This window comes from Phaethon aethereus (assembly GCF_964289735.1).
Source record: "Phaethon aethereus genome assembly, chromosome: 2".
In the NCBI taxonomy this organism is placed as follows: domain Eukaryota; kingdom Metazoa; phylum Chordata; class Aves; order Phaethontiformes; family Phaethontidae; genus Phaethon; species Phaethon aethereus.
The window spans coordinates 167,229,332-167,365,558 of record NC_138582.1 but is presented as its reverse complement, the minus strand read 5'-3'; the positions used below and the strand labels follow the sequence as shown (position 1 = coordinate 167,365,558).

General features: G+C 40.5%; 1 protein-coding gene across 1 annotated transcript; it reads right to left on the bottom strand.

Moving 5' to 3' along the window:
* Positions 1 to 35,329: 35,329 nt before the first annotated feature.
* MINDY4 (MINDY lysine 48 deubiquitinase 4) lies at positions 35,330 to 121,111 on the bottom strand (the record flags this gene model as incomplete). The annotated part of the gene is made up of 18 exons (XM_082014794.1): positions 121,043 to 121,111; positions 118,877 to 118,996; positions 117,472 to 117,680; positions 113,805 to 114,060; positions 112,320 to 112,735; positions 93,357 to 93,415; positions 92,900 to 93,009; positions 91,648 to 91,764; positions 88,024 to 88,112; positions 83,316 to 83,417; positions 82,254 to 82,317; positions 80,841 to 80,906; positions 80,511 to 80,578; positions 61,525 to 61,588; positions 59,486 to 59,647; positions 45,365 to 45,545; positions 40,406 to 40,478; positions 35,330 to 35,378 (listed from the first exon to the last, which is right to left on the bottom strand). Exons 1-18 carry the CDS (start codon positions 121,103 to 121,105, stop codon positions 35,330 to 35,332), a joined length of 2,268 nt encoding a protein of 755 aa, XP_081870920.1. The 5' UTR covers positions 121,106 to 121,111.
* Positions 121,112 to 136,227: the final 15,116 nt, after the last annotated feature.

Here is a 136,227-nt window from a genome sequence, read left to right as displayed (position 1 = left end):
CTCTCATCTTTCCTAGTACGCTGCCGTGTTTTTCTATTTCCATTAGTTGGCTTGGCCACAGGGCTTCTGCATTTTTTTGTTTACTTTTATGTAACACGAATATCAGGTAGTAAGATCAGGTGGCTTGATGCCTGGCTGATTCATCACTTAGGTTGATTAACCGAGATAGTCAGTGTGGAACATTAGAGGAAGACGGGTAGAGAGGGGTTGGGATGGGCATGAGATATTACTTCCAAATTCTTTATCTTCCTATTGTGTTCAGTGTTCAACAGCAACAAACATCAGAGTCTCTCCACACTGTAAAATACAGACAAAATTTCTCTACTTTTGACTTTTCTCAAATATTGGACTAATATAGCACTAGTAGTATACTCACAGTGTACTGGTAGTAGCCTACCAGTAAACAGTAGAAATATAAACAGCAAGCACTAGAAAAATTCCCATGATGACTGCAAAGGGTTTGTACAGCACAGGAGATACGAACAAACAACCTCGGAGTCTTTTCTGGCCTTGAAAGCCAATGAAGTCTAACGCAGATTGAAATCCCTCAGGCACACCAAACAAAGATCCTAAGAGGAACAGCTGTATTAAATTGGACTTAAAAGCAACCATTGTTGGCACTGGCCAGTAGTCTCTAGTAAAGAGATGAGTAGTGTGATTTACCAATCAGATAAGTTATAACCTGCTTCCAGTTTCGACTCCACTATTTCAAATTCATGTGCTGATTGAAAAAAGGGTTCTGATGATGCTGAATGCAATAAATTGAACCATGAAGAAATAGTCTTAGATATGCATTCCCTTAAATTAGACTGAGATAACTACATAATTTTATTGAACATAAAACAGCTTCTTATTTGCTGAGAACTGCAGCCTGATTTCAAAAGCTGTCCTCTGCTGAAATCTTCCATATCCTGTCCCTAATCTCCTAAGCCATCTCAACCCTCGAGCACAAATATTAGAGAAAAACAGGGAGATACATTTTCATCCCATGTGCTTCCCCTGCTTGGATGTGAATGGCGTTCACAATATCTTAGCTAGCCGACGTGCAAAGAGGACATGTGGTTTTGTCAGCATCTGTTTCTTGGAAGTGAAGTGAGCTGCATGACCTCTTCCATCATCAAATTCAATTCACCACTGTTGAAAAGAATCCATACCATACTCTTGTTTCAGTAAATACATAAAGTTCCATCTTACAGGCAGTTAGCTTTTTCATTCTTCCTGTTTCACCCATCACAATGCTCTTCCTGAGCTTCAGTGGAAGCATGGCTAGGAACATCTAATTTCAAAATACATACATACTACTCTTCAGATAATACCCACTAGTCCTGTGCCATGCTTCACCTTAAGCAATTCTTCTCTTTCTGTCCTTCATCTTCCCTCAAAGTACTTACAAAGAACAGCCAAAGCCCTTCTCAGTCATTGCTTTTAGCCAAGTTCTTACACTCTCTGCTCTGAAGCCAAGTGACCAATTTAAAACAGACATAGAAACACTCCGGAGAGGAGTCTTCTAAATTTCCAAGATTTTAAAAGTTTATAAAGGTGAGCTTTGAATCAAATTAAATTGTATTTCTATTAAAGTTCATCCTGTCTGCTCACATATCCATTCAAACTGTCTATAATTTCTAGAAGTCCTATGGTTATCAAGTATCCCAGCGCTGAACTTAAGAAGCCAGCCTGTTTTCTCAGGCAAATCTAGACTGCTTCCATACAGGGCATCCTTTGGTACCATGTGAAGAGCCTGACAATGTCCTTAGGCATTTGGATTACACTTTATATGAAATAAAGTTATGCCTGGGAAAAAAAATCTTTCCTTGTTTAATATTCTTATGACAAAGCACTTACTTTCTTCCTTTTTTCCTTTTGTTGCCCATACTCCTGGTTATATTAGGGGGTCACTGCGTCTAGTCCAGCCCCTCTTTGCTGGCAGATTAAAGATGTGTTTTATCTTCTTGTTTTTTATACCGTTGAACTAACTTACCACCAGTGTCTTCTCTGGCCTCAAACTAAGAAAATTAGGTGGCTTGTAACAGGCCTAACCTTGTACTGCTTGTTGAGATGAATAATTCAATTTATTTCCATGTGTCTAATACGAATGAGAGAGGGGGAGGCAGAAGCAGATTCCCCCTGGCTGGTTTGAGCCAGCTGCCGGATTTGGGACCTGCACAGTCTCGGCATACTGGGCAGGATAAAGTGGAAGGTGATGACCCATTGACGCTCCCCTGTTTAAAATATCCCCATTTACCTGTGGTTTAGATAGCTTAATAATGGAAATGCAGCGCTTACTTCTGCAGCTACAGCTTTCAGACCTTTTTTCTCCTTAGCTTTCAGATGCAGAATACGATTTTTCGATACTCTCTGGGCATTGTCCTTGCATGCTAACCACGGCTGTCAGCACTTCGCTGCTCTCAGAGGCTTTTCGCTCTTCACTCGGAGCAAGTGTTTTCCACCAAGCAGAGCAGCAGGATATTGGAGTCAGGATTAACTCCCCCCATCTCCCAGCACTGAATCAAATAAAACCTTCTTCCACCCACACATTGGTATCTCAGCTTAACAATAAAAACAACCTGTCGGTCTCTCTCCACCGAAACCTTCAGAGTTTCCATCAAAAGTAAGCGAAAGGTACTGCAAAATTTCTTAAGCACGCCAGGCAGAAACTGCCATCATTCCTTTCAAGTCGTCTGCCGTTATTTTCTCTGAAACCACTGGATGAATCCGATCAGGAACAAGGGAGTGGGGTATTTCCTGTTCCAAAAACATGCTACAAATAAAAACAAGAAAGTTTTTCTCCCCTCTAGAGGAACGTTTGTTAGCCAGAACTCTCAATGTTTGCTGAGCGAAAACTTCAGTCTGGAAAGTCAGAGAGGCAAAAGCAAATGGGCGCCTTTAAATGCAGTTGTAGCTATGGGGGAGACTGATCTGGGAAAGGCCACCGACACAAAAAGAAGTAAATTCAAGAAGGACCTACTCTAAACAGGGACAAGAGAAGAGGCAGGAAAATAACAGAGTGAGATTCAATCTTGATAAAGCTGAGACAGCTGATGAAAGGAAAACGTCCGAAACATTTGCACTGACAGGGTGCGAAGAGAACTACAGACGAATGGTCAGAGTCTGATGGAAAGAACATGGCAGAGCAAGAAAATGAATTTAGGTCTTCCCAGACCTGGTTATTACTGCAGCCATGAGGCTGTGGTGACTTACTAGAAACAAGCTGAAGAAATTAATGAATATTAATAAGGCACTCATGAGAGTCAATTGTTTACCCAAGCTGTGGGTCATGCAGGGCTTTGGGATATCATATCACTTAATGATGTGTTCAAAAACACAGTCAGGAACTTATTTGAATCATTCACAATATTTTAAACATTTCTCAGTACGCCTCTCCCCAATCTGCAAACATGGACTCAGCCCATGAATTTATCTGGATCAGAGTATCCTGCAAGTCTTCATTGGCCACATCCATACTAGTGAATAACAGAGAGGTTACAGACCATTCTCAGGATGAGAGATGGCCAAACTTCTAAGCTACCCAGCTAAAACCTTCATCACCCTTCTCTCCTCCCCAGGTGACCTTATCCATACCACCCATTGTGAACCCGTGGTCTGTGCTACCCACCCAAAGCATTTCCAGGCCCTTTCTGGGAAGGTGCTGCTCATCCCAGACCAAAAAACAATTAGGGATTGTGCTGGCAAATTACATAGTGTGGACAACTGTGAGTAGGTTACTGAGTCCCTCTCCTGGTCCCTGCACCTTAGTGGTGGAGGTGTAACTTATGGGGAACACATCCAGCTGTGCCAAACTGAAGGGCACCAGCATATACATGGGTAACGGTGACGTTTGAGTAAGTCAGCAGCAGCAGCAGGAGTCCTTGTGGGCACATCTCTTGCTGAACAGACGAGGAATGAGGAGCACACTGAGTGAATGGAAGGTCTACAAGCTTGAACACAACTTTTCTCTTACCTGTGAGCCTCTTCTGAAGTTCGTTTTTTTTCATGACCTTCACCACTGCTATGAGACAAGTTTAATTACCAGCTGCAATCTCGGTTTTCAGCTCTGTGCACTATGCTGTGCCAAAAAATGGACAAACCGGAGCCTTTAAGCCCATTTCAGTTGTTTCTTCTTCGGCTGATTTTGATGCCATATGAAAGTGTGTATAATTTTCTGTGCATGTGGTTTTGTTCATGTAAACAGACCTTGGCTGATTTCAGCCAAATTTAAAAGAAGGGTGGAAAACTCAGAGATGGTAAATTTCTAAAAAACTTATTAAAATAGGCAGCCGAGTAGAAAAGTCCTCTTAGTGAACTTTACCTACCTTTCTAGACATCACAAAACCTACTCACTGGGCAATAAGAGAGGGAAAATATATACAAACATGACCAGTGCAAACCAGTCTTCATTTATTCCACTGCTCATAGAACAAGTGCTTTTTTCTTTAAGTCTCGTTCCATCTTTAGCCCTTTGGTATTTCATGCAAATCATCACACAGGGAAGTACATTAATCTAACATTCCTGACATTTATATTGAAGTGAAATCTGTGAGGAAAATGAAGCCAATTGCTAACTGTTTCATATACATGAGAAATAAACTATGTAGTTAGCATTTGAGATGTTTTAGACCTCCTTTTCCGCTATTGCCATAATTTTGTAGAACTTATTTGTAATTTGCTGACAGCTTTCTACTATTCAAACTTAGAAACTGGAAAACAGTATTTAATTTATCCATCTTGGGAATTTCCTATTAATATTGCTGCCAAAACATCAACCTGCACTTAAAAAAACCCAACAAACACAGCAACAGAACTAGTAAAATGTATATATACACATATATATAAAAATATATATAAAAACATATATATACACACCCTTAGGAAGAGAAAATCTAGTATAAACTATCAAGGTGGAGGGGCAACCTTCCCAAGGAGGCCTATTATATAATAGCTCCCCTGGAAAAGTGATGAGCAGATAATTCCTTGAAATATTGAACATGAGCTTTTTCAAAATGACCAGGTGTGCACTGCAAAGAAAACCTCTACTGGAAAGGAACTGGACCATTTAAAAGTCATTTCCTATCTCTACAGTTTGTGATTCTGTGAACATCTCTACGGGCTGAACGAGCCACAGAGGTTTTGACAACGCTTTCCAGCGGTTTGTTATCAGTCACAGGAGAGAACACAGCTGTGAAGTCACTAGAGCAGTTGATGCAATTTCCCAAACCAGGTCAGACTAAGCAACCTGTCCCCTTGGTACGTGATAGATCCCAGCGTGGAAGTGATTCGTACCATGTAACATCTGACTACGCTACCCATACTGGTCTGCTGTAAAGACCTATGCCCTGCCGTTAACAAAGATATTGTTTGTTAATTCCTTATTAATTTCATGCGGAAAATTCAGAAAAACAAGGATGGAGGCAATCAAAACTGATGAGGCAGGGGAACAAAATTTTTCTTTTTTTCCAAGCTTTCTTTCCAATGCACCTCTGTTGACCCACCCATCTCCAGCCCCTGGTCTGCAACCAGATAGCCAACGGCAGCAGCTTTGTGCGGCAAAGCTTGTGTACCCTCTGCATGTGGGTTTTGCCTATGAATCACCTTGTGATGTTGTTCCAGTTCTTTTCTGTGCATTTATTAAAAACCATTCCAAGTGTGGGACTGACATCAGACGAAAGATGGCTCTGTAGAAGCTGTAATTTCATACGGAATCGCTTCAGGACTTATCAGTCTGAGGAAACCGAACAGATGTTGTATTTCTAAGCATTAACTTATCACTGAATAGGCACTGTTTCAACATAATTTATATTTCAGTCTTGGGATTTCCCTGACAACCTCTTCCAAATAATTTCTAGCTGTTAATGTCCTGTCAGATTTAATGGTTCTGAATTCTCTGACAGTTCTATCCTTAATGTGAAATAAATGCCTTCCTGATGCTTCACTCTGTGTTGCTAATGGGGTGATAGCTTAGCATTTTTATTCATGTTTGTCTTTTGATCTTCAGCGGCTAATGAAAACTGGCTGCTGAAGGCCACGAAATGGATCCTGCTGGCTTCACTAAATGTTAGACAAGTGTCCTGGCCAGGTGGGATGGCAATGGTCACTGAGGCAGATGTGGAGGGGGACAAATCTCAAAGGAAGCCACTCCTACTGCATAATTAAGGACAGACGAGTTACTTGAGAGACAAAATATTTTGGCAGAGGGAGTAAAAAGAAGGGAAAGTATTGGGGCTCTTAGGACATCATCACAGGCACAGGGTCAGCTGCGTTAAGCATAGGCCAGAGGAAAGAAAGTTTTTGCTCACTAAAACTTTCACTCTATACAACCAAATATCCAGGTTTCACAGTGCAGACAATCTAGTCACAGCACCACAACCCGAATAACCAGCCCTCCTGTATCAACCACAAGGATTCACTCCAGACACAGAGAGGTCTGGCATTCCTTTACTCAGCCCTCGTAAGAAGTAACATCCTTGACTTGGGTCAGAAATCCTCCACAAGACCGCACTGATTCCCTCTGCTGCTGTCATGGAGGAGAAAACCTGTGCAAAAGAACCTTCGAGCCACAATTCCTTGATCTATCAAAGTGTGTCCAATCCCATGCCAGCAGTAGAAATGGTCCTTTCTGGGAAGTTACCATCTTTGCAAAGACTAAATCTGTTCCTCGTGATTTGCCTTTGCTGGGCTGCAAATCTCTATGCCGTAGTCCCTAGGGACTGATTGTTATGGGAAGAGGGTAATAGTTACATGAATTGTCTCCTAGATGGTTGGTGTAAAGAGATGCTCCTCCAGAGGCTGTCACCAAACGCTCATCCCTTTCTTTGAATAGGGAGAAGCACATGGAGCTTAAACTGCTGATGTTGTGTCAGACTTTGATGCTTAAATTCAGGTGACATGAACATCTCCCTCCCCAGAGTGTTTCTGCTACAATCAGCTTTCATAAGGATCCGGGAAATTTGAGGTCCTTAGCCACAGGGGTGGAAGTGTATGTTTCCATCAAGAAAATGGTGATTCAGGTGACACAGCTGTATGAAATACTCAAAACGTTGGCAGCACATTCTAATACTGATAGAAGATAGATAGAAATTTCCAAGCCAGACTCCAAGTACAAATTCTCTTCCCCTGTATCATGCAGGCTATTGTGGGATGCACATCGCTGTACAAACATGATGACAGAAAAGCAAGACACTCAGAGAAGCATTTTCCCCATGGCAAGACTTGATCCTCCTTTTTTTGGGTGATTTTCCTGTGACTGCTTAATGTGACCAAAACATCTTCAGAACAAGACAATGCAAGAAAACAAGCTGGCTCAGAAGCACAAAATGTGAGGTGGAGAAGGGACTCTTGTCTCTAATACAGCAAATATTTCAGAGAACCTCATTTTTCATACCCACTCTTTCCTTTTCTGATTTTTTAATATTTTTTTTTCCACAGAATAAGCCAGTTAAAAAAAAAAAAAACCCTCCCAAAAAACAAAACCTTCTCTAAAGGTCAGAATGAAGAATAATATTTCATATTGCAGGTTGTGGAGCCATTACATTCCTTTTCAACAACACCAGAACCGCATGAGAAAGTTTGCAAATACCATTTAAGATATCAGGGAATGAGTCGCCTTACACAGACCTCACTGTCCTATTTAGGTAATACTCCGTCTAGCTAAAATTGTAGTAACTGGTACCAGTTATCACTATTAGTAACAAATACTCCGTAGGCAAGTTATCCCTTAATCTGCCAGTACCACTGCCAATAATTAATTAATCTGCCTAAAGGCCTGGTGCTGTCTCAGTGGGGGAAAGGAATGTTTTGCCATTTATTTAGAGCTAAAACATAACCCAATTGCCATTTTTAGGCACTTGAACACTGTCTGATTTTCCAGATGTGCAGCACCATTCGTTTCAACAGCGTAGCCAGCTAGCTGTTTCTAAACAGATTTAGAAGCCTAATCTCTGAGCTTGCAACACATTTTGTAACATATGTAATGTTTGAATACCTGGCCCTCTGATGATCCTTATTTTTCTTTATTCTGTAAATGAATATTAGTGAAATAATTAGTCCCCATGCCACAGCAGAGGGATAAACTACTTGTGTTTCACATGCAGCTTATGTATGTGAGAAATTCCAGGGTTACAACTTTTCCTTCTACTTCTTTTCCAGTTCAAATTACTGGAAGGAGCATTTGTTCCAGAAACCAGCCTGATATGAAACCTATTCAACCCATAGGCTGTGAATGGAAAATGCTGGTATCTATACGAAGTGTTCGCATGGTGTGTCCTCATGTGTTGGCCCATTTAACCTTCAGATATAAAAGACACCGCTACATGTGCAGTTACTGTTTTGTGATAGAAACAGTCCTTTTTCTTGTGATATTAGCAGAATTTTCAGCAGTCAGTATAACAGAGTGAAGTAATTTATGCCCATTAGGTCTCGATTTCATACAAACTCTTTCTCAAACTCATTTCTGAATTTGAATCATCCCTTTTAACAACAACAACAACAAAAAAGAAAAGTTATTATATTCTTGGGATTCTCCAACAATCAGTAATGCAGAAACACGGGAAATAATTACAGAATAACTTTTTAAAAAAGCACATACATTTGCAAACTCCCCCCTTTTGGCCAATGACCACACCCATCACAACCTGGAGTTCATCCTGTATCCATTTGTTTAAACAACTAAAGAACAATGAAACATTTCTGGACATTCCTGCAATTGCCTTCTATCCATCAGCTCTGGCAGCTGCTTGGCAGATCTTTACTTGGCCTCCAGAGTAAACCCACCCTTTGAAGAAAACACTGCAAATCTCTACAGCCAGCCTGTTTGCCTGCAAAGTGATTAATTTTGAGCGTCTTGAAAGCAAAGCCAGCGCGCTGATAACATGAAGCGAACAAGAGGGAGCAGTGCGTTGAACAGCTCAGAACGAAGTGTTCCTGCCTTGCAAGCCAGGCTGATATTCTCACCATGCGTTAGTTTTTCCGAGGGATGGAAAATGAGCACCCAGGGCAAGTTTGAAAGGCTTGAGAGATCTTCCTCATCATCCACCTCCTCATCTCTATGACTGTGGAGACACCCATTGTTAACCACAGATTAAAGCTCTTCATGTTGCTCAAGTCCGAGAACAATCTCTCCGCTGAAGAAATTCAGGGACCTCCCTCTCCGAGACATCCCTGAAAATTCCTTCCATTATTCTATTGATAAAACAGGAATATTTCATGTAATAACATATACTGATAAGACACGAAGGCTGAGATGAAGAGGCCTCTTATGAAACCCAGTTAAGAAACACTTGGATTATCTCAACTAGATGTTAATAAACTCACCACAGGAATTACTGGCTTAGATATGTTGGCCTGTATTAGGAAGTATTCAAGCCACATGATTAAAACAGTCTCTGTTAGCTATAAAGTCCACATACCCTTGCAGCTATTGAACTTACTAACTCCTTCTCTGGAATTCATGTGACAATATCAGTTTATACAATCTTTTCAGAAAAGTGTCTGCAAAGAAAAGCTTAAAAGCATCAAAAGAACAAAACATTCCCTTTTCCTTTAATGATTTTCAAGTCAATATTACAGTCTTGAGGGATCTGCCTCAGGATTTATGAGTTAGATGGAAAGTTAGTCTACTAAACTACCATGTAAGTTTTTATTTCATGCTCAACCCGTAGTTTCTGGACATGCCCAGTTGTAGCCAAGGAAAACTTAATTAATCTTGACTTAAGTCAAGGTAAATAATTTAAAGCATTTTAAAATCCTCTCTGGGGCTCAAAAAAAAAGCAAACAAGCTTCACTAATGGAATACATGATTTCATTCCACAAGCTATTGCTGAGGTTTCTTCAATTTGGTTGAACATCTGTAACAATTTTCCAAAAAGAAAGCAATAACTATTGTTTGCAGCTAGAGGGCTTGATTTCATGGCCCACCTGATTTTTCCTGACAGTCCTCAAGATGCTCCTAGAAATGCCCCGGTCTTTTTTCTTTTCTTTCTCCCTGCCTCTCTCTTCATGTATAGTAAAGTGTCCTGAGGAATCGTGACAGACGGGGAATGGAGCTGTCACCTGCTTGTTCACTTTAACGAAGATGGTACGCCCACAGCATGTTGTACATAACATCAGAGGCATGCATGGGGATGGTATAGCTCGGGTCCCTCTAAAACATTGAGTTCCTCTTGCCTAAGTGTTTTTGGAAGGAGACCAGGATGATGTATCGCTGCAACCAGCTTCCAACATGCACCTGTGTTTACTTAACTTCAAAATGAAGTCTGTGCTGGACATTGCCGGATAAGGTGTTATCCTCTAAACGCTGGTTAAACTCTTTATTTTCCTTAGAAAAGCACTGAAATGAAGTTGTTAAAGGCAAGTCCTGGATACATTTCAGAGCACGCGGAAGGTAATCTAAGGTGGGCGGCTTACAGTTCATTGAACTATCACACATTCACTGTCCCCATAGCCTGGAAAAATTTCCGATAGATACAAACCGAGCAAGAAGGTGTCAGGAGCTCAGCGGGATGCTTACGCTGCTGTCAAGACCCAGGCATGACCAATGGCCGGAGAAAGGTTGAGATGGACGAGCTCGGGAAGACACCAGCTATGAACAGCAATTTGTAAAAGACGTCAAGGGCTTTTGCCAACATTTGGTGATGCCGTTGGGAATCCAGTCATGGCTCACAACGTCATCTTTCCTATGTGGATAACAACAGCAACCTGCCTGTGTTTTGTTTTGAACCTCAAAAGCACGACGCTCGTCACATTAAATTACCCAAAACAGGGCCATGACTCCTAGAGCAGAATACAGCTTCTAAGCCACTTTAAGGTAAAAGTATTATCTACTCCTCTGTCTTGGGCCTTGACATCCAGAAAGGAAAAGGTTATGGAAATTGCACCCTAATCAAAATGGGAAAGGGGGGGGGGGGAGTTGTTTGGGGTTTTTTGTTTGTTTGTTTGTTTCTAAATAGAAAATGAAGGGAATTCCCTGTTGCCTTACACAGGGCTGTACAGTTCTGGGCAGCAAAATCTAGTGACGTTAAATTTCAGTGCTCAGGCAACAATATCTCTAGAAAGCTGAGAAAACTTCCCTTTAAAATTCCTAAACAGTCTTAACATTTACACAATATCAAGAACATCAGAATAATACCTGCAAACTGCTCTTCCATGTAAAGTCTTTTGAAGGGAAAGAAACACCAAGATATTACTTGTGCTCTTTCCACCAGATATAGGAAGGAGAAGGAGAATTATTTTAGGGAAGAGTTATATTTTTCTTTTGGTTAGAAGTCCACGTTCTGTTAGTCATCACAATGGAAATACGGTGTAAATCAGACATAGTCAGCTGAGCTCTGCACTTCTTTACTTTGCCTGAATTTGAGTGCTTTGTTATTCACATAAATATAGAAGTCTACAAAGGTCACTCAAAACCAAGCAAGAGTGATACTTTAGTATATCCTCATCACTGCAACTTCCCAGCCTACGGAACCTTTTGATTTTCTTTTTTATGCCCGTTCACCTGTTTGGTTACTTCATAGCGACGGTTCACTGCCCTTTATTTCTTCATTATTCTTTCATTTCAGGCATGGTTTTCTATTAATTTCTCTTCTTCATATTTGATTGATGTTCTGAAATGTTAAAGTTGCAAAATTTATTTTTTAATGAAACATTCTCTAGAAATGAAGGAATTAAAAAAAATCAGAAAATATTATCCTGGTGGTGTACATATGCTCCACTTCTGAGCACTGTTATTTATCCATTTTGATAAAACCTTTGATTTTAAAAGACTGTTTATCATTATAGTTCTGACAGGTGACATCTGCCTTTTTTTTTGTTTGGGGCTATTTTTTTTTTTTAAATGAGCTTATGAATACTTTAAAAATATAAATTTAAAAGATGCCTACGAAAACATAAGATGCAAATGTAATAGAAATGTTCTGGTTCTGTGCCATTGCTCTATTCTGGATGAAATATCAGACCTGACATTGTTTTTGTGTTTCTTTTACTTCATGATAATTGTGCCTAGGCCATAAAAACACACAATTCTAAAACATCACGAAAATATCCAGCCTTAGCTGAAGAAAAGTTTTCTGTTTGGTGGGGTAGGGAGGGAGCAGAAAGCACGTACCTGTTTCCACCATGAGCTGTAAACTTCAAGTGTCACAGTAATGGGCACTTGCTCAGAAACCATCCACACACTTGTTACAGCCTATAAAAGCCAAGTCCTGTTTCCACCCCTTGCTTGCTGTGGGCAGTGAATGCCAACAGCGGAGCATGGGTGTCTGATTTACCAGCCCAAAACATGCCTTGGCAGAATATTTACCCTGTGCTGAGGTCCGCGCTACCGTGGCTGCTTCACCTCCAGAATGAGAGCTGGCTCGGTTGAAGGTACGCGCTGCACTGGGTGTATACGGGTGTAAATACGTGCCATGACACCAGGTGTGTCTGATTTACAGCGCACAGCAAGATTTGAGAGTTCCGTTTCCATTTACTCACTGCAAACATGGGTTTACGAATGTAAGGAAGCTGTTTGGAAGAAGATTTAAGCAATCAGCAGTCCACAGCAAGCACTGAAGATCTACATGACTGCAGCATTAGAAAGGTGAGGCTTGGGATTGCTAAAATGTGAAGTTTGATCTACGTATAGTGGAAAGTGGGAAAAGAAAGAGAATGGGCAAGAAGTTTATCTTCCAAGCTGCCCACATCTCACCACTGACAAACATATTTGTCCTCCCTGTTCCTGGGGTGCATAGTCTTTTCCCTCTGTCCTTAAAGAGACATCAGAAGCTCCTATAAAGCAAAGTCCCTGAAACAGGGTGCTATCATTTGTCATCCTCCTCCTCGGGCAAAACAAACCCTCCATCCATGTGTTCCACTCTACATCAACAAAGCAGATAATAAAGATGCCAAGAATGGTTATTTTCTGTATTTTTTTTCTTCCTGTTTCACACTGCTTCTGTGAAAGAACATGACAGGTGGTTAGAATAAAGCATCCTACGTTCTTTGTTTTTGTCATCAAAAGGCTGACAAAGAATGGGTGTCTGTCGCATCCCTCTTGCAATGTCTTTACTGGGACAGGCTGAGACAAGGGCATTTTTGGAAGCAACAGTGCTCCCAAGCATTTCTGGGTGGGTGGCCTGAACAACATGTGTGTGTAGATAGATACATCAGACTGTTCTGACACACTGTGAGCCAATACCTTCTCTACAAGATGACCGGGGCTACAAGGAATTTATTACAATTGAGCCTTGGCCAGTGGGTGTCACTAAAAATTAGCTGTAAGGGAAATTTGGTAAAAAAAAAAAAAAAAAAGAAAGAAAGAAAAAAAGCATGGGGACAAGAGAATCTGAATATTAAGAAAGCATTTCAGAACTTATTTTTGGCCCCAAGCCTTGTTTTGAATCCTTCCTTTGGTCCAACAATGGCAATGAGATCAGAGCCAGGCATCTAGTGCCCGCTAATTGCTATCTGGGCTGACGCTTGCCCTGAATAGCTGGTGGGAGGCCTGGATAGGATGGGAAATGATTTTGCTGAAGTATCCTGCACGGATTCCCTGGTGGTGGTGGCATGTTTCTTTATGGGCTTCCTACGCTGCTCTGCCTCCCGCGGCGGGGGAACGCCAGCCAGGTGACTCACTGAGATTCTGCCCCGTGTTTACTGCAACAGCCCTCTCCACAGGGACTTGCTCACTGTGTGGAGCCTGATTTTCCCAAGAAATCTCAAAGGGCTAATTTTAAATTAACAAAAGCTTTGGAAGGCAGGGAGAAGGGAAGGGGGAGGGGGATTTCTTGAAGGAGGAAAGAGATGGCAGAAATAGACTCCTTCCTTTTTCCTTTCTCTTGTCCAAGATAAGGAAACATCACACGCTAAAGGCAATTTAAAAACAACTTAAAAGGCAGATAAATTTAGTCATAAGTATTCTGCTGGGTGGACAATCGAGATATAGAACAAGTCTTCAGCCAGAAAGTTTTTAGGAAAAGTTACCAGTGGTCAAGGCAAAGGGGAAAAAATCAAGGAAATACTGTTCGTATTAAAACTACCATAGTACCAGGTCATAAATCCCTTTAAGAGGAAAGATGGTCCAGTAGTTAACACAATGGACTTCAATTTATGCATTCCATCCAGGTGTCCTGATGCAGTCGAGGCTTCCTCTAACTTTGACAAAGTCACTGCAGCTTTTCTGTGTCTTAGTTCTCCACTCACAATATGATGATATTAAGGTGAAGATGGCTAGGACCAATGTACGCGTGGCTATGAGCTTTGCTGAAATAATCGTGATATTAGTGAGAAGTTGCACCCAGATCTAAAGAGGCTTATTGTACCCTGCAAAAAACAAGGTTGGAGGATTTCACTGGGGAGCTCAGATATTCCTGCTGCTTTCCAATTCATGGTCCAAGTTTCTAACTAACTTCAGAAAGCCTAAGAGGAGATGTCCTCTATCATATTACAGAGTTCATGTTGCAGTTCTATCAAGACTCAAACTCTTCCAAATCTCTGAAAGGGTTAAGAAACTCATCTTTCAAGGAGATAAAAACTGAATGCTATGAATTAATCTCACAGGCACTACTACACTCTGATGGTCCTTCTGTCAAAAATTAAAAGGACTTGTAGCTCTGAGACAGGGAGATGCCATCAGAAAATGACACTGGCAACTACTCAGTACAAGTAGGGGATTTACATGGAACCAAACCTAATATAGTCGCACTCCAGATCTAATACAAGGATTATAGTGAAGCCCCCTCCTTTTACTTCTCTTGTCAACTGTCTTTTTGCTACCCTTACCAATGGTTTTCTCAGTGGTTTTGGGTTATATGGAATTTAAGCCAACTTCTAAAGTTTGATGGGCCAATAAAGATATTCTGTCCATTATTGTGGTCAACATGTATCAACCACAGGTCAGCACTAGCTTGAGGATGCCTGACGCTCCATTGCCCTAAGTAAACATGTCTTTAATCTCTCTGTACCATCTGGAAAATAATAACATTTCTTTGATTTTTCCCTTTTGATTTTCTTTTCTGTTGAGATTACAAGTATTAAAAGACAAGTCCTTTCTCTTATTACATGAGGATAGATCAACAAAAGTATGACAAACAAGCCAGGACCTGTTCCTTGGCCCTGAAGGTAAGTGGTGTGATTCATCTCATGGCCATATGGCTAAACTTTCTGCCATGTGAAAAAAAGCGTGGCCTCACCCATACCGCCTACTGGGAACACTCTGACCTGTAATATTACTTGAACCATCTCTGAGCACTGTCTGGGAAAGAGAAAAATGACATGGAGCAAAATTGGTTTTGCTCACCACCCTGGGAGGATGCTAACAGTTGCTCACTGCAGAAGATTGCAGGTCCAGCCCTGGTTGGCTTTAATTTAACAGCATAAACCCAGTTTAAGTGTACAGTGCTTGAGATAAAGGGCCATAAGGTTGGCTGAGGCCTGTAGGAATTACCACACCCATATTTTTCTAATTCACTTTTTATTAATTAAATTCACTAGTCATGAACACCTCCCTGGAGAAAAATACTGACTTGAAGGCAGCATGCAGTCTCTACACAATCGCCCCTACAGCAGATGCTCTTGTGCACTCCCAGCCATTCTCTGATGGTTTTTCCGCTCTGGAAAATCAGCACAATATGTTACACCAGTATGTGAGAGGAAAATGGCATTAAAGAACATGACTCTCTTGACAGACTGGTAGAGGTGTGTATTGCTTGGCTTGGCTACGGTACGCTCTATTGATGTCTTTGAAACACGTGACTGTGAAAGCAACATCGCTCAGATAATCCTTCCCAAGCGTAGTGAGAAGGAACGGCTGCTGCCACAGAGCAAAAAGATTTCCAAAGCTTGATTCTAATTTCCTGATTTTTAAAAAGAAATTGCTGATCTGCAGCTAATCATGTTTGCGCCTTTCGTTGTCTCCAAGTGCAACATTTTCCAAGGTGCTTTTAATGAACTGAACAGCCTCTTAAAGGCTCATGAGAGATAGACAGATTGTCAGAGACAAATCACTTTCTTTGATTATGCTTCACAGGATCTTGGTACATTCTGAACAGAGGAGAACAAAACAAAAATTGATCCTTCTCCCACTTAAATCAGTTGGATGTTTTCTCTAAGGCGGGATCAAATCCAGAACATATTAATTAGAAATGTGTTTTGATGAAATATTGTTATGTAGTGTGAGGCGTGTAACCAGAAAAGCAGATTAGGTTACAGGAAAGACATAGCTGGAGGTGACTTCCAAAGGGAAAAAGGCCATGAGAGGTCAAGGTGGTAGGTTTCAAAACGGAGGGCTCAGCAAGGAGCAAGAAGGGGCATCCACACAACCTCAGCCTCACCTCCAATGGGGGCTTGGACCCTTCTGACTTGTAGGACATAATACCATAACCCCACCTACATTCTCAATAGCTTTGCCAATAGATAAAGGCATTTATTTATAATGAACTATTTCATGTGCCTTGGCAGAAAAGCACATAGTTGCTGAACTGTTGGGAAAGTGTTTTGTCAGAGACAGTCTGGCTGAAGGCTTGCCTGTAACACTGTTTGCTAGAGCTCTGTTGAGCTACATTTCTCATCTACAATCTGCTCTGCTTTTGCTGTTCTGTTTTCCTTAATTAAGAGCACTCTTCCCCAAACCCAGATGAAATTTTCAAAATTCTTAATTTGTCATTCAGCAGCAAATTCTTGCAATTACCCACAGATAACACCATCTTGGTAGCAGGAAATTCCATGAACTCTTTTGACAGAAATCACAACAAGGTGCAGTCTATGGTTTGTCTGTCAGCCTATCTCCCACTTTCACTCTCTCCCTCTTTCTGGAAGCCAAATATTGTATAGAATTTGAGCACAGATTTTGAGTCACTTTAACATAAACTGAAAGGCTGTCAAAAGTCTATTCACAAGGTATAGATTTAGTCCCAGAGAAAAACAGACTTTCTTTTCCACTCTATCCTTTTGATGATAAACTGCTTTTGAACAAATGAAAAACCACTGAAGTTTTCATCTGTACCTTTCCTGACAAGTGAAAAATTGACAGATTCCGTGAAATAATGTTTTCTCTTACATGTTTTCTTTCTTTGGTACAACTGAGATTTGGCTAGGACAGAACACCAATCTGCCAGAATTATGCGGAAGGCGTAGGATTCGTGGTATTTCAGACCCAGTCAACACAATTAAGCAAGCTTTGTTCTATTTTAAATTCAGAGAACCCGTCCATCACCTCAGAAGTAACTTCCAGAAAGTTTTGCTTTGTTTTGTTTTGTTTTGTTCTTAAGCTATGCTAGTTCCAGGCTGATTTCCCGAACATTTAAGATTCAAACCTAAATAAGAACTTCTGAGGAACCATCTGAGCTGAGCATCCAGGTCTTCGACAGGACTTACCTATTGAGAATAGACAGATGTTCTCTGCACACAGAGTTCTGTTTAGCTTCAGGCCTCCCTGTAAGACCTGATTCTGCCACTGCACAATTCATTTTTTCAGCAGTATCTAGACTCTCTGTGAGAAAAATAGAGCAAAAAGCTTCCACAAATGTAAGCAAGCTTGTTAGGCAAATGAAAAATAAAATAATCTCAAAAGCCCTCCAATGTCTCAACAGTGCCAATCTATGCTGATGTAAAAAAGTCTTAGATGCCTACATTAAAAAATATGAGTCGTTACCCTATCTTTAGTTTTTCTATTTGATTGTAAACTCGTTCAAACAAAATCAGGTTAAATCTAGCTCAGTCTTTTCAGAGCTATAATAACCCCAAAGCAAATTACATCTTCAGTTTACTGACAAGAGTCTTACGGGTCAGAACTCCAAATTCCATCACTTTGGTGTAGTGCCAGGGATTTTGGAAAGAAAAAAAAAAATCAAGTAAGCTTTATATGCGTCTTAACAGATGCAAATAATTTTAATAAAACTAAACTGTTGCCTAGAACTATGTGCACCCTAGAGTCTCATCCGTGTTTTATTCTGACATGTAAAATAAAACCTAATGAGACGTCACCATAGATTTATGAGAAGAGAAAGCAGAATATTCTTTTTATTTCATTTCCAAACTGTTGTGGAGCCAGTAAGGGATAAGAATGATTTGTGCCAGATACTATGATGTACAGTTTAGACCGTGGTTACTGAATATTGGTTATTATATAATATCAGCAGAAAGACATGGAAAAAGAATAATTACAAGGCATCATCTGGGCTTGCTGTACCCTGAATTTCCAGAAGATTTTTTATAACCATTATGAATTTAACCATTATTTATCTACTAAGCCTTAATGCTTCAAAATTACTAAGCAGGGTTCCATATTTTCATTATCATATATCTCAAATGAGATGTTCAGGAAGAAAAACACTTCTGAAAATCAGATCAGTTTTCTTGAGATGTTTGAGTTTGGAATAAAGCATCAAACTCAAGAAGTTCAATTTTGGTGGTGGTTTTGTTCCTGCTGGTGATCTAACGCTGGCACGGACTCTTTTCTGGTATTTGTCAGAATAAAACATGTTTTCCCTTACAGTTTCCAGCTGAATGTTTACAATTTATCTTGCAGGGCTACCTCCGATACGAGTGTGCTTTCAGAAAATTGTTGAGACGGCCTTGGCACAATTTGCCACAGGTGGCAGAAATAAGTGAATCCGGTGAAACGTTTGGCTCAGCTGGGTCGTTAGTAGAGGAAAACCTGGGACACTGGGATTCAAAACATGGAAGCCAATCACTTGGACTCCATTATCTGGCGACAAGCTCTTACTGCTTACGTGACCCAATCGTTAGCGGGGAGCGTGGAATCTGAAGCGTTTTTTGAAATACGATGTCTCTGCAGAAGCATAAGGCTCACGTCTCAATCAGATATTTGAACTGAAACGGGATCAGTCTGGTCCGTCGCTCCTAAGCAGGAAGGTAGAAAGCGAGGGAGTCCCGTCCTTATAACGGCCCCTACGGTTCTCACTATCCCGACTGCTCTTCAATTATGAAAACCATTAAAAAAATCATTAATTTTCCAGAAATGCCTTTAAAAGCGGGGGGAGCTGGGATGCCTTGGGAGATTCTGGTACTAAAGTGAGCCGTGTGTGAGCGGTTTCTCTTCCCAGTTCTCGTCCTTGCAGAACGCGCCTGGGGAGAGGCTGATGGAACGCGGCACCCCCAGAGCGATGATCCGCTTTGCTGCTCGGCTTGAGGAGGCTCTGTGGTTATCCGCTCCACACAGGATTATCCGCTCCACACAGGATTATCCGCTCCACACAGCATCCCGAAGCGGAGCGGCTTCCCAGGGATCGTTAGGCGAGAGTTTAGGCAGTAACGATCCCCTCCCCGGCAGGGAAGGGTCCCGCTTGCTCTGGCCCAGGCTCATTTTTCAGCACGTTTGCCTCGGGAGCAGCACTGCTTTTTTCACATCCCTGTTTTCTGTTGAATCAGTGATCTGGTCGTTTCAGTTCCAAGTTTTCTTAATGTTTTCTTTTCTTTTGTTCCTGAGTATCTTGGTAAACAGTCTTTCATTTGTCAGGTCCTGACGGATTATTTTCAGGATAATAATGACTCCGCATTTTTCCTTCTTTGGTAAAAACTGTGTGAATGTAGCAATTTATTCCCCGTTGCAAAATTTTTCACTCTCATCGACTGATAGAATATCTTGGTGTAGCTTATTATGGTCAAACGGCCATAGTTTTTTTGTGGGTTTTTTTTTTACATCAAATGAACAGAATTTTTCTGTTTAAATCAAGGCTATATTTTGGCTAGGAATCTGCAACGGCTCACCCAATTAATCCGTCTGAAAGTGGTCATGCGATCATTTGTGTGGGGGACTGTACATCAATGACCGTGATCCTCAACGGGTTTTTTTGCACGCTGACAGTGCACCATGACCACAAAGCCGAACGCAGCTGGACGAGGCGAGCCCGACGGACTAACACACAGGTCTGTGACTTCGGCTGGCTTACAGACTATTCTATTTATTACGTGCTTTACGAGCTACCAAATTAAGAACCCATGCTCAGTGCTGGGGTTTTATTTGATTCCATACACCTCAAAGCTCATTTTTTTTTTTTAATTAGTGAAATCCTATTAATTTTGAAATCAAATCATATTGATTTCAACAAGAATGGAATTTCACCTTTAAAGCCTTTTAATGGGATACTGAACTTTATAAATGGAGCTTGTTTCCTTCATTCCTTGTCATAACAGTTTTTTTTCTCGAAGCAGCATATTGGTTGATACGCAGTTAGCCTCATTAGTTGGTAATTAGAAATGTGCAGGCCTGTAAGGCTCTGCTATGAATTACTCTACACTTCTTATGCCAATATTAACAGGAGGTATTTAAGGCATCATGATACTGATGAATACTGAGAAGTATTGAAAGGCAAGTCAGAAGTTCTCTGATTAAGCCTCACAGAAATGTTCCATTTCTAATTTTACAATATCCGTTCAAATTCACATGGGAAATTTTCTTTATTTTGCAGTGAGATCCTTCATGTTAGAGTATGAAGGTGTCATTTTTATTCTCAAACTCCATGTTGTTAAGAAGTAGAAAAGGAAAAATAAAACTTGGTCAACAAAATTTTTCCCGAACATCCTCAAGTATATCAGGACAGAAATAAACATAAGACGATTGGACGGTGGTACTCTATATGTCTTTGATTTGAACTTATGTTATCCTTTCTTCTTTCAATTTCCCTTCATCTCATTGGAGGTGAAAATATTTTTTATTTCATTTTCAAATTACAGAATTGCAACCAGAAAATTTTGGTTATTCACTTTCAATTTTTCCTTTTTATTTTTACACACAGCAGTATTTTCCTCAATGTTCAACATGGACTTGGCTCTCCTTTTGCATATTTACTGTGAGTTTCAGAGTGAAAACCACTAGAATGTCACATTTTGTTCATCTGTTTATTTTAGATGGTATTCTGAGTCAGTTGTATAGAACTGGTTAAAAAAATCTGAGATTCATTCTTTTTCTCACAAATGAAGTTTGCTTGGATCTGTTCTGCTTTGTAACCTGCTGAGCTCAGGGATTGTTAAAAGAGTTTGTCCTCCCTGAACTTCTCAGGTACAGAGGGCTCGATGAACAACGTTATTAATATTCTGTGCTGTGACTCTATCCCAGCACAACTGCTCGCTGTTATCTACTTATGTCTTTATACTGGGACTATTTAATTTCGGATTGTCCTTTCTCTTGCTTGCTTCCCCAAGCTGAATACACTGGGCCTTTTCATCAAATATTAACAAGTTAATAATTAACTGTAGTGTCAGTTACTGCATGGGTGCATTCACAAAAACCCGTGAGTGCACATCCGTGACGTAAATTCTCTTTATTTTTTTGGTAAGGAGAATCTTTTTATGTCACATGCCATTAAAAAGCACAGCAAAGCAGAACCCGGAGTTAGCCAGAGTTTCACCGGGGTTCTGTGGAGTTAACAGTCCGTAATAAACATCCCCCAGAATCTTAAGTGGGGATGCCCCATGCTGTTAATTTTGGATAAAGCAGCAGATTTATACTTCAGCTCTGGCCAATGTTAGGGGCGTTCCCAGTTCTCACTCCTAATTTACACCAAGGGCAACTGCAGCACGGCTTAGTTTATTTGTTAGGGTAGCAATCGTGCTGGCCCAGGCTGGCACTGGCATTGAAAGCAGAATAATGTCACCAGAGGCTGTTTCCTACACACTGCACTGCAATTGCTCAAAAATCTCAGCTGGAAAACAGCCTGCAGGGGCCTGAGGCCATAAAGGGCTTCTCGTGCGTAAATGACACTGATCCTGATGCTGGAACAAGCAGTTAAACCCCGTGCAAGCTCAGAAAGAGCATGGAGAAAAAGCCCAGAAAATTACACTTGATTCTGTCATTTTATTTTCTTTTCCGCCAGCCCGTGGTCTGCACACGGATGCCACTGGCTATGACCCCTGTATAAAAAGGGGGGGTTAAAAAAAAATCCGTGCTGTTAGAGTTGCAAGCAGAGGGTCCCTTGAAGCACCTTCTGAAGTCACGGTTCATCCCACATGCTGTGCCCCACTTCCAGAAGTGGACTTGTGTCTTCCTGCAGTAGCTGTAAAAGGCAGGTCAGGAGGAGGCATCTGTTCATCTGATCCTAGAAGGTCTGTAGGGTAATGAGTTCAGCCGTAACATTTCAGGAACAAAATTAAGATCGACAGCTTCCACCTCAAGAGGAAAACAGCATTTAACAAAATTGTGTCAGTCACGCATCGGTCTGTGTTAGGGGTGCTCCAGACCAGACCATCATTTCCCGCACGCACTCGCAGCCCAAGGTATCCAGGTGTCTTTCATGAGGGGATGAAAAAGCAAAACTCCTTCCCTCCTTTTGCTCCATTTTTGGCGTACAGTGGAAAACAGACTAGTGCTGCAGTGAACGAAATGCAACTTCACTTTAGCCTAAAGGGACACTGGTTTTTAAACATAGCAATGGTAACAAGCAACACGATAGCCATGGTTTTGGCACAGAAACTGATAAAATCCTCTGGATAACAATCACTTTCCCTATCTGCATGGTTTGTTTCTCCAGTTGTTCTCTGTTTTCACACTTAAAATTTTTGCATGATTTGCAGACTTACCTAGCACAGAAGCTGACCGTAAGAGCCTTTTTATGAAAACATGATCGAGAGATGTTTATTAGCTTATTCACTCAAAAAAAGTCCTTTATTTTCAAAATCCTTAGCAATAAACTGAAAAGCACAAACCACAGATGAAAATAAAGGCCATGCACTGGTAAATGCCAGGTAAGCACATCTAAGCATAAAATATTTCTGAACATGAAGAACGGGAGAGAGCAGATGTGCATTTGCTGTGAGACCTTGGGCCGTGGCTGCACTCTGGATTTTGGTAACAGGCTAAAGTTATCCGTGATATAAATTCTCTTTGCTTCAATCTAATCTAAATGTTGAATGTTTTCTGGTAAGGAGAATCTTTTTATGTCATATGCCATTAAAAAGCACAGCAAAGCAGAACCTGGTATTAGTCAGAGTTTCACTGGGGTTCCGTGGACTTAACAATAAATAATAAAATTCTAGTTCAGGCACCTGACATTTAATTTTGGATTTGTTATTAATATTGGATGTGACGCCCAACATACTGGTATGGCATTTCATAACTGTTCACCTTTATTATAGGAAATATTAAATCAGAAACCCGTTGGTTCGTTGCACAGGAGTCAGATCTGTAGAGACATGGAGGAAAAAATCATCTGAATTGTTTAGTAAGCAAGAAGTCAGATAGATGACCTCATGGAGAGAGAATTTGAAACTTCCTCAGACCAAGAGGAGTGGTGACATGAATTTCACATATGCCTACAGTGGAATGAAGGACCAGAGGAGATTTCCCCAAGCTGCTGAACTCAATACAGTCTGTCCTACAACCCCTTTCAGGAAATTTTGTTGATGGAGGAACAAGTTCCCAGCCCATAGATTCAGAGCACAGAAAGGCCTCAGGGCATTGCAGTCACCCAGTAGTGCTGTTAAAAGCCCCCCAAACTATTAACATTAAATTTATTTCCATTTTTTAATACCGTAAAATATGAATCCAAAAGCTTGGTCTCTCCCTTAGTGGCTTACATCACGCTATGCGATTAGAAGCTGATCAGCATAAACACCAAGGTTCAGTGAAGATCAGATGAACAACCACCGGGGAGACCACAGGTCAGGACGATGGATGTTAGAGGCAGTTGGACCCAAGTGCCCGTTGGATGCGAGGTTGCCACAGCTCCGTGTCCCCAGGCTCAGCCAGCCGTGAGGCTCGGCATATATTCCCAACAGGCGTGCACACACACTTGCAACCTCTCCAGTAGCTGCTTCAGACCTACAGACCCTCCAGTAGCCAACTTGCCGACCCTCTGGTCCCTCCAGTATTTGGCCCCAGAGCCAAGGTCTCTCCCATGCCCAGCTCCCAGACCTCTACCCTCCTCGCTAGTTAGACTGGTTTGAAGTTTGCTAACAAATGAAGTACAGCCACATGCACACACACGCAGAGGACTGCAGTTCCTCAGGGAATCACTCCCACACCCTGGTCTCTCTGGCCCCTGGCCCCACAGACACATGGCCCTGTGAGCCGTGGCCCCTTCTCCGCTGCTGGCACTCAGACCCTGTACAGCTGTGTGAACGCGGCATAGGCAGCCCCTCGCCCAGGGAGAGATTTGGAAATGGAGTTTAATAAGGAGACAGGACAGACTGAGCTGAGCCCTGGTGTATACATATTCGACTGCTTTTATCCCCTTATCCTTCTGTTTTCCCACACTTGCTCCTCCCCAAGCCCACACTGGTTGGTCTGTCCCCCAAATACCTTATAATAAATCTCACACACTCTCAATTCCCGTAAAAACATCCCACAATAAGTTTGACACAATCCTCAGATGCTCCTCCCTTGCGTCCCACTACGAGTCCCGCTCCTGTGGAGGCAGCAAACCCCACAGCTTTCAAGGCCACCTGGGGAGCGATTCTTTGGCCAAGCCAAGCCATCTCTGTGTGTCTCAACCCTGACCATGATCAGCCTCCCTGGGCAGCCCCAGGAGCGACCAAGTCAGAGTACTCCACTGGCACTAATGACGTTATTGGGGTTCCTCCACCTCTTGTAGTTCCTCAACTCCTTGACGAGCCTTTGGGTTTATGGTGATTAGCTCTTAATCACATATGCTAATGGATTAGGGAATCATCCTGCCTGCTGCCCAGTTTATTGCTCTTCTGCCAGCCCCTGTATGGTACCTGGCATGATTTGCTGATCTGAAAATACCATGCTCCGCTGCTTCCCATTGCCCAGGTTCCATTATGTTCCCAAAGTCTAGGGAACCCTGTCTGGCCAATATCTCACTGTGCTCTCTTCCTTTGAGCCACCCTATATCAATCAGCGTCTTCTCCTCACCCACGTCTGTGAAGGTTTTGAGATCCTATAAAAGTCTTCCTGATATACAACTTCTGCCTCATTTGTTGTGTGCCTTTCCCTTTGGCTCCGTCCCTCCAATTAAGACACTAGTCTTTCCTCTGGGTTTCCTTCTCATTCACTCTGAGTCAAAGATGTGTGATGTCTGCAAGTCTGCCCCGTTCACATCCCTACTCAAAACTCCTTTTCCCTGGAAGACGCACCAAATCAGCTGGTGAAACACCTTCTCCATCCCACTGTGAGACACAGGGGCAAGAATGAACAGCAGTAACTCCGCTTTATCAAGCAGATGTTCTAGATTTCGCAGGCTGGTTTTAAAGCAGAGAAATCGATTTTGAATCATGGTCCACATGAAACATTTTCCTTTTCCCAAACCTGGTAACAAACATGAGGGTACTAATCTCTTCCTTCCAGACTCATTGCAGCAGCCACAGAACCTGCACAACCCTTCTGCTGCCCCCAGGACTGACCACAACTGGGGCAAGGCAAAGAAAAATCTCCACTTCCCAGAGCTGTTAACACAAAATTTAGCAGCATCCCAGCACACATTCTCCAAAGCTAATACTTTGAAGACCTCAATAAGAACTGAGTGTTCAGTTTCTCTATTTTACCAGCTACTGTAGGGCATACTTCTTCTCTGATGCTTTAATAGAGCAGAGTCTACGCTCCGAAGGTGTGGAAATGGTACAGCTCAACTGAAGTCAGAGGATTTACGCAGTCTGAAGACTTGGCCCTACGTTTCACCTTGGCCTTTCCAGCATGCTAATTTAACTTAACCCAAGGCCAGGAATTAAAAAACAACAATTCATGCCTGGTTACATTTGTGCTTGTGACCTACGCCTGTCCGAACAGGAGCTGGACAGGACAAAGCACAATGCACTTCCTTGCTTTTATTGCTTTCATTCACTTCATGTCATGCCAAAGAAGGTTGATTTAGGAAGTTCTAGTAATTAAGCGCTGATGTTTTTGACTGCCGTTCCCAAGAGACTTACAATGACTTGTAATGGTTGTTCTGTAGGAAACTCTTTCTGGAACGATTGTAGATAACGTATATTCTCCCTATGGCTTTATTTTTTCTTGATTATTTTTTTAATCAAGAAACATAATTTTTCCTTTAAGCAAAAGTCACCTGTTCCCTGCATCCTGGAAACTTCATAAATCACCCTGCTCCTCTCAGACCACACTGACATTTTGCTGTCAGAGTCCACAAAAGAAAAGAGGCTTCCTAATTCAGTTACACATTAGACATAGGATATGTAAAGTGGACATAACAAGCAAGGAGAGAGTAAAAATTAAGCTCTCTTTATACTGTAAGTTATGAAGAGCCTTTGATTGCTCTTAGCAGTTGAGAAAACTCTAAAGGAGGAAGCACAGGCGCAATGTGTATTTGGAGAGCACAAGCTGTCAGAAGAATTTCAGTCTGGGCTGGTGCAATTAGAGCACCAGGAGCTCTAACAGCTCCTAACACGGTTTCATGGCTGTTCAGTCTCTCATTCTTCAGGATGCTTCCTTGTATTTTTAACTCAGGGTTCTGTTAAGAATTAGTGGATGCCCTAGCGCTGTTGCATAAAACCTAACAAATTCCACCTAAAATGAAAAGAAATATAAGAATTATCATTCTAATTCCTCTTTCTGTGCCCTCTGCTACTCATACACACATATATTTCTCAAAGCATATGCATGCAGCCATTAGACACCTATTTTATCTCTTAGATGACTCAACACTTGGGTATCCACAGCTATATTTCATACTGTAAAAAAACCCCTGATTTTCAGATTTTCACCTACTGTGTTCGTCTGCTACCGACATTAAAAACACTTGAAAAATAATACTAGTAAAAGCAGAGCAGATTCTAATGTGTGTGTTGTATTTGTCAGGTTTGCAAACTGGAATCATAACTTTAATAAAACTGGATTGTTTCTTACAGAACTAACTTGACCAACAGTCACCCAGGAAGGTTATTGTGCACGATAGGAATTCAGCCCTGAGAAGGATGTCAGTCGTAATAAAACCGTTCTGCATTGCAACGCTTGTAAAAGACAGGCTTTCTTCACACGCCGTTGCAAAGCATTACTCATTTGTTACTCTGTCTGGGACTGACATTTACCAGCTGCACTTTGCTATTGTGATATTTTGCCCTTTTACTTGTGTTAACGAGATCCAAACAACATATGACAGCGGATTTGAAATCGTATCAGCAACGTGTTACAGCCACTTAGAGGCAGGAATATGGAGATGTGTCATAGCAGTAAGACATAAAGACACAAACTGTCAACCTTTCTCCGGGCCAAAATGTAACAGCGTACAAGAAAGTTGTCTTCCATGAGATAAATAAAAATAGGGTGCACACTGAAAACAGTATTTAGCTGATTTGCACTTGGCATGAGTTTGGCTCTTAATATGTTTTTCCCCTGAATGTAATGGCCAATAAAGTAAATGAAGTGTAGGCCTAAAACTGCATCATAAAGAAGAAAAAAATCTAAGTAACACACAAATCTGTGATTCATGATGTCCTGTACCTCTAGAATAAAATGATTTGTAGACTCTTCCACGTTCAGTGTTTAAGATGGATTTTTTTTGTTACTTGAGGTTTTAAAATTAATTTACTGTTGCACCTTCCACTCCACTTATGATGATGCCTTTTTAGCGTTTAGGATTTAATCCCTACCAAAACTTCACTAATGTGGCCCATGTCATAGGCACAGCTACTCAGTAACTCTGTGATCTTCAGCTGAGGTTTTAACGTCTCTTTGGAAATAACTGCAGAAACCTGGACGTCCTGAGGGGAACTGTGCCACACAGATCTGCACAAGTGGAGATCGTGGACCACTCCCTTTCCCTAGCTAGAGGCTATATTTTTCCATGCTCCCTGCAGCACTGATCCAGAATTCAAGGTCTGGAGACCTTGGCTCATATTCACAGCACTTACCAAACCAAGTACATCTCAGAAAAAGGTATGTTTGCGGAATGTAACTTTTAACCTCATATTCTTTGTGTATTGTACAGAGAAGAGCTGAACAGTTTTATTCTTTTTTTGGTTACACATTCTTTGCTGGTGTTTCGTCAATTAATAAATATTTGTTGAATTCCAGTGCACGGAGTATTTTTATAAATGCTCAGAACATTTCTTAGATTAATTTGGAAGTCTTTGCCAAATGATAAGATACTGATAAGAAAATAAGTAGAACACCCACACAAGGTACAGATATCTTGGGTGTTTTACCGGGATTCAGGATTGTGACACAGTCCTAATGCTGTTATACCGGAAATCTGTGCTTACAAAATCTCATGTCCAGGACACCTTCCAGGTCTCAAATCTGCTATGCCTCCTTGTGTGCCCATGTGAGCAACACAATTTTATCAGCAGCTTCTTCTCCAAATGCTGGCAAATTCCTGCTGCTTGATCCTGTGATTTCTGTCACAAAGAGATGTTCTGTCTTCTATCGCACAGCTCAAAGCTACGAAGTGGAAGACAGACGTAAGAACGGTGCAGGAGCCAGGAGGAATCCCTAACCCACCATCTCATTCACTTGTTTTGTCAAGTATACGGGTCTATAAACAAGTTCTTCCTCTTTTCTGATTTTATCATTCACACACAGTGGGATTCATCTGAACTAGTCATCCAAGCTTCACGAGAGTCCATATAATCCGTGGAGATCCAGCCAGCAGCAGGCAGGGAAGGGAAAGATTCAATTTGCTTTGTAGGCACCTAAAACAGGTCAGGTGGTTTATGCCCATATTGTGCCTGTTTCTCACCAATGGCTGTAAAGATAGTCCTGGGTCACTGGTTTAACGTGGAGATATCTGCCCTGTAGACACATCTGACTAGATTAGATGGATCCTGCCTGAGATTCACAGATCATAGAACCATAGAATCTTTGGGTTGGAAGGGACCTTTAAAGGTCATGTAGTTCAACCCCCTGCAATGAGCAGGGACATCTTCAACTAGATCAGGTTGCTCAGAGCCCCGTCCAACCTGACCTGGGATGTTTCCAGGGATGGGGCATCTACCACCTCTCTGGGCAGCCTGGGACAGGGTTTCACCACCCTCACTGGGAAAAATTTCTTCCTGATATCTAGTCAAAATCTGCCCTCTTTTAGTTTAAACCCATTACCCCTCGTCCTACGGCAACAGGCCCTGCTAGAAAGTCTGTCCCCATCTTTCTTATAACCCCCCTTTCAGTCCTGGCAGCTGCAATAAGGTCTCCCCGGAGCCTTCTCTGCTCCAGGCTGCCTGTCCTCCCAGCTCTCCCAGCCTGTCCTCCCAGCAGAGCTGTTCCAGCCCTCGCAGCGTTGCTGGGGCCTCCTCTGGCCCCGCTCCAACTGGTCCCTGTCTTTCCTGTGCCGAGGGCTCCAGAGCTGGACGCAGCCCTGCAGGGGGGTCTCCCCAGAGCGGGGCAGAGGGGCAGGATCCCCTCCCTTGACCTGCTGGCCACGCTTCTGAGACTAAACTTCCTACAGCAGGAAGCGGCCTAAGTAGAATAACTATTGCCAAGAATAGTTGACAATGTTGGGAGGTTTTGGTTTGGCATGAAAGACCTTTATTTTGAGATTGTGGATGCTCACTGCTTTCCAGTACCTTTATAGGCATCGGTACATCAAGTAAACAGACCACGTTACAAACATTTCCCAGTCAGGAATACGTGGACCAGCTGCAAAAATTAACAGAGTGTTGCATCTGAACACATTAGCCTGGTTGCATCTCAGTCAATTAGCCTCCATAAAAGAAGGAGGGTTTGTAAGTCCGACTTCAGAGCCATATTAATGCCACACTGCTGCTTCCAGTTTTACCACCTCCGAGTATCTGAACCTAGTCTCTGCACAGGACCACCTCACCTCAAGCTGTATACAGCCAGCTCATTATACTCTATTTTTTCATAAATGATCTCAGCTTTCTCAAATGAGCCTTGAAAATTTAGGCACCCAGATCCATGAGTTGCTATAAGACATTTTAATCTGTGCAGAGCAAGAATGTGCTATGTAAAAGCATGCTGTGCGTAGCACGTAAAGGGTACAGAGCCATGGAAACCACACACTAAGTGAAACTCAGCTTGATGCCAAGAGCTAGAGGCCAAAGAAATACTGCTCTAGTTCAAGGGTCTAGCAAAAGTCTCAATGCTATCCATTCTGTGCCTTTAAGCACACGTTCCATGAAGTGTCAGCTCTTGCAGTTTAACATAATTCCTTCAAGTGAAAGAAAAATAAAAAAACCCACAGCACATGAAACTTGAAATCTTGGTCTGCTGATAAATATTTATGTGGGAAAAAAAGTCACTATGCATACTTGAGGAGGTTTTTCATTTTAAGGTCAGTGCTTGTTTCCATGTTGATGTAGTCAACAACTATTGTTAATGAAGGACATCACAAAAATAGGTTGCTTTCCACAGTAACAACAATCCTCTCCACCCTGGTTAATAAAACATCTGATTGAAAATGCCCTTTTTGCTTCTCTAGTTTTATAAACAAAGCTGCTAAGGAGAAACTGCTGCTTATTTCAGAGCACGTGTTGGATTTATTACCTTTTAGCCAATAAAAACAAGTAAGTGAAGAGTGCTAGTAGACACAAAGTGTTCTTAATGGGATGAGTTTTCCTTAGGTTATGCAGCAGACTGGGCCCTGGATCATACGGACATGCAGGAGCAAACTTTGGCGTGGGTTAACTTTTTATCACCTACTCCACCATAACAGTCCATATACCAGGTGTGGTCGATGTGAAATAATTCAGGGCAGTTTCCTCCATAGTAAACTTACCCTGGGACAGGAAAATGAAACAGAGTTACCAAAATAATGTAAATCTGTATTTTTTATCACATCAGGTTTTTGCAATCATACCCCAAATCATGTAGGCACTCTGAAGAACTGACTATTTTACTCCTTAAAAAAATTGGAACAGGAACAACTGGTGATTTGAGGTGGTTTAATGGAGCTCCCAACCAGCACCAGAAAGTCGTGCCTTCTTCAAGTACTTCAGTTTCAGCAACAGAATCTGTAGAGCCCCTAAGCCACTTATCACTTCTGAAAAACTTGGCTTATGGCTGTGTCATTTTTCCAGGCTCTTCAGCTTTCCTGTGATTTCTAAAGTGACCATTTCCCGTCATTTCAAATTAGCCCATTAAATACATGAAAAACATGGACCTGTTGGAGCAGGTCCAGAGGAGGCCTCAAAAATGATCAGAGGGCTGGAACATCTCAGCTGTGGGGACAGGCTGAGCGAGCTGGGGTTGTTCAGCCTGGAGCAGAGAAGGCTCTGGGAAGACCCGATTGCCCCTTCCAGTACTTAAAGGGGGCCTATAGGAAAGATGGGGACAGACTTTTCAGCAGGGCCTGTTGCAATAAGACAAGGGGTAACCGTTTTAAACTAAAAGAAGGTAGTTTTAGACTAGATATCAGGAAGAAATTTTTCCCAGTGAGAGTAGTGAAACCCTGGCCCAGGTTGCCCAGAGAGGTGGTAGATGCCCCATCCCTGGAAACATCCCAGGTCGGGTTGGACGGAGCTCTGAGCAACCTGCTCGAGCTGAAGATGTCCCTGCTCACTGCAGACTTTAAATATCCCTTCCAACCCAAACTATTCTCTGATTCTAAACAAGTAGTAAGATCTTTGCAGTTCTTGCTACCACTTGGGTAAGCTTCAAACAGAACACGGTGGACGCGCGTACATGGAGTCGCACAGTACCTCAGGTTTAAACCAGCTTCAAACTAGTTGGTTTAAGTGCCTGGAGCTGCCTGGGTTTAAAACCACTGAGAGCAGCACGGGCTACTTTATCCCACTGCAAATGCCCTATGGTTCCTCTCACAGAAGAGGAGGTTTAACTTCTTATTATTCCACTGACCTGATGAAGCTCTTTAAACTTTTATACTCTAATCTCCCAGATTAATTTCCACTAGCAAATGACATATTAAAAAAATGAAGAGGAAATCTGGGCTGTTACTATTACCATTGCTTTAAATGTTTTATTTGTATGGGACATTCTGTACAAGACAAAGTTAAATATACATTTTGTACAAAGGTGACATATATGACACCTTACCAAAATAGTAACTCTGCTTACATATTCATCTATATACACAATACGCCATGTCTGTTGTTAGCTAAGGGGTCAATTTTCAGCAGACTGTGTATTTTTTTATGCCATAGAAGAAAAGAGAATGAAATTAAGACATCATGCAGACCAAGTGCCAATGTCACCGGTGTCTTTGAATGCTCAATTATCAAATGGTTGCTGTTTTGTTCATTTCAGGAAGTCACATTCATTGGTCAATAAAAAAGAAAATGAGAAACAATGAAGAGGAAAACATAATTAAAAAAAATAGATGCATGTTGCTGGAACAGGATATGTTTCTACACAGATCTGTGCAAAGGTTTTTGCATTGCTTTGTAACATTTTGCATTGCCTTGTCTGATTGAGTCAAAAAGCCCTGTAATGACTTAAAGGAATTAAAAATTCTGGTGTTTTGTACAGAGTAAAACTATGCATGCAGACAGTGATCAAGGTAATGTTCTTGTGTTTTTCTGAGAACTAGATCTAAATTCATGTTCTGGTTGCACATTTCTTCCTGATGAAAGGATGCCCTAGCAAATCTCAGGAGCCACCTCTTCCTTAGTAAGGACAGTGCCACTAAATCCTGGTGAAGGAAGATACTGCTGTTAGGCTCCAGGAGCAAGGATGGTGGAAGGAGGTTAGCAATGCTGAAGTTGTCCGTGCTCCAGCTTGGTGGAATTACCCTACACAGGTGGCGGTTTGGTGAAGTGGTCCAAGTGCTTTATTTCTGCCTTTGTGAGCGAGGGCACAGGTGGTTCTGGAGTGAGTTCATCTTTAATAGATGACAGGTGGACAATGGACTTTGCAGAACAAATATATGTGGACACAATGATAGATAACAGGTAAGAAAGATGTATCACTGAGGTTCTGTTGTCATAGAAATTAAGTTTCAACAAAAATACTTTCCATATCCAGTGATGAAGGAGTCTCAGAGTTCTTTGCAGCCTGTTTTAGAAAGAGAGTCACAGTTCAAGAGACTGTCCTCATCTTCATTTACCCTCCAAGATAAACCATAAAACACACGCTATTTCCAATCCCTCCTATTCGCTAATCTATACTCTTTCTTATACCCTGAAAAATCCTTACATCTTTACCGGTGAAATCCGTTTGAGGCAATCCTCTTGGGCTCCCTTTATACTCAATCATCCTACAGTCTGGAGCACAGTTCTTCTCATCCTAAAGCAAAGATACATCACACCCTGATATCTACCCTCCTCTGAATAGAGGAGAACAGCTCCTCTGAACACACCTGCACTGCAGACATCCATATTTTAGACAGATGAAATCTGACCTGTCACAAGGCAGCTCCCTTCTTTCCAAAATGAACGCTTATCTTTGCTGCTCTTCTGTCAGGGAGTGGAAGGTTATCTCCAAACTGACATACTTTAAAGCAGTGCTCTAAAATAAATGGTGTAGGTTTACTAGACTGGAAAATAGAGAAAGGGATTTTTTTGTTAAACCTGGTTCCAAAAATCTTCCACCATTTTTCATCTCCACGCTACTCTCTGTCCAAATGCATTCTGCAAAAAATCTTATTTTACATTGCAGATGCTCTGTGAGGGTAGGTGGAAAAATCAAACTATATTTGCTTCATAAAACAAAGTGTAGACTAGAGTTCATAGAAATTTCAAGAGGAACAAAGGCTTTGAATCTGGGATCTTTTGACTGTTTGGGATCTCCCACTCCCAGAAACGCTGAAGCTCACAGTGAGGCAAGTTCTTCCTATGAAACTGGAGTGCTTGAAGTATGGATGATGAGTGTATCTTAAAGGCAGTATTGAGTCCACCTACAGCTGACAGTACAAATATATCCCTATATACACAAAGAAGAAAGGGTTTGCCAGACGCCGATAACATTCCTGTAGCAGAGCCAGGAGTGCGCTCAGATCTGATTCTGCCTGTGCCTCAGAGTCTGAATGGGAGATCTTAATCTCACAAAGTTTAAAGAAGTTTGCCTATCTATCTGCTCTAAACCAAAGCAACTACATTACACTGAACTAAATAAAATTAAAAACTGAAACTTTGAGATGCTTTACTGCATGTAGATAGTTTGATGTGAATGGAAAGCTAAGGGAGAGACAGATGTTCATTCAAAGACTATATAAACCTTTCTGGTACTCCGTTATGTCTTATATTCAGGTTGGTTTCCAAATCTAACTTAAATGCTAATTCCCCAAGATTTGTATTTGCATAGTCAGTTTAGTATCTCCACACTACATACAGTAGGACATGGAATTTTTGTTGGAAATTGATTTTGGAAAGAGCTACTACTTTATCAGCACTCAGAGGAGTTTGCATACTGACTAGGAAGAAGGTGCTATGATAAATATCAGAAAGGAAAAGTTCTTTACTAAACTCTCATGAAATATTCACTCTCAAGAGAGAGGAATAATTCTAGAAATTTATCTGCCTTTTTTCCAAGGCATTTTTTCCAATCTTCAGTTCAGTAACTTGTTCCAATTTTGGTAAAGTGTTGCCAAAATATGTCACTTAAAGAATTCATTTCAGAATGCATGCTGCTGTTTCAGTACCTCGTGATTATACATCTCCAGAGTACATAATTTCAGTACATGCACTTTTTTTAGTAATGAAAAACGGTTATCTATCACAGATATTTACCATTTAAATTTCAAACCCAACAGCTCTTCTGTTTTCTTGTAATTATGAAGAAGCAAACCACATATCTTGTCTGTCCCTTTGGTGTAAATAAATCATAGTGTATAAGTAGTTACAACGGTATAAATATAAAGATACTGATACAGCTTTCTCTCATCCGAAAAGAAAAATGAGCTACATCAGTGTGAGACACTGTTACACACCAGTTGCACCCAGTATAAGGAATGTACTAGTGTTATTATTCTCATAACACAAAAGCACAACCCTTAGTGCAAATTTTATGACAAACGAATTTTGTATAGGTCAGCCTTTATCTGCAAAGCCCATATGGTTACCAATCTGTTTAGTGCAAAACGAGACTTACTAATATCAGGTAAAGAAGTAAATATGTATTTCTTGGATGATATTTTACACTTGCACTGGAGTTTTGTAGGTGAGGAACTAGGCAGTACAGAGAAGGCATATAAAATGACAGAAATCTGGGTTCAGCATCTTTCATCACATTTTTTGAAACAATTGCAGGATACAGAGTGGATCCAGAAAAAGACCTCAAGGGGACGTTGACAACTTCACTGCTTCATCTGTAACCTTGATTTGGTGGTGGAAACTCAGTCTACTCTCAGAAGCTGTATGTTAAAGGCAGTGACAAGGAATTTACGTAAGTGTTGTTTATATTATAAGCAAAATATCTGAAGCACAAGGTGATTGAGGTGAAACTCTCCCAGCCTGCAAACCATGTCATTCTTCCTCATCGTAAACTGCACAACTGTTGTCCTATTTCCTGTATTGGTGGGAATCGGAATGTGCTAATTCAGTTATTTCCTTTTTGTTTTTACAAATAAAGTGCAGGTCAGGTCAGTCACAAGATTGGTTCTGTGCCATTCCAGTCAATAACAGCTCCTTGCCACCTAGAAATGAAAGCAATCATTTTACTCCATCAGTTAATCAAGTCATGGGAAAGGTAACCCAACACTCCTCAACCACCCAAAGAACCTTAGAGAGACTAGGATGGACTCATTTGGGGTAACTAACCACATCTTTTCAAAGGGAAAGGAACAAAGTGAGGTACTTGTGCCTCCTAAGTTCATGTGCCAAAGTTTAGAGGTCAATCTCCTTACCCTTCCTCCAGTCGCTTCTAGGCAAGAGTCCTCAGCAGCAGCTGACTCAGAACAAGTACCTTCGTGTTGCAAAGACTGTAGGGAATCCCCAAGAACCTGATCTAGTTGAAGATGTCCCTGCTCACTGCAGGGGGGTTGGACTAGATGACCTTAAAAGGTCCCTTCCAACCCAAACTATTCCATGATTCTATGGGTACAAGAATTAACCCTATATAACCAGAATGCTCGGTCTCAGCTGTTACAAGGACATTTGCACACTCCCATTCAGGGAGGCCTCTGATTAGGAGCTCTGTGACTCTCAGATCCTAAGAACCAGATCATTTCATTTAGCAGTTATCTTTGTTCCTGACCCTGGTTCCTCTGAAGTATCCAATGGCTCACTTTAATGGCAATGTTTTGCTTTTCTTGTGCAGAGGTTTTTTTTTTTCTCTGCCTTCACTCTTTCTTCAGAATAACACTAGACATGTATACTAAGAACAATGTTTCTGAATGAGTCCATATGCATGTGCACAAACACCTCCCATGTTTTTAACTCTCGTCTCTGTATTGGCTGCTACTGCTCAGCTGCCCACTCCAGGAGTGTGACCAACTCTGAATGCAAAGAAGGTATCGATCCTGCATTTGTCACCAAATGTGTCTTCAAATCACGGCAGAAGACAAAGATCTGAACCAAGACTCGGTGAAATCACGATGATGCTCTCCAGTGATGTCACTGGGTTGAGGTGAGTCATCTTACTGTACAGCCAGAGTCATTCACTGCATGAATTGCACCCTTGTCGGTGGCATTCCTCACATTTGCAAGGTCATGGTCCAGATCTTCTAAGAAATAAACTATTGCATTCCCAGTGTCAAGTATTTATATCTGTTTTGAAAATCTGTCTCAGAGTGCATGTGCACAGTAGTTAAGACATTGATGAAGGGCTGGAGACAACAATGAGTTGCCAGAGTGCCACATTCTTTCTGTCACCGAGGAAAGGATGTGTCAGCAAGGGTATGGCAGCTCAGTCCTTTTGCTGAGCAAGTCAATTAAGTGTAAAACAAAACCAAAAGCTCAATTCACGCAGTATTCAGTGCAAAGACTAAAAGGAAGTGACCATCTGAGGGCTGTTGTGAATTTTTTCCTTCTTTTTTTTATTTTGTTGAGAAAATAAAAATTAAAAACTTGCAGAAAGGCTGTCGTCATACCAGGACTTAGTAGGAATACACAACAGTGATGCCTCACATCTTAAGCTAAAAGCAGAATATGTTCTAGCTGGTAATATTCTTCCTAGTCTGGCATTCACCGGTGGGGAGAGCTGTCCCTGCCAGAGGTTCAGAATATCACCCCCAGAACAAACAAATGCAAGTGAGAAGCATAATTGCTACCTTCTGTCCCCATTGGATTTTTCAGTAATGCCATCAAATCATCCCTTATCCTTGTGTACAATCTTTCCAAGGCACCACCTTCTACCTCATCAGGGTAATTAAAGCTTTGAGAGGGCTCCACAGAGACCCCACAGAGGCCAAAAGACACTGAATGAAATCTGCTCTGAGACTACACTGTTCTCTGTGAAAATACACATCATGTGCTGATACCATTTTTGCAGTTATGGCTTAAGATGCTGCTAATCACTATGCAGTGAGGAACTGCCTTTTTCATAAAAAGCTTTCAAGAGCTTAAACAGAAAATGAAATTTTGGAGCAGGACTCAAGGTAACTTTCATAACAACCCTTATCTCCTGTGTTTATTTTCAAACCATTTTTGCTGAGCTGTTTGTAGACTGAAAAGCAGTCTTTGGCTGTTTGCTCCTATGGAGACGGATTCAAAACTTTTTTCACCAATTGCATCTGCACAAGAAAAGGTGTCAGATAGGGAGGAACCTCACTGACAGGTGCTGAACAAGTATCTTTCTTTACAAAACTGTCCAGACATTGCAGCGTGATCATTTCCCCAAACTATCCTGCCACAATGTAATTCAAATGCAACCCAGATTCTACCTGATGATTCAATTATAAATTATCAGATTAGCAACGTGAAGACTACATTTGACCCATCTGGTTCAACTACAACCTCACCCATGGGTCATGGATTTAACGGGAACCCAAGCGGAACTGGTTCAGGCCCTGAACAATGCTCAGTCTGGAATAACATTCAGAAAGTATCTCCTGTACTAATCATTTGGTATTGTTTTAGAGCACACCAATAATTCAGGATGAAATGCCCATGCTCTCTTCTTATCCACTAAATTTCCACTGGACGTCTCACTTCAAACAGATGAACTAATGTATCATACATCCCCACTATCAGAGAGGAAAGCTGATACTAGAGGGTTAACAAAATATACCACTGGATTCAGATTATAATATCAGATCAAAGTTTTCTTCCCCTCAGGCAGAGCTAACAGATGTTATTTCCACCAGTGCAGAGAGACGCCAAGGATCATGACTGTGATATAAGAGTATTCTTCAGGGAAGAATGGGATAAGACGTCTGCACGGCATCTCCCAAACAACCCAGGGATGCACATTCCAGACATCTCTTGGTCAGAATCTGACTGCTTCTACAGATGTCTAGAGCTGAAAGTCACAATAAAAGCGCAGGTACTTGTACTGACTCTTTGGCTGGGAGTCTGCACGATACAATGATACCTTTGGGTGACTAGTCGTTCTAGCCACCTGAGTGCTACCTGCTCTAAACTCAAATCACATTCTTCTGACATTTTATAGGGACTAAAAACATGAGTCTCCTCCTCCCGCAGAAGCAAAACAACCCTTCTCCTCTGATAATAATAATAACAAAAAAACCTAAATACAGAAACAGTCTGTTACATATGCAGTTTTCCCTCTGGGATAGGATAAGAGAACAAACAGCAGACAGATGTTAGGCATATAACTCAGTGCATTACAGGATGACGGTGTTCAGATACTGGGGTACATTTGACCCGTCTGTAAGGGGGGGTCATTTGAGCCATCTGTAATGGTTAAGGCTTTTCACGGATTAAAACAGAACTGAGTCACGTGAATGAAAAGAAAAACCCCAATCAACATTTGGAAACAAGAGTTAATCTTCTCTGTTCTGATTGTTCAGACTGTGAAATTCTCCACACTGCCTGAGAAATTATCCTGCATTTTTTTATGAGAAAGGTTTGATAAGGAGCTTCATGATGAATGCTGGGTCAAAATAAGTAACAACTCTTTGCTTGTTTGCTTACTTTACTAAAAATCAGTTTAGGAGTGTTTTCCATGGTTGTATGATGGAAAACATTTACTTTTTTACCTCCCAATTTGTTAAAATTATGGTTAGCTTGGTTTGTTTTTACTTTTCCTTGTATATTGTTTCACAGTTGGAAGAAAAAGTTCTTAAAACAAAAAGGAAAAATATAACATGAAAAACCTTTATCAGTAAGGCCATGCTTAAATAAATAGGCTCAGAGAAAATGGAGAATACTGGAAACAAGAAGCCAGACTGATCAGGGTAAATCAGACAGTCCTGAGAATAGTACCAACAAAATAAATTGACACTGGAATTTGCTGGCAATTTACTTCTCCAGTAGATTAGAGCATGGAATTTAAAACAAACAAACATCACCATTACAAAAACTGTTTAACTTTGATACAAGGCCAGGAATGGAAGATCTTCTAAGAGCAACTTTAAGTAGCTGCATGCATTATTCACCCTCACTGGGTGGGTTTCTGAGGCTATGTATTATTTATTTTAGTTTGTAGTCATGCTAATGTGTCACTAGGACAGAGGAATTGGTACAATCTATATGTGCAGGGAGCCTGGACTAATGTCACTGCTGTCATGTTACAAGGCACCTCTTCTACTTTTCTGTAACTTTATAATGGCAGCCCTGCGTGAACACGCTGTTTGGCAGTCATTGACCTTTTTTTTTTTTTGGTGTTTTCTTACAGGACAAATTGTGGCAAGGAAAGGAGGGAAATTACAAGAGGAATCTGAAGCTGCTTGGCTTGCTGATTTAATACATGTTACGGTCTTTGACAATGAGGCTTTTACTTCTTGCTCCAAAGATATGCAGATAGCAGCTTTCAAAGTCGTGCTGCTGGAGTTGATATAAGGCTGATTTTTCTATCCAGTTAAATTTCTCTATTTTTCTTCTTTCATGTCTCACTAAACTGAAAATATTCTTGTTAATTTTAGTATGACTTGTATAAATTACTTAGAAGTCCATCATTTAATATCATATAGACCTTAAAATGGCCATGAAAATCCTAACATGACAGGAACTAGCCTTACATTTAAGGAGAGAATATGACCTAAGAACTGTCAAGAATGACTTCACAAAACACCATGTTTTGTGACCTTGAGAAACTCTGTGCTTCCCACAGACACATGGAAAGCTTGAGAAAACTGAGGCTGTTGAGCACAGGGCTTCATGCATCAAGAATGGTACCCAAGTCCCCCAGTGCAATTGTATTTTTCAGAAAAGACTGATGAAGATTGAAAAAATTTTCTCCTTTTCTCATTATACTTCTACTATACGAATCAATCGCTTCTGGGAATCTAAATGTAGATCTATTGAAATCAAGTTGTGCTCTCAAACTGAACTTGTCTCAGTCAGTTCTTGGTGATGTAATGAAGGTTCCTCTAAGAATGAAGTGGACAATCTTAGTCAGCTTGATGTTAAATACAATAACAGACAATTAAATGTGTAATACTTAATATCACAATCTGGCCTATTTAGATCCTTTCTGGTTTTTAAGCAGTAATTTTGCAAGATTACTTGCTGTAATATTTTTTACCACATTCCAGCCTTACATATATTATTTATATAAGGAACTGAACTTATCTGTATGAAAAACTGTAGTTTCACTTACTTTGTTCTAATACAGTGCTCAAGTGGAGGAGTAAGATCATTTTCTTTATCTTCAGTGCACATCTGAGTCGTGTCTGCAGAGACATATCAGACATGATTAGTGGCTGGAGTATATTTTATTCATACAGAATACCGCAGTAGCTTCTAGGAACTCCACTCGTAGAAGTGACAGACTGCCACTCACACTGCAAATCCCCTAGCCCACAACAGGCATGTACCCACTTCGGATTGAAACACCTTGGAAGATGAGTACTTGAATACCATCTCATGCCCTCGTTCACACGATCTGAACAGAGTGGCTCCAAACAGGGCTTGGAATGCTCGGAGTAGATACCACGACTACAGCTCTTTGCAAATGGCATGGGCTTTACAGCTGACCTTAGAGTGGACAGTCTGGCAGTCACTGCTTTGCCATCTCTTAAACGCTTTTAGCTCATAGTCTACTGTTCATGTGATGGCAAGCTAAAAGCTGAAAAGGGGTGACAACGCAAACTTGCTCTTGCAAATGATCCCCAGATTGTGCCCAGTATTATTTGTTCTGGGCCAGAAACTTGCCCAAATTGTGCTGACTACTTAACGGTAAGGATGATCGTGGAACAGTGTTCACACTCATGCTCTGACTCAGGTTAGTTTACTAACATGGAGATGATTTCAAGGAAAAACATGGATTAGAAGGTGAAAGAATGTCCTGGAGGGCCATCATGAGGTTTTTATTTTGCAATTGATGTTGCAATTACTAAGAAACCCATTTTTGATACTCAAACACTAAGGACAGCGGTAGTCCTACACTTGAATAGGAAACCCCAAGTCCAGTTCAAACTGGGATAAGAATTTTTCACCCTGGAAGAGAAGATTATCCCTTGACTGTTGAGAAGGTAATGCACAGACAGGAGAAGACGATTTTGTGCTGGATATGAGAGCTACCACAGGCTGTGAGCATTGCCTCAGGGAGGAAAGGCAATTGCGCTGTTCTGGAGAAAACAGAGAGGTCAGTGTCTCAGACACTGGATCTGTCAACAGTGAAAGTAGTCGCTGAACTTCCCAGGGAGAAAACATCCTGCGACCAGCTTGGATGTCAGTCTGCTCAGCTGTTTCCTGTTTTGGAGTAAAACATTTTAAACTGCAGCAGAGTAGGGTTTTTTCTTTTTCTTCTTTTCTGTCTGTCATCCAGCCAACGGGTAGGTTGCAAGCAACAAATGATGCCAAGACAGGGTGTAGGATATGAGTCTGCTTCAGTGACACTGATGTAGACAGGATGGGAGGCAATTGCTCTTACATTCACAGCTGCCAGTCTCAGATATATCTGTCTTCCTCATGTCATCGAGAGAACCTGGCTCTCCCTGGCTTGTTGATCTTGTCGGTATAAATACATGCAAAAAATTCTGAATAACTGTAAGGGCTGGAGTAGTAGGAAATGAACAATATTTAAAAGTACATAAAGTACTGGCAGTTTTCTCCTAGATCCTCAGGAACCTAGATATATACAGGAATCTTGTAAGATTCAAAGGGCCTCTTTTATCCTAATATTGAAGGGTTTATAACGGTTCGGGTTTATAATGGTTCAGGTTTATAATGGTTCATTAGAGGTCTCCAATAGTATTTGGACCCCTCTAGGAATTCCTGATACTGATGTTCTGGATCTTCTCATAGTGAGAAGCAACAGCCACCGTCTTGACCATAGTACTGGTAGCAGGATATGGCATGGCTGCCTTTCCCAGTCATTGACAACTTGCTGAATTTCATAATTTTTAGACTTGAGTTCCTCCAACCAGGAGGTCTGAATGGAAGTTTTTCATACAAAGGAATAGGAAAAACGGTATCACTAAAGGTGTATCTTAGAGTAGTAGGCAAGGAACATTTAGCTAAGTTAATTAACCAACAAACTGTGTTAAAATGTTTCATACAACTCATTTGGAGCAAGCAATATTGAAGTTACACTCTTCCATCTTGGAGTCACCAACAGAAAGAAGGACATGAATACGACCTCTTACATCTTCACTTATATTCTAAGCTAAGGGTAATGAGAAACTGAGTGCCAGAACAATTACAGACAAACCTGCTATTCAGGAGATATGATAAGCATAGGTTCAGAAGACTGGAATCCAAACAGACAATCACTGAGAGAATAAACCCTGCTCATAATTTAAACGGCAACATTAGGAAGTGATGTTTTATTACTTACCTTTCCAGAAGACTTTTGCACATTGGAACAATCTCATCTTAAACTGTGTGAAAAAACTCTTCTGAAAGTGTCATAACCAATACACCAGCCTTCCCTAGAAGCTGCCTCCGGTATCTGAACCTCTGCTAATTTCACTGCTTGTGCCACCTCCTGTGGGATCTGAAAAGGGGCTCAGGATGGTGTCTATGACTCTCGAAGAATCTTCCAAGAAATTCAGTTACATTCTTCTTAGGGATTACTCAGCTGCTTTTTGAAAACACCTCTAAAAGGATACTGAGTTGAAGGTATGCACCAATGAGATATAAGAATGATTTATTAAAACAGACCGTACAAGAATACCCTATATTTTCACTTGGAGACAACATATTGTAAATGTTAACATAGATAGGTGTTAACTGTATATATTAGAAAGGAGGATCAGTATTTCTCTGAGCAGTACAACACACACAACTCAACTCATACAAGTGCTCTCTGTGACATATAACAAAAATCCCAGAATGTCCACTTGGGCCCTAAACAGCTGGCAAAAAAAATAGATGAGCAAAATGCAGAGAGTTGTTAATTTAGATACACTGGTTTGTTTTCCTTCTCTGGCTATCAGAAATTCCTATCCCAACGGAAAGGACTGAAGAACCTACATCTCTTTAGGATAGTATGTTGAACTCACTAGCAGGCATTGCCTGCTTTTAGGAAAGAACTTTGTATTTCTTGTCTACATTTTGGCAAACAGTTATGAGTATGAGAAGCAGGGCAAATTCTCAATATAAAGTCGCAACTGCTATTACCCCCAAAATGTAATTCTACTCTTTCTGGAATTTTTGCCTTTCTTGCCTGCTGTAAGTTATTCAAGATTTCCTGAAACGTGACCTTGATTTTAATCTTCCTAATTATAAACAAGATTCCCATTTCAAGGAATTCACCTTCTTGCTAGTGAAAAGCAAACAACTTTGCTAACCAGCACTGCTGAGATGTAACTGTGCAGCACCCAGGACCTCATTACTGTATCTCTAAGTAACATTGGCTAACCATCATAGCTGGTTGATATTTTCACAATGGAAATACCAGTAATACTTAGTATTCTGTTATTTCCATCTGGTACTGCATGCATGGTTTGGATGTATGATCAATGTTACCTTTTGGATGTAAAGTAATTTCAGTTTTTCTCCAGACCTAACAAAGGATTACTGTACAGCCAGAACTAAAAAAGCATTCCCCTGGAATGATGAAATTATTTGCATTTTATAGCCTTTTGCAGAATTTCACAGATTAACAAAAGATTTACGAGGACACATCCCTGGAAGAGGCTATAGCCACAACAAAAAGATATCCACCTCTCAATGCATGTTTAGCCTTTGAGGAGAAATACACAGATATGCCATGACAGGTTGAACAGTAAAGAGAAAAAATTATACACACTCTGAGCACTTTCTCATCCAGGGATCTCAGAGCGCTTCGTAGCTCTGGACTTTGGAAACATTGATGATTTATCAATCTTCTCTGTCAAAAGACAGATAAGGACACCTATTTTGGACCCTATGTTACATGCTGCAACACAACGGAAAAAATGTGTCGCGATCTCTCTAGTCCTGTGCTGAACTCTATCATCTGTGTCACTTACAAAGAATCTTTTATCTGGGACAGACCATGTGGGAACCAATTGGCAAGTATAGTCCTGTAAAGCCTATGCATTTTTTGGAGATAATATATAATGTGATCACTACAATAGAATGACAGGGATTTTAGTTAAAATAAGAGGATAAATAACAGGCAGAAAGATGATTGAGTTCACTACCAAATCCTGTGAGATGCTAAAGCCCCCAGCACTCCCACCATACAAACAGCTTTGCCACAAGGACTCAATTAGAACTTACAACACCCGTGTATATAACATCCTGTCCAAGAATCAGAATGTAGGTGCAAACAAAGAATACAGACAGCTTATTTTTAAAGAGTGGACTACAATAGAGTGGCTCCTTAAGATTGAGAAGGAATTTGATTAGATTTTATAAATATATTGAAGGAAAGAAAACAAAGGTTAAGTAGGATATTATTAGCAAATAGGAATTCAGTGGTCAAGAATGTCTTAACATGGCAATAAGTAGGAGCTTTCTAAGCATCAGAATACTTCTTGTCCAAATGCCTTCCAGTTGGAGAAATACGTAATTACTGTAAAAGCAGCTGCATAATTTGGCATGGTTTCATGAAAGAATGTGTGTAACAAGTTGGAAGATCTTTTGCATACTTGTGTTTCCAGGTATGCTTACAAGCAGGTGAGAGACTAGACATTGATAACAGATTACTGCCATAAAGTAGCTGGTTTTGGAGGCAAGGATTTCATGCTTCCTCACCCTCTCTGCTCATTTTATTACAAGCATGTAGTGTTGAGGAACAGGAGACTTGCACTTTCTGCCTGTAGAAATTATGTGAGAAGGTGTGAAGGAGAATGGCAGTAGTTAAATACGGTTTATAGTCCTTCAAGCATGAATAGGCCAGATCACAATCTGTTCCTTGGAAATCAGTGTCACTGAAAAATTTCCGAGTCTCTATAAAGTAGCACATGCTCACTTTTAACCCTTTCAAGAACTTATCCTCAAAATTTCCTTGTGAAATCTAATTTCCAATTAATCACCAAAACTAATTATGGAAATTAAGAAACAGGCACACAAATAATCTTTAATGCCTGAGACCACCATCGTTTGTATCATTGGATTCTTCTTTCTGATGTGATGCTGTTGCCACCAGCAGAGATGAAATGCAGAGTTACTGAGTTATACATACCAACTGTTAACCGTATTTCTTCCTCCTGGTTGGCCAAGCCATCATAATAATATAGATCAAATCTCCGCTCTGTTTTGCAGTCACCTAGTAAATCCTTTTCCAAACAAAAAAGCACACTGAAGTGGCTTTCACTGCACACCAGCCAAATTGGGTATCTAGGGGTCTTCAGGTAACAACCAACCTAAAAGAAGATACAAAACATTAGAACATCACGGGAGGCAGAGAGAGAAACAATTCATCGTGGAAAACATGAGATGTATAAGATCATTTACTTATTATAGTTTACAAACATTAATGAAGACTCATTATACACTGGTGATGAAGCAGACCAGGATAGCTCTGGTAAATCATGGAACATATAAAGCAAGTATCTGGCCTTGAGTTATAGGCAGGTAATGAAATCCAGCTGTAGTATCCTTACAGCAAAAAGTACATATCCCAGATGATCACAACAAAAAGGAATCCTGCCCACTGCAATAGCTATAAAACCGCAGTGTGTTTAGGTCAAGAATACTACATGATATCAATGGGAGACCGTGCTCTTATGCAACAGTACCTGGAAGCCAGGCAAGAGACTTCATAGGATCTCAGATGACATGGGACACCCCTATGTGGGTAACTAAACTGAGCCCAAGTATCTTTTCTTAGATTAAGAATATAGTACTTTCCCTTCATTTTAGCATCTTGTTCTAGCTTCACAGTACAGATATGTAAAATATTTTCAGTTGCTAAAAGAAAGCATTAACAGAAGCATGTTTTGATTCATTATTCTTAAAAATGAAATATTCTTAGCTGAAAAAAACAATGATTTCTTTAACAGATGCCTTTTCTAAGCCTTCGTCCTCCTTTTGAAAGTTTGAAAGTATACTTATTTATAAATATCCGAAATATTCTGTATGAAATTGCATATAAATTATTCTCATACTCAAAACGCTTTAAACTACAATACTCAAGAACTTTAAACTAGAATTGATGGAGGAAGGGGATACCAACAGGATTGCATTTGGTAAGCCACGAGCTGGCATGGCATCACCTGAGGGTAGCAATGCTAGTGCAAAGTTTACGTCGCTCCTGGGAGCACAGAGGGCACAGGAGTGTATCTGAAGTGCTCGTACACCAACACACACAGTATGAGAAACAAACAGGATGAACTGGAAGCATCGGTCAGCTCCTAGAGCTATGATATCATTGATATTAGTGAGACTTGGTGGAACAAGTCCCATGATTGGACTTCTGGGATGAGGGCTACAGGCTGTTCAGGAGGGATAGGCAGGGCAGGCGAGGTGGAGTTGTTGCACATAAGGGAGAGGTTTGATTGCAGAGCCCTTATAGTTAGTGATGATGTGGTGGACAGCCTCTGGGTAAGGATTAGGGGGATGGAAAACAAAGGAGATGTTGTAGTGGGTATCTACTTCTCATCACCTAGCCAGGATGTAAGCACTGATGAGTAATTCTATAGGCAATCAGGAGAAATTTCTGGAATGGTAGCCCTTGTCCTTATGGAAGATTTCAACTTCCCAGACATGAACTGGGTATATCATACTGCTGTGACGAGCAGGTCTTGGAAATTTCTGAGGTTTGTAGGAGATAACCGCTTGTCACAGGTACTCAGTGAGCCAACTAGGAAAGATGCCCCCCTAGGCTTGATGTCTGTGAATACAGAAGGACTTAAGGGGTATGTGATGGTATGTGGCTGGCATGGCCACAGTGATCATGAAATGGTTGAGTTTAAAACTTTCAGTGTAATGAGAGAAAAGGACAGCAGAATTGCTACCCTGGACTTCAGGAGAGAAAACTTTAAGCTATTCAGCTATTTAGCAGAATATCCTGGGAATCTGCTTTTGAGGGCTTAGGGGTCCATGAGTGCTGGTCAGTCTTTAAGAACCACCTTTTAGAAAAACAGGAGCAGGCAATTCTACTGTGTCGTGAGCCAAACAACCGGCATAGAAGACCAGCTTGGCTGAACAGGGAACTCCTCGTGGAGTTCAAGAGGAAAAAGGAACTGTATGATCTCTGGAAGAAAGGTCAGGTTTTGCAGGAAGATTACAGAGCTGTGGTTCGTTTATGTAGGGAGAAGGCATGAAAGGCTGAAGCTCAATTAGAGTTGAAACTGGCCAGAGATGTTTCAAATAACAAGAAGGGCTTTTTAAAGTATGTTAACAGCAAGAGGAAATCTAAAAAAAACATTGGACCGATACCAGAAGATGGTATTGAAGATGGTCATCTGATTAATAGGGATGAAGAAAAAGCAGAGGAATTCAATGCATTTTTTTGCCTCAGTCTCTAATAATGCTGATAGACCTTGGGCTGCCTGGTACCCTGAGTCAGAGACCACAAGTGTGGGAACAGTGACTTTCCGTTTATGGACACTAAAATTGTAAGGGACCAGCAGTATCAGCTGAATGTCCACAAGTCCATGGGGCCTGATGGGATTCATCCCAGAGTTATGAAGGAGCTAGTGGATGTTATGGCAGGACCCCTCTCAATCACGCACCAGAGGTTTTAGGAGTCTGGAGAGGTTCCTGGTGACTGGAAGCTAGCCAATGATCTACAAAGAGGGCATGAGGGAAGACCCAGGGAACTACAGACCTGTCAGTCTAACCTCAGTTCCTGGAAAAATTATGGAGAAGATTATACTGGGTGCTATTGAAAGGCACTTAAAGAATAATGCAATCATCAGGCACAGTCAACAAGTCCTGTTTAACTAATTCGATATCCTTCTATGATAAGGTCACCCAGCTAGTGGATCAAGGGAATATGGTGGATGTAGTTTTTCTGGATTTTAGTAAGGCTTTTGATATTGTCCCTCACAGCATCCTTCTGGAAAGGTTGTCCAACTGTGGGATGAGCGGGTTTACGGTGCACTGGGTGAAGAACTGGCTGAAGGGCAGAGCTCAAAGGGTTGTAGTGAATGGGGCTACATCTGGCTGGCAACTGGTCACCAGTGGTGTTCCTCATGGCTCAATTCTAGGGCCAGTTCTGTTCAATATACTTACTAATGATCTGCGTGCAGGAGTTGAATGCACCATTAGCAAGTTTGCTGATGATACCAAACTGGGAGGTGCTTGTTGACTCTGATGAGGGACAGAAGGCCTGGCAGAGGGATCTAGATAGATTGGAGCATTGGGCTATGATTAACGGGATGAAATTTAACAAGTTGAAATGCTGAATTCTGCACCTAGGATGGAGTAATGCTGGGCACAAGTATGAACTGGGAGAGGAGTGGCTGGAGAGCAGCCCTGAAGAAAGGGATCTGGGGGTGCTGGTCAGCAGCAGGCTCAACATGAGCCACCAGTGTGCCCTGGCAGCCAAAAAAGCGAACCACATCCTGGGGTACATCCCACACAGTGTAACCAGCCGGTCAAAAGAGGTGATTATGCCTGTATAATGTATTCGGCATTGGTGTGACTGGAGAATTGGAGTACGATGTGCACTTCTGGGCCCCACGGTTTAAGAAGGATGTGAAGGTCTTTGAAGGCCAGAGGAAGGCAACAAAGCTGGTGAAAGGACCGGAAGGAATGTCCTATCAAGAGTGGCTGAGGACTCTGGTCTTGTCTAGTTTGGAGAAAAGGAGGCTGAGAGGTGACTTCATTGCTCTCTGCAGCTTCCTGAGGAGGGGACGTGGAGAGGGAGGTGCTGATCTCTTCTCCCTGGAGTCCAGGGATAGGACACATGGGAATGGTTCAACGCTGCACCAGGAGAGGTTTAGATGGGACATTAGGAAGCATTTTCTTACTGAGAGGATTGTCAAACACTGGAACAGGCTTCCCAGAGAGGTGGTCGATGCTCTAAATCTGTCAGTGTTTAAGAAGCATTTTGACAATGCCTTTAACAATATCATTTAACTTTTGGTCAGCCCTGAATTGGTCAGACAGTTGGACTAGATGATCATTGCAGGTCCCTTCCAACTGAAATAGTCTGTTTTATTCTAGTCTACTTATCTGAGGCATTATTCTTAAATCTACCAGCTATTTAAAATTTGGGCTACTACAGCAATTATTTGGATTTGTGAGTAATTGCTTTTATCTATATATGTACCCATTTATCAGTTTAATCAGTTTTTTTTCGCTGCTTCACCCCATAGTCTTTAAGGTTCAAGTCCAGCAAAGGATTGAGGCTAGTTTTATGTCTATTTAGGCTCATATCTATTACTTCTCATGAAACTTATGTTTTAAGGCAGACATATATATGCTTCAATACCAGGGGGAGTGTATCTATGGTTTTGAAATGTAATACATGCTGATACAAAGAGTCTTGGAAGTTTCCTGCATCCCCTGAGGTCAGTTAATCTCTTATACTTTCTTCTCCTCACACTAGTGTGTTCTGAGACAGATACCATCTTCTTATTGCGTGCTGCTGCTTTAAAGCTGCAGCATCAGTTAATGATATTAGACCCTTCAGTAGTAACTTCTCAGTAGTTCTGAGAGTAAAAATGGTGATTAGATTGCTTAATGTAGCAAAGAAACCTTGTTTCTTCCACCTAGGATTTTAATATTCAGCTACAACAGATATTTATTATTAGCTATATTCCTGTCATTGAAAGTGGTTTTCTAAGTTCAGAATAATACTGTTTTGTCCCCCATTGAATTGTTGGGTTTTGTATCTTTAATAAATCGCTCAGGGAAACTAAAAAATAAAATAAAACATTTTGCTTTTGGTGGAATGTTTCTGGCTACAGCTCTGCTTATTATTCTTGTAGTAGACAGAATCACTACTGTGCAGGACGCTGGGTATAACCATATTTATTTTATTCCCAGTTTTACGTATCCTTTGCTAAACAGATGTTGCCCTGCTGGTAAGCTACCAATCTGCAAAACAAGGAATGGCAGCCAAGTGTGCAAATAGACGTGCACAGAAATGTAAGATCAGTTTCTGTCTCTGTAATGCAGACACATGGACCAAAGGAACTTTGCTGGTTTAGAGTTTTGGGGAGTTTTGAAGACGTTTGCATAGTAATATGGTTAAAGTGATATAATCTACAGAAATCATGTCTGCCTATTTCTACCTTTACCTTTGCCACTATGGGATCTAAATCATGCTTCAGCGTATGCAGTGGGTGCTAGTGGAAACTGGAGGACTTTTAACAGAAAAATTCTCCTACATGTTTTCTAGATAAAGATTCACGGATACAGCTTCCACAGTACAGCCCTCAGTTCCTCACCTTCGGCACACAGGTGCAAATGTAATCTAATATACTGCTAAAGGGCAGAAGCTGACATATATGCTGTTGTAATTAAAAAACTAAACAGCATCTTACGTGATAAGTAGTGTGTGAGGTTTTCATTATTGAGATTTAGAATTTATATCTGAAGTACTACATGCGTACTGTAGTACTGATCAATCAGTGAAAATCAATTATCTGATGTTAGATAACAAGTCTCTAGCTAATTAAGTAACTGTCCCCTGACTCATTACTTCGCTAATATCTACTTAAAACAGCCTTTTATACAACAGTTTCGCTTTTTATGTAAATTCTTGGCTTAAAAGTAAAGAAATTTTTTACAAGCTTACAAAAATACTCATAACAGGAGTTACCAAAAAGGGAAATATGCAGATGCAACAAAAGATGGCAAATTAGAGGGATATGGATGAGAAAATTCAGTCTCACAAACATGTGTATTTCAATATGCAGATAAATCAAAGCCAAAAAGGAACTGCCAGTCTTTTCCTAAAAATGTGTTCTTCCTACATATGCCTGCTAAAGTAACTTCCAAGCTTCATCAAACAGCATTTGACAAAACAAGATCAGAGAGATACAGAACTGTTTCAAAGCACACATCCACTCCAGTTCTTACTCACATGAACAGTCCTATTGAAGTCAGGACAAATTGTTCAGATGAGAAAGGTCTGGAGGAACATTTTCCAAATATGTACAGTTTTCAATTACAATGCTTGCAGAAGAAGGCAAGGGCATGAACTTTAAGACAATAAGGAGAGTATAAAAACATTGCAGGTCAAATCCTCATCTCCCATAAAAAGGGAGATGTCTTAATTTCAGTTACATCAATTATACTAGTTGAGGATTAGCTGCTGCCTTTAACATTAAGTTGCATTCTAGTTGTTGGCTGGTCACTGCAGGTTTGCTTCTCCCCAAAACCACTGGCCACTCTGTCCTACTATCGTCACCTTCCAGGGGCTTCTGGTTCTCAAGATACCTCAGGTTATTCCTACATTCCAGCTTTAAGGCCAAGCAACATGGAATGTTTTTTATCGATAAGGCTAAAATTCCTTCCTCTCCTCAAACATGTTACTTTGTCTAGACTTCATATAAGGAACTTCCCTCTCCCACAGCATTCTCCAAAACATGTCCAGGTTTCTTCTACAAAATATAATTCAGAACCATGCTACTGGTAATGCAAGGGCAATCATCATTGTGAGGATTCCTTTGCCCACTTCTTCAAGCATCAGTTGTTGAGTAGACTAAAAGTATGTCCTCATTTAACTGGTGCAGCTGGTGAGTGGTGTGTGCTTCTTCAATTGCCTGGCCAGGTTGCTTGGTGGTAGTGATCCTGGAATATAACAGGACCTTGAAGCATGACAGGGAAGAAAGAGCATGAACAACCAGCATTCTGACTCCTCAGGAAAACCTTTAGACTCCTCAGGAAACCGTTTAAACTCAGTGAGACTGTGTGTCATCCAACAAGTGCTCACCAGAGAACGGGGGCCCTTCTTTCCAGCTGTTGTATGCTGCCCTATGAGTGTAATGCTGGCTCTGACTTCCAAAGGCAAACCAGGGATATGTGACTTGAATCTATTTTATTAAATAGTATTATTTTTCTTAAGGGCTCAACAGCTGTATTTCTACTTTGCAGAACATAAAAAAAAATTCCTTTTTTTTTTGCTGCTTGCAGTATCCTAATGCATTAAAAAGTAATAACGCATCACTATTCAAATATTTGTTTTCAAACATGCTCATTAATCTTCTTCAGGCAAAAAAAAAGTAAGGGGGGAATGAATTAAGTGTCTTTTCAAGCTGCATGTTTTTGATTCCTATGGAAACTTCACTAACCCTAATCCTCTCCCTTACAAAACCCTTAAGAATGCTCATAAATTTCAGGGACACAATTCTCATCTTCGGAAAATGTCAACCTTTCAAAGGCAAGCACCTTCAAAGGGCTCATTTTCAATACTACGGGTGGTCTTTTTCCACATCTGACTTTAGTGTGCATTCATACAACGGTGAAATGAAATCTACAGACAAATATTTATTCCTGGAGAATTATTCCAATATATCTGCCAGAATGCAGATGCCATATGGTACTTCACCATTCAGATTTTATTTGCTCATTGAACAAGGCTATCTTTTGCCATGTGTATACCAAAGGAAACAAACAAGAAATATAACCAAGATTCTGTGTTTCTTGGACTCCATTACACAATTTACCTTGAACAGAAACAAACATTAGGTTATCACTCCTATGCAGTGGCCATGATTCAAAGAAAAGGAGGAGATCATATCAAAACCAAGGGGATCACTGGGTATGTGATGTTAATGCTAATATGATGGCATTTTTCTCCAGGAGTTTTGTTATCACTTAATAGAATTTCACTTCCTTGCTTGTTGGACTTTTTTTTTTTTTTTAATTAAATTTATAATCACGTTTGTTAGCCTGAATACAACTGTTATAGATGCTTATTTTCCAAAGTAATCATACAGTGCAGTACTGAGACCCATACGATTCCACAAAGGTCTGGGTTCTGTCAAACAGAATAATTGCTAATTCTACTGAATCCAATAGGATAGACAAAAGGATAATTACACAAAGCTTCCACAGTTACAGGCCACGGCCTATTGTTTGTTCTGCCAATGTTTTTTCCCTGCAATTGCAATGACCTTTACTGCATTAATATTAAACCATGTTCCAACAGTGTTAAGACTAAAGTGTCAATGGCGTAAAAACAGATATCCTTGCAACAGCCCTTGGGTTATCAAGAACACTACTGATTCAGTTCACCTACTCCACCAGCACTATTAAAACACCAGGTCAGCCACATTGCTATTATATTTGCATATAGTTAAGGGACACTGTGAGGGTAAAGTTATTGCCATTGATATGTACTTGATTTCAATCAGATTAAGAAAAATAAAGTTAATGCTCACAAGACCTGACATTCAGAGTATGCATAATTTAATGACTATGCCAAGCTAAGCAGAAATTGAAGAGTTTTTAGCCATTTATAAATTGTAGTAGAAAACACTACTGCCACGTGGGAGCCCTAGATCAATTCTCTGCAGCTTTGAATCCATTTTGTTGTAGAAAAGGAAATATTTATGATAATGAAAAGGGGGAGGGTGGGGAGGGAAACATTAATGAAGAAGAATAGAAGGGGATGTGTGTTTAATGCCAGGACTACCAAACCAAAGAAAAGGCTCCTGGAAAGCATTGGCTTTTGACTAAAGTTCTCTTATGCTGCTACAACATAAAAGACGACAGCAGTTTTGGCAAGGAAAATAGATGTCAGGGTGCCAGGTAGCCTCAGGATCTTTTCTTTATCCTTGTCCCATTCTGCTGCTTTTCTGGTATGTCCCATCAAGTGAAGAAAATGTTGAAGGGGATTCAGACCCTCTCTCAGACTTCAGTACTTCTCCATTCCCTCAATACACACGAGAGTTTATAATTCATTTCAGTAAGTTACTTCACTACAATGACAAAGACAGGTCAAGATTCAGTCCGCTTAACTCTTCAGTAACCTATTTCTAGGCCTTCTAACTTAGGTTGGTCCCTAGGCTTCGGCTGTCTGTAAAATCAAACAAGAGATGGGTATTGTCAGAAATTTAGACACCCGCCCTGTTCACCAGCTATAAAGGGAGTTGGCTGGACTCTTACCTGAAGCATTTTCAGCCTATAAAGGACCTAAAGTTAGATGGGATAAATCCAGATCCAAATGCAGGTATTTGTAATCCAGAGAGACATGGAAAATATTTGACTTATCATTTTCTGTTTTGTCTGTTTGCAAAGCATGCAGGACTCTCTTAAACATGTGGGGTTTGTTATTCTTATTGTCTTAAATAAAAACTCTGTGATTATATTTTATTTGGAAAGATGTTGACAAGAAATCAATGCCAATATCCCAGCAACAGTGACTGGCCTCTGGGAAAATAACTGTCCATGGATAAGTAGGAGGACAATAGGACTTCATTTAATAAAATTTCAGTTCCAGGCTACAAAGGGAGATGTAAAAACAAGGAATGAAGAACAGACTTTTTAGACGGACAATGCTTTGTCAGCCTTGTTTCAGTCAAACTTGTATGAATCACATGTTGTTGCCCACAGTGGCGCTCACAAACATCTTACATAAATAGCAGGGTCCCTTGCTGAATGCATCTACGCGGCACAATATCTACCGCATATCCATTACTGAAAAATAAGCAGAAAATTAAAACCAACCATCAGCTTCCATTTTGCACATGCATATTTTTGTTGTTGGTTTCTTAAATGAGATGGTTAAAAACCTCTTTCTAAAATTCCCCCTCCGCAACCCCACCAATGACCTGGCTTGAATCCAGTCCATCTGACTGAGAAAGGCGCCTGTTTAGCAGACGTATTTCCCAGCGAAGAAGGTTATAGGAAGGACGTTCCACAGGGCAAATAAACAGGTGAGGTGCCAGAAGACAGAGCATGTGTGCTGAATTTAATAATTCAAGTAGGTCTTGTTATAGCACAGAGTGTGCTGGTTTCATCAAAAGGACCAAAGATAATATTTCCCATCTGTGGAATTTTAATGAATAAATTCTGTTTATTTATGTTTCTCTCTCTTTTTGAAAAGGAATAGGAAAAATGAGCATAACTTCTTTGTCAAATGCCACGTTCTCTGTTAATTTTCAGAAATACAATAACATAAAAGCATCAGTCTCTTAAAATGCTGACAGCTCAGACAGAGTCTTGGACATTGTCAAGAATCAGAGTAGGGTGAGTTTGGGAGGTCAGATGATAGGAGGTTTAACTACTCTATCAGGACAGGTTAAAAGCAGGAGAGAATCAGTGAAGACAAAGAAGAACCAGAGTCAAGGTTCAAAAGAGAAGTAACCTTGAATACTTCAGGTACAACAGCACATACTTAAAGTGGTTTCAATAAGCATTTCCGAAGGATGGCCAAATTCATCAGCCAGGATTGTACTAACTTTAGAACGAGAGATTCAGCAGACCTGTATTCTCTTCCCAGTTCAGCAACTAGCTTATTGGATGATTTATTGGGATAAGCACTTTGACTTTTGTTCATCTGTTACCCCACCTGTAAAATGGTAATGAAACTTGCCTCTTTTGCAAAGCAGAGATCTATTCATAGGAAACGACACATAAATGCTAGATATTATTATTATAATTATTAATGATAATAATGAAGATAGTAGTATCTTTTTGATTTTGCAGATGAGAATGCACGTTATTTTTCCCTTTTGTCACTGTTAGTCTATTAAATGATCTGGTATAAATATGATGAGCATCTGTTTCCATCTGTTTCTACTTTTAACATCACAATAAGTTTTGAAAAGAGCATTTCATCATTCAAAGTTTTTTCACCTGCAATTTTAATGCGGCACTGAGGCCAAAGACTCTGACCCAAATGCAGGGACTGTCTCAATCACAACTTCTATAATTGGCCCTGTCCACTTCTGTGCCTCACCCTCTTCTCTGAGGTCTTGTCCCTGCTGCAGAAACGACTCAGCTTCCGCGAGACTACTGCTAAACTGCTGCATGATGCAGCCCAGCAAGCAGAGGAAAACCTGCACTAGTTTTCTGTGGACTGACCAGCTTTTGGAAAAGTTTCTATTGCTTTAAGACCTCTAAAGAAATCCCAGGAAACCTAAAATCTGAATTTAGGCTTCTTAGTTAAATGTGTAAGATCAGATGGAATTAATATAGCTTAAACATGGGCTTAACACAGAGAAAAGAAATCCAAGGATGTGTGACTTGCCTACTGAAACATAACAGGACTGGACTTTTAGCTTTTTTTTCATTAAAATAAGGAATCTCACTATGAAACTAAATGTTTGCATATGAAGTAGATTGAATGAATCCATCTGTCATTGTGAAACAATTTGCAACAAGTAATTACATTACAAAAATTATACTGAGCATAGTGATATGTTAGGACTAAGAGTGATGATTAGACATTAACAATTCCAGACAAATTACATGAAGCACACATTTTTCCAATCAGCAAAGATAACACATTCAGTACGAGCCACTGAAAGAGATTACTGGCTCAGCAACAGAGGGATTCTTCAGGCAAACACTGGAGAAAAGGGACTGATCATTTTGTTTTGATTTGCTACTGTTGAAGTTTGACAGAAGGGTTAATGAAGTTCTCATGCCCTTATGATATTTTCAACTCAGAAGACACGCCAAGGAAACTGTGGACTATACAAATACTCTACGTTTTAGACATGGAAGATAAAATGGTATAGAAATCTTTCTCTATGTGATTTTACTGCATCCAGCCTGGTATCTTGCATATCTCTTCCTAAATGCATTGCTAAGTTGGAAGAAGTCTAGAGTACAGCAATAAAAATAAGGTTTGGACAGGATGTACTGATGAAAAAGGGAGGAACTGTTACATCAGCTTGCAAATGTCTAGCGGATGAGGATGAATTGTTTAAGGGGCAGGTTGGATTAGGAGTGAGAACGATAATCAGAGGAAACTAAGTAAATGAACGGTCAGTAGCCAACAGTAGTATATCCAAAGCACAAGCTGTGTAGTAGGTAATAAGGTCTCCGCATTTGCAGGTACTTGCAAATCTGTATTTCCACCTCCTCATATTTTAAAGTACAGATGAATGAGAAAAAAGGTAAGATTACAGTTATATGCACTACAATCAACTAATAAATGTACATCTGAACAAAAAGACAGAAACTTCATGGATACAGATTTGTAAAAGAAAGCCTACTATATAACAGGACATAAAAATATCCTGAATTATCCACTGAGAGACTGGCTGGATATGACCTAAAGGGAGTTTTCCAGCTCTAATGTCTATGATTCACCATATATCATGTTCAGAATTTTCTTACTCCTGGAAACAACAAAAAAAAACCCCAAAACCCAAAAAATGACAGTCCTTTTCCATTACTGGTTTCAATTACCATCCTCATAGCCACAGCGTAATTGGATTCTGAATCCACTTACCGAAACACTGAAAGGAAGAAAAGAGTCAGTTTGAAAAACTTACAGGCAAATGCTATTCTCAGTTCCAGCACTGCAAACTATCGGTGACATTAATTTTTTCTGAATTGGTCTAAACTTACATCTTTGTAACAGAAACCAGAATCTGGCCCCTCATGCTGAAGCCACAGTAGAGAGGCCAAAAGCCCCAGACTTGAGGCCAAAATCTAGCAGAATCTGACTTTTGTCCCAGTCCTAAGGCAGGAATCGCAGCATGCGCTGAGATGTCTGAACTGAAATGCGGAGCACTGGCAGACGTTCTCAATAAAAAGCAAGACAATTTGCATCAGATGCCTAACCAGTGTAGACTGAAAAAAAAAGCAAACTACGTCTGTTGGCGTTTCTGTAACTGATTAAGAGTCACTGGCTTGGAAAACAGATCTCTGCTCATGAGTCCAGCTCCCATGCAAGGGCACAGTAGTAGAAGAAACAGACCCCGTCCACCATATAATTTGCAGAATTAGTGGAAGATGGTGTCTGATTCTCTGGGTAACTTTTTGTTTTATTTTTAGAGGGCAGATGGGAAAGAAATAGCTTTTACCTGCACTGACCTCATTTACCATTTTGCTACTTAGAAGTCATTTTCCTCACTAGAGAATGGAAAAAATGCTACAGTGGTGCATAACCATTTTTTGAGGTTTTAAATGTTACATTTTTTATAGAAAAGGACAAGGAGCTTGAACTAGACACAGAAGCTAATTTATTTTTAGTCCCATTTCTTTTGAATTAATCTGATTTGGATACACTGATATGCCATCTTGACTGCATTTAAGCTTTATTATAATCTTGTGAATAATGTAAAGGATTGTGTTAACTAAAAATAACAAAAATTATAATTTGCCAGTGTAGGAAAATGTAACTTTCTTTAGTCATATGGGAAACGGGTAAAAATCAAGCTTTGTTTTCAGTCACACATTTATATTAGATCAGAACAAACAAATTCTTTGCTAATCGCTTTCAAATTTTTACAGAGGTACTGACTGCAAATCCAGATGGGACTACAATTATCTAACCTAGCATCTAACACAAGCAAGAGAATTTCAGATAATATCCTTGCATCAAACATAAAATTTCTGTTTAAGATGTCTTTAGAAAAGATGTCCGTCTTGATGACAATGTGTGTTGATAGCGAACCAGTGAAATGCTTCCACAAATTTTTCCAGAGGTAAATTAATGGCTGTCACTTCTTTGAAAATTTTAATCTATCTTTTAATTTTCATTATGACTACAATTAAAACACTGATTTCAAAAACATGTTAAAGGGAACATTCCCATTATATGACAACTGTTTTAATTGCCTATTAATTTTTTTTTACTGCTAATATGATCACCATTACAGCATGGAGTAGAGGATTCAATCAATCTGGTTCCCATTCACACAGGAACTTGTGGAAAACTGAATACTTAAGGTGAATTTCAGCTCCAGATTCAGTTGCTTATATATACATGACTAGGATATAGGTGTCCACATGTGAGCTGGGTGTCTCAACTCCACTATAATCAGTGGAAAGCTAGTGAATACAGTCAGGGGAACTTGTTCAGCTCAGCCTAGAGTACGCAATTATGTTTAGTCAGCTGGACAGCTTTTAACTCCGCGGACTGCACTGAGCAGGTCCTAGTTCATGTATACAGATCTACACAGTAGCCACTTAAACAGAAGTGTTAGTCTGTAAGCTGGCTCCCGCTTCAGGAGATCAGCTAGAAAATGGCACAGGCATGTAAGATTTGAGATGCTGTAGACTACCGAAGTCATTTACCATGGTGTGGCATTTGTGACACAGAACCTGTATCCAGAAGGGAGACCATGTTCTGCCTTGGGGCGTCTAAAACAGCGCTAGATGCCTCTGAGTGAGCAACTTGAATCAAGCCCACAATTTCTTAGCTGCTATACTCACTCCAAGCCAATTTTAAATTCAATTGTTTCCTTTTTAATTAAAATCAGAAGAATGGAAAGCATACCTGACAAACATCATAGTGCTCGAAGAGAGACAGCAAACCAATATCACTGCGGCTTGTGATACCTTTCAAAATTGTGATATTGCCATTTCCAGAGTCCAGCTCTATCACATTGTTGAAAACATTGGACACAGCTTTGCCAGTCAAAAGCAAGTTCACCAATTCCTGTTTGTGACATGTTTAAAAAAAAACACAACCAAACAAACAAAATAGCAGTTAAACATCTTGTCTCTACCAAACATCAGTACACGATTGATTCAGGATTGGTAAGTGTAACAGACTCTTAATTTATTTGGTGGCTTTAAGTTTAGGTTTAGGATTAGGATTGCTTATAAAAAGTTTTCCAGGTATTTTGGGGAAAGTCTACTCCCAAAGTAAAATGCAGAATATTACGGGAGTTTTTAATATTCAACTTTCCAGAGGCAAACTGCTGATAAACAATTTATTCTTACAACTTTCAACCGCCTCATACTAGTGTTGTGGGTTTTTTTAAATTAAAACATTTTGGTGTCCCTTTTTCTCCACAATGAAAGCTACACCATGAATGATATACATTAAAAGCCTGTACAGTTACATGTGCTTAGTGATGTATTTTGTATGTTGGACAAGATATGTTACAAGATTTTTTTTTCTCACTGGTTATTTCTGGATGAAGTTAACTCTTATTCAGTAAAAGACATTCATCCATATGGCATCACATCTGGTCCATATCACTAATATGCTCGTACTTACTATAGCAGATTGTTGATTATTTCCTCTCCAATTGAATTGGAAGTACAAGTGTGTCAGAGGCTAAATACATGTGAGAGCGTGGGGGTATGTGCATGTGTGCATGCGAGTGTGCATAACATTCAAGGACCAGAGACACTAGATATTTTGCTTAGCATAAGATCCCACAAGGGCCAGCTAGGATGTAACAGCACGTAACGGTATCTAGCAGCAGACTGTGCTACAGCAGTGAACCAGCTTACTATTAATAAATAACATATGTCAAGAAACATGAGGGGAAATAAGAAGAAAGTTTCCAGAAAAAATGGTCCAAATTACCATGCCTGAAGACATGAATAACACTGCTATTGCCAGTTTGGACTTAATGTATGATTTTAAAAATACTGCACACATTTATAGCCCCATGTTTCTCCTGAAGGACTCTCCAAAATTTATAGGTTCTTACTGATGTTTTTAGGACTTCTAATCTATCAGTGATGTTCCACCACCTTTTTAAGGAATCACCGCATAAGCACAGTATAAAAGTCTTCTACCAACAGTACAAAAGAAGAACATGAAGCTTGCCTTTTGCAGCCAAAATGGCATTACACTTAGTAGCTGTGGACCATATTCAGCCCACGCAACTGCCCATGTTCCAGCTTTGGGGGAATTCGTGTCCCAGAACTTTGGGATCTACATTCCACTTATGTGTCCAAGACAAAGTGTTTCCAACTGGGTGGACGCCTCCGCAGATTTAGAGCCAGTGGGAGATATTTGGTACAGGACAGAAGCTGGTATTTAGACTACATAAAGTTGTGGTCCTAAGTGTCAGACAGCGATTCAGACTGCTTATTTTCAAGCACACGTCTTTTAGACACACCTATAATAAGTCAGCATCTCCAGTTTGAAGTACCAGTTAGCTTCAGTCAGCATCAGCACAGTTAGCCGGGCAGTGACTTTTTACAGAGGAACCGTACAATCAGACATGCAACCTCAGTCATCTTTCTGAAATGGCAGGGAGGAAACACAGTTTGCAGTCTCAGCACTAAAATCAACTAAGGAGCCAGATGAGAGGGGTACGAGCACGTGCACATACAGGTATGGACACACGCAGACCAGAAACCCAGGCCAAAAAGCAGAGGCTCTGAAACCAAAAACAACAATATGCCAATACACAAGGAAAAAAGAATAAAGGATGAAGATGCTTGACACTATGGGGAAAAAGGAAAACCACAAGGAACTTAAAACAAGAAATGCCATCTCTTCCCAGAGGTCAGTTCACAGCTCTGCATGCAGAGGCGTATGACATCCCCAAGACCTCACGTTTAACTTACCTGAGTGCAATAGCCATGGCTGCCAATCAATCGGTTTGTAAGTACATCAAAATCATTGCGCACCCTGAAAAGGAGTGGAGTATACAATTAAATTAGGAGTGGAGTATACAATTAAATTTAAATACAATTGCTTCATTTAGAAGCAATTCTCTTTAGACTGAACGTCTCTAAAATCTTGGCGCAAAAAAACCCCAAGCTGCTTCCCAACCATAAATATAGTTCTATATTTTGGAAGCCTTTCAAAGTGATTTTTGACATGGCAAAAAAAAAAAGTGTATATATCAACTAAACCTGTGGCAAGAAAAAGTTTGTTAGAGCTAGACTAAAGAAAATAGCTGTAGAGGAGAAAAGAAGCCATTATCACCACTAATTAGAACTTTAGAACATTAGAATTTAGAACTACTGGACTACTTGTCTTACAGAATTACAGAATCACAGAACAGTTGAGGTTGGAAGGGACATCAACTTGTCCAACCCCGCACTCAAGAAAGGCCATGCAGACCCAGTTGCCCAGGATCATGTCTAGATGGTTTTTCAGTATCTCTACGGAGGTCGACTTCACAGCCTACCTGGGCAACCTATTCTAGTACTCAGACAAGGAGTTCTCACAAATGCATGTATTTGTTATTCCTGTCATCAATACTTGGAATATACCCACAAACTGAAGATGATATAATCTATACATTATATTGTCCATGAAAAGAAGAAGGAAAAAAAAGACTCTAGGGGTACGCATTTATAATACTGCTGTGTGGTCCCTTCTTCTATTTTATGACATCAAAGAGAAAAGTGTGTGAAATTGCATTATTGATAATTATGGAGTAACAGCTCCCAAAACTAAGTTCCCTCTCCCAGAACTCCTGGAATTATTGAATTAGTGATTGGTTGATGACCTAAAAAATACAGGTTTTAACTGTGATCATTTTTATCCTGCAGCTATCCTGCAATTACAATGTAATTGCAAACATTATTTTATACATAAATAAATGTCTAATCTAGTTTTGAGAAAAAACAGTGTACTATATCCTGGGACAGCTATGGCAATAAACTCCATAGATTAGTTCTACGGTTCATAAAGAAGCTATTTCCCTTTGGTATAAAATATGTTGATCTCAATTGTTTTGTCTACATCCTTATTTTGGTATTGTTACAAAGGTAGAGAGAATGCCTGAATGATCATAAATTAAAACTTAGTTATTCTACACACATCTGGCCTTCTCAGTCTCATTTGACATGCAAAATATTCTATGCACCCAAATATTTATATTTCCTGGCAATTAGCACAATTATTAAAAAAAAAAAATAAAGAGTTGAACTGATGTAGTTAGAGTAGACCTAGCTAGAAACTTCCCTTCAACAGTGCTACACCTGCTCTGTTCAAAGATTGATTGCCTAAGCAAAAAGCTGGGACATTCCCTGTCTTCACCCCAAACTTCATATAATTATTTTCTCATGGGATTTTTTTGAAAGCCAAAATCAGAATGTAATATGTAAGATTTCCAGCCCTCATGATACTTAAAATCATTCAAATCAAATCATAGCCATAAAACCACAGTTCCCCTTTTAAAAAAAAATATATTTTTAAGATAATTTACAGGTTTAGTCTCAGTCATAACAATGAGCCACAATAACATCTCTTGCTAGTGTGAAATCAAAGAACAGACCACGGAAAGTGTGCCTGTGATATGGAAAATTCTCTCATGCAACACCACAAGGAATGGATGAGGTGATAATAATCTTTGGATTTTGGCCATTTTTTAGTTTTAGAAACAGTTTCATCTTGAAAACGCCATAGCCTTGTTTGAAATGAGTAGACTATACAATATGCGTCAGTTAGGGACGATGGGACATACGACAAAGACAATAGGAGGAAGTTCTAATTTCATCTGTAGGTACAAACAATATGGGAGTTTAGAGGTGTATCTCAGATTTTCAAGAAGAAGAACATCTGCCTTTCAAATCATCTCTGCTAATGAGGAAACAAACATCAGGCATATAGCTACGAGATTTACACCTATTCTAAATGGTTTTAAGATTATTATTCATACCTGCCAAAGACTTACCAGCTTTTGTGCAGGTGTATTTATTGTGTTATAATAAAAGGTGTCAGCATTTAAGTGCAAGCACACTTCATGCATTGTAAAAATATCAGATAATGATAACAACGTGTTTTGTTTTCTGCTGGGCTGTGAAGATATTCATTGACGACAAGAAAATCTGAAGCATTTGTTCATTCTGGTGTCTTTGACAGATCATTCAGATGTCAAAACAGACATAATGAATAAATGATTACTACTAATACTACTTCGTCCCTGCATGGAATTTTCCATTTATAATTTTTAAATCACTTCAAAACAGAAAACCCCATTAATTTTAAGCCAGGAGACTTTCAAGTATCCCAGTCATCATCAGACAATGAGTTAAAGGCCTGACTCTACTGAATCCCTCCTTAATTTACAACCCAATGCTCTGCATGCTGCTTTGACAGAATCGAAGGTCAGTAAAAAGATATTACCAAAGAGAACAGTGTTAATGGTAAATATTTCTTCCTAATGCTATATTATCAGTATTTTCCAGTGTAACAGCAGTACCCAATTCTAACTGGAGAGTGAGCCAGGAGTATGCTGACTGCTGGCACAGAACGGTGGTGTTTGCTTGGTAATACTGTAAAGTCTGTGGAAAAAAATATTCAATCAGAGAGCAAGATACTGATTTTAAAAATCTCCTGGACAAATACGTAAAATAAAGCACGTGTTCAGATATGCTGAAACGCAATTGTCAGCAGAAATAATTTCTTGAATTGATATATAATCAAAAAGTTGACAATGAGATCTGCTAAATTTCAGATCACTCTGTAAGATCTCCCAGCTTGATTTTTATTTTTAGTTGTACTGTACATAGAGTAACGTGGCTTACGTCTGTACTGAAACCAGGGAGGAGAGGGTTTGAATTCTCTACGGCGCGAGTGAAGGTGTGGCTTCTGCTACGGCAGAAGCAGCCTGTTGAGCTGAGAGATAGCAGCAAACACCCTCGACTAAAATACTTCCTAATGTGCGTAAAGTCATCGTTTCAACATTTGTGTTTCAGTTTTTGCCATGGGACCCTTGAATTGCTTAATTCTCCATTCCTCAGTGCTGGAATTGCTTAGTCCAGCTTTTCTGATATCTTGACAAAATGTGGACGTATTTTTATACACTCACAGAACCCAAATAACATGGCAAAACATGTCTCCGAAGACTTTATTAATTTTGTACTGTTCTTTTTAAAAATATTCCTACTTAAACTTTCATTTCCACCCCCCAACAGGGAGATCAGGGTGAGGCACCTATATCCTGGCGCTTAACTGTCTTTTTGTTCAGCATGTAACCAAACATTTTTTTTCACAGTATTATCACATATAACGAACGTCTTTATGGGGCAAACGCAAAAGATGTGTAAGATGGCTCCAGAGAAAATATCTACTTTATAGCAACTGAAGAAATCTCTTCATCACAGCAAAACAAAATACATCCGGTGTGAATTATACATGCTTTTCATGTTTTCTAATGCTGCTGGTTTAAGGGCAGGAATGCCTGAAATAGCCTTTCCAAAAAAATATCATTATATATTATAAATCTCATTTTCTCTCCATGTTCCTGTTGGTGATTCTGTGTTAATCCTCAGCCTTGTTGAAACTGTTAGTTTCAAGTTATAAATAATATGTTTATTAAGGATGTAAAGTACTTGGAAGTACTTTAGATCATGCATAGATGCTCTGAGCCAAACCTTCGACTGCTCTGAATTGTCACAGCCATACTGACACATCTTGCTGACTTCGAGGTGGCCGTGACAGTTCTTATTAGGAATCTGCCTCATGTTTGCAATTCATTCATCCATTCTGCGATATACAAATTATAAAAAAAAATACTCTAAGAGTTTAAGACAGACGGACAAAAATACCAGAGTTAGAAGAAACTGTAACGGCAGTATAAACCTTAGCACTGATGGTGCACTGATAAAATAAATTACAGTGATCTCTATGGACTCTATTAAAGTTTTAGAAGTGCATAAATACAAAGCCAAAATACAGATATTTTGAGTACTGGATGCTACAATATAACATAATATGTAAACAGATGAATTTTTCATAGCAAATAACACTGACTTAGATAAATAGGACATTTTAAAAATGCTTCATACACATTAATTCTCAATTTACTTCCAGGAAAATTCTTGCCAAGTCTTAAATGGAGAACATCTGAGCACTGAATATTAAATAGAAAAGTCACATACAAACCATAACACTAGGAATAACTCCAGACTATCAAAATACGAGTTAGTTCATGTCAAGTATTTACCCTAGATATCTTTTGGATTGATAGCAAAACAAAATAAAGCAATATAAACCAGAAAATGGCGCATTCAAGTAAGTGCTAGCTGTTTTATAGTCCTTAACTCTGCAGCAAAGCTGTAATAGAAAATTGGTGACCTCACTTTGTTCATGGCAACAGACAGCTATATTAACAAACACACAATTACAAGTCTACTCTGAAAATAGAATTTGGGTTGGGAGGGAGAAAAACTCATCTTCAAGCATAAGGATTTCAAATAATTACAATGGGGCTGTGGAAAATGACAGGATGGATGACTGGCTTATTGTGTAAATGTTCCATAATATTATTTTTTTTATACTGGCACACTGCAAAGGTTTCAAATGAATGTTCAAAATAGAAGGGAAGAGCCCTTCTGGAAAAAAAAAAAAAAAAAAAGAAAAAAAAAGATTGCTGTTTGGGATTCAAACCAGTGAAAGCAAGGAAGTGGCTTCATTCCTTATTTACCTTTTTTTTTTCATGTACTTCCTAATTTCACAAAGTTATTAATAAATACATGTACTCAGGTAATCATGCACATTTAATTCATCAGCTGAGCTGCTACGGGGTGCTAACATACTATAAGAAGTATTTATATTTCAAATATATTATGTGATAAGTGATTTACTTACTGGCACATTCAACCCACTATTTCATTTTTTAAAATACATTATCTTTCTTATGAATGCAATATGTCTGCCTGTGTACAAGACATTAAGCAAAGATACTAAACCTGGATCTGCTTAACTATATTGACCCCAGGTTTAGCAAACAGCTGAATAGTACACAGTATGACAGTACACTCACTGAACTTTGGCAAAAATATGACAATGCTTTTGCTACTGCTCCATTTTGTAGTAGAATCACACTTATTCTTTCAGATCTTTTTAATAAATATACTTTACACCCCTAAAATCAAATCAAAATCAAAAGAGTCCATTTCTGAAATACTTTGATTTCCTGAAGAAAAGTGGAAAAAAAAGGCTGGGAAGATGACAAAGCTAATCAATCACTTAGGGATGGGCTTCATATCACTAATTTTTTTATAACTAAAGATGGACACACAAACATCAGCTAATCACTCTGGGTTTCTTTACATTTTCGTACACAGAGAGAAACTGGTACATTCTGAAGTTAATTTATGTGACCTTGCTTAGATAATTTGCAGAGTAGAGGAAGAAACTCTACTGGAAAATCTGATGAACATAAAGTAAAGGGAGCCTGCCACGACTTGGGCATGGCCATCTAATTGCTATATACCAGGGACTGGACAGATAAATCATACTCAGAAATATGCCAGCACTGCAGACAGTCTGAGTATATTTTTTTTTTAGATTACAAGATGAGAAATAAGGTTGCTATAGAAATGACAACACCCTGTAGTCAGCCTTGAAAAAAGACTCCTCAACTGGACAAGCCAATTACAAGCAATGCATGAAGACCTGGTTTCAAATAATCACTATGTTATAAATTTTAGCTCAATAGTAACAGAATTTAAGTATATAGATATAGAAGAATCAGAGGAAGTTTGGATGGTCAGAAGAAACCACTGTCAACATATGGAGCGGCTTTCATCATCATCATCATCATCATAGAATCTTTGGGTTGGAAGGGACCTTTAAAGAACATCTAGTCCAAACCCCCTGTCCCACTGAGCAGGGACATCTTCAGCTAGATCAGGTTGCTCAGAGCCCCGTCCAACCTGACCTGGAATGTCTCCAGGGATGAGGCATCGACCACTTCTCTGGGCAACCTGGGTCAGGGTTTCACCATCCTCCTTGTGAAAAATTTCTTCCTTTTCTCTAGTCTAAATCTGCCTCTTTTAGTTTAAAACCATTACCCCTTGTCCTATCACTACAAGCCTTGCTAAAAAGTCTGTCCCCATTTTTCTCATAAGCCCCCTTTAAGCCCTGGCAGCTGCAGGAAGGTCTCCCCGGAGCCTTCTCTGCTCCAGGCTGAGTCCCCCCAGCTCTCTCAGCCTGTCCTCACAGCAGAGCTGTTCCAGCCCTCGGAGTATTTTTGTGGCCTCCTCCGAACCCACTCCAACAGGTCTATGTCTCTCCTGTGCCAAGGGCTCCCGAGCTGGACGCAGCACTGCAGGGGGGTCTCACCAGAGCAGAGCAGAGGGGCAGAATCCCCTCCCTCGCCCTGCTGGCCATGCGGCTTTGGGGGCAGCCCAGGACACGGTTGGCTTTCTGGGCTGTGAGTGCACACTGCCGGCTCATGTCCAGCTTTTTATTCCCCAGTACCCCCAAGTCCATCTCGGCAGGGCTGCTCTCCATCCCTCCATCCCCCAGCCTGTATTGATACCGGGGGTTGCCCCAACCCAGGTGCATGACCCTGCGCTTGGCCTTGTTGAACCTCATGAGGTTCACATGCGCCCACGCCTTGAGCTTGTCCACGTCCCTCTGGATGCCATCCTGTCCCTCAGGTGTGTCAACGACACCACTCAGCTTGGTGGCATCTGAAAACTGGCCGAGGGTGCACTCAATCCCACTGTCTTTGTCATTGATGAAGATATTAAACAGTTCTGGTCCCAATACGGACCCCTAAGGGACACCACTCATCACCTATCTCCATCTGGACATTGAGCCATTGACCACTACCCTCTGGGTGCGACCATCCAAACAACTCCTCATCCACCAAACAGTCTACCCATCAAATCCATATCTCTAAATTGGAGAGAGAAGGATTGTGGGGAACTGTGTCAAAGACCTTACAGAAGTCCAGATAGATGACATTGGTAGCTCTTCCCTTGTCCACTGTTATGGTCACACCATCATAGAAGGCTGCTAGGTTGGTCAGGCAGGACTTGCCCTTGGTGAAGCCATGCTGACTGTCCCGAATCACCTCCCTGTCCTCCATGTCCCTTAGTATAGCTTCTAGGAGGATCTGTTCCATTTCCTATGAGAAGAGACTATATAGAGAAGGACCATTTCACTACAAAGGGTCACAACTGATGGATTGTTCTTGAACAGAAGTTCAAAAACTCCTCAGTGGTAAGGAGATGATTAAGGAACAGCTACTTGCTGCCTTTCATAACATGAACTAGGCAACGCTCTGTAGACTTATTGGGCAACCAGTTCAAGCAAATAGAAGGAAAAACTCTTTCACAAAGCACGTAACTACATTGGGGAACTCATTGCCACAGGATGTTGCAAAGGCCAAAAGAATTAAAGGGTTCAAAAAGGTTTTAGAAAAATTAATGGAGGACAGGTTCATCAAGGACTAATAAACTCAATGGTCCGGATACAACTGCCAGCTTAGGAAGTCTCTGAATTACCGACTTTCGGAAACATCGAGAATATACCAGCAGAATAATTGTGTCATATTCACCCCATTTCTTACACAGTTTCCTTCAGCAGCCACAGCTTTCCACTATCAAAGACAGACTAACAGGCTAGATGGACCTTTCCTCTGCTCCTGTACGGACAGTCTTACGGAACTGAGGGGCAATTATATCAACATCTCTCAGATACTTTTCAGAACAATACTCGGTGTTTCTATTAGCCACAGTGTGTACTACAGCCATACTGGGATAAAGCAGAGCTGCCAAGAGAGGGAAGAAAGGAAGATGATGTTCTCTGCATCTGGCAGGTAAAATCCAGCCATCCCAGTTACACTCTTTCACAGAATACCACATTTCTTAATTGCTATCTTGGCTTTCCGTGTTTTTCTCAGTGGCAGCTTAGGAACCTGAAATCTAGACACACTTTGACTAGGTTTATTGAGTCACAGGCTAAGTTTACTGGTACACTTTCATTTTGTATGAACATTGTTCTTTAAATTAAATAATTCTTCTCAGTCCTTCTTGTTTACTTACAACTGTTACCCACTCATTTTTTAGAAAATAGTCATGTCCCCTCTCAAAATTTGTTTTTTAGGCTAGAAAAAATAAAAAACTTTTGTTCTTCTTCTGTAAGACAGATTTCTTATTCCCCTGGTCTTCCCTTTCCCTGCTCTTCTCCCAGTTTTAATGAGTGAGCCCAATTTGACATGCTTTTTTTGATGAGGACGCATCAGTGCCTTGCACAGTCTATCAATATTTCTTCACCTCCTAAAACTATATTTATGCTGATACATAAAGGAGTAGATCCAATGCTATTTTATAATGCTGACTCAAAGTCACTGTGTGCTCCACTACTCTTCTCAACTCTTTATCCTGCCATTTACGACTTATGAATCCCCAAAGTACAGTAGTGAGGGGCCCCTGTTTGCATGGCCTTGTAGTTTCTATAGTTAAAAGAAATTCTTTTTTTATTACCCTCATCATGAAGCTGAGCCAACTATTTTTGTACATGATTTGTTCTCTGTATTGACAGTGCCTTTCAACTTTTGAATCATCAGTACATTTCATTAGCACACCACTCCCTTTTTCCAACATTACTGTAGGGAATAAAAACTAAGTTTAATCCCAGGCTGATCATTGAGGAGCTCTATCAGTAATCTTCCCCACGCTGACAACTTTTCTGAGTCCTTTTCCTTTACCACCTTTACAATTCTTAAAAGATCTATTATTTTCTTATTAGCAAACGACTTCTCATTTGGCATGAGAGCAAATACAAGAACTTCTTATTAACTTTCCATTAAATAATTTTATTCCTTTTTTTTTTCAATTTAATTAACAGTTCTCCATTTGGTACTATAATTGCATGCTTTACTGAATTTCAGGCAGAATTAACCTATTTCATTTCCCACTTTAAAAAAAAGCAGCTCTTTTATCAAATTAGAACATTAGTTCAGTCTTGTATAACTTATCTTCTATAAAATCAGACTGCATTCCCTGCCATTTTCCATTTATCTCTGTAGTTAGTTACTCTTCAAATTTACTTCAGAATTTTGCCTACAGCTTTTCAACCTGCTGAGATACAGGCTAAGTTGCTTGGTCTGCTTTTCCACCTTTCTTAAATGTAAGCATTCTTTCCTATTACACAGTTATATGGTGACCTCTATTGTGAAAAGGTATTAAGCATCATTGTCATTGTATCTGTGATTTTAGATGCTAGTTATTTCAGTATTTACAGGTGGAGAGCATCCACTTCTCCAGACTTACTGCACCAGAGATGCAATGTTACTGTATGTTTTAATGGGGCAAGTGGTATAGTATGACAAAGCATGTAAGCTTTTCGGATCAAGCCCATTCATAAAGTCTGACAAAGCAAGATAGAGCTCAGAAAGTCTTGCATAAGTTTAGGAATGAGACATAAGCAAAAAGATATCTGGTTTCTTTTTTCCTTCATGTTGTGTTCAATTCTACCTCCCACAAAATTAATTCAATTTCTATGCATGGATTCCATTTATCCATCTTAACTTCGCATCATGTTGTTCTCCTTACTGAAATGTAAGGCAGAATATTAATTTAGATTTGGAGCGTTCTTTACATTATTCCTAATATCAGCCACATCCACTCTACACAGAGACTTCACATCTTCTCCTGATGCTTCTTTATTGATATGATAAGGAAATTGCTTGTTGCGTAACTTCTGTGACTCAAGGTCTGGGTCTGACCTTGTATGAATCACATTATTTCTGTAGTTTCCAACACCAAGACTCAGACCACTAGTGCTAGACCTATTTGTTGCTCACCACACTTTTGTCATTCCTTTTTACTCTTTCTTTAGAGATCAGAAAATTCTCTTGAGAATGAGCTAATAAGCTTCCTTCTCTTCAGGCACGTTCCTCAGCTTTATGATTTATCCAGATCTGTTCTAGAAGGAACTGGATGTGTCAGGAGAACAATCTGGATTTTCTCCCCTGTTGCCGTAAGAAATCTTTCTGTGGCATATCTACACCAAATTTGCTATCACCCAGTATGTAGTCCACTTCTCTGTTTTGTGGACCCATGCTGGTGGCAGGCTTCCTGAATTTTCTTAATAGGGAGACATGAGTCATATGTCTCTCCTCATTACTTGTGAGAATTCCTTTTTTTTTCCCCTTCCTTTGTATTATTTCCCAATATACCAGTCCCTTACCTAGCAGGATGTCAAACAGAATCAGTATAACAACCTCTTTGTCTTCTTGATTCTTCCCTTTTTTGCTGAGTTTGGTTTCATTTTTTCAGTTTCCTTTACCACTAAATTTTGTTCCTTGTTCTTCAGCACAGCAAACTTCTTCAAACCTAATTCACCTCTTCCTCTTCTTTGCCTCTGTGGTCATGTTTCCACCTTGGTCACACTCCTTATCTAGCTGGCTATACAGCTTACTTATCTTCAGATCTTATTTGACAGATGCCTCCATATTTGTGTTGTGTCAGACCCTATTCTCCTTCCTGTATCTTGTCTTCAAAATCCCATTCTACCATCATCTCTAGCTTTATTATTTTGTCCCTGGGGCCCCTCTTTCTTAACTGTTAAAAAGTGGGGTTTCTTTTAAATACATCAATATATTCCGCTGCATATCCACTTTTGAAAGAATATAAATCTCATAGCTTCAAGTCTTGGTCGCACATCCTCTTTCAAATATTGCTAAGACAGTCTCACTTATTGTCCCTGTCTTCTTGTCTTTCTTTGAAGGAAAAACATTAACTTCTTCCAAGCAAACTCCCTTCTTTATTGCCTCCTAGCAGCTGAAGCTGCAATTTGTGCTTCATTAAGATTCTACATTTATTAATATATTTACTAATGTAGCAAGCAATTCTTGCCCTGTGAACATCCAGCTAGAAGGGCCTCTGTCTAATTCACACAACAGAGCCTCAAAGACAAGGAAGATCCTGAAGATTATGAATTGCATGCAACCTACTCAGCAGGAAGCACAGAAGTTCACTTACCCAAACAACCAAGGACTCAGTTCTTCCCTACCAAGGACTGGATCCCACACAAACTCTTCTATTTGCTCTCCTCCCACTATTCTTGGTATATCTAATCTCATGCTTCCTCCATGTTGTAAAATCACAAATGGGTCTTGGAGGGGTCTGAGACTCTCAAATATGGATTTTTCAGTTAGGTCAAGCTGCTTGTTTTTTAGCACTGTAACGTAATTGACAGCTGTTTCCCCTTAAAAATAGCTGCTTCCCTATCTTTTTCAAACACCAAAAGACTAAGCTGTAAAACCACATGATGACATGTATTTATATTACATAACTGTAAACACTGAGAGCAAACTGCTCACACACGTAATTTCCCCTTGCTCTTGGTCTACCAGGCATTCTCAATTAGGGGGGGGAACTACCTCTGAAAAAGTTTTCCCAGAAAACTGGCTCATAGAAAAATGTATTTCCATCAAGAATTGAGTATTGCCGCATGTGACTGGATCTTTTATATGAGGTTGTAATTGCTTTTCCTATTGGACAAACCAAATGGTCATTTCACAGAAAGCCTTTCTTCACCAGCCAGATAGCATGAGGAGAGCAGGTGCATTTTAGGGGAACTCTAAATTAGAGATTGGCTCTGAGACAGGAAAAGGTGTCAGTTAAAGAAAGTGGACTGAGGGTGGAGGACCCATTGTTCCACCTGCAATTCATGCACCATCAGAGCATCACTTTCTTTTTCAATGTCCTACGTGACTGGAAGAGTTTAAAAGTCAAGTAACATGTCAGAATCAGGGTTATTTCATGGTAAATGATACAGAAAAGGATACAGAAAGGATATAGAAAAGGATACAGAAAAAAATGTATTGATACAGATTACTACAATGACAATTATCTTCTGTTACATATCTCAATAAAAACGTCTTACTGCGTGAAGGTAGTCTTCCCAGAGCTTGCTTTGCAATATTTTTTAATTGCAGTATTTTTCATAATTTTAATGTTATTTGGGATTATTTAAGATTATTTATCATAATCAAGTGTATGGTTAATTAAGAGTGCTTTTTCTGTCCTTGCAGCAATATGAAACAATGTGGATAAAAATGGACCAGCAAATCCTGTCTGAAAGGCAGGTAACATCATGGCTAGAGATGCCAAATTTCAGTACTCAATTTACAGTTTCTTCTCTGATTTGTGCCACCTCATTCTGGCCACAGTAAAACAATGTGCTCATGTGCTTATTGCACATGCCCAACAAATTATACACATCTGGAAGATCTTTGATAAATCAATCCCCACAGGCTTCTGCTTCCCATTTGTCACATGTCCCTCCCGTTCTATGAAAACTCTGTAGAGCAGGAATCGTATGGCTATGGGCAAACAGCTGATCCTGAGGCCAGGTAAACTGTGACCCATAGCAATTGCATATCTACATGCTCTTACCCTGCAGCAAATCTGAGATTACCTTCTCCTGTGCGAAACAAGGATGAACACATATGTTTGCCCTGTAAGTTAGTGCATGTACGGTTACAGCTTTGTGGAGTAGTAGGTGACATGCTTAGGTGACTCTGAGTGTGGCTTTACTTTCTGACGCTTTGGCAAGGAGAGTTTCTGATCTTTATTATAGCCCATAGGTACTGCTTTACTATAAATATTTTATGTAAATGTATAACAGTATGTCTCACAGTGAAATGCTATGGAGATGAGTAAAGATAAAACCGTTTTGGATTTTTTTAAATTGATAAAAAGTTTGCCAATGGACCAAAACAGGAAGGTTCTTGGAACATGGCTTGCTACCAGACAAAGAATTATGGAAGTTAAACCAAGGTAACAAACGGATATATTTGAGCATAGTACGGGGCATAATAATGATAACATAATAAAGATAACCATGCATAGTTTGTCCAACATCCTTGGAGCACTTAAAAAGAGCAAGTTGTTCACTGAGGAAGGTATACTAGTCCTGTAAATGCTGAAGCTAGATGGTCAGCATAGCCAGAGAGGGATTGTAGTCACTGCTTCTTTGCCTGTCTGATCAGGCTTTCCTCTCACATGAAGTTCAAATAAGTCAAAACTTCTCTCTCCTGTAACATGCCAAGTGGAGCTCAGCTTCATTTATTACAGGAAGGATATTTTTTGAGATGGAATAAGTATACTGGACAACTATTAAGATAATTTGATGCTTGTGTGTGTTTATTTCAAGGTTGGATTAGAATGAAAGATGAAGAAAATTTAACTTCCATAGCTCAGTAAAATGGTACCACAGGAATGAAGAATAAGTGCTCAAGAGCACAGAACAACATAACTTTAATCATATGATTCCCCTTAGTAAAAAAGTGTTAATTGATAGAAGATTTCAGAGAACTAGATAATTACTAATAACTAGGGGCAGACTTATTCATGTGAGAAGTCCTAGACTGACAAAGAATCAAAATGTAATTTATTCCATTTAGTAAAAAGGCATTGGCTTTGGGGAAAAAAAAAAAAAAAAAAGAAAAAGAACCCCACACAACCAAAACTCCTAAACTCAGAAATGGAAACAGTGCAAACACTTTTTAAACATGGCTGTACACATTTCTGGAGCAGTAAAGACTACAGAAGGATAGTTATTAGAGTTGTGGGACCACAATAAGGAAAAAGCTGTTGACACATATTTTCCTAGATTTATACGTGGCCAACCTTAATGAAGTACACAGCCTTCTCTTGATTTGCAAAATCACTCTACTTTTTTTTTCCCCCACAGATAAAGCCATTGTTTTCTTAATTCTCACAGAAACACTTCATCAAAAAAATTGAAAAGATACGCAAATGACCAATGCTGACTGCAGAATTACATTTGTGATCTGCTATCAGTAAATGATAAAGTATCCCTAAGTCAACAAAAGAGATTGCAAACACTAGTGTTTTGATTCTATTGATCAGAAAATTTGTGAGTAACACAGTGAGTCTGTTTCAGATGAGGCTCTATTTATTTTTTCCATGTAGCTTGAAAACGGCAATACACAAAGGAATTTGACCTAAGGAATTCTCTCACTCAATATGTTCTTTGCTCTAATAGGTTCTAGCAATGATGGTTTTATGCAATAAAGTTATCGCACTGATCGATTAAGAAAAATATGGCAATTAAAACAGCCAGTGTGACTGGTTGGTAAGAAGCTTAAATTTAAAGAAGGCTTTTCAGTGAATGGATCAGAATCAGTCACATCCCAATATAGCAATGGTTTTGCATGAGTAAGCACAGGGAGGAAAGTGCCAAGTGTTAGAGGTGATGAGACAGCATCTAGCAGCGAAATGTTGTGTTGCAGTTCCAGTATATGTTGTAACTTTAGTAAGAGTGTGGGGTTTACTGAAGTTGCCATTACAGGGTCAGTGTAAACCACTCCTGAGAATTAGTAACTCTCCTACAGGCAATGTGCCATTCTTGGATGCAAAAGTGAGGCACGTATGGGGGCTTGCAGCCCACCTTTAAGTGCAGTCTCTCCTAGGTACACGGAAAATGTCCTGTAGCTCTTAACAACGTGAAGATTTTAGTACACATTTTGCACATTCAGGAAGATTAGTCCCCTGAGCTAGTGCAATACGCCCACTATTTTTTAATTTTTCACTGGTTGTAAAAAAAAAAAAAGAGGTTACAATTGTTAGTAACTAGCATTCCTTCCTGTACCAGAAGCAACAACACGTTCTCAGCAACTTCCTCAGGAATTCTCACTCCTCTTTGGCCATTTGTTATCAGTTCTACCAGTGATGATCATTAGTGCATGGAGTATGATAAACTCATTACCAAAATCTACAAAGCAGGGCAAAACGCTGCATTTCCTGGCATGCGTTCCCATTGAATAAAAATACTTAGATTGTCAGTGATTTAGAACAACTGCCTGATAGACCTAGCTGAAATCTGGAATTTCCGTTTACAAGAAGAATCAGTAACCATGTAAAAATTATGGAGCCAGACTCAAAGTCAGCCTATCCCAGCATCCAATCAGCAGCAGCAGTAGCAAACTTCAAGGCAGAACACAAAAATGGGGCACATGGAGATTACATCTAGACGGGTGGGTTTAAAGGCACTGAAGCATATACATTCCAGTAATTTGTCTAAATTTATTTGAACCTCTTCATACTTCTGCCCTCCTCATCTCCCAGTATTGAAAGTTACTTATGCTTTGGAAAAAAAGTATGTGGTTTGTTTTAAAATTGAAACCTGAGCATTTCCATGACAGTCTCCAAGTTTTTGAACTCTGAGAAATAATATGTAATCACTCCTTATTCAACCTTATCATGGATGTCTAAATTTTTATAACATCCAAGTTATTCTTCTTCAATGCTGAAGAGGAAAGATTTCACCTGTCCTCACGCAGAAGCTAGTCCACACTAAAGGGAAACTTTGTCTTTCAGTGTGTTCTAGTTCCAATGGGACTTTACTGACCTGGGGGGACAAGACTACATGCAAGATAAAGACATGAGAAGGTCATGTATTAGACAAAGATTTACCATGGTTTTATTCCTTATCCTCATTCCTTATCACCATAACTCCCAGTAGACTATTTCTTTTATGTCTGTTACAGAAAATTGAACTAATATGTTCAGATAATTAAATTACGAGTAGTGGTGCCAGAATTTCTCTCCTTTTTTATAATAGCCTATTTAAAACCCCTCACTAGGTAAGTATAGTTGAGACCTTTTTTTCATCATGTATAATGCTTTGCATTAACACTGAATTTCATCTCCCATTTTATTGACCAATCACTGTAAGACAGAATTAATTTTGCCACTTGATGTTTACAGTGTAAAGCCTCTATAGGAGCAGGTCATTTATATTTTCTTTTTATGTAGGAAAAATAAGTACGCGTTTCAGGAGATTATTTACCTCATTCTAAGGTAGATATTCAAAATAAATCAAATTAATCATAATCTTTTTCTCTTTTTTGAGCATAAAGGAAGCCTAGAAGTAAAATATTTCCTTAGAAAGTAAATAAAGATAAGTAAGATAGATCATTACCCTCAAAATAGCAAACATCTAAGAAGTAGGAGTCTTAGCTAGTAGTACTCCCTCCAAAATCAAAGAAAAAGATAGTCACTGCCCACAGCAATTCTCCTCACCTTTCCTGACACTTGTTTTCAGATAGGATGACTCTCTTAGAGAAGCTTCTCTCTTTTCACTGACTAGAGAGGGAACTGGTAAGACTGAGAGGGCGTAATTTTTAGAAGGCTAAATTTAGATGAGACTACTCCATTGTTGGCACTATGAGATCCTTCTGAACTGCTAGAACTTAATCACAGATTTAAGAAGGTGCTAACAGGTCTTGATCATGCTGAACCGCACCAACTACTGCAGCTATCATTCCCAAGTTATGTGGCATGGTCACAACTGCATGCCATCTTCCATCTGTACAGACATGCACTTCCATCCTGCACTTCTTCTAGATCAGTTCTGCACAGGTCTTGGGACAGTGGTGCTTATCTTTCAATTAATCAACCTCATCATTTAGTCCACATTCAGTGCTCTGCCTTTTAAATTGTAATTAATGCTTCCCAACCATATAAAATAAGGTATTCTTTTCTTCTAATTATATCCTGAAGTGAAAGCTTCAGTAAACACTGGAGTTATTCAGGAAGAATATTTTTGATTGAAAGAAACATTTCAATATTCATTAATCAAAATGCCAGTCTTCTTTTTGTTGAACCAAACATAAATGTTTTGGTTTGGTTTCATTGGACATACCTCGGCATCTTACACAATGTTGTTTTATGATAACCACAGCTCAAGACTATTCCATCCTTAGCCTTCAACTTGATTAAAGAAATGTCAATTATTTATAGAAGATATATTTACCAAGGGACACCAGAGAGTCAGAATTGTGGGCACATGGTGGAGAACTGACCCAAACAGAAGCATTTCAGAAACTAGAATATGTCAGCTTCTCAACTACGATTAAATAACCTATCTAACTTTTTCAATACAATATGTACACAAAGATCAGAAAAATTGAAACTTCCATGGAGTTTTCTTTTTCTTCAAAAAAAACCCCACTGGTTTTCTTTTAAGAAACTGGGACAAAAAAAAATCCCAGGGAGATCTATTACTGGATGAAAATTCCATTACTTAAAACAACTCTTACTTGTCTTCAACTATTCATCCAGAACTATGTCAGTTATGTAAATAATTACACACAATGCTTGTAACACTCACTAAATGGTACATATTTCTTGATGATACGAGCAGTGAGTTATTTGTCTTGATATTTGTAATATCCTAAGAAAAGTACTATGACATAGCTATTGAAATCTATTACTGAAAATTATATAAACGAAATTTAGTTTGCACTTCTAAAAAAATTTATGCACAGGTCTGAAAACACATTCCATTGTATGTAATGACAGAGAAAAATTCCCGTTTCTTATAAACAAAAGATAGGTACCAATGCAATGTATTACACAGTACCAAGCTAGAAGAGTAACGGTACTTTAAAATGAAGTTCTGTGAGAAAGTCATGAATCTTCCTCGAAATAGAGCTACATTTTGTAAACAATTCTGACACTGTGGACCAGAACTGTAAAAATATTTAGATACCTAAAAATGCAAATAGGCACCACAAGGTATTTTCATGTTCACTTTAGACAGTTAGCTCCCTCAAATACAAACACAGATGATTGGTGTTGCCATAATCCATCTGTTACGAAATGAGAGGTGATAGGAAAAATAAGCTTCTTGCTTATATTATTAAAGAATGTTTACCATTTTATAGCAATTAGGAACATTGCTGCTTTTGGTGATCCTACCAAATGCCAAATAAGTCATCACTTGCTCAAATACCTTTACTAATCTGGACCTCTCTGCTGTAACTAATTCCAAAAAATGAGAATTACATATGCTCTAAAATTATCATGTCATTTGTGTTAGAGTGCAAAAGTGGAGTTAAGCCAATGGCCTGTAGTGTTACTGTAAGCAAAAGAAAGGAAGAAATGACAATAATAAAACAAAAATGCTTGTAGAAATCTCAGAAGGTGAGCAACTGAATGCATGTCACAAATTTGGACTAAGTTGCTATTTATTTTCAAGACAATGCAGAGATGTAAGAAATAAAAGTTTACATAAATCAAACCCGAGCTGCTTTCAAGCGTAGCTGCTCTCTTCATGTTGGTTGTTATTGCAAGTTGTCAGGGCACAGTTCTTTTCACTTGCAGATAACTCTAGGAGATTTTTACAAAAGTAGAATTTGACAAAATGAAGAAAGCTTTTACATTCTGACCCACTCTGATATTCACAGTACCACATAAATATGTTTAATCTGCATAAAAACACAATTAACTGCAACTGTGCTTGGGCCAGCCTCAATGAGTTTTTTAAAAGAGGCTATAATGACTACTCCTTAGTTAGAGCTCAGCATATTTATTATCCCAATAAACTGAGACCAGATTTGTCATACCTTACTTATAACCATCTAAAAATTAGCTACCTAATCTATTTTATACTAGCCTTTCTTTATCATTATCATTGACGGAGAGATTGGGGCATCACAAGTTATTCATGCCTACCAAGACCAATACCTATGTGTAATAAATAACCCTTTTAACGAGTCTTGCTTTCAACTGTCGAGACAGGGAGAGTAGGCAACTACCTTAGACATGATGCCTAATGTTTAGATGGAGTCATTTATATCAGATATGGTAGATCGATCGCTGCCACTTTAACAACATATATATATACAATTTTGTGTGTATACAACAAAAAAAGCCAAGATTAGGTGGGTAAATCTGCATAACTTCCCCATATTTATCAGAGTAAACATCAAGACAGATTAAAAACGCCAGAGGGTTAAGTACATCACGGTTGTTTCCTCACTTCGTACAGCTTGTTTGCTCTGCAGTTTATGAAACAGGGATACAAAGACACTCACAGATTGATAGATCTTGATAAGATGACAGACACAGTCAGAAGGATGCACCCACAGGGACCAATTTCAAACTGAAAAAGAAAAGGACTGTTTTTATTATGCTTGTTCTGTACATTTTTGACCCATTCCTAAAAAAATGCAAATCAAACTGAAAGTAGAAAGAATTGTTCTCATTTGTCCTAAAACTGAATTCATTGCTCTGTTTGTTAAAATGCAAGACATGTCCATATAGTTTTTGAAGCAATGTTCAGAAGATATCATAGGAGACCGATAAACACCAAAAGACTGGCAGCTGAACTATAACAGGTTTAGTAACTTCTCTACACACAGTACCTGGTGAATATTCTGCTGAAGAAATACAATCAGATCTTCATATCTTGTGGTACTATGTAGTATTAGCTGGGAAGAAATGTAAGAAGAAAAAACAGTAACTGAAACAGTAACAACCCATTTTTATAACCTGAAAGCTGAACTAAAGTAGCCAAAACTTTAAATCTGACTGGAAAGATTTGAACTAACAAAATGGAATAAAGATCTAATGAAATCTACCTCTTACTGTTGTTACTTGCTGTAATAGCGTATCTCAGCACTTCTGAATTTTTAAGTACTGCTTCTTGTTGGTTTTAAGTTTTTTGAACAGTTTGATTCAATTTTAAACACTGTTTATGCAATGAAAAACAACTCCTAGAACAAACATAGGAATACTGAGCTTTTGAAGATATAGAATGGGCAAGTAGCTCAAGAGTTTGTACCTATGTGGTGAGCCTTGTATAGCAGGCATATATCAGAGCACTTATCCTACTCAGAGAACACTCCCATGAATACTCCTACTTAACATGAAGTTCAGGATATTTCAATATTCTTTGTCTATTTTTCCATCTTCAGATTTTGACAGAGGAAATGGTGGTCTTGTGGATACTGTGGTGAGGAAAGATGAAGCAGTCTGGATTATACTCCTTTCCATCACATTTTCACTGTGGCTATGTCTATATGACTTTTGATAAGTAGTACTTAGAGGCAGAATAATGGTGTTAGTTGTACACTGAAATAGCCAGCAGCTCAGAATTATGGTAACATATTAATAAATAATCTATCTGTCTCTTGGAAGAGCATATTATAGCCAAGGTTTTCTGCTGTATTCACCCTATTTATACAGGTTTTCACTTCCAGTTGTTCCAAAACTGTCTGGTTCTGAAAAGTTGTTGACACATCCATTCCTTTATTTAGGAGGCCAGTAATATTTCCTTAAACCACTAAAGTTTGGCTAATGGCATCACTGTCTGCACAGCCATTTGAGAGCTTCAGATGGAAATAAAGGCATAACTGGAAAGTATTTTGCCATTTGGAGCTTCTGGAGGAAAAAAAAAGAGCAAAGAATTCTGTGTAAGACAGGAAGAAAATACTGCCTTTTGATGCTCACAGCCATGCTGGTCAACTTGAAAGGATTCATGTTCACTTTTACTGCATATCAATAAAAGTAGGCAGAGTTTATAAGTCTGAAAGGTAAATGGAACAAAAAGGACTTCAGAGACCCCAACCGCCCACAGACACTGGGACAACTCAGAGCCAGACAGACTACAGGATTTTGTTACTTCCTATTGGTTTTTGGATCACAACTAACTAATTTGACGTAAAAGATTTTAAAACACTAGGAGAGCAATGAAAATCAGACTCACTGGTCTAAAATAAGAAAAGCTAGAAAGATAATATAAGGAGAATGTTACTGTGAGTTACACAGAGCCTTACAGTTTCTAAGATTCCATCTGCCTTGTATTTTCCTATGGGAGTGAACTGCTGTCTTCCTGATGGCCTGAGGAGGATATTCACACAAAACCAAAGCTCATGTTAAAAGGAACAAAATGGCATTCAAGAGAAATCAACATGTAATATGAACTGAATGATGAGCCAGAGATTTTCTATTATTATTTTTAACCACTTTTTATAAAAAGGACCTCTTGCACAATAAGTTCATCTTACATATTAAACAAACTCTCATCAGTGAAGCATATACTGTAGCTGTGCTGTGCTCTCTCAGTCTATTTAATATAAATTATAAGTTTCTCTATACAGAAAGAGGATAAATATAGGTTTAATATGTTAATGACAGTTTTTATTGGAAAAGAGTATTAAAGCAATGACATTAAAACAAGCAGAAGAACATATGTACAATATCATCACAGAGGAAGCATTTTATAGATGTAAAATACGTAAAATGTAATTTGAAATGTCTTTGAATTTGCTGCTTCTACTTCCCATTTGAAGAAGGACTTCTGTGCTCAAGAGCTTTTCTGATATTTTTCAGCTACCTTAGTTGATCTAATAAAAAAAATGACCTATTCTCACAAAACCTGGCTCACTTAAAACTATCATGTAGGATCCAGTACAGCCAAAGCTAGTGATCGAAAAGCTAGACGTCTCGTGTACAAGCAGCCTAATTGCATAGCATAAACGAAGTAACTAGTAGGCAGCTACAGCAAAGGGAAATTAATCCCAGCCATAATAGAATATCCTGCAATACAAAATTGTTGGAGTAAAATTCTGCATTTGGAAGAATAACTCTTCGTAAGGGTTTTGGAGGAATCTTAGCCTCAATGAAATCCATACAACCTCTCATGGCAATTTCAAAGAATTTGACTATTCTGTCCCAGCTACTGGGATAGCAGAAATGGCATTTTGCATGTCTCCCTAACTCATTTTCCACTGCATAAATACATCTTACATCACTTTCATTTTGTAAATTATGTACATATATGACAGACACAAGTATAGGAGCATTGTACAATAACTAAAACTGCTTCTCCTACTTACAGTGCCACAATTGCTTTTTCATTGCCTCCTGCACGCCACAATATGTCTGCAATAGCCATGGTGAGGCATTTGGTCCTGTGAACTTCTGAAGGTTGAAGACAACTGCAGTCCAGGAAATGCAAGAAACAGACAAGTACCAAAACATGTACTGGGAAGCTTACTCATTAGAGGGCAAACTGCCCCAGTTACAGTATACACAGATTCACAGCAGGTTTGTAGCTAAAAGAACAAAAGCATTTTTTTAGAGACTATCTAGGTACTGTAATGACTAATACTGAGGCTCCAGCAAGCTGCCTCATAAAATTATCATTTAGGTATCTCGGTTTCTTCTATAGTCAAGAAAGAGACAACCTGGATGACCAACTCAAAAAAATCCTGTGAGCTGAACAGGGAGCTAGTACTGTTATTAAGAACATATGCCAGGTATAAAGGTACAGTTGAATCCAACCTTTCTCTGAGGCTTAGGCAGCTGAATGAAATTCCGTGAGAGCACTCACTGTGCACTCAGTGTGAAGAGTTCTCAGCACTGGACTGAAGAGGTGATAGGAGGACGTGGTGTTGCTATTCAGCACCTAAAGAGCTCTGAAGAAGGAGATGCAACTGAAGTCGCCAGTGGAATATGGGCTTTCTGGAACCATCCTTTTGGGTGAACCACCTCAAATCTCATTTTAGGCATTTAAGAAGGTCCCTTGGATCTTACTGAAGATAATTAGACCTAGTGAATAGAGCTGTATCTAGAACAACTTCCTCTTTAGATTGCTAGTAAAACAAACTGGGCACAGTGGGTAGGTGTCTTCTGAAGTCAAGAAAAACAGAAATTTGAGGGAAGTTAATTCACATAGGTCAAGTGCTAGCAGCCGTGTGTTGCATTTAGAGGATCTGGATGAGCTTATGTTGCTCATAATGATGGTTAGACTGCTGTTATGGGTACTTAAGCTAAGCAATTGTAAGGTCTAGCCTATGTCTATATGTTCTGTGACAATACCCTTGCAATACAGGTGAATCTAAGAGATGAAATGCACAATCTCTACTTCTAGGAGATTAATACTAAAGATAGTGTCTGATTTATAAGGAACGGTTAAAAAAAAACTATTATTATTATTATTAAGAGCAATGGACCAAAATCAAGAGAAGACTAAGTTAAGTTATGATAAACAACAGGAACACACTATACACAGATCTATAATCATACCCTGAAAGCTACTCTTCTAAAAGAAATAGTGGATGCTCTTCCAGAATACGTATTTATAACTGGTTGCAAAAAAAACAGGTAAATGTACTTTAGGGAGCAATACTATATTGGCAAATAATGGACAAGAGAAGCTAATTAACCTTTATATCTGTAACAAAACTGTTTTAATATTCTGTTAGAGTATTGTTTTATACATTAAATATGATTTTTAGTTTATAAAGGCCTTCATACTTAATTTCTTTCTAAAGTTTTTATTTCTTAACTCTTGCCAACAAATGTACACCATTATGTTCTTACCTACTACTAAATTTTATCTTAAGTACAATCTGCAATAAGCACTATGCTTGCATTTTTTTAATAAGGTATGCCCCAAAGTGATGACCTAAAATGTTATGGTAACTGACCCACTATCGGTCTGTGGAGTCCCACTGTTCCTTAAATACTTTCACTGAGATGGTCGGCTTGGAACTTACACAATGATGTGCAAAACTACAGAATGTTTACAGTAAACTATTGATCCCAAACATGTAAGCAATGCTGTCAACACATTTCCTATAAACTGTGGTTTGTGAAGTCTTCTAATACCTCCTGTTATTCTAACTTCCATGATATGAATGGAGATATAGAGGACCAGGAGGCCAAAAGTCAAATAATGGAAAACTGGCAGATTTAAGAATAAAACCCAACATCCATGAGCCTGAAGAAGTGGACAACAGATTCATGCCTCTGGGAACCACAGAATCTTGTGGCTTCAAGAACTGCAGTCTTTGAAATTCAGATATTATCAGCCTTAGAGTGTTACCAGCATGGGAGATGGCATCAAAACCTGTTCCCAGCATTTGAGTAAAAGATCTAATAATTCAAAAGATTAAACAAAAAACACGAAACATCAAAAAATTAAACAGACTTTCAAGTTCAATGTCGGCCTTGAATATAATGTTCATTTAGAGAATGTTTCCCTCCTGAAGGATGTGAGATATGGGAAATAATTGGTGAGAGCTTTCAAGTAAAAAAAACATAATCACAACTTTCTCTTATCTCTGCCTGTGTTCTAATACAGACACTCAGAAATTTATGGGAACAGGAATTAATTAATGTGTCTGAGAGATGCAGCAGAGTAAGGAGACATGATAATTATTTCTTGAACACTGAAGAAGCCTGAAGTCAAACACTTATTGTGAAGTGGCTAATAATTTGAAAATTCAGGTTAGAATTAGAAAGGAATATTATTCCTCTCATTTCAAGCTCTGAGACTTCCCTTTCTTTATGCCTGATTAAGAATTTCTGCCCATGGAAAAGACATCATGTGAAAAATATGTTTATCTCATAAATAAAACAGTCCATCTCCATCTTGCTATTCATTTTTAGGAGCCTGGAGGCTTTTAGTATTTCTGTGCATAAACACAAAAATTTCATCTACTAACCTGAAATTCCTTGGAAACTTTCTGCATACTTCAGCAGCATTTTTCATATACATGTATGTGTGAAAACAAAATCTTTTAAAACCATGTGGATAATAGGAGGGGAAAAATAGGAAGCAAATATCACCAAGTAAACAGGATAGGTTGTGGCTGGCATGAGCTGGGGCACTTACAGTTTAAACAGTCTGGCCTCAATCCACTTATTTGGGTGCCACATAATTTTATGACATTTGCGATCAATGAACCATATTGAAAGAGGAAAAGGATAACATCTCTATTTTTACTAAGGATGACCTGAGACTCAAAGGGACCATGGAGCAGATGATCAAAGGTTGTCCTGCAGGCTGAAACAAATTCTTGGTTTTCACAACCAGAAATAATTCTTCAGTGAATTCTGTAGAGATTTCTGATCATAAAATCTATTTATGTACTGATTTTCTTGCATAGAACTTCCAGAGTTTTTTCTTTCATGTGGATAAGAGCCTCATTCTCCCTTGAAAAGTCTACTCTGATTATAATCTAAATCAGAATAATAAAGTTTTGCTAACCAATTTTTGCACTTTTAAAAAGTGTGCTCTGAACAGAAGGTTCTTGATATGAATTACAGACAGACGTGATGTACTGAAAGAACTGAAGAAAAAAACCTAAACTGCATCATGTTGTAGAATTAACTTGACATTACACTCCGCTCATGTATTATACCGCTGACCCTATCTCTTTATTAGTTCATGTTAATTGCCTTTAAGTGACTTTCAAGTGATAAATTCATAGCATCTTGTTTATTTGGCCTTTGTCTTTGGGTCCACAAGCAATCAGTGACAATAGTGACTAGCAACACCAATAGTAGTAGTAATGGTAAAATTTTCAGTATCGTATTTAGACTCTAAGCCTGGTCTTCAATATTTCTAACAGGTTATGACGTGTCTGATACCAGGACTGCCTACCCTCTAGTTCTGCTGGACTTGGGGACCTGTGTGGACCCCCTAGGGCTTGGTAATCCTTTGGTTAACTGCCACCTCCCATCCTGGGTGCTGAAGACAAATAATGATTTTCTACATTGTTTCTTTCCATTATTGATGAAAACAGCCCAAACAATGAATTTACATTAAGTGCCAAGTCAGATAAAACTAAGGAAAATCAACAGAGACCCTGTCACTTTCCTAAACGGTTCCAAGCAGAAAACTATTATTTAAGGCCAAGTTTTTATACATTATGAGCATTTTTACATTGTAAAGTAATGAAGTTCAGGAGAAACCTCAGCATGAAAACTTTTCTTCTGACTAAACTGGTGTCAGTGTATCATCAACAAAAAACACAAGGTGGTAAACCAGTAAAATACTGTTATCCCTATTCAACAAACTGTACCTATAAAGCACAGGAAAGCTTTGTGACATTTTTCTTTTGTAATGGACTTAATTTCTTATTGAAAACAAAAGGCAAATACAAGTCTGGTAATAAAGTAATTTTTTTAGACATTATTTTCCAGCATTTCACTGAGTAAGTCCTGTTCGTTCAGTAAAGTGACAAGTACGTTAATATTATAGCAGTCCAAGCAGTTTTCCTTGACACTAGCAATACTTAACAATATTCCGTTAAAGTAATTAGAAAATACACATGCAGAATTTTGATTCAAATTCTGTTATGGAGTTTAACTGTGAAAGGTCAAGCATAGTGTCAAGAAAAAAAAAAAATTATAGCTATAACTTTAATTTTTCACCATCCCGAGATTCTTTGTGTCAAAAACTACACGAATTTCATGGTCTTTCCAACCTTGATTACATTTTCTTTGAAATCATATCTCCATGGGATCTGAAGGTTAAATAATCCTCATTGGCCTCACTTCAAGCTGTTGGATTTTTTAGAGGTTCTTGGGTTAATCACAAGCGAGTAATTGCACAAATAAAACAACAGCCTCTAAATTCCTACAGTTGAAAGGGAAGTAAATAAAGTAAATCATATGCTACTTTCTTTCTCTCACAGAGACAAAGAGAAGTTCCATAAGTTCAAACTCAAAAGGCTCCTGAGTGGCTGCAGCAGAGAAACAAATTTTTTACTTCTGTATGGAAAATATTTCTGATGTCAATTGCTGACTTACCGAGTGTCTTTATTCGTGTTACTGCCTGCAAAGATAAGCTGCTGTAGGACACAAGCTTGAACTGCAGCCAGTACTCCACATGGGCCACCCTGAGGAGAATAATGGGACACTCCATGAGCAAAACAATTTTCACTGTTTGATGTTGGTGAAAACTTTTGCAAGCCATGTGCTTCCATTCAAGCTTAAGCCATCCTTTCATCTCTCTCTTTCCATCCATGACTTCGTAGTGCTCTCTGTTGCTCTGGGGTTTTTTGCAAGCCAGTGAAAATAAGTGTTACTAACTGGTATTGTGTTTCCCACCTATTTTTCCTGAAAATGCCTAGACATCTGTAAATATCAACTGAAAGTTTTCTTAAAATCATGCAAAGAAATGAAAGATCTCCTGACTTCTACTGAGCCACAGTCTGCCTTAACTTCTAGGAAGAAATCCAATCTGACTTCTTCCCAAGGGTGAAAGTAAGCCTTGTTCTTTTACCTCCTATAAGCATCATGCCTCCCCTCAAGGTCCCACTTACATCATTAAACAAAGATTTCAGTTTTAGTGTACCCCTCTGCACCAGGCAGCTATCTCACTGGGGAAGAGAAAGAAAATGAAGAAAGTTTGAACCTTTCAAATGATTAACATTGGGGAAAAATCACGATAACAAAAAATACCATATTAACTTCAAATTTTACAGAAAATATATTTATAGCTGTTTTGAAAGACTGTGGGATGGGGTAGCAATGTATTTCCTTCTCCTTGCTTATTCCCTGCCATCTAGCCGACCTGACCCCATTGCATGACCAAGACCTCTTCCTGTGGGTTAACTATATGGCAGAGACAGCTGTGCCAGTTGTCCTGAGATGCAAATGGTATGCCCTCTTCTTGCCTAGAAAACTTCATCCAGCGTCACTCTTCTTCCTTTATCACTCAGTTCTCACCCAGATGCCTCATATCATATTATGTACTCTAGTAGTTTACTGAGGAGACAGAGAAAAGCCATCATTTGTCTGGAACATCTATGCGTGAATGGAGTAGGCTATGCAGGACACAAGACCAACATCACAGATACCACAATACCACACATCACATTGGTAGTACTGGGAATTACTGCAGCTTAACATTCAGCATATTAAATCACACAGATGCTGTCCCATGTGTCTGTCACCACATACTGCCATTCTCAGAAACGGGTTCATTCTTGACATGAGGAAGTTCATTTCTTTAATACAGGTCCTCCCTAAACCAACATCTCATATAGGTTGACATATCAGTGCTAGCTTTGTCTACTGAGGTAGAATAGGAAAAACAATGAGGGTAAAAAAGTATGGACCACCCAGTAGCTTTTCTGGAGAGTCCGTGTTCTGATTTCAACTCATGCCAAAGTCTATGCTGTTGTTACCCTCCATAGCATGAGATTAACTTGTCTGATATGATGTGATACCTGTCTGATAGCATGACTTTTGTCATATGCTACAGCTGCACCCCTGATTTTCCCTGTAGATCATGACCAGGCTGTGATGAATCAGTTTGGGATCTATCAAACCCCTCCCAAAAACCTGGATGAGAATGAAAAGCACAGCCAGAACTATTTTCAAACAGCAATGTGATCAAAGTAGTAAGTTTAATTCTCAGGTTGTCCTAAGTACAGCATTAAGCCTGGAATGGGACCTGCAGGTACATGCAGTATGCACAGTATGCAACCTAGAAAATCAAGGTCCTGTAATCAGAAAATAGCTGATATATTGATACTTTCCATTTTCTCATTTATATTGCACACACACTACCACTCTATAATTACTTACATAACTAATGAGTGAATCGTCTGAAATATATTAAGTAAAAAAGCAAGGTTTATTTCAGTCCACTGGGGAAAGCATCCCAGTCAAAAAAATTATAGGAACTATTCTAAATATCTTCTTATAGCACCACAGAAATTTAATGTAGGAGAGACTCAAACAATTGTTCAGCTGAAAAGAATTTTGGAAGCGAGGAGGATTATATTAACTCTCTGAAATAAAACACATCTAAGCAAAACACTCTGGTTTACCATTCCTGTTGTGGATTTTACGGTAGGAAATTTAATGGCCAGTGAGTTGCTAGAAGTGATGAGACATCCTTTCTCTAGCAGCAGGGTCTGGAAACACCAAAGTAACATTTACTGTGGACCAGTGAACATTACTGCCATGGTTCCTTTTGGAGTTTAAATTAACATTTAATATCGTTTTTCCACCAGGTTTTATTTAAACATAAGCAACTTTCTTATGAGATCATCGACCTAATGAAATATTTAACTAGACAAGGTAAGTTAATTAAACATCTTAAGGACATGTTTATTAGCCACTGTCTTTGCCACAAAGCCTTTCTTCCTCTCATTTCTCTATAGTACATAATGGTCTACTTCTTTCAGGCCAGATAAAAATTTTCTGCATGAGTGCAGAAGCCTGATGAGTGTTTTGTAAAAAGGAGTCTACTCCTCCTCTAGTCTTTACTGAAGTTCTCAGATCCTTGCTTTTAAGAGAAGAGACCTAGTGCACGGGTATCACAGAAGCATATGTACAGAGTCACGGGGCAAAGACAAAAGCATTACACTGCAATTGAGGAGGATGCATTTTTACAACGGACCTGTTTGATTTTCGTGACAGCTATGCATCCTGTGCCTTGTGTGTGGTCCCTGGTCTGAGTGCCTGGTCATCGGCCACCTGAGAAACGAGGCTGACCAACTGCACCTGGCATACAGAGCAGAAGGACAGTCTGAAGCACTGCAGTCTCAGTCTGTAAGAGTCAGGGGCCCCGGCAAGATTGACAAAATAGACACCGGATAAGTGAGTCTCCCACTGAATGACCTAGACCAGAGAGACCTTTTTTAGCAGCAAAAATTTCTATGGATTAGGTACATGTTTTCCAGGGTGGCCCTAGTCATGGCATGGTAGTTTCACCAGCTCTGGTCACCACAGGGACGTGCTGCGGATTTTAGAAAGGGTCACTTGGTATCTGATGCTAGAAACTGATGAAAACCTTGTTTTAGGGAGTAGCTGGCATCTTGTGGCTGCAGTCCAGAATTACAGAATCATGGCTGCAAAAAAAGGGGGTCCCAGCTGTTCCCATGTCCCAGTCCCAGTGACATAGCAGGGGTTTTTGTTCCCTTTTATTTTAGGAATGAGCCTCATCGTGCCCCATTTCTTTAAGAGGCAAAAATCTCCTTGTGACTTCCCTGGCACTGCAGGCACTTTGTGCTATGTCCTCCCATTTCGAGACAGATCAAGCTCCATCTTAAACTTATTAAACTCTTCCCCTACAATTCCTTTTCCTCTTGAACTCCACCCTTGATTTATGCCCTTTTATTCTTTTACCACCACCAGCTTTCAGCTGAAGTGGCTTGTCCTCCTCCCTACGAATAACTCCCCATCACACACACGCATACGCACACTTTCTGTAGCTACTTTAAGTTCCCCTCAGAAATACTCCATCCATCTCAAGTCTCCCAACAAGACTTGACAAGGTGACATCATCCAGTGGTAACCAGAGAAGTTAAAGAAAGAGAAAAGTCTTTATGAGACTTTTTTTTTTACTGCTGAAACACACAGCCTTTTTCAGGTCAGTGTAAAAAGCAAAGATCACTTTAAGGAAGTCTTTTACAGTACCTTTTTCTGCACAATGCCGTATTTTAACTGTGGTATGTTATTAAATGTAAAGCTCTGTATTTTCCATTCTTCACTGAAGCAAGAAAGACTAGAGCCAAACAAAAGATTTTTTAATTCCTATTAAAAAAGAAAGAAAAAAGTTCTCATTTTAAAACCAAATCCAAAACACAGGTATGTTTTCTTGCAGTAATTTGTAAAAAAGAAAGGAGGAGTGTGGAAGGGTAATGACTAACTCATAACTATAACCACCCTTTTCTGCTTTATACATACTGTAAATAGCAACACTCAGATGAAAAGGAGCAATTTTTTCCTTTTCCTGCAATGTTCCTTCAACTCATAAAGCTGTGTGCTGCTCAGCATAGGAAACTGTTTATGCAGATCGTCTGGGGCCCAGTTTCCCACGAAAGCATTACAGAATACTGCCTTAAATTTAACACCTAGAAGATCAACGCCTACTAATGGTTACATTAGGGAGAAAAGAACCCTGATGGACACAGTATGGAGAAAAGGCAGCCTGTTTCGCCTGTCAAAGTTGCTGGTATGAGATAAATGTTACTCGGATGTTTGACTGCTTTATGTCAGACGGTATATCAGCATATGGGAAATTCAGATCCTGGCCCTGAACAACTGGAGACCACTGCTATTCAGAGATAGCTACACTGAAGAAATTTCATTCATGCTAAAGTAAAGCTGAGTAAATAAGAACAAACTGCTCAATGTTTGTGTAGTTACTTGGAACTCTTTGATCTCGACATGAAATTGGAAGACACCCTCATTATCTTGTCTCTGGGTTTTTTTTTTTTCCCCTCTGTCTGAATAGGAAGGAAAATATTGAAAGTATTTAATGGTTCCATCTCTGCTCTAAATAAGAAGGATAAGCAGGGGAGAAACAGTGATAGGGGAATAATAAATTTGTTCTAAACCACTGTCAATTTAAAGGACTGGAGTATAAGCACATGAATAACTGACTAGAGGTATTAATATCATAATACAAGCTTCATTAGTTACAGCTATTATCTGTGCTTCAAGTGGGCTGATGCATTTTGGCATGCTCTTCTGTATTTTTCTGAATTTTAGACAGGCATCCCTACATTACTTTTTCACCTGGATACCAAATAAGGAATATACTCAGGAATGGATACAGCACAAATTAAGTCGCACACAAACACGCAACCCATTGCAGCTTTGGCTAACGTAACTGAAATAACATCCTCACACATCTATTTGTAGTTACCACCATAGTTAGTCTTACTTTTGCCAGAGAAACATCAATTGCTTTTGATACTACTTGAAGTATGTACAGTGTTGAAAGATCCAGGTTGTTACTAACTTCTCTGGTTGCTTCTTCATCCTCAACATCAACTGAAGGAAAAGAAAAAAAAGATCATATGTTTTGGATGAAAAAAATTGCTTCCTCCAGCAAGCTCAGTGCCAGGTGGTCATCAATATGACAAAACTTTCCTGTCATCTGTCTTTATAAAAAAGAAAATACAGTTTTAGCCAGCAAGGACAGATAAAAAATACGTGAGCGAGCCAGTTTGATTACTTCCTAATCTTCTTTACACAGTCTTAGCCAAGAAGCTAGGAGTAAATGCAATTACTCTGAATCAGCTAAGAAAGAAGCGACTCATACGACTCATACATATTTGGTTACAGGTGTTCTGAAGAATATGATGGCAAAAGCCAAACTGAAGCTTGACATAACTTACCTAATTCTAGGACATCTTTCATCTGGTCTTCTCTATAGCAAGTGGATGTTGGAGATTTCCTACATTAAAATTAATCAAAGAATGAATGACAAAATGTTCACTTTTAATGGGAAAAGCTGTCCACGCAAAGATATCATTTTTTACCTGTATATATATATACACGTGTGTGTATGTATATGTACAAAGGGGGGTGTCTGTATGGAGGAGGGGAGAGAGAGAGGGAGGATAAAAGATGCAAGTAGACAAAAAACATATTCAGTGGCTTTCACCTTTAGCTTTTAAAATGTTCTATACAAAGGTGCTCAATCTCAGTAACATTCCTGTATAAAGAAATAAATAGTGTTAGAGCAAAACCTTTTTCAATGGAAGAAAGCTGAGCTTCAGGAGTTCATCAGGAAAAGCCACCAGCACAGAGCAATACATTGTGATTGATTTCAATCCTGTTCCAACATTCACTTTCGTTTAATTTGTGTGATTTCAGCCTATGTCAGGTCCTGCAAGCTCAAATACAGGGACAGATTTTATACTGCCCTGAATTTCAAGTGAGGATATTCACGTCTGTGTGACTGCCTCTGAGTTCAAAGGATCAGGACATAAAATAAAATTTACATCCCTGACGGCGATCAGGATGAGATTCAAGTTAGTCATTAAACTACTTGAAAAATGCAAATAGGTGGGGAAAGGTATTAGACTGACTTCCTTTACCAGGGTAATTTTTTAATCCACTAACAGGTAGCAGTTGTCCAAATGCCCTTGTGATTTAATTGTATATTACATAAATAGTAGGTAAAAAATTCATATAAACAACTACTAAAAGGACTAAGCATTTAAACTTGGATATGAAGTCAGAACTTAAGTAAAATGTTAAATTTTTGGAAGTGAGATGGGTTTATTCTTCCTATTGAATTCGTACCAAAATGAATTCAGAACCAAGGAAAAGTTTTAACTAACTACTGTAAAAAGATGGTCTTTTTTTTTTTTTTCAAAAGAGCAATACGGCATCATTGGCCTTTGCTTTGGAAAAAAGGTATTGCCCTGACAGTCCTTGCAAAAATAGTATGGAATAATTTCCTCAGCAACATTCTTTGTATGCATGACATTATTATAGCAACAACTGCTGTCATATCACATACTTTCCATTAACTTAATTTCCTTTTTCAGTGCGTGAAAGATGAATAAAACCAGAACAAAGACATATCACACTGAGGACTTTTCCAGTTTGAAAGATTTTGGCACCTTTCTCACTGATAGTGTTTGATACTACAAGAAAAGAAACACTTTTCTCTTTCTCTGTAAACAAGTTAAAGGATTTATGCAATGAAATGTTGATGGCCACAATTCAGAAAACATAGAATGGAAATGAATCACCTAAGTTTCCATGTTCCATGTTCACCTGGAAACATCCCAAGTCAGGCTGGACGGGGCTCTGAGCAACCTGATCTAGTTGAAGATGTCCCTGCTCACTGCAGAGGGGTTGGACTAGATGGCCTTTAGGTAGGTAAACCAACCCAAACTATGCTATGAGTCTATGATTCTATATTACAAGGGACTTGAGGTAAAAATAAATACTATGCCCAGCAGGTCAATATGAATAAGAGGACTGAGAGCAAATTTGTATAGTGGCATAAGTAGTATTGAGCTCTCACTGAATATAACTACTTTTATTGTGATACAGAGTTTAATTTAGTTGACTGTAGTATATTTTAAAACACAATTCAGACCACCCCTTGCTTTTCGCTAATACGGAATTTCATCTGAGATTTCTTTCTGCGAGCTACTCACTAGTATTTTCATCTCTCCTGGGCAGGAAAAGGTTCTCAATGACACTAAATTTGCCAATAAAATGTTTTTCAGCCACGTATTCATGTCACTGAACCGCACTTAGATGTAACCAAAATCCACATTTTTGTTTCGTCTGAGATTGCACAATGTTGTCTGTTGTTTCCTACAGAATAATGTGTTTCTTCCCATGTCAACCGGTTTCAATCTAGTTTGCAAAAACACAGCTGCTAAGAGTTGAAAATGCAGCACTACAGGTTGCAGCGTCCTATCCGGCCTCACTTGCTGCTTCAGAAGGGCTTGGGTCTCCTACAGGTACTGTATGATATCTCCCAGCTTCATTACATGTCTTGGATATCACAGAGTCTCAAATAGCACTATATGCCTATGTTTAAGTACATAGATCACTCCCTACATCAAATTAGCACCCTTGATTCATTGTTGTCCCAAACATTTCTCCTCAGTACTGTTTCATCTGAAAAGATCTATAAATGAAAATTGTCGTGGTTTAGCCCCAGCCGGCAACTAAGCACCACGCAGCCGCTCGCTCACTCCCCCTCCCACAGTAGGGTGGGGGAGAGAATTAGGAAAAAAACCTTGTGGGTTGAGATAAACACAGTTTAATAGGACAGAAAGAAAGAAGGAAACAACAATGATAATACCAACAAAGGAATGTACAAGAACAAGTGATGCCCAATACAGCAATTGCTCACCACCCGGCGATCGACAGCCCGTCCCCGAGCAGCGATTTCCGCCCCCCGGCCAACTCCAGTTTATGTACTGGGCATGATGTCGTATGGTAGGGAATATCTCTTTGGCCAGTCTGGGTCAGCTGTCCCGGCTGTGTCCCCTCCCAGCTCCCCGTGCACCCCCAGCCTGCTCGCTGGCAGGCCAGCACAAGAAGCTGGACTGTCCTTGACTGCTCAGCAGCAACCCAAAACACCAGCACATTATCAACAGTTTCTCATCCCAAATCCAAAACACAGTCTCACACTGGCTTCTGTGAAGAAAACCAGCTCTATCCTGGCTGAAACCAGGACAAAAATAAAGTCAGCTATGGTACAATTCATATATAGTTCACCTGGCACCAGTTTTTGTAACATTAATGGTTTCTGGAAAGTCTAAAAGACTTTGGTTCTACACCCATTCCAGGAAGAACCAAGCCCGGTATGCAAAGTGCTTTGAGTTCTCAAGGCACAAGGAAATTCCTATCAAGCTGAGGAAAGTGTTGACATCAAAGATTGATGCAGGGTGTTCTCTGGTTAAGTGGGGTATTTTTGCAGGTGTAGGTTCCCTCCTTAAGGGGAACTTGCGTTTCTCAGAACACTGTCAGGACATTTATTGCAATTTCCATTTCAGCAGATGATTACTGTTCCAGGAAAATTCATTGTACACACAAAACCATACAGTTAGAATACTAAGGAAGGGGGAAGTCACCTGTCACGGCAGAAAAATTGGACAGGAAGAAAATATGTTTCATTATAAACAAACTATACAGTACTTTCCCTAAATATTTGAACATTCCTATCTGATCTTCATGCATTGCAGAAAACTGAATTTACGCAGAATAGCTGAACTCAGAGAGAAAGCACTTCTCAGCACAATAATGCATGTACATTCCACTGTTTCCTATTTATACTACCATACACAAGAGGCCAAATAAACAAAGGGTCTTAAAAATTAAACACAGATCAGCAGTGGCTTTAAGGGGACTGTGTTGGTAAAACTTACTTTCACTGCCTGATTACCACAGCTTTTCTACTGGACTTTTCTGCAAAATGATTTAGTGTCAGAAGGATGCCTAGAAGTCACAATGAAGTCCTACCGTCTTGTGCTGTTATGCCATATACAGACATATACGACATTCTTGATATACTGAGTAAGATCTGGAAAGTAGGTAAGAAAAAAATTAGACTCCGTTACTATTGCAAAAGAGTAAACAAGGCCATTATATGTGATGCACCTTGCCACTGCTTTGGGGCAAAGTTATAAAAATGGAATTATTAAAAGCTGTTGTAAAGATGCAAAGGAAATTATCATAATCAATATCAGGAAATATATTTATATGGGGGAAAGACCTTGTCAAGAAGATTTAATATAAATTCTGCCATGCTTGTAAGTCTGGTTGACAAAGGTAACAGAACTCATACACTTAGTTTCTCCAAACTTCCTTTTTAGTTAAGCACTGCATCTGATTTGATTGGGCTGTTAGCATTATGAAAAATTAATTCATAAACAGATGGCTCATTACAAATATAAAAAAAGTAAATGAAAAAAATTGTCATTGAAAGGGTCATTTTAAATCAACTCACACACAAATCTGCTTTTGTCGTGCTGATTTTTAATGACTGTATGACAATTCAGGAGAAAACAGCATCTTTGCTGGGAAGGTTTGCATATGAAAAAAATATGATTATAATCAAAAGTTGAGCTACAAGATGGTTTGAACTGCATGATGAGTTGGGCTCACCTGAACAGAATGCTCCCTCATAGGTAATGAATGTTTATCTCCAGCTATAAAACCAGGTCTACTATAATAAAAGTTTAGCTCCTTTAGTCATACTGTACTTTATCAAAGATTTTTCAGTGCAACACCCCAACATCTGGGATTTTCAAAGAGCACAGTACCACTCGTGTGAACTGACCATTACATTCAGCAACTCAGAACAGTTGTCAGCAAAATAAACAAGTATCAGTAAAATAAAACAGCTAAAATTCCATTAAAGATGCTTACAAGAGACCGGTTAAGAGACACTACGTAAAGCATTGAGAAGGGTTCCCAGACTTCAACACTCAACCAGTTCACACCAGTGGAGGTGAATACAACCCTCCATTCTCTTTGTCATATATAAAGTACCCACTCTCTCTGGTTTTGGCCTTCAACTTTCAGGCCATTTATTTTTAAGGATGTGGAGTTTTTGTGGCCTTACGTGTCCTGTCAGAAACCTCAGATTTTTAACAGTCCAAACCACTGTAACCTGACAGGTTGGACAGGGCTCTGAGCAACCTGATCTAGCTGAAGATGTCCCTGCTCACTGCAGGGGAGTTGGACTAGATGACATTTAAAGATCCTTTCCAACACTAACTATTCTATTATCATATTTTATGATTCTATGACAGATTTTAGCAAAATTAATTATCTTTTTGAATGCTAATATCAAATGTTAAATTGGAAGAAGACACAAGCTTACATGAGGAGTGGGCTAATTTTCTTATTTTATTATGAAAAAAGGTGAACACAGGTAACAGCCTATTGGTGAGCACACATAGCGCAGAGAGCGCTTTTTCCTCCTGTTAATCTTAGGCAACATAACACATAGGGGGACAAAAATTCCTCGTGCTACCTGCAAACGACTAGTTGTTTTTAAGGTGCAGGTAATTTCTTATGCTGCTTCCTACTGTGCTCCCCCAGACGCCTGTATGTTGACACAGTGAAAGGAAATGTTGTGAAGCTCCAGCAGAAAAATAGGATGTATAGTGTCCTTGCTTTACATTTGAGAAGATCTAGAGTCCCTCTATGTTTGCATGAATAAGACAAATTCTCCATTGACTGAATGCATTTTAGGCAATGGGCTGGACCTTTCCAGTTTTACATCCTTTCCAAAAATAAAGACATGATACAGAAGCCATTTGCGATTTCCAGTAATTGCTAAGTGCTTCTTCCTATGGAGTGCTGGAAAAATACTAAAAGGGCAAATGGCAGCACACACAGATGTTATGTCGAAGGCTCTGATGCCATAAATCCATTGGCACAAAACAAAAGTCACAACAGTTACTTTTATTTTAGGTTCTTTTTTCCGGTCCAAGCATTATGTTATAAAAGGTGTTATGTAACTCCAGATACTTGAAGGTCTTCACTACTGAGTGATTTGGCAACTGCAATCTCTCTCTCTTTTTTTATAGGGGCTCATTAAATCCATATTCCCCAAAGATGATCCCGTTTTATTTGACAGCCATTCTTCTGATTGTCAATTGCAAGACTCAAATAAAGACTTACTCCCCGGCTGGCAGCCGAGCACACTGCAGGAGGGTTTGGTTAGTCTCTCAGGGAAGGTGCCGACTGCACTATTCTTACTGTGCTTCCTGCCTACAAAGTCACACCAAAGCATCGATGAAAGCATGAGATGACGCCATGTGCTTCTTCATGCGGCTTAAGGACAATGCCTGGTGCTACGCACAGATCACACACAAGGATGGAAGGAAACAAGCAAAGGTAATTTACTATTAGGTTGCTCCAACTCTGCAATCCTTTCTGTTCTTTTATCTGAAATGTTGCACTCTGACTAAACTCCTATTTCCTAGAAATGACACCATTGCCCAATACATCCTCTTCCTCTCATAGTGGGGAAAAATTTAATGAATTCCTCAGACTTCGCTCATACATGCTGCATGTCACTGAGTATGCTGGCATATACTGGAATCAATTGGGGTTTTCTGACTGATTTTAAACAGGCTTTAGTTTATAAGAATATGGCTGAGCTCAGACCTCATTTCATAGAATAGGCTATCAAGGTGACAACGATTTTTAGGAACTGCTCAACAGCTCACAGAATCAAAACTTTATTACTTACCAAAATGCCAGGTATTATTTTAGGCAAAGCAACCTCATCTGACACATCATTTTTGTATACAACTGAAGTATTACAGCCCATTGGCCAAACAGTACAGTCTTAAAAGTATTCATTATTCCTAGAAAACCTATTTTTCACCAAAATGCATAGTAGAAAAGACTGCAGCAAATCATAACTGTTGGGTAAATAATGTACATTAAATAACTTTTCTGGAACTATTTTTCTTTTGAGTAGGAAATTCAATTTTATTTAAACAATGCAATTACAACTGGAATGCTGATTAGTATTCTTTATGAAATCTGACATTCATACATTAACCTTCATTAGGCACTGTATTATCCTGTTTCAGTGATAGCCCATATTTTAAAGAGGGCAGCTGCTTTGGCTCTCTTATTTCTGTCATGAGCTCAGAATCACAGAATAGCTGAGGTTGGAAGGGAACTCTGGAGCTCACTTAGTCCAACCCTCTGCTCAGAGCAGGTTCAACTAGTGCAGGTTGCTCGGGGCCATGTCCAGTCATGTTTTAAGCATCTCCCAGGATGGAGACACCACAGACTCCCTAAGCAACCTGTTCCAGCATTTCCACCCTTATAGGAAAAAAGAATTTTCTTATGTTTAAATGGACCTTCTTGTAGTTCAGTTTGTGCCCATTGCTTCTTTTCCTATCATGGCACCACTGAGAAAAGTCTGCCTCTGACTTCTTTAGTCTCTCCCCAGATTCCATCATGTATTTCTATATATTGGTAAGATCCCTCTGAGCCATGTCTTCTCCAGGCTGAAAAGTCCCAGCTCGCTCAGCCTCTCCTCATACATCAAGACACTCCAATCCTTTAATAATCTTTGTGGAGTCCTATGCTGGACTCATTCCAGTATGTTCATGTCTCTCTTGTACCCAGCAGTGGACACAGCACTCCAAGATGCGTCTCACCAGCGCTGAACTGAGAGGAAAGATCACCTCCCTTGATCTGTTCGCAATGGTCTTACTAAGGCAACAGAGGGTGCTGTTGGCTGCCTTTGCCATGAGAGCACACCGCTGGCACAAGTTCAACTTGCTGTCCACCAGGACCCTTGAGTCCTTCTCTGCAGAGCTGCTTTCCAGCTGGTCAGCCCCCAGCCTGTGCTGGGGCATGGGGTTATTCTTCTGTAAGTCCAGGACTTCGCATTTGCCTTTATTGAACTTCATGAGACACCCACCAGACCATTTCTCCAGCCCATCAAAGTCCCTCTGAATGGGACTGAATGGCAGTATAACCACTTAGTCTGTCACTCACTCTTCCCAAATTATGTCATCTGTAAACTTGCTGAGGATGCACTCTGTCCCATCATCCAGGTCATCAACGAAAATCTTAAACAGTATTGATCCATGCATCAACCCCCTACTGGGGTTGTAGTAGTACACCACTACTGCCTGGCCTCCAGCTGGCATTCAAGCTGCTGATCACAACCTTTTGAGCCTAGTGGTTCTAACAGTTTTTAATCCATTTCAGTGTCCATTTATATAGCCCATAATTCATCAGGTTGTCGATGAGGATGTTATAGAAGAGTGTTGAAAGCCTTACTAAAATCAAGATAAATAATGTCCACTGCTCTCCCCTCACCCACCAAGCCAATCATCGCATCATAGAAAGCTATCAGGTTGGTTACATACAACTTCCCTATCATAAATCCATGCTGACTATTCCAAATCATCCTCCTGTCCTTAACATTCTTGGAAATAGCTTGCAAGAGGATTTGCTCCATTACCTTCCCAGGGATCAATGTGAAGCTATCCAGCCTGAAGTTCCCCAGACATTCCTTCTTAACTTCCTTGCAAACAGGAGTGACATTCAGCTTCTTCTAGTTTTCAAGAACTTTTCCCAACTGCCACATTTGAAAAGATAATCCAGAATGGTGTGTGACTGACAATGGCCACCTCCCTCAGCACTCAACACCATCAGGTCCCATGGACTTGTGTATCTATAAGCTGCTTAAATCTTTCCTAATACGAACCTCCCCTACTGAGGATAATTGCTCCCTGCTCCAAGTACCGAATACTTCAGCCTCTTCTGTGTCTTTTGTCACCAGGTCCCCTGCCCCATTCAGCAGTAGGTCCACAGTTTCCCTAGTCTTTCTTTTCCTGATGATGTACTTGCAGAAGCCCTTCTTGTGTCCTTTCATATCCCTGACCGTATTCATCTCCAGGAGGGCTTTGGTTTTCCTAACCTCAACCCTGCACAGCCAGTGTCTCTGTATTGCTCCCACGTCACCTGACCCTTCTTCAACTTCTTCTATGCTTACTTTTTGTGTTTCGATTTTCTCAGCAGCTTCTTGTTCACCCATCCAGGTCTCCTGTTGCATTTGCTTGACTTCCTGCATGTCGAGCTAGACTGTTCTTGAGCTTGAAGGAAGTGATCCTTGGAGATCAATCAGCTTCCTTGGACCTCCCTTCTTTTAGACCTGTGTTCTATAATATTTTTTCCAAACAGGTCCCTGAACAGGCCAAAGGCTGCTTTTCTGAAGTCCAGATGGGGGGAATGTCAAATCCTGCTCTGGACTTGCTCAGAAACTCATGGCCAACATTCTCTGCCAATGTTCTAATGTAAATCAGCACAGCTTGTGGCCACAAATGATGCAGAATAAAAATGAGTGAGAGGATCTTAGCAGTTTTAAGCATTCAATCATGTATAACTGACAGGTATAAGCTTGGTCCTCGCATAGATAGTAAGATGGTTTATTCCTGTTAACAACAGAAAGCATGAATATTAATCCTTTAAGGACCATAACACTTTCAAAATATTATTTTGAAAGTCTCAGATATCTAAAAGAATACAAAAAAACATGCACATATTTTTAAAGGAATTAAAGGATTTACTTGAAGAAGATTATTTTGTTTTCCTCTAAGTATGTCCTAGCTCCATAAAATTGAATTTTCAAGGACTTTTTGTTGGGACATATGAAAAGGCAGGAATTTTCAGTTACACAATGGATTCACCTGCACTGGTCTCCATTCAGGATGAAGAAAGTCACAGGTGGTTCAGAAAACAAAGCCAAACCATTCACTCCTTGTCAGTCTTACAAGGAAATGCAGGGAGCTGAAGGGAGATACCTTTTCTATCAATAAATAGAAACACATATTACCTTATCACAGAAGATTAGACTGACTTCATAATTATACTACAAAGGCCATTTTGGAGGAAAACACATTAAGACACCGAGGAGACATTCTGCATTCAATGTGCTCGAAACTGAAATAAGAAGGCATATGCCTGTGATACACTGCAGTGGCATCTGTGCTAATGTGGTTTTATAATGCTGAGAATCATGCCATTAGCAGCAGGTGACTGTTCTTACCCTGTATTAGTGAGAGTCACAGTGCGACAAAGTTAGAGCAGTCCTTAAATACATGAAAGAAATATAAAACAAATCAAGAAAACCTAACAGAAAAACAAGAGCAAAATTTCAGTGCAGGAAAGATAAAAATACATGCAGATGATACAAGCTTTAGGAAAAAAAAAAGTCCAAAGGAGCATGAAAAATATTTAGAAGTGTTTTAACAGAGGTGAGTATGTAGCAAGGAACTGAAAGTTCAGTTAAAATCAACTTCAGCCATGGATAACAGGGCAGAAAAAAAGCAAATGCAAGGTGAATATAAGTGAAAAATTCCTAAGACTAAGTACTGCTAGACACTGGAATATATTCTCAGGGGAGAGGTGTCACTTGAGTCATTTAAGACTGGACTAGACAAAACCCTGGAAAAAGTATTACAGCAAATATATATAGAGAGAGTAATGAATAATCTGCCATAGAAACAAATGTCCTTAAAAGGTCTTTTCCATCTGTAATTTCTAAGATTCTATGAAATATGAGTAATGTTCCACTAAGAAACTTGGTATCTATGGCAATTCACTAACCCTACCCTATTTGTGTTAGAATGCAGAGCACTGCTAGAAAAAGGCTTATTACCAAATCATGAGTGATATTTTGGGAACCATTAAAGAGTGCCCAGCTAAGGTGAACTCAGTTGAGAAACTATTGCAGGAAGAGAAGTTCTGGCTCTGAACTCACTGGCACTTGCTTTCCTAGTGGTGGAGATGAAGTGCATCAGAGAGACTTAGGTTTTGGTTGGAAAAGGCATCTGAAGCCAAGCTACATAGTCATAAAACAGTCCAAACTGCCTGAAATATCCATCTGTACTGCAGACTTCTGAAAGGAAACCACTAGCTCACATTCAGTCTGTAGCCAAGACTAATGGCAAGGCAAAGGAGGGTATGGCAGATGCAATTAGAAGAACCGGATAAGTAGGGTGATTGTTCACAATGAAAGGATGAGTGGAGAATCAATTACCTTCCTTGCTCCTGAAACTGTATTATAGATTTCTGCTTTTGGACAATGGGATCCACTGCTGTATCCTTTTGCTCACTTGCAGAAGGAAATTTTTGTTCTGATGTAACAATATTCCCTGGTTTTTTTGCCTTTCTCATAGCCATTCCCTTTTAATTTCTGTGAAATTGGCAGGATATCTTTAACTTCAGGTCCTGATTGCTAAGTCTTTTAGTTCCCTTGGGTCTTTGACTCCAGTTTTCCATGTTTTTATTCTTTCATAGCTCTGATTCTAGTTTTTATGCTATTTTTCTTGGAATTGGGGGAAGGAGAGTGGTTCGCTTTATACATGAAAGCTAGAAGTTCAAACATTGCAATATATTCTTCTTAACTACCAGAAGTGAAACTGAGGTCTACAGATAGTATCTGCCCATCTAACTCGGCATAATATAGTTCCACTACACTGCAGAAATGCCCAGTCAGAATGCAGCTGGCCAACTCAGATTTACTCATTTAGAAACTATTCAGCTGAGAACTGGAGGTTTTCCACATCACCACCACACCTTACATTGACAGAATTAAGAGGCATGGAAAATTAGGAGAACACTTCAACTTCAGAGGTTGCATAAGCAACAACTATAGTACATCTCTGTAGTTGAGATGAAAGAATTGTTTCTCAACTGCTGTGAAGTGGTTTTGCTTGCCTTTCCCCAATCTTGTTTGCTCAAGCCGTGAAACATGGGGGAATCTTGACCTTCTAACACCATTTAGCCTTCCCAAATAACTCATTATTCACCATGGTTTTTCTGGAAAAGCAATAGAAAGATTTTAATCTAAGGTCAGACATCAGCTTCAACAGCTATTTATTTTTTTACAGTTCCTAAAGATCATGACTTCCATTACAATGTAGACCCTCATCCTTTATTCTGTGTGCTCAGTTTAGTGATAAATACTTCCTTCTTGTAGGGGGTTCAGCATTAAGGAGAATCACAGAATGGTTGAGGTTGGAAGGGACCTCTGGAAGTCATCTGGTCCAACCCTGCTGCTCAAGGGAGGTTGATGCCATGTCAAGATATTAAAGGTGGCAGACAATCTTTCCTCCCTGCCATTCAAAGCTCTGCCCAGGTTAAAAGACTCAAGAAAGTCTTTAGTAGTTTGCTACCTTTGATCCGAATATGTTCCTTCAACATCGTCTCTCTCAAGTTCCAGTGGAACGTGCAACATTTTAACAAAATCATAAAAGATGATACAGCAACTTTTTAGTTAGTTGAATTGTGCATTTTTAAACATAAGTTTTTATGCCCTTGAAAATCTCAAATTAAAAAACTTTAAAAATAGAGAGTCATCCACATTTTGTGTGTGCCCTACACACACCTAACACTACTGAGAGGAACAAGGACTCAACAAAAAGGACTCAACAGTGAGAAATACTCCTTTGGGAATGAACTATAAACAGCAGCATCAAAATGATCTGAAAGAATAAACGGGGTTTCAAATTCTCCACTGAAGTGGCACTGAGATATAAATATCATTTTTAATTTAAGTTAAATTTGCAGATGACACCAAGTTGGGTGGGAGTGTTGATCTGCTGGAGGGTAGGAGGGCTCTGCAGAGGGATCTGGACAGGCTGGATCGATGGGCAGAGGTCAACTGTATGAGGTTTAATAAGGCCAAGTGCCGGGTCCTGCACTTGGCCACAACAACCCCATGCAACGCTACAGGCTTGGGGAGGAGTGGCTGGAGAGCTGCCCGGTGGAAAGGGACCTGGGGGTGCTGGTTGACAGCTGGCTGAATATGAGCCGGCAGTGTGCCCAGGTGGCCAAGAAGGCCAAAAGCATCCTGGCCTGTGTCAGCAATAGTGTGGCCAGCAGGAGCAGGGAAGTGATTCTGCCCCTGTACTCGGCACTGGTGAGGCCGCACCTTGAATCCTGTGTTCACTACAAGAAGGACGTTGAGGTGCTGGAGCGTGTCCAGAGAAGAGAAATGAAGCTGGTGAGGGGTCTGGAGCACAAGTCTGATGAGGAGCGGCTGAGGGAGCTGGGGTTGTTCAGTCTGGACAAGAGAAGGCTGAGGGGAGACCTTATCACTCTCTAAAACTACCTGAGAAGGAGTTGTGGTGACGTGAGTGTTGGTCTCTTCTCCCAAGCAACTAGCGATAGAACGAGAGGAAATGGCCTCAAGTTGCACCAGGGGAAGTTTAGATTGGATATTAGGAAAAATGTCTTTAAGGAGAGAGTGGTCAAGCATTGGAACAGGCTGCCCAGGGAGGTGGTGGAGTCACCATCTCTGGAAGTATTCAAAAAACGTGTGGATGTGGCACTTCGGGACATAGTTTAGGGGGCATGGTGGCATTGGGTTAACAGTTGGACTTGATGATCTTGAAGGTCCTTTGCAACTTTAGTGATTCTGTGATTCTGTAAATAAAATGGCTTTGAAGGAGCATGGAGGAATTACTGACAATTCTGTATACACGTCTGTGTGTAGTTTGGTATCAATATACAAATACTGGATTATGTATTTGTCTTCATATATTCTTGGAGAAGCACTTTGCATTTCCTTAAAACAGAAGGTTGTACAGTAAAATAATAGGAGTGCTGTATAATCATATCAGTTTATACAACAAGAAAACTCATCAACTATCTGCCTTTGCATGATAAAACCACATAGGAAAGTATCATAAACTAATTCACTGTTAATTACTTCTGCCGCATGATTTCTCTGTCAAAGCAAACCTTTGCCTTACCCTACCTTATTTATTTCATATATTTATGATTGTACTACTATTACTTGGTTTAGACAGAAAAGAAGAAAAGTACTGTGACCACTAAAGCATTCTATCTAAACTATTAAAAGCTAAAGCCATGGAATACAAGAAGTCAGACATCCAACTCCTGAGAAAAGGAAGTTTAAAACTCAGAAATACTGTCCTTAAAATAACCTCCTGTATCTACAGCTTCCAGGGACCAGCACGGTTACCATTACCAACACCACAACATATATGGTACAATAAAACAAAACAAGATGCCGCACCCAGAGGGTGGTGGTAAACAGCTCCTTTTCAAGCTGGCAACCTGTCACAAGGGGGTCCCCCAGGGATCGATATTGGCCCCAATGCTGTTTAGTATCTTCATAAGTGATCTGGATGATGGGATCAAGTGTAGCCTGATGAAGTTTGCCGATGATACCAAACTGAGCGGGAAAGTGGACACTTCAGAAGGGAGACCCACCCTGCAGGGAGACCTGGATAGGCTGGAAGATTGGGCTAACAAGAACCTTATGAAGTTCAACAAGGACAAGCATAAGGTCTTAAACCCGGGAAAACATAATTCAGGAGTGTAGGACAGGCTGTGATCTACCTGGCTGGGAAGCAGCTCTATGGAAAGGGACCTGGGCAGTCCTGGTGGACAAGCAGCTCAATAGGAGTGAACTGTGCACTGCTGAGGCAAAGAAAGCCAACAGGATGCTGGGTTGCATCAATAAGGGCATCACCAGCAGAGATAAAGAAGTTGTTATCCCACTCTACTCTGTGCTTGTCAGGCCACACCTGGAATACTGGGATCAGTTTTGGTCCCCACTATACAAAAAAGATGTGGACAGGCTGGAGAGGGTCCAGAGAAGGGCCACAATGACGATCAAAGGACTCGGAAGCCTGCCATATGAGGAAAGGCTGAGAGAACTGGGTTTGTTCAGCCTTGAGGGGAGACCTTATCACCATGTTCCAGTATTTAAAGGGTGGCTACAAAGATGATGGAGACTCCCCTTTTACAAGGAGTCACATGAAGAAAAGGGGTAATGGGTACAGGTTACTCCTGGGGAGATTCCGATCAGACACAAGAGGAAAATTTTTCAGTGAGAACAATTACCCACTGGAAAAAACTCCCCAGGGAAGTGCTGGATTCCCCAACATTGGACACTTTTAATATTCGGATGGACTGGGTGTTTGGCCATCTTGTCTAGATGGTGGTTTTGCCAAGAAAGATTGGACTTAAGGAATTCTTTAAAAAATGGCATATAGATTGCATTCATAATTACATCTGAGCGGGCAGGCAAACTCTTCAGCATATTATACTTTATGGAGTAACTTCTAGTGACATGGAAAAGAATACAGTCATGACATAGAGTGCTATCATTGACCCAAGAGAACAAAAATTGCTGCTCCTCCTGTAACACAAGGAAGAAAATAATCCTTTTGTTCTAATTCTTTGCAATCATTATTGTCCCTTTTCTGGGGAAAAATTCAGACATCATATTGCCAGGTACTATGTAGATAAATGAAGATGCAGGTGAACAAATTGTTCTTCACCTCTATCTTTCTGTGATTAAAGGAATGCTGTGCACTTGTTATGTAATGACAATATGTCTGCAAGGGGATCAACATTAGGTCCAGAGTATGCTGAAAAAAAAGCAAGCAGTTTTCTATTAAAAGTCAATATTTAATTACAGTTATGACCAATTAGGTAATAACTGTAGTTAAGCATTGGCCTTTTAAAACATCACTAGAGTTACCTGAATTTGAAAGCAGATGCTTTCCTGAACAGCTTTTCAGAACAGGTTGCCCAGAAAGGTGGTAGATGCCTCATCACTGGAAACATTCAAGGTCTCGTTGGACGAGGCTCTGAGCAACCTGATCTAGTTGAAGATGTCCCTGCTCATTGCAGGGGGGGTTGGACTAGATGACCTTTAAAGGTGCCTTCCAACCCAAACTATTCTATGATTCTATGATTCTATGATAACTTGATTCCATTTTCCTAGAAAGAAACAAGGAATTGCAGCAATCGCAACGCAAATAAATGAATGTGAATTATTTTTCCTATCTGTGGTGGGTGTGTTGGTCTGTCATTCTGGAAAACTTAGTGCTCACTCTTGAATTTTGCTGGCTTTGCATGTAAGCCTTTAATTTGGGTCATCACAGAAATCCAAATGACTCCTCATTGTCAAGATAGCAAAATAGTATCTATTTGAACAAAGACAGAACCTCCAATTCTTAATGAGGACAAACTTTTACATGAAATATGGTACTCAGAGGTCTAACTTCATGTTGATACCATAAGATTGAAGTACCAAGTCACAAATCTGGCCTCTCAACACAGTTACCCCACCGCACACACTTCATGCAGTAGCTAAGAATTAGACAGTTGATGAAAAAAAAGCACAATCATTTCTTTCATTAAAATGTACAAGTCAAAATACTGTGGATCTGTAATTCCCCAGGATATTTTTATAGCTAGGTATTTCTGCCCACCTAATTCGTGAACATTTATTCGATAACATGTAGCTTGTCTTCTGAAGCGTGGCAGTGGTGGTGTTTCATTTTTTTTCTCCTATGTAGACAACAGATGCCTGCAGCCTGTGTGCAACAACACCATTTTTTGCATACAGGAAAAGAGAATAAAAAAGTACAGCGAATGGAAGGAAAAATAAGATTTGTATGTGTTTAGTTTTCTGTGGGAAACAAAAACAGAATTGCAGATGCCTGTGAATGAACTATCTGTGGTTACTCCTACATAGATTTTCAGCTACTCATCTAAATACTTAGATTAGCATTTATGTCAGAGGCGTCAGGTAGCAGTAACAAAGAATGGAAGAGGATCCAGACAAATATCTGCTCCTACACTGTAATTTTTCATGCCTGGACAAATGCTGAAAGGCTCTCAAACACTGCAGGATTTGATCAAAGGGATATAAACGTCTGGCAAGAGCCAGGCCTTATATTGTAATGGTCAATGTTTATTTGGAGTCTCACTTCCACTCTCTGTTACTTCCACTTAACTTCAGGATTCAGTGACAGTTTTCAGGAGCTCAGAGCTCAGCATGAATTCAAATGCTCTCCTGGCTTTAACTCAAATCATCTGGCAAGGAAAGTCCCTTTTTTGCTTTGGAAACAGATTACGTGGATTCTTCTTAGGAAATAGCTCCCTCTTCTGTGGGAAGAAAAAAACCCAGTTCTCTGCAGGAAGGGAACTGTTTCAAACCACTTACTACAGCAATGGAGCACAGTACCGCAATACTTTGCACAAAATGGTGCACTGGGGCAGTCCTCTCTCAGTCCAGCTTCTGCTTTTCCGATCACTCCACAATTATTGCATAAGGTTGGGCAGTGTCAGCATGTCCAACTGCAGCTGAGTGAAGTTAGTAGAAGAGGTTTCTTGGTCAGACACAGTCTTCCCAAAGAATTTGATCCAGTCCAATATGCCTTTGACACTCATAAATAACGTACTATATATTCATTGATTATCAATACCAGGAATACACTTATTGTTCTTAGCTTTGTTGGGGAGCTGTCAAAAGCCCCCAATTAATGCTGAGTGTGAAGTAATAAACCATCCTGAAACCGGAAAGGATGAAGTGATGGGTTAGCACTATCTTATACACTGTCAAGCTATATGAAACAAGAGTTGCATGGAGTCAGACCCTATTGCTTCTGCTTCCAGACTGACTTATGAGCTGTCTCTCTGCATTCACTTGGAGTCACAAAAGACTTAATAAATCCTTCTGGAAGCAGAATATCAAAGGTGGATCTGCAGGAACCTGTTCCAGTCCAGCAACATCTGGACTTGTATTGCCTGGCTTTGGCTGTTATTTGAGATAGGTCAGCTTTCCAGTACAGTACATAACGGAGAACTGACCTCTTGTGGATTTTAAGACTTAAGACAGTTTTACTTTGGCCTGTCATTCAACAACCTTTTACAAATTAAGTTAGCTAACACAGGTAAATAAATGCATAATGCTGGTGGCTGTTTTCAGTTGCTTTTTGTTCCAGAGGGGAAGCAAGTGCCACTCCCAGCCCATTTGCAGCTCCAGTAGATCCACAGTTTTTTAACTCCCACAGACCACAACACAAATGTGGAAAGACCTGATATATAACTGCTTCCTCATGATCTCAACAGAGCCTCAATACACTGTGTCTCAAGATTTGTACGAAATTAAACAGGAAAACAAAATAGTAATAATTTAGGAAAAAATCTGTAGTTGCAGTTTTAGCAGTTTTCAGCACTTAAAACCAACAAACCTGGCTTCTGTTAAATTGAGTAAAACAGAAGTACTACTTTATGGTCCACAGAAGGGGATAATGGCATGCCAATATGTTTATGGAGCAGCAGGTGATATACACTTGAAAATATTTCTACCAGTTATAACACACGCTTACCTCTAGCACTGGGAGTGCACCACAAGACCAACACTCAGGGTGCCTGAACGCTATGCTTGACTTTACTATTGACGTGCTGTGTGACCTCTGGTATGCACGTCTCCCTCTACGTGCTTCAGTTTTCCCACCTGTAGTATGGGCAGAGTGATACTCACCCCCTGCTTGAAATTGTTTGAGAGCTGCTGACGAAAAGCACTAGGTACGAGGCAGCAGTCGTTATTGTGAGGATTTTATATATGGACAGGGCACATTCACCCTGCACTGCTCAAACCAAGAGTATCTTTACCAATTCAGAATTCCAGACTGGTTAAACTTTGACAGATGACTCAATCTGAAGCATTTCAAAACCCAACCCAAGTCACAGCCCCTCCTACAAAGCCAGATCTGAGATGTGGCAGTCTGGGTCCTACTGCATTAGCACCCCCCAAATAAACAAAATCCCATGCCTCCCACTCTTCTCAAATTCTGCACAGAAAAAAAAACAACCAAACTTTAAAAAAAGTCGACTAAGAGTATAACACAGAGAAAAGCGAGAAATAGGTATCTGGAGCTTACAGAAGGAGGCTCTTCTAAACCTTTCATATCAATGTGAAGCAATGCAGCACAATAAAAAAAAACACCTGAGCTAACTTTGAGAAAAATAGTTCTGGTAGCTAAGCAGGCCTGTTTGGGCATGGCTTGGGTATCTCAACACAGCACTGCACTAAACCATGTGTACATATCTATGCACTTGGCTGGTACTCCTTAATTTTATCCTCTGAGGTTTTCTGGATGTACCACTGCAATATTTAGAGGTAATCAACACTATTTCCTAAGGAGTGAGCAATGTCTCTGTGGAACACTGTAGATGACCTCCGCAGGTGGGAGTCATCTGTACTGCTTAGATGTCTAAGTGGTCTAAGTCTGAACTAGTAACTAGCTCCCTTCTGAGGTAGCAAAGAGAAACCAGCACCTCTAGGTATCTTCACTGCCCAGGAAAGGAGTCTTGAGTGGTTTGGGATGTCAAAAGTTAGGAAGTTTAAATCTTAAAACTTCTCCAACTTTCAGTATCTTTACCTCTTCCAGCTACTTCCCCTCAATGAAATCAGAAGGCATATCTCAGTCACTCCTAGTCCTTCATCAGATTGCCTCAACATTTTAGTGTAATATTCTTACAAACATTCTTACCTGTGGCCTGACAACCGACTCTCATTTTTCCTGAGGGACCTTTCTCTCTTCTCTCTTCCAGCCCCTGAATGTCTATGGGAAGCACTCACTTTAAGGCTTTTTTCATTGCTGTTTGTATCAAAGCTTGGAACTGATTTTCTTTCTTCTGTCTTGGTCCTCTCTCTTTCAGGCAGTTTGGCAAGAGAGCCATCTGTATCTTTGGGGACGTTTCTTAGTTTTTCAGAGGCTGAACTCATATGTGAGCTTGACAGTGTCTTTGATGCAAACTCCATATTTACTTGTGTTGAAGATCCTTTGCTTTCTTGAAAATCAGCACTTGGGAAACTCAGATCATTTTCTTCATGTTCTTCACCCTTGAACTGTGCTGTGTTGCTTATGCTAGTAGATCGTTTTGAAAGCCTCCTTTTCTCCAGATCCTAGAAATAAGTGCCATTAAAACCATAGATTAAAATTTGAGCATTTTTAAATAAACATGAAAACCAAAGGAAAGGTCTATCACTAATTTCTGGGCTAAGCAACTCCTTCATTATTAGGAATCAGGTTAAATAGGAATCAGATTTTTTTTTAAATTTATAATAAATAAGAACAAACATACACTTTTAATTAAAATTTGAACAGTATTAAAGATGCTGTATACCCTTAAAAGACTGCTTCCTTTTATGCAAGATCATCAACAAAATACCTCCTAGAAGCTTAATTTTGGGTTTGTACCGAACTCAGAGGAAACCGAGACATATAAGACATTTTACTGGAAAGACTGCCCACTACAGGTACCTAGTCTTTATTTCCATATCAGAGATATTTAGAAAAATCTAAATAATTCATTTAACTTCCATATTCTCTTCAGTATTATCCAAATGATATGTTTAAAATATCTCAGTTTCTCATTATTACAAGCCTAATTTCTCAGTGGCAAAGTTCCTGTCTATATAAAAGCAAGAAGAAGGAAAAAAAAAAAAAAGAGGCAAGAATTTTAGAATTGTGTTTTAAAAACACTTACTGATGGAATATGATCTGATTGGACCAATTTAGAAACATATTTCTAACTGAAAGTAATTTTCAATTCCAAACGGCTACTCATTAACTGTAGGGTTTTGGAAAAAAAAAGAGTAAAAAAGATATCCGTGGCTAAGAAAACATTGAAAGCTGTAGATACTGCTAAGGTAAAAAAGCAATTTTGCTAGTAAAATGGAAGGTCCCATCTGTCAAGATATATCAAGAATGGAAAAGATTTCTAAAGAAATTCTGTAACCTAAGATCACAGACATACAGGGAGCAGTTGCATGTAGTGGTTATATCTGAAACAGTTTGAATTTCTGAATTAATCAGAACCACTTCCCTAACTTACCACATATTTTCAGACTGCAGATTTAATGGATTAGCATGCAGAAGTAATTTTAATATTATTTGCAAATGACTTTATCGCAGAAGGTTAGATATGAAATCCACAGCCAAGCCCAATATTTTGTAAGTGTTGGAAATCACCTCTGGTGAACTTGCTACTGGTCCAGCCATCATTCCTCTGACAATGAGACCAGACCTGGGCCTTGGCTTTTCCTTCACTGTGGATTTCAGGTCCTCAGAAATGATTGCTGCTTTTAAAACTTCTCCACTGTCTTTTAACTTCTTACTCCCAGAGGGTAAGTGGCTGTTGTGTATTGTCCCCGTGTGGCATTTTTCACTTTTGTGCTGATGTTTTCTGGATGGAAGGATTTTATCTAGTGGATTCTCAACATCGTATCTACAAGGAAGAAAAAGGCAAAACTTCAAACAGCAAAATAATGCACAAAGAAATCAATGAAAACATCTGCTTCATTTATTAAAGCATTGCTGTAAAATTAATTTACTTATTATCTAGCAATGGTACTCACATAAAGTCACTTTTCACTTAAGCATCTGTATATAGGTCTTCAGGACATTATTTCAGTATCATTACTATGTGTCACAATTGGTTAGAATATGTGTAACACTTTAATCTTATGCTTACTTATTTTGATATGTACCATATCATAACAGAAAGCAAACTACGTATATCATACCAGACAGGACCTAAGCTACCACCAGCAGTTCCCATTCCTTCTTCACCTACTTGGTTGGCAGTTTGAAAATTTGTTAACACCCTCTGTTATATTATAACTTAGACTGACTCTACTGACCCCCTTCACTCTTTGTTCAATTATAGAACACATATTATTTTAGTTCAGAAAGAAAGGTGCTTTTGTATTTGGGCTTCTCTTTGATCATAGGTTGCTACATCCCTGTCATTTGACCTCTTCCATATTCTTCAACCTGGTCCTCCAGCTAGCAATACAAGGTATAGTTCACTCTTTGCATCTGTTTTCCTACACATGTATAATGCTGTAAACGGGCTTTTCTGAAATGCAAGTGAGATTCACCTGGATCTGTGACTCCGTTTGTACACCACTATATGCATTTCTTTCTTAAAAATATCTTTTAACAAATCATGTTCCTACTAAAAAAAAGAAGTCATCATTTGTGCCTGTAAGAAATCATGACAAGTCTGATTTTCTTCATCAGGATCTGTTTCACTGTCTGCATAATCTTAGATCACTGTTAAATGGAAGTTCTTTTACTCAGTAGCGCAAACTTCACTGAGACTCTTTTGTCTCAAATTTATATTCTGTGTAACCTGAAAACACTAGCCTTCTTTACAATAACTGCCCTTGAACTTGTTTTTCATCCTAGGATGTTTTTCTCCATCCTATTTCATAGCAAAGCGATTCCATGAGTTGAAGTATGTTGTATCACAAAAACGTTCCTTTTATTTAACTATTTATCAACTGTTTTTTGAAGTAGTATGTCTCATGTTGTGGAGAAACGCTGCATAAGTAAACTGAAGGGAGCACTAGGAAATCTAAAGACTGTTACTCCTGGCCTGGGACCACGTAACCCTCCACTGCCAAAGGGCACAGTGTGTCAGCAGAGAGATTGTTTTAACAGTTACAGACATTCAAGGAAACTTCCAAGACGTAAACTAAAAGGAAAGAGGACTCTTTAATAAGGAACCAGTGAAGAGTACCTGTCTAATTACACTCTCCATTCCTGAAAGCAGTGTTAAAAATTACCCAGGTAGTTGAAATTAAAACTAATTTCAGGCACTGGTTGGTTGACCTGGTAATGACTGACTTTTCCTTTTCCGAGGGTCAGATTCTCAGCTGGTTTCGAAAGAAAAGTCAGTTACAAATACTGATTTGTATCACGACAGGCCCCAAAACCCCTATTGCCCTGTCACACCCACTCAGCACATTTTTCCTTCCTTGTGCCTCCAGCCAACTTCGGCCTCCTCAGCTCAGGAAGGCATAACCGGTAAGGCTGGTGGTCATGAAGGCAGGAAAATACCTACAAAATCACACAGGACTGAGAGGGAAACCTGCAAGTCAATATAGGTTCTTGCCCTCTCCAGAGCTGGCAGCTTTCAGTGTGGGGCTGGGTAACGTCCAAGCTCATACACACAAAAGGTTGGGCGTTTCTGCTTTTCGCTTTCCGATTTTCCTTTAATGTGCCATTTTTGGCTCCCCCCTGCCCCACTGACTAAAGCAGCAAAGGAGAATTCTCTGCTGCTTGAGGGACAGCGCCTGCGCCATACTGATGAGGGGCCCTTCCTCACAGCACCATGCCACCCCCCCCACTCCCATCGCTGACACAGGTTGCTCCTGCGTGTGGGGTTTACTTTGCCTCTTTGCATTTGTGTGTTCATGGATGTGTCTATAATGAGCACGGCCATGTGCGCGCTGGGGTGGGGGCCGTCAACTCAACCACACTGCGCACGTCTTTCCCGCTAGTGGAGGATTAAAACCATAGAGTGCCCTCCCGTGTAAAGCAGAGCGGCCCCACAACGCACCACCTCCTGCACAATGACGGCCACTCTGGGCCAGCAGCCGAGCACTCGCTTTGCGGTTCCCCCCCACTCCCGCCTCCGCGGGGCGGGTGGGGGAAGGAAGCGCTCGGCTGACAATACGCATGCGCACAGCGGGCTATAAGTAGCTGCGGACATGGGCGGGGCCGCCATGGGGGGGCGGGGCCGGTTTGGTGGCTGCGGTTTAACGGTACTGGGTACTCGGGGGGGTGGCGGTTTCGTGGCAGCGGTTTAACGGTACTGGGTGCTGGTGTTCCGTATGTCAGAGCGGGCTGTTAGTGGGCTCCCTTGTAGGAGGCAGCTTTTTGCTGTAATAAGAAAGGCTTGCGGGCACTGGAGGGGCTCGCAGGGGCAGTGGGACAACTTGCAGTCTGGGGCAAGGGCAGAAAATGAGGCAGGTGTGAGCTCTTGAGGCAGCGTGAGGTGGGGCAGTATCAGATGGGGGAGAGAAGATCACTGGAAACATGCTAAAAGCCCCTGTATCTGAGAAAGAGAAGCAGCTAGTTCTTTCGCACTGCCTTCTTTTCAAGTGTTGCTTCTCAGCTGGTAGCATCCAACTTTGAAAATCTTGGCTTTCTTTCCCTATAATGAAAGACTTGCTGGGGTTTTACAAGCACTGATGCTCAGACTTGCCTACTTTGAGCATGCTGTGTTTAGGATGAGGAATAAAATCAGATTAATTCCCCAAGAGTCAAAGCTGGGGAGGCGAATTACTCTTTTGTGCCCATTTTAAAAGCTTTCTATTGACGCACAGTTATGGCTGTTACTCCACCCTGAGGCACTAATAAATGGAATTGAAAGACTTTGTTACATGCTGTTTTCAGGTTATTTTGCCAGATAGTAACAACTGAAGCTATACTGTTTGTAACAACACTGAATTTAAGATAGTAGGCTTTGCTCTTGACTATGCAAGGCATGAATATACCTGTTAGTTTGAGTGCAGGTGGTTAGTTTTTCATCAGAATATGCTTCGAGTATTTCCAATTTACAAGGCATAAAAGCTCAGATTTCTATATGCTTCAGTGACTGAGAGGTGTAATTGAGATTATTAGTCTTCATAATTGGTAGGGAACATAAAAGAGCATTTTTGAAGGGTGGCTTGTGTAGGAAATTCTAATAATCTGGAAATGTAAGCTTTGTGTTACTAGGATAAACTAATAAAAGGTAGTGTAGCTGAAGGTATAAATGATAACACTTTTAACAGTATTTCCCTTATTTAATAATTTTTAAAAAGTACTGACTAGACAGAGCAAGGAGAAGGAAGTAGGACTGTACCTGTAGACTTGAGTTTTGCCCTCATCAGGCATAATGGCACTCCCATGCACATGATCTTCATCCAAGAAGTCCTGTGGATGAGATGTTGAGCTCTTACTTTGAGGAGCTGACAGAGCAGCACTTGAACTGGTGCTTCTGGAAGTCGCACGGTGCTCAAGGAAATAGTTAGTAATAATTTCAAGAAGTGTTTTCAGTGGGTTCTCCTTTGCCTATCCAAAAAGAAAAATAAAGTTCTTGGTGACTGTTGAAACTCTTTGTTAGCCTTGCCACAAGCTAAGATAGATGTTCTTTTTACACAGTACAGTATCTGAACACGTTAAGTGCTTTCTAGAGATAGCTGCTCACGGGTTTACCCTAGATGTGACCATAAACAATATAGGAAGGTCGAAGATGTCAGCTAGGGAAGGTCAGGAGCTCCAAGGTGTTGGTGTGTTAAATGAAGGAAGCATTGGTACAGAAGAAACAAGTTTTGGTCATTCCTTATTCTCATTTCAGATACCCAGTGCAAAGTGTGGTAACTATGCTAGAATACACCTTTTCTAATGTTACCTGGTCAACCTGAGAAGAATGTAGAATGAACTGCAAGTATTTTTAGTACCTGACTTCCGTATTTGTGTTTTATCAGAACTTGGGGGGGAAACACGGATTCTAGAACTCTACTCGTGTGCATAAAATAGCCCTTTTAAGTATAGGGCAACACCCCACCCCACTTATTACTCTGTTTTTCAACAGTATGCTGGAAAATGTCTCCTGTGTATGTAAGCATTTCATTAAACAAAAAAAGAACAAACACAAAACACATAGAAGTTAGGACTTAAGTAAAAACACTACAATGTGCTATAGTGATGTAACCACACTGGGAGATTTTTTCAAGTGTTTTCTTACAGAGAAAGCCTCATGCTGTTTACCAAAAGCAGCATGGTGCCTTAAGTCATGAGTGAACTGGAGAATGGTATTATCCATCGATGTCCCCATCTTCAAATATTGCTGTCTATATTACATTTCAAAGAATAATAAATGCTAGAAGTCTAATTTTAAATCTGCCAGGTCTTATATAATGTTGCAAATAGAAACGGGCTTGTAAGGGTACTACAAAATTGAATAATCTAGCCATAATGACGGAAAAGGAGTTAAAGTGAGTAACAGCTCGTGGTTTATTGGAGGTTGCAGTTTGTGACAAGGTTCATTAACTGCCAAGTTCTCAGCTTCATCCCATGAGCTGCAATCTCACCTATATGTTCAGGTCTCCGTTCCTCAGAGAACGGTTAGTGTGTCCACAGCAATGCAGTACGAGACACGAGCTTGAGTTCTCTGCAGTTTGGGCACATACTACAGTCTTGAGCTGGTTGGCCTAGTTTCATGGTATCTGATACCACATTTTGGGGACCACAATCTGTTTCCTTACCTTGTTCTGTTTGTACAAGGAGTGCAGATGTAGGACATTTCGAAGTTCATTCCTGTTATTGATGCTAAGTGCAGAACGTGGAAGCTCTTGGTCCATGGTAGTGATGGTTTTCTTCAAACCCTAAGAAGCAAGTGTGAGATTTGAGAGTATTTGAGACAACTTCCCACAGTTTTTATTCTTGACTTTGTTGGATGTAACATGAAACTCCTCGATACATTAAAATGTCAATAATTAGTAATAAGCTAAGGCTTAGAACCTGTAATTTAATGGTACAATTTTGCATTACTACAGACCACAGATGTGAAGATTTTTAAGGTGGCAATACTGTATGTGAGGTGGAAATTATGGAACATGAAAAAAAAAAAATCTCCATGCAAGTGACTTCAGCTGCTAAACAGCCTCCTAAGACTGGCTGACTGACTGAAGGCCCCTGCTAATGCCTGGGCTTCTGGTTCAAACAGTTCCAGGAATACTGAGTTTGCTTTTTCCATCAAGATGTGATACAGCTTTTCATAAATGTGATTCTGACTTGGGTAATTACAAGGTTTGCACATCAGGTGTACGCTGCCTCTCGGTGTGTTCAGAACAGGTTTGAGAACCTTTATCATGACTTGAGGTTATTCTGACCAGTCTCAGGTTGGAAATCAGTCAGATCTCCATGGCATCAGCTGGTTCGGGGTCTTCCAGCTTCCTCAACTACTTCATATCTGCAGTCAGCATACATGGGCACTTCAGAGACAAAATGTATGGGCATCTCACTTTGTGGAGGGAGAGGCTGCTTATTTATTGTGAAACGTCAGAGTCGGATCCCAAACTAATTCAAGTGGTACAACAGCAGACCACCATTCGGAGAGAGAAAGTCCGGATTTCTTCTCTGAAGGGCTATACAAAAAGGATTTATTTTTCTGCAGATGGATTGTCTGGCTCAGATTTAGGGAACTATGGACAAGTTGTGGCAAATAAAGGATGGTTCTCAAAGCTGGCTCTGACATGTATTAAAGATTTGGGGGAAGCAGGGCAGCACTTGTGCAGAAACATAAAGGATTATCAGCACCCCTTGTTTTTGACTCCAGATTATATAGTATGAATAGATCCAGCAATTAAAGTATAAGTTACTATTATAAGCTGTATAGTCTGTTTTAGCAGCAGGGCATTCCATTTCCTTTTATGCTTTTATTCAGTTTTCCATTTACACTTCCCTAACTCAGAAATGTAAACGTCTTTCATTTGAAAAATCTTTGCAATCAATTGAACAAACAGACTTGAGCCTCTCATACTTCGGGCAGTAAATGGCAAATAATGAATTCTGCATCCGAAAATCTGTTGGCAAATGTTTCAACTTTGATCACAAACATTGACAATGTTCATTTGGAGGATGGATGCAAAACAGATGAAGAAAACTGAGGTCTGTGTAGCACTCAGAGAGTGGCTGTTTAATTTCTGACACAAGCTAACTCATTCCTGACACTGAGGAACTGACCGGGCTGGACATCAACAATATTTCCTTAGGACTGAACATGACTACAAGTTGGTAGGTACTTTCACCTGGAAATGTGAAGGTGCCTTCTGCTCAATCCCACGTTCCCCACACCTATGTACAGTACAAAGTTTCCTTTACAGCGTTAAGTTTGAGAAAAGTGCAGTGGTCTCTGTTCTCCCCTTCTCCCTATCCCCTCGTCCCCAGATAAATCTGCTGTCTGGCAAGCTGTTACTGAGAACTGGGGAAAAAAAAAAAAAACCCCAAAAAACATCTTACCAGTTTCTCTACAACTGCTACCTTTTGCCCTTTTTTTTATTCAAAAAATATTTGTCCTGGGAAGTTTTGTGTGCCTCTTGGAAACACAAGGACAAGAGCAAGACACGTAATTAATGAGAAAAGAACGTGAAACCGACTTTCTTCATTTAATCCTGCGTTTTGCAGGCGTGTGGGGGTAAGAACGGAGCTTTCCCAGACAAGGAGGAAGCTGGCTCCCACGGTCAGCGATAAAAAGGCATTGTGGGAAGTGTAGTGCAGATGCTTACCCGGCAGGCTGCTTACGGCTCTGCCCTGGCTGCCTTAGGGCTGGAAGAAGTTCCCCCTCCCAGTATTCCTTCATCTTTTAGCACTTAGCATTTTTCATGTGTCATTCTCATTTGTACTAGCTGGAGAAAATCGAGACAAGTTACCTTTCTACTGAGAAATTCTCTCACCAGTGATGCGGCCACTTCTTCCACAAAGGAGTTGTCCATCTTTAGCCCAAAGCGTGCTCAGGGGGCGTATCCTTGACTTCGTCCGACAAACCATCCGCGCCTGCCGACATGGCAGCCCTTCGGTGCGGTTTTGAGCACCGCAGCCCGGAAGCAGCGGCGGCCTGGACGCAGCGGCGGGGCTGGTGCGGGGCCAGTTGCTGGAGGTACGTCGCTGCGGAGACCATGTCATCGGAAGCAGCGGGAACGCCTCCGCCCGGGAAGGAAGCCGCGGGGTAACACGGCAGCGAGCGCCTTGGCAACCGCTTTACATAATAAAATTTGAGAACGGACTGTGCAAATCTGAGAGAGGGGACAGTTTTCCGATGTTATTGTTTTGTAAGAAGCATACATAGTTATTTGCAACCTGTGCTAATGCAACTTTTAACCATATATGTTTCTTTAGTAAAATTGCACTCTTGTACAAACCAAACAAAAGACGCGACTGCTAAATTGAGCTTAATCTCTCATACTGGCAACATCTAGGATGGCAGCATTCATCACCTGAGTTTTTCCTTTCAGATCACGCCTAGGTGAGCCAGTAATACAATATGCTAACGGGAGGGGTCACGGTGAGTAACGGAAGGGGTCACAGTGAGTAACGGGATCTGATCTAGGTTGGAGAGGTCATGTAGATTTCTCAACCTGGGAAACCTCTTCCAATATTTGACCACTCTTAGGTATGTAAACTATTTTCCTTAACTAGTTAAAATTTCGCTTGCTACAGCTTCTGTTTCCTTTTACCACTTTAGCGGGCTCTCTGAGACGAATCTGGCTCTATCTTTTCTTTAACCCTCATTCATTAGTTGTATGTAGCATCTAAACCCTCACCTGGTCTTTTTCTCTTAAGACTGAGCAGACACTGCCCTCTCAGCTGCTTCTTGCGTCTTGTGTGCTTCAGCCCCTTAATTGCCTTACTGGTGCCTTGCTGTACTTGGTCCACTTCCTTCAACTCTCTCTTAAACTGAGTAGTGGGGGAAGCAAAATAAAACATGGTATTCCATATGCGACCTCAGGGGAGTGCTTCACAGGGGCATTTGTGCTTTTACTAGTGCATTCCAGTATGTGGTTAGGTGCCTTTGCTGCAAGTGCCACCTACTGACTTATTTTCAGTTTGTCTACCTGCTCTTCAAGATCCTTTTCTGCAAAGTTGCTTTTTTGCATAACCAACACTTAGGCTGTATTATTGAGTGGGTTTCTTTCATTCTTACTGCAGGACTTTGCATTTGACCTTCACAGCACCCACTGGTTTTTCCATGTAGATGTGTAGCAGATCAAGCAGAGCACCCCTCTTCATCAACTTGTCTGTCCAGCGCAACATCAAAATTTTATTGTTAACACACTCTGGAAGTCTCTTGGGTTGGTTGTCCCAGGCCACGTTTCTCTTTCATGAGATGCTGAGATGCTTAAATTCCTCCATCAGAAGTAGGACCTGGTGATGGTGATGCTTCTTCCAGTTCTCTGAAGAAGTAGTCATTTCTTCTCAATGGAACAGACTGTGGCGGATCCCCACAGCAATGGCTCTTTTATCGACCTTTCTTTTGGTCCTGACCCATAAGCTCTTGACTGGCCCATCATTTTTGGCATAGTAGATCTCTGTGCACGCAGACAGCTGCTTTGCATTCAGCACCGTTCTCCTCCCTTTTCCCTGCTTCACTTTTCTTGAAATCCTGCATCCACCCAGTCAGGTGAGCTATTTTTAGCTACATCTAGACCTGGTGTTTTGCATGCTTATGGGTCAACTTTGTGTCCAGAGGTATCAACTGGTACACCTGCAAGAACTAGCCAGTTTTTGTATAACTTTACTTGGTAGGGCATCAGCTGAAATCTCAGGCTTAAGTCTGCCACACATACATGTCAGCTCTGTGACTGACAAAGGGTGGAATGTGACTCACTGAATAAACCCCACAATGCAGGAATCTCCACATCTCCACAGTGTGGAGATTGGCAAGGGTGATGTGCCCATGAAGCTCAGAGAAGAATGCGAAGAAGCTGACTTTAGCTCAGCACAAAGGGAGGGTGGCCTTTGATTTAGATACACAGCTATCAGCAGCTGCATGGATCAACTAGTGGTGTAAATGTATCTCCCTGAGTTCATTAAAAGACTCTGAATATCTCCCTTAGTTAGACCAGCATGGGGGGAGTGTATACATGGCTCAGCCCAACAAAGTATAGAAATTAAACAACTAGCAAAAGTATCTTTGAGAGAGCAATGGGCTTGACCTGGCTTCAACCCACGTATTTCTTCCCAGTGGCTGGGGATGCCCAGTTTTGTAACATATTACAGAGACCAGTAATGGGAATCATACTGGTACTGTGATTGAACTGCTTATTGCAATTGCTGTACTTTGCTAAGCGTAACTTACATTTGTATTCTGGTGCTGGTATATTTGATATTGCTCTGCTAAATCAGAAACCCGATGTAACGTTAAGTATCTTCAAATAAGTAAATTTGATATTAAACATTATGCCCTCTGAGTGGAGTATCTAAAAGAACCTGGTCGGAAGGTGTTTGACTCTGGCACCCTCTTGGAGGGTTTGAGGAAATGGCATTTTGCAGAAGTTTTGGTTGGTTTCCCCATATGTCTTTTGGGGGCATCTGGGGAAAATGCCTTCTGGTGGACCTCAATTGTCACGTGCCTTCAGGATATCAGGGGCGGTAATTTGCCATCCACCAGTTAATTGGACATGCAAAGGGCCTGACTGTTCATTAGTGTTGTCAGTACTGGCTGTCTGCCGTGCATTAACTCGCTGGCGTTTTACGTTGTCCTAGCACGCGATGCAGCATGCAAAAGAGTGCTTGCTACTGCCCCTGTCACCCCCTCCATTCCAGGAAACTATATTCCAAAATGGTCACATGCCAACTACCATCCTGGGCAAAACAGATTCAACTTGGGGAAATTTAATTTAATTTATTTTCAATTTAAAAAACAGAGCATGATGGTGAGAAACAAAAACAAAACCACGTTCCCCCCGCCCCTCCTTCTTCCCAGGCTCAACTTCACTCCTTCATTCCTGACTCTTCTCTCCAGCAAGTGACGCAGCGAGGATGGGGAATGGGGATTACAGTCAGCCCACAACAGCTTCCCTGTGCTGCTCCTTCCTTTTCACACTTTGCCCTTGCTCCAGCACAGTGTCCTCCGTGGGCTGCCGTGTGGTTATCCGCTCTGGCGTGGTCTACTCCGTGGGCTGCGGGGGAACCTCTGCTCCGGTGCCCGGAGCATCTCCTGCCCCTTCTTCTTCACTGACCTTGGTGTCTGAAGGGTTGTTTCTTACAGTTTTTCTCCTTACCTCTCACTCTCTGCTGCACCACATTTTTCCTTTTCTTACATATGCTTTCACAGAGGCACCGCTGGCTTCGCTGATGGGCTCAGCTGTGTTCTGCAGTCATCCTGTTGAAGGTATGTGAGGACTGGGACAACAAACCCACTGTGCAGCCATCTGGAACCAGCACTGTCCAGCATGGGGGCAGTCCCTGATCTCACAGAGGCCACCCCTGCAGCCACTCTCCACCCTCCTGCTAGCAGCACTTCGCCACGTAAACCCAATACGCTGATCACTGAAATGTCTGAAGGAATGGGGATAGTGTAATGTAATCACTGCTCAGTGACTGCAGCACAGCTCTGGCTGTGAAGTGCGTAGCACCGTTTAAAGACATTGCACGCAGTATTTTCAGCTACTTGGAATTAAATGTTTTCTGCAAAAATGGCAGAGTTTCTGCTCACAAGCTGATTCCACGTGGACCTGGTTTTGCAGAGCAGGAAGAGCTCCCTAATTCCTGGTGTGGGGAGAGAGAGGTAGGAAACTAGTATTGATCAGATGAGGGTAACAGACCGCAGAAGGAAGGAAAACCTGCAGGAGTTAGTGCAGTGGGAAGCTGCAGGAAGCCTGGGGGGAAAGTTACATCAGAGCCTGGGTAGCGTGCAGGGGGAAAAATCAAGGCACAGGCAGTGAAATACAAAGATAGTGTAATGAAATACAACGACAAAGCTGAGGTCTTAAGAGCAAAGGATGGATGCTGTTATGCATTTACAAAACGTACAGCACTGTACCTGTTTACCTGTAGCCAGCTTTTGATACCTCAGTTTCCTTACAAGAGAGGTAACAGCTCTTCAGAAGCTAATTTTCCCAAGCTGGAGTATCAGTGCTGGGAACGCTGTCTGGCACCCATAGGTCAGTATTGCAGCACCGAGAGAAGCTCTTGTCGGTGCAGCTGCTGACTTCGGTACAGAGAAGGTGACTTTGGTACCCCCTCTACCATCTGGTTGTTGCTGTTACTGTCCATTGCAGTGATAGTGTTCTCAAGGTTTCATTTAACGCTTACTAGTAAAAGTAGGTAGATTGTAACCTGGCAAAGAGATGATGTGAGGTGGTGATGCAGGAATTGATTTTCCTTGAGGTAGCTCTTGGGGTACTCCTAACAGTGGACATTGTGCTGTGATGCAAGGTCTCACAAGGACACAGAGCAATCTTAGATGGGATACAAACAGAAAGAAATCAGGAAACTGCATTTCAAAGCTGGTGAAGGTTTACTATTAAGCTATGCCAAAGAATAGTGGGCTTCTGAAACCGAGTTTTTGTAACATCAATATTGACTTTATGAGTTTTACCTTTATCACTAACTAATCTATATGAAGTGATATTTTTAGTGTGCCCAGTGCAGTGGTTATAGTATACAGTGAACTGTTACACAGACTGGGTAGTTGTTGAGCACGTGGGACATGTCTCTCCAGTATCCACATGTATTAAGAAGTACTCAGCAGGCTCAGTTAGGTCTAAAGCATTTGCCGCATTGGCCCGTGGCAGATCTCGCAACATAGCCCCACCCCAAAATTAGGTACCAATGACATGCTCCACCTCCCTCTAGCCCAAGGCAAGCACCCCTGGGGTCATGGGGTCCCTCAGCTGAATAGGGTTGCATCAGACAGTGAGATGGGGGATGTGCTATTTCTATAAAAAATTAATTTAAGAAAACTCAATGTGAAATCATATGGAAGGGGATTTTTTTAATATGCAAAATCTTTCTTGCTTTACATACTTTTTCTGCTAGTAACCTTGTGACCCGCATACGCAGAAGCACCAAAACCTGTATGTTCAAGTGGTCTGGGCAGGATCACTTCTGTGGAAGATGGAGGGACAAGGGACACTGGCTGTCAAGCCCTCACTCTGTCTCTTGTGTTCCTCTTGATCAGGAGCAATAGGAGTTGGAGGGCACCTGCTGGGGATGTGTGTCTTATGCTCAGGATGAGCACGGTTGGGAGAATGTTTGATTAGAAGCCTCTGATGATGTTACCCATTTTCCCAATGTCAGAGAGCAGCAAGAGCAGATCTGCTCCGCAGAGGAAGGTGAGCTTCCTTCTTTCCTTTCACTCCTGCCTTCCAGAGTCAAGGGTTACCACATCACCAGCAAGGGTACAATCCCACATTGCTTGAGCAGGGCAGATCTATCTGGAAGATGCACTATTTATAGGCAGGTAGTCCAGACATTGCGAAGTCCTCTTCCCAAGTGCTATATTAACAAAAAAAGAATTACTTAAAAGCATTGGCTAGACTGTTTTTACTATATTTCTGCAAACTTACTGCCAAGTCTGGAGTACAGAAGTGACAACCTTCTGGATCTCCGTAACTACATATTCTGATCATGGTAGTTAGTAGTGATAATGCCAAGAGGTTTCTCTGCAACAGCAAGACAAGCTGAGTCATCTCTAGTGTTACCAGTGTGGTGTCCTGTGTCACCACTACTCATGGTGTGCTCTACAGTCCAGTTTGATCATAGAACAGAGTTTGGAGCTCTGGACGGCCAGTGCTCCTCAAGTTTGAGAAGTGTTGCAGGAGAAGCAGTCTATAGTTGGGATGTTTTACTTAAGCTACTTTGTTGTCCACCACTCTTTGACAGTGATTTGAGCACTGCAGGGCGGGGAAGAGAAAACAATTAGAGAAACACTTTTATCTTCCCCTTTCCCAGTCTTATATTCCCTTATTTTCACCAGATGATAGATTCAGTCCATCAAAATTTGTCCGATGAATAGATGGCCGATGTGTGAGTTTGAGGCAATAAGCATACTGGTTCCTGCTGCAGCATGGTGTCAGCCACAGGCTGGAGCTCTCTCAGTAGCGTACCTGACCTGGCATGGTATATTCTTTCCCCCTGAGAGTTCTCTAAAGAGTTCCAGATGTTTCATTAAATATATTTAAGCTCAAGTTCTTCCCTGATTCACTTAAGTTTTGGCACACAGCACATTTTTCCACTGTTGTTTGGTTTGTGTTAGGGTAGCCTGGAAGTGATTTTGCCTGAGGCACTGTGGTTTGTGATGTCCTCTCTCTATTGTGGCCCACTGCTTCTTACAGCCTACAACATTGCAAACTCCATCCCTCCCCCTGTGAACTACATACTGAAGACTAGATTGTGGAGATTATCATAGAATAGAATCATTTAGGTTGGAAAAGACGTTTAACATCATGAAGTCCAACCATTAACCTAATGCTGCCAAGCCCACCACTAAACCATGTCCCTAAGTGCCATGTCTAAATGTCTTTTAAATACCTCCAGGGATGGTGACTCAACCACTTCCCTGGGATGCCTCTTCCAATGCTTAACAACCCTTTCAGTGAAGACATTTTTGCTAATATCCAAACTAAACCTCCCCTGGTGCAACCTGAGGCTGTTTCTTCTTGTCGTATCACTTGTTACCTGGGAGAAGAGACCAACATCTACCTTGCTACTACCCCCTTTCAGGTAGTTGTAGAGAGCGATAAGATCTCCCCTCAGCCTCCTCTTCTCCAGACTGAACAACCCCAGTTCCCTCAACTGTTCCTTGTAAGACTTGTGCTCTAGACCCCTCACCAGCTCCGTTGCCCTTCTCTGGACACGCTCCAGCACCACAACGCCCTTCTTGTAGCGAGGGACCCAACACTGAACACAGGACTCGAGGTGTGGCCTCACCAGTGCCGAGTACAGGGGCACGATCACTTCCCTGCTCCTGCTGGCCACACTATTTCCGATACAGGCCAGGACGCTGTTGGCCTTCTTGGCCACCTGGGCACCCTGCTGGCTCATGTTCAGCCGGCTGTCAACCAGTACCCCCAGGTCCCTTTCCGCCAGGCAGCTCTCCAGCCACTCCTCCCCAAGCCTGTAGCGTTGCATGGGGTTGTTGTGACCCAAGTGCAGGACCCGGCACGTGGCCTTGTTAAACCTCATACAGTTGACCTCTGCCCATCGATCCAGCCTGTCCAGATCCCTCTGCAGAGCCCTCTTACCCTCCAGCAGATCAGCACTCCCACCCAACTTGGTGTTGTCTGCAAACTTACTGAGGGAGCACTCAACACAGGGATGTTTTCGTTATTGCTGAGTGGTGCTGACACAGGGTCAAGGCCTTTTCTACTTCTCACACCACCCCACCAGCAAGCAGGCTCAGGGTGCACAAAAAATTGGGACGAAAACAGCTGGAACAGCTGACTCCAACTGACCAAAGGGATATTCCGTACCATATGACATCATACTCAACATGTAAAGCTGGGGGAAGAAGAAGGAAGGGGGGAATGTTGAGTGATGGCATTTGTCTTCCCAAGTAACCGTTACGCATGATGGAGCCCACCACAGATGGGAAACGGTGAACTAATTCCTTGTTTTGTTTTGCTTTGCTTGTGTGTGCAGCTTTTGCTTCACCTATTAGACTGTCTTTATCTCAACCCACGGGTTTTCTCACTTTTACCCTTCACATTCTTTCCCCCATCCCACTGCGGGGAGTGAGCGAGTCCCTGTGTGGGGCTTAGTTGTCACATGGGGTTAAACCATGGCAATGGGAAACAAAGTAGGTGGTAAACAATATCAATTCATTACAGTGTAGGCATTTCACCACCAGCAGTTTCACTTCTGTATCAACATAACTTTATTGCTCTTCCATTCTATTTGTTATATGTAAAGGTATTCATTTCATTGTTGTCAGGTGCCACCCAGTAGGTAAATCTTCGTCCTCAGATTGTAGGGTCTCCTTCCTTAGGGATTTCTACTGCTGGAGAGGGGGAGACGCAGCCTCAGGTCTTGGTCCGAGCACACCTGAGGCTGGCTGGTAGTGTATGACCTAGTTGAGTCTGGGGTGTTTGATATTCTGCAGAGCTACTATGGTGGACTACAGGCTTTGTGTTAATTAACTGCATAGTTTCTTGGAGCTGAGATTCCAACTCCTTGAGATTCATTTTCCCCAAGGTCTTCAGAATGATTTTTGGTTGCATTGACCGACAGTGTCTCCCAGGGTGTTGGAGCCTATTGAGGCTTAGGGGTGCCTGGCCGCCTTATCCATATAATCTCATGAACTTGATTATCATCAGCAGCTGCCAGGTCAGTGGCAGCCCCCGTAATGCAGCAAGTCCTGTTTGGCATCCAGATGCTGTGTAACCCATAGATGGGACACCAGCTTCCAGTGGTTTAACTGAGCTCTGACCTTTCCCCCTGTGCTCTTAACTACTTTCTTAAGCCATCAGCTGCATCCCACCTGCTCCAGTTTCCTGGAATCACCACAGCTGCTGTAGAGGGTTCCTGAGGCTGTTAACCGCAAATTTCCCACATATCCTTAATCTCTGAGCAAAGGGCTGCGGAGTGGTCACACCCTGGCGAAATGGCAGGCCTGTCTGTATAGGTCTGTTAATCAAGAGTAACTGTTGATTAACTGATAACCTTATAAACTTCAGTTTTCAGTTAGTCATCAAACTCACAAATATCACTATTCCAGCTTCAGGATCCCAGTCGGTGACAGTCATGGTAGACACTTGGAGCTCACTGACTGTTCACATAGCAGCTGGTGTGTAGTTTAATTTGGCTACTTCAGCACCACTGGCTGCTGAATGTATGCGGTCTAGAAACATTCTTCTGGGTAGGGGCTAAGGGAAATACTGTCACTAATGTGAGTGACAGTTTCAGCAATCCAGCAAATGTGAGGTCTGGCAAGACTTCTTAAAATATTCTTTGAACATTGTGATGTCTGTAAATACCATTATTTTCCAGAGTGACTAATGCACGAGTAGAAAAGATCTGGCTTTTAAAAAGCACCTGGAGTTAGCTGACACCTTTTTGGTACAGAATTTGGAATACAATAGAGTCAGATGTCAATGCAAAGTAATTAGAAGAAGTTACGCATTGCTTGTATAATTGCACACAATTATATATGTGCTGCAGTTTGTTGACTCCCCTTGTTCTCTGCTCTGTGCTATGGAGAACATAATTACACTTAAGCCTGATGTTTTATATGCTGTTTAAAATGACCTTTATTTATCTAATTAATGTTCCTGCTTTATTTGTAAATATGCAGAATATTTTATTGTATGTTAAAGGAGAAAGAGAAATGTATGAAGATTTTCTAAATGTGAAATGCATAAGCTTTTTGTGAACAAAAGGCATTTGTGTAAATAATGATTTTGGAGAGTGACTGATTTGTACAGGAGAGGACTTGACTGGTATTTGGGGTGCTAAACAAGAAAGCTGGTTGAGCTCCTTGTTGCCAAAGCATTTTTTCAGTCCACTGGTGTTTCTTTTTCTGTTACCTGTCTTTTTTTCAGTCCTTAGCTTAATCAGAGGTCTGCGGAAAAAATGAGTTAAAAGCATGAGAATGAAACAGATGACTCAGACCTCCATATACACACATAGCTGCAGTATAGAGAGACAGCAAGGACAATCGTTAGAAATAAAGTTTAATGAGGAGACAGGACGACTGTGCTGGCCAGGTGCAGAAGGACAAACAGCCCTGGCTAACACACATCCAGCCCCTTCTAACTCCTTACCTTTCTATTTTCATGTATCAAATCTTTCCCAAATGACCTTGATCTCTACCTTCCCCTACCTTTGGTTCCTTCCCTAAACATCCCTAGTAAGCTCTGAATGATCCTGTAATGCTCTTCCCTGCATCGTATAACCCCGCCTGCCCAGTCTGAAGGATGCATTGGAGGCCCTTTCCATGACAGAATCACAGAATCACAGAATCATTATGGCTGGAAAAGACCTTTAAGATCATCAAGTCCAACCATCAACCCAACACCACTGTGCCCACTAAACCATGTCACGAACTGCCACGTCCACAGGTTTTTGAACAGTTCCAGTGACGGTGACTCCACCACCTCCCTGGACAGCCTATTCCAATGCTTGACCACTCTCTCCGTAAAGAAATTTTTCCTAATATCTAACCTAAACCTCCCCTGGCGCAACTTGAGGCCATTTCCTCTCGTTCTATCGCTAGTTACTTGGGAGAAGAGACCAACACCCACCTCACCACAACCCCCTTTCAGGTAGATGTAGGGAACGGTAAGGTCTCCCCTCAGCCTCCTCTTCTCCAGACTGAACAACCCCAGTTCCCTCAGCCGCTCCTTGTAAGACTTGTGCTCCAGACCCCTCACCAGCTCCGTTGCCCTTCTCTGGACATGCTCCAGCACCTCAACATCCTTCTTGTAGTGAGGGGCCCAACACTGAACACAGGACTCAAGGTGTGGTCTCACCAGTGCCGAGTACAGGGGCACGATCACTTCCCTGCTCCTGCTGGCCACACTATTGCTGACACGGGCCAGGACGCTGTCGGCCTTCTTGGCCACCTGGGCACACTGCTGGCTCCTGTTCAGCTGCCTGTCAACCAGCACCCCCAGGTCCTTTTCCACCGGGCAGCTCTCCAGCCACTCCTCCCCAAGCGTTGCGTGGGGTTGTTGTGACCCAAGTGCAGGACCTGGCACTTGGCCTCATTTTAAGCCTCATATGGTTGATCATAGCCTGTCCAGATCCCTCTGCAGAGCCCTCCTGCACTCCAGCAGATCAACACTTCTCCAGACTGAACAAGCCCTGTTCCCTCAGCCACTTCTTGCAGGACATGTGCTCCAGCCCCTGACCATCTTGGTGACCCTCTACTGAACTTAATCCAGTTGATCAATGTCTTCCTTGTACTGGGGGTCCCAAAAATGTATGTGACATTTCACATCTACAAATCACATGGATGTGATCTAATGAATACAGAGCCAAGGGAGTTAATAATTTCCCTCAGTCAGTTTTTCTCGATTAACAGGCCATGGTCCTTTTAATACAGCCCGGGGTGCTGCCAGCTGCCTTTGCTGCCAGGGTACACTGCTGGCTGGTGTGCATCTTGCTGACTACCAAGACTTCCGTGTGCTTTTCCACAGGCTATTCCAAATAACCACTACCTCCTTCATGCACTCAGAAGTGTGTTCCAGGAGGACTCATTTCATCATTTCCACACGAACTGAAGGAAAGCTGACTAGCTGATAGGTCCCTGGGTGGAACTTCTGGACTTTTTTCAAGACAGGTACAACATTTGTCTTTCATCAGTGACTGAGGACCTCCTTGGATCTCCACAGCGTTTCAAAGATGATAGAGAGCAGACTTGCTATGATATCAGTCAGTTCTCAGCACCCATGGCTGAAGCGGTTGAGTCAGGATCTCACAGGTAATCCCTGACTTCAATCATATCTGCTGCCAGTAGTTCATCTACTCCCTGGAGACAATCTCAGAGACTTGGGAGACCTTGTCAGTGGCAAATGAGGCAAAGAAGAAATTGGCTAACTTAACCTTCAATGTCTTTGCCATTATAAAGTCACCTGCCCCATTGAGTAACAGGCCCACATTTTCTTTGGTCAGCCTTCCACCATCAATGTGAGAGAAGAAGCACTTCTTTTCACCTTTAGAGTATCCTACAAGCATGAACTATGGGTGAGCTCTGGCTTTTATAACACCATCTCCATATGCCTTCGCAGTATTTCTAAATTCCTCCATTGTAATCTGTAATCTAACTGTCATGGAGCTCTAGTCATTCAGGCTTTTTGTTTTGATGAGCTCATGGTCTCCCTTGACTGTATCATTGCTGCCCGTGTGAATGCACAGCAATTTTCCCAAGGGCTGGATGAGCCTTAGCAGTCTCTCCTCAGCATCCCTGATGCAAGCCCAGGGAAAGCAGCACATCTCCCTGGTCAGGGAGGCATTTCTTTGTCTTGTCATCTGACTCTGGGGTTCATGGAATCATGGAATAATTTGGGTTGGAAGGGACCTTTAAAGATCATCTAGTCCAACCTGCCTGCAGTGAGCCAGGACATCTTCAGCTAGAGCAGGTTGCTCAGAGCCCCGTCCAACCTGACCTGGGGTGTTCCCAGGGATGGGGCATCTACCACCTCTCTGGGCAACCTGGGCCAGGGTTTCACCACCCTCATTGTGAAACATTTCTTCCTTCTATCTAGTCTAAATCTACCCTCGTTTAGTTTAAAACTGTTTGAACTTGTCCTATCGCTACAGACCCTGCTAAAAAGTCTGTCCCCATCTTTCTTAGAAGCCCCCCTTAAGTACCAGAAGGCTGCAATAAGGTCTCCCCGGAGCCTTCTCTGCTCCAGGCTGAACAACCCCAACTCTCAGCAGAGCTGTTCCATCCCTCTGATCATTTTTGTGGCTTCCTCTGGACCTGCTCCAACAGGTCCCTGTCTTTTCTGAGGGCTCCAGAGCTGGACACAGCACTGCAGAGGGGTCTCACCAGAGCGATGCAGAGGGGCAGAATCCCCTCCCTCACCCTGCTGGCCACGCGGCTTTGGGTGCAGCCCAGGACACTGTTGGCCTTCTGGGCTGGGAGCGCACATTGCCGGCTCATACCCAGCTTTTCATCCCCCAGTAACCCCAAGTCCATCTCGGCAGGGCTGCTCTCCATCCCTTCATCCCCCAGCCTGTATTGATACCAGGGGTTGCCCCGACCCAGGTGCAGGACCTTGCCCTTGGCTTTATTGAACACCATGATGTTCACATGGGCCCACTTCTCGAGCTTGTCCAGGTTCTCCACATTGAGGTGCCAGTCCCCAAGGCAGGGGCTCTGAAATTATTTGGAGTCCTGGTCACAAATAATGTGGGCAGCTCTATCAGCCTGCTGTAGAGGAATGGTTTGATTCTTGTCCACTGACTGAAATGTCCCTGAAAACAGGATGAAACTGGCCTTTAAGACTTCATGGGAGGTGTCAGGTGGGGTTTTTTTTGCTTTTTTTTAATCATCTGCTAGGCTCACTGATAAAGAAAAAGTCAGGTGTCTGGTCCTCTGTGCTGAGAAAGCAGGTACTATCCCTGATACTTACCCTCCTTGGTTTTGTGTTAAGACTAACTCTGTCTAAATGTCAGGGGGGTTGGTTCCTCTGTGGAACTACCAAGTGTTTGTGTGTGTTCTCGATCATTTGAGACCTATGGAAGGAAGCGTGTGTATTGACAGTACAGATGTACCTGATTGGGTTTAAAGAGGTTTTCTGGATGACATGGTAGCACCTTGAGTGACTTGACCTGAATCTGTGGTGAACAGGATTCGTTTCTGCTTTAAAAAAAAAAAAGTACTGTATGTAGCTATAATTTCACCCTGCGATTTAAATCCCCTTTCTTTGTGTCGTCAAGTATAATGGATTGATCGTTGCATGTCTGCATTATAGAGAAATAATTTTCTCTCCTTTGTGATTCATGTTCTCTTATTCACATGAATAATTGTCTTTCCTTGTTCTCTGCATTTTTTCCAAGATAAATTATTTCATGCAACAGTACTTGAAATGCTACATTTTAAGCATTAAATTAACCTTGTATGTGGGACATAATCAGCAACATTGTACTAGGAAAGGATTTCTATTAAATAATTGACACATTCTTTTAAAGCAGTGCTTAAGCTCTTGAAGGCTATGACACCCACTTAAATTTACAGAATTTGGGTTTGAGCAAACTCATGCATTTAGCTTAAACTTGGTTCATTAGTGCAGATACTCATTAGAAATAATTTCATTTCAGTTCTGCAATTGTATGTTTTATTTAAAAATGTAAACTCGTTTGTATTGACTGTATTCTATTCTAGAGCTGCTGTGAACAGGAATATAAGCAATTACTGATGATAAGCTGGAAAAGTATTAAAATACTTAGAAGGAAAGAGTATTGCACAAGGAAACTTGAAAGGCTTTTGAAATGTCCCCAGGGAGGTTGCTCTAGGGAGCATGGTACTGTACTTTGATCATCACCTGGAGGTGGCATTAGCATGTTTCTGAGCATGGATGCTCTTTGGTCATGTCCTGGATGTGATATCTTCTTTCCAACCCTGAGGCAACATAGCTTATTAATGAGAATTTATTTCAAAATACAAATACGGGATTCGCTTTGCCCAAATACTGACTGATAACACTCATACAAGTCCAGCAGCCTAGTGAGGCTGGATTTCTTTATGAATCTGTACCATTTCTTTCCAAATAAAGAGCATTTGTGCATGTGCTCAAAATTTATTCTTTTTTCTGGACTCTGTCACCGCCAAGGAGGTCACTCATGAGCCCATAATTCTAAAATACCTTCTGGAGCCCTTCCAGAAGGTACCTTCCAGCCCTGGAGTTGTGTCAGCAGGGCTGCAGGCCTCGGCAGAGCAGCTGTTTGTAGGGGTGGGCAGCATGCCTCTGCCACCACTTGTGCAGATCCACATTTGAGAGAATGCCACCCAGTTCTGGCCTTTTATTAGCTTTATCGGTTTGGTCCAGTACTTCTTGTGTATTGAAGTTGATTCACTATAAAGGATGTCAGAAATGTGGGAATCTTCCCAAGGTCTTGTTGCGTTAAGAGGCAGAGCAATGTGGCAGAAACTAAACCCCCTTGCTTTCCAGTCGATCCTCAGATATCAGAGGGACTGGGGGCGGCTGGGCTTAGGTTCTGAGTGATGCCCAAAGTCAGCGTTAGTAGTCCGGTCGCGCCCAACACCTTTGTTGGACTATCACGGGTCCGGATGCACTACTAACATCACACTACCGGCTCAGCCGGACACCTCCTGAACTCACACGGCCGCACTCAGAGGTCCAGTCGCGTTCAGGGACACACACACACAGCTGAGTCAATCAATAGTGCGATTTATTGAAGCAACAGATACACAGGTTCTTTGGATTGCCGGTGAGAAATTCACTGCCTGCAAAGCACGTGCAAATACCAAAAATATGAGTAACACTACTTGGCTATAAACGCATTAAAAAATGTAAAGTGACTCTATAGAGATTTCTAGGTTTCCCGGGGAGGCACTTGGTATGACCAAGTGTTCAAATCTTACAACGGCGTCCCGATGGGGGGAAGAGAGGCTCAGCCCATCAACTGATCCCAGAAGTTAGAA